This window comes from Schistosoma haematobium, chromosome 1, assembly GCF_000699445.3.
Source record: "Schistosoma haematobium chromosome 1, whole genome shotgun sequence".
Classification (NCBI taxonomy): Eukaryota; Metazoa; Platyhelminthes; class Trematoda; order Strigeidida; family Schistosomatidae; genus Schistosoma; species Schistosoma haematobium.
Window position 1 is genome coordinate 36,892,463 of NC_067196.1, and position 122,820 is coordinate 37,015,282.

General features: G+C 34.6%; 3 protein-coding genes across 4 annotated transcripts; 1 reads left to right on the forward strand and 2 right to left on the reverse strand.

The window, feature by feature from the left end:
- Positions 1-7,002: 7,002 nt before the first annotated feature.
- On the reverse strand, positions 7,003-41,554 carry MYBBP1A (Myb-binding protein 1A). The gene is made up of 19 exons (XM_051217450.1): positions 41,371-41,554; positions 41,144-41,338; positions 41,037-41,108; positions 40,899-41,006; positions 40,737-40,865; positions 40,623-40,703; positions 40,504-40,588; positions 38,715-39,058; positions 36,778-37,465; positions 34,473-34,937; positions 32,550-32,814; positions 31,742-31,799; positions 30,769-31,063; positions 30,585-30,637; positions 30,333-30,476; positions 27,817-28,173; positions 25,622-25,737; positions 23,154-24,861; positions 7,003-8,623 (listed from the first exon to the last, which is right to left on the reverse strand). The coding sequence occupies exons 1-18, from the start codon at positions 41,485-41,487 to the stop codon at positions 24,555-24,557; spliced, it is 3,879 nt and encodes a 1,292-aa protein (XP_051073919.1). The 5' UTR covers positions 41,488-41,554; the 3' UTR covers positions 7,003-8,623; positions 23,154-24,554.
- Positions 11,771-21,271, forward strand: PSMD5 (26S proteasome non-ATPase regulatory subunit 5). Its single transcript, XM_051217455.1, has 6 exons — positions 11,771-13,867; positions 13,908-14,052; positions 14,088-14,223; positions 14,264-14,367; positions 14,402-17,408; positions 20,846-21,271. Exons 1-5 carry the CDS (start codon positions 13,689-13,691, stop codon positions 14,696-14,698), a joined length of 861 nt encoding a protein of 286 aa, XP_051073920.1. The 5' UTR covers positions 11,771-13,688; the 3' UTR covers positions 14,699-17,408; positions 20,846-21,271.
- A 14,923-nt stretch (positions 41,555-56,477) lies between the features above and the next one.
- On the reverse strand, positions 56,478-101,529 carry MS3_00010117 (uncharacterized protein; the record flags this gene model as incomplete). Of its 2 annotated transcripts, XM_051218459.1 has the most annotated exons (6): positions 56,478-57,500; positions 58,498-58,515; positions 59,233-59,393; positions 62,196-62,424; positions 73,090-74,104; positions 101,373-101,499. In XM_051218459.1, the coding sequence occupies 6 exons, from the start codon at positions 101,497-101,499 to the stop codon at positions 57,212-57,214; spliced, it is 1,839 nt and encodes a 612-aa protein (XP_051073921.1). In that variant the 3' UTR covers positions 56,478-57,211. The 2 variants fall into 2 exon arrangements, with proteins under 2 accessions (XP_051073921.1, XP_051073922.1); XM_051218458.1 differs by lacking the exon at positions 58,498-58,515 and having other exon boundaries at positions 101,373-101,529.
- Positions 101,530-122,820: the final 21,291 nt, after the last annotated feature.

Below are 122,820 nucleotides of genomic sequence, written 5' to 3' on the forward strand. Positions count from 1 at the left end.
ACGTCCAGTAAGACGCAAGCAAATACGCGCTCGCACTAGAGCATGATCTGAATCTAAGCATGTGCTCCAGAATGAGCGACAGTCTTCTATCGAGCCCCTCCAGCGGTGGCTGATAGCGATGTGATCTATTTGGGTTCAACGTTGGGACGAATTAGGGGGTTGCCATGTTAAAAGATGTTTTTCCTTATGCTTAAAGTTAGTATTTGCAAGGAACAGGCGGTTATCTGAGCATAGCTGCAACAGACGGTCGCCATTATCTGTTCTTTGAGCCACGACACCATAAGATCCACCTAGGTGTCTTTCCCTATCGCTTCGTTTACCTACTTGAGCATTAAAGTCACCGGCCACTATTACTACATCAGAGCGCCTAGCTTTTCGGAGAAGGTCCGAAAGCTTTCTGTAAAACTCATCTTTTACATCATCTGAGCTGCAGTCAGTGGGAGAATAGGCAGAGACGACGAAGAGGCAACGACGAGTGTCCCTATCTTTCCGGATTCTTACTGTTCCGTTCAGTCGGACAGCGCACAAACGACTGTCTACTGGGATCCACTCTAAGAGAGCTAGTTCTGCCCTAGGACTCAATGCTATACCTACGCCGGCGAGGCCACGGGAAGCAGAATCAGGGCTTCCAGATACACGAAGCGTAAATCGAGTCGGTTCTTTATTTTGGCATGGTGAGGTCAAATGAATGACGCTACTTGGATCCTGTATGCGCGTTTCGGAGACGCAGCACACATCGATGGCGCGAGATTCTAAAGTTTTAGCTAAGGAAGCCTGCTGTCCTATTTGGCAAAGTGTTCGTACGTTAAAAGCTCCTACGTATAGTTTAGAGCGTGGTTTCAGGAGACCAGGAATGGCGTTCCACGTACTCGAATCGTTTGCCCTAGCGGTGCGAGGTGATAAAGAGACGTGAGGAGGGTTAGTCGGGGAGATAAGAGAGGTATTAGGAGGTGTAGGAGGGATTTGAATGTGACCACCTTGGTCTCTTGTGCTGTTACGGGTATGAGGGCTGATGTCACTTCCCGGCTGCCCACACCGTGGAAGGGTATTTCTTGAGGAACCTGAAAAGGAAATTGGATTAGTGTTGGTCTTGACGACCTGGGAGCGTGACCGCAGAGCCCAAGGGACAACTGCTTGAGGCCGGTCGCGCACGGCCTTTTTGTGGAAGGTTTTTGACGTGTTAGTTCCGTTCTTTAAAGGGCCCCCTGAATGCCCTGGTACGGCCGAGAGTGGGGAGAGTCCGCTCTCCCTCTCGAAATGCTCTCACATGGCCACGCGTATACAGCCTCTGCCAGGGAAGTCCTACTCATTGCCTTCTCGTGGCGGGGGTGTTGTTTACGAAAATGAGAGGACGAAAAGCGAATGTCCGGCGCTTTAACCGGATTCCAAAACAATGGTGCACATGGGCTGGCTCCAGTATCCTGCGGGAACAAATGGCGTATGAACCAATCGTTGGTCACCGGCTTCCATGGGACTGCATCTCCTTACGATGCTCCACTGCCTTGTGGGTTAGACCTTTAGGTCAAAGGCTCGGGGAGTGGCCCCCTAAGAAAACCACCTGCTTCGGTTTGGGCACCCGGGCAGTATCACAGCCCACACACAAATTGATGAACAGCATCACTTTGAAGGGACTTTAGCAGACTTCGTAAGCACGACACTTGTTCCTCACCAAATTTGAATGAATTCAATGTCAAAATATTAAATAGACAATTGGCAAAACAAGGTAAATTAGGAATAAAACGGAAATAGTACTGAAGAGCATCCACTAGTAAACGTAAATGTGTAAGAGTATTCAGAGTTAGTTTATTTGTCAGTGGAGCCAATCGCTTCACATCTGGTTTAAAACCAATACCGTCCACAGGCATCCAGGACATTCGAAAATAGATACACGAAACGAACACCCATTTGGATTCACCGTTATATTCTTTTCAATTAAACGATGCAATAAAGCAATAAGTCTCTGATCATGAGCTACTTTATCAGGACCATGAGTAATAAGGTCATCTTGATGAACTTCAACACCTTTAAGGTCACTGACTTCATAATTCATCACTTCCTGAAATATGGATGGCGAACAGTTTAGACCATATAGAAGGAAGTTGTATTTGAATACACCAAAGGCAATGTTAAATGTTGTCCAAATAGATGAAGGATGATCTAAAGGAATTCGAAGATAAGCACCTTTTAAGTCAACTTTTGAGAACACTTTAGAAACATGAGGCCGATTTAAAATATCTTCAGCTTCTACCGTCGTGCACGTTTGTTTCAACAAACGGTGGTTCAGTGTTAACCTGTAGTCACCAAATATTCTAGGGTTATTGTCATCATACTCCAATAGCATCACAGTAGGAGCATCTTATACCAACTCACGTGCAACTGAGTTTGTTCTCATTTAACTCGGTTAAGCCCTTTTGTTAACTTTTTTAGCAGACAAAGTCATCCGTACTGTAACAACTTATTGTACATTTATTGTTGTTGTGCTTGTATGAAATATGTATGCTTGAACTTTGCTTACCGCCTACGCATCTATCCATCCTGCTAGCTTTATTATTAGCTGCTTAACTGATTCGATGATCTATTCATTTCCCTATATTTATAGACGTACATTTACACTCTACACTCTCAGTTCGCTGACTCATTCATTTGCCTCTCTGTTTTGTGGTCTGATTTATCTGCTAATAAAACTGTAGTTGCTGCTTCTCTTTGCCTTCTGACTTCAAACACCGTTGAGGATTATACGGTAAAGGTTACGAGGGTGATTGGTCAACGAAGCACAGCCACTGCAACCTCATACTAAAAACCGAATCGGTTCAATTACACGTTTAGCACACAAATTGTCCTATGTCTTATTTACTGTTTCTCAAGGACCATAAGGGATTATTCGTCTTTTAAGAAAAGTTGGATCACCCTGTACTTCAAGTTTTATGAGCCGAATTTTCTTACCTCCACTGCACTTATCACATTCAGCTATCAAATCTTTAGGCAAAGCACCAGACTTTTCTTTAGAAACTAATAAAGAAAACTCCATTTTAAGCCTTTTCAAATTTATTATACCCAGCATTCACAGACATTTTCACTAACTAAAAACACACAAGGCATCTATGAAGAGCAATCGTCTCTTATTAGCAACCCAAAGCATCTCATTAACAGATTTTGTGCAGTAATGCCCAATAATGAGACTTCAGTGGGTCGTACTACAACATTAAAATCTAAAGATTTAAATTTTCTAAAATGAAATAATGGACTCTAGACATCTTGTGTCAAAAATAAAGTCATGGATTAAACCAAGAGAGCTATATAATCACTTTCAAATATGGACATTACCTTTCAAAATCGTGGACAAAGATACACGGTCATTAGAAAAACCAAACCTAAAAAATTTGAACTACAGGGATTGTCATCACTAGTGGAAAACGAACAGTAACTCTACAAATCCCCTTAATGTACCCCATTTTACAACGGTTAAAGCATTTCAGATTAGGATTCAGACTTGTTAAGTAAGGATAGAAAGTCTACGGACTATGATATTTCACTTCTAGTATGCTTCTGTGAGTGTCTAGTCTTCTGTTGAATGAGTCAAATGAAGGTGCGAATGCCACTACCTCTAGTAACATGTCCCAAAAATCGAGGACAACTTGTATGCCACGTGTATTTTGTTTGTTCTTGGCATTTCTACTTGCCTGCTATGTTCTCTATTTATCCCAATCTGGTAGGAAGAAAAAGAGAGGATATATTAGGTCCAAAATCGCTTCTTAGTACCCTACACATCAAAGCCAGGTCACCTCTTAATCTGTGAAAAGCCAGAGTAAAGAGGTCTAGCTTTCCAAGCCGCTCTTTGTATAGTAAACCCAGTAGGTCTGGGGTTCCACTGGTATATTTCCAATGTACCTTTTCCAGGACATCCAAGTAGTCTGCATCTACCAACATGGCTCAGACTAGAGGTTAGTGTATTCAAGCACTGATGCCACGTTTTGGTTTGGCCGCCCCTTATTCTCTTCCAACCATCCCTAACACCCGTTAGCATTGTACGACGTGGTAATCGGTGTTCGGGCATACGTAACACGTGGCCCAACCATCTCAGTCGATGAAGATTCACAACCTCATCAACTGATTTACCATCCTTCCCTAATAACCTGCGTCTAACCTCACTATTAGTTACCCGGTGATCCCAACAGACGCCAGCAATATTTCTAAGGCGTCTGTGGTCAAATACTAGTAGCTTACGGGTGTCTTCTACTCTTAAAGGTAACACACCTTAACGAAGTGACATATTGAACATAGTAGTCAATGGAGCAGTAATATATTGTGCAATTTATTACGAGATTTCAGAATGTAGTTCATCCGGTTCTGTTGACATTTCCGTCTCTAAAGTGCCAATAGCCTTAAGTACATCGACTCTGTCGAAGTCCACAGTAAGCAGACGGTTTGTTGATTCTGTGTTTAAGTCTAGCTGTTCGTCTAAAAGACGTGTAGAAATACGGTTTACCTCGTTATTAGTACTTCTCTAATAATAGGCCTAATCCTAAAATTGTAAATTTTTAACGACATAACTGTTTAATCTATAAGATCTTACGTGGAAGTCACATCATCGCCTCGTAGTGTGGCGGTTAGCACTCTGGACTCTGAATCCAGAGACCCCAGTTCGTGTCTCGGCGAGGCCTCCAGCCCCTGAATGCCCTGGTATGGCCGAGAGTGGGGAGAGTCCGCTCTCCCTCTCGAAATGCTCTCACATGGCCACGCGTATACAGCCTCTGCCAGGGAAGTCCTACTCATTGCCTTCTCGTGGCGGGGGTGTTGTTTACGAAAATGAGAGGACGAAAAGCGAATGTCCGGCGCTTTAACCGGATTCCAAAACAATGGTGCACGTGGGCTGGCTCCAGTATCCTGCGGGAACAAATGGCGTATGAACCAATCGTTGGTCACCGGCTTCCATGGGACTGCATCTCCTTACGATGCTCCACTGCCTTGTGGGTTAGACCTTTAGGTCAAAGGCTCGGGGAGTGGCCCCCTAAGAAAACCACCTGCTTCGGTTTGGGCACCCGGGCAGTATCACAGCCCACACACAAATTGATGAACTCTTTATGCCTATGGAAATTACCTTTCTCGCTTTGAAAAACAAACAATTGATTCAGATTATTATCATTACAATTATTGTCATTATTAATACTATTATTATTATTACTACTATTATTGTAATTATTGTTATTATTATTATTATTATTATTATTATTATTATTATTATTATTATTATTATTATTTTCCACATTATTCACCCTCTTTTATACTTATACAGCGGCTCGTCTTTGATGGAAATTCGACTGTATCTAAACGTTCTCGAGTCACTGTCCTGTTGAAAATTGTATGTTACCACCGAATACGAGGACTGAAGCGGTTTTTCTGAAACCACGTGCACCATTCAAACTGGCTGCCTTCAACGTTCGCACATTTATGCAGGTCGGACAACAGATAGGGCTGGCTATGTCTTTGGAAAGTCTTAATATTGATGTTTGTTGTCTATCCGAGACCCGTATTCAAGACTCTGGCGAAGTACTACAAATTCGATTTCCATATGTCGCTTCGAAAAGCTTGTTTTACGTGCGCTTATCCGGGGACCCTGTGGCATCTTCGTCTGGTCTTGCTGGCGTTGGTGTCGCACTAAGCGCTAGAGCTGAGGCAGCACTAGTCGAGTGGATCCCCATTAACAGTCGGTTATGTGCTGTTAGATTAGAAAGTTCCATCAAAGTGAGAAGAAATCGGCGTGAGAAACGATGTCTTTTCGTCATCTCCGCCTATGCCCCGACAGATTGCAGCCCGGATGCAATCAAGGATGAGTTTTACCACCAGTTATCAGTTCTTCTCCAGAAAGTGCGTTCGACAGATATTGTAGTACTAGCCGGAGACTTGAATGCTCAGGTCGGGCGTCTAGGCACAGAAGAGAGTCGTTTAGGTGGCCGATGGGGACTCGTTGGTCGCAGGTCAGATAACGGGGACCGTCTACTGCAACTGTGCACAGACCACAACCTGTTTCTGGCTAGCACTAACTTTCGGCACAGTCATCGCCGATGTGCCACCTGGCGTCCTCCCTCTGCATCTCAAGCCTGGACTCAGATTGATCACATCGCGATGAGCTACCGCTGGCGTGGTTGTGTACAAGACTGCCGCTCCTTTTGGAGTACCTATCTGGACTCTGACCATGCCTTGGTCTGCGCCGATCTTGCCTTACTTTTCAGTGGCCAACGAAGTGACCACCACCAAAAGATTGATGTTAGCAAGCTGGTTGCAACTTCTGTTGCAAGTAAGTATCGAACCGAGCTAGCCTCTAGGCTTTTACAAGACTGGCAGGATTCTAATCCTGTACTCACCCTGGATGGTGAGCAGATAGACGTAGTTGAGAAGTTCGTGTATCTGGGTAGCTGCATAAGTGCTGGTGGGGGTGTGAGTGATGAGATCAATGCACGAATAGTGAAAGCCAGAGCGGCTTATGCCAATCTGGGCCACCTTTGGCGCCTTCGTGATGTTAGTCTGGCTGTAAAAGGTCGGATCTACAACGCGTCGGTGAGAGCAGTTTTGCTCTATGCTTGTGAAACCTGGTCTCTCCGAATTGAGGATGTTAGACGACTCTGTGTTCGATCATCGCTGTCTCCGAAGGATTGCTGACATTCAGTGGCAACACCATGTTAGTAATGCAGAGGTTCGGCATCGTGTGCTCGGGCACAGAGATGATAATTCGATTGGTGTCACCATCTTGAAACACCGACTTCGGTGGCCTGGACATGTTCTCCGAATGTCGTCCCAGAGAATTCCACGTCGTGCATTATTTTCCGACTCTGGAACTGGTTGGAAGAAACGGAGAGGTGGTCAGTGCATGACATGGTGTCGTGGTATGAAAGAAAGCTGCAAAGGACTGGCTTCTGTTGGTCCTTCACGACTCCCTGGTTGGGGTCTGAGAGATGGTGCTACACAGTGGCTAGAGACGTTATCAGATATGGCTCAGAATAGAAGCCAGTGTCGATCATGCTGTAACCTTCTTTTACTTTCTTCATAAAAAAGTGGTTGTGTCTCCTTTACCTGAAAGATTTCTTCTGATTGTACCTTTTCGTTCCGTCGTTACTACCACACTACCTTACTCCAATCTCTTCGTCATTGTTCTCTTTTTCCTTTGCGCTCCTTAGTTTTTTTTCTACTTCTCTTCGAATTCTCATTGTTTTGTGTGGCGCATATATATTGGCGCTCTCTTACCGCCGGAGACGGAAATCCGTGAGGTAAGGTGAGGTGTGACATTTTTAGGGTCGACCTTTTCTAACCCCACCCCTCCTTGTGGGAAGGCAGCATCGCTGCAGATGCTGGTTGTCTGAGGGAAACACTTTACTGCTGTCACACCCCTCTACAGTCAGCATTACGACTTCGCCCTCAGACCTTGAGTTGCTGCTTTTAGTCTTACCGTTCACCAATCGACCTGCCTGGCATGGTAGAACCTATCTCCTGTCAACTAATTAAATTAACACAACGTTGAAGTCGAATATTGTTATTATTATTATTTGAACACATAAACACCGGTACAAGAGGGAACCAAATATACATGCGCCACACAAAGAAAGTGAGATTGTAAAGAAATAAAGGAAAGCATAATAAAGAAACACCAATGGATAGAAATAAGTGTATGAGAGTGAAATAATAATAATGGTAGGAGAAACAGTTCAGTTAGAAAAATGTAACCAGAAAAATTCATTCAGTTAAAGAAGTTACGTTCATATTTATATAAAAAGTAATATAAATTTACAACAGGGTCTCCACTGGTTTCTATTCTAAGCCATTCATGGAAACGTCTAAAGCCACTGTGCTGCACCTTAACTACGGAGGAATTCGTACGGGATCAACAGAAACCAGTCTTGTGCAGCTTTCTTTCATACCACGACACCATGTCATGCACTGACCACCTCCGCTTTTTCCAACCAGTCCCAGCGTCGGCAAATAATGCACGACGTGGAATTCTCTGGGATGACATTCGTAGAACATGTCCAAGTCATCGAAGTCAGTGTTTCAAAATGGTGACCAATTGAATTTTCACCGCTGTGCCCCGAACATGAGTTGTCGAACCCCTGCGTTATCAACGTGGTGTTGCCACTAGATGTCAACAATCCTTCGGAGACAACGATGATGAATCAGAGAGAGTCGTTTAACATCCTCAACTCGAAGAGACCAGGTTTCACAAGCATAGAGCAAAACTGCTCTCACCGACACATTATGGATCTGACCTTCAACAGGCAACCTGACATCAGGAAGGAGCCAGAGATTGCCCAGGTTGGCATAAATCTATCTGCTTACTAGCAGTGGTAAGTGCATGTACAGGGTCTTGCTAGTCGTGTAAAAGTACTCTGCACTTAGAAGGTAGAAAGAACATGCCATACTTACGGACTCTGATTGCCAACTAAATAAGTACGTATTTCATGACTTGGATATCGTCGTACCGTAAGACGATGTCATCTGCATATTCAAGGTCGACAGGTTTTTCTCTAGACGACAGATCCACACCACCGTTATTTACATCCATCATAGGTGTATTCATCACGTCATCGATGACCAAGTTGAAGAGGAATGATGAGATTGGGCAACCATGCCTAACCTCACTACTTGAATGAAACAGTGGGGAGAGTTGGTATTATGCCCATACTCTAAGGTGTTTCTTTATAGAGCACATCTTTCTTCAATACACAATCCAAGGGATTTTATTTATTATTTATTTGAACACATAAATATTTTTACAAGAGGACACCAAATATATATGCGACACACAAAAGAATGAGAATCCGAGGAGATAAAAAGAAGGTAAGTAGCGTAAAAAAAAGAACAATAACGAACAGATTAGTGTAAGGTTGTGTAATAATAATAATAATAATAATAATAATAATAATAATAATAATAATAATAGTAATGATGGGGGAAACCTAAACATACGACCGGAAGAAATCTTTCAGTTAAGGAAGAAAAAACCGTTTTTTATGAAGTAAAAGGAGGTTACAGCAGGATCGCCACTGGCTTCTATTCTGGGCCATATCTGATAGCGTCTCTAGCCACTGTGTTGTACCATCTCTCGGATCCCAGCCAGGAAGTCGTGAAGGACCAACAGAAGCCAACTAACCCAGACATTCATAGAACATGTCCAAGCCACTGAAGTCGATATTTCAAGATGGCGACACTAATTGCATTATCGTATCTGCGCCCGAACACACGATGCCGAACCTCTGCATTACTAACATGGTGTTGCCACTGAATGTCAGCAATCCTTCGGAGACAGCGATGATCGAACACAGAGTCGTCTAACATCCTCAATTCGGAGAGACCAGGTTTCACAAGCATAGAGCAAAACTGCTCTCACCGACGCGTTGTAGATCCGACCTTTTACAGCCAGACTAACATCACGAAGGCGCCAAAGGTGGCCCAGATTGGCATAAAACTTGCGTCATTTATGGCGTAGGCGAAATATCCGTCTATAAACCAAAGGATGTGTTTACTGCGCAGCAGTTCGTCCCGTCCTACTTTATGGCAGTGAAACATGGCCGGCAAGAGTAGAGGATATTCATAGGTTACTAGTATTTGATCATAGGTGTCTTCGAAATATTGCTCGTATATCCTGGGACTATCGAGTAAGTAACGCAGTTGTTAGGAAACGGATACTAGGTAAGGATGGCAAATCAATTGATGATGTAGTGAAACTTCATCAGTTGAGATGGCTGGGACACGTGTTACGTATGCCCAACCACCGACTGCCTCGATGTGCGATGTTCAGTGGTATCGGAGTAGGTTGGAAGAAAGCTAGGGGCGGCCAGACCAAAACATGGCAAAAGTCCATGAAGTCACTGACAAGTGGACTGAGTCATGTTGGTAGGTGTAGACTACCTTGTTGGGGACCGTGAGATGATAGCAACCGATGGTTAGAGACCCTGAATGACATGGCTCAAAATCATTTGCAATGGCGCAGGTGCATCCACTCCTTGTGTTCTCCCAAATTCTAATCCCCTGATTCCTCCTTGTCTCTTTTTTCTCTTCTTAAATTTATTTCACTGGATTATACTCTTTAAATAACATCTCCAAACCCTAGTCTTCCCGATTACTGCTTATACTCTTATTACCTCTACCACTATGGGATTTGAATCGACAACTGCATCTCTGTACTAATGTGGTATGGCAACTTGAACTGATGTGCGTACCTACGAAGTTCTATGTTTCTACTAACTGATTGAGATTGGCATAAGCCGCTCTGGCTTTCACTATACGTGCATTGATCTCATCACTCACATCCCACCAGCACTTATGCAGCTACCCAGATACACGAACTTCTCGACTATGTCTATCTGCTCACCATCCAGGGTGAGTACAGGATTAGAATCCTGCCAGTCTTGTAAAAGTACTTTGCACTTCGAAGGTGCAAAGCACATACCATACCTACGGACACTGATTGCCAACTGATTAAGTGCGGATTGCATGCCTTGAGCATTATCGCACAGTAAGACAATATCGTCCGCATACTCAAGGTCGAGAAGTCTTTCTCCAGGCAACAGATCCACACCATCATTACTTACATCCATCAGAGCTGTTTCCAGAATGTCATCGATGGCAAAGTTGAAGAGGAATGGTGAGATTGGGCAACCCTGCCTAACCCCACTGCTCGAATGGAACAATGGAGAGAGGTGGTTGTATGCCCTCACTCTGTCTGAGGTGTTTTTATATAGGGCTTTTAGGATGTTAATAAACTTCTCAGGCACACCCTTCTTCAATAGACAATCCCAGAGAACAGTCCTGTCCAACGAATCGAAGGCAGCCCTGATGTCAAGAAACACTACAATTGTTGGCCTTTGAAAAGTATGGCGGTGTTCTAACATTTGGCGGAGGTCGAAGATATGATCAATACATCCTCGACCGGGACGAAACCCAGCCTGCTCCTCGCGAATCAATCTTTCTCGGGTTTTGAAAAACCTACGAAGCAGGATGGAAGTCAATATTTTGACACGATCGGAGGTAGACTTGTCCCCCGATAGTTGTTACAGGAACGACGTGAACCCTTTTTAAAGATAGGGACAACTATCGACTCATTCCATGAAGTTGGTACACTCTCTAGTTCCCCAACCTTTGTAAACAACGTCGTCAATTCCTTAGTCAAAAGTCACCACCATCTTTAAAAAGAGCCGGAGGTAGGTCATCTGGGCCAGGTGATTTGTAACGTTTCAAGAGTTGGAGTTCCTTGCGGACTTCCTCCTCATTTGGTGGATCAGTCGTCACCGGCCAGGGAGGGCAGGCCAGTCTGACCGATGTTGCCGGAGCAGCAGGCCAGTTGAACTGCCCTTCGAAAAATTCTGCCCATCGTCCAAGACGTCGATGGATGTTAGTGATTGGCATCCCATCATCCTCGCAAATTGTTTCACTCACACCAGACTTCTTGCTGCCAGTGGCTCGGATGAGCTGGAAGAGCTTCCTGTTGTTAGCAGATGCGACTGCTGCTTCCACCTCATTAGTACCGACTGTTAATGGGTATCCAATCGATTAGTGCTGCCTCAGCTCCAGCGCTTAGCACGACACCAACGCCAGCAAGACCAGACGAAGATGCTACAGGGTCCCCGGATAAGCGCACGTAAAACAAGCTTTTCGAAGCGACAGATGAAGAGCGAATTTGTAGTACTTCACCAGAGTCTTGAATACGGGTCTCGGATAGAGGGCAGACGTCGATATTAAGACTTTCTGAAGACATAGGCAGCTCTATCTGTTGTCCGACCTGCATAAATGTGCGAACGTTGAAGGCAGCCAGTTTGAATGTTGCACGTGGTTTCAGTATTCGTATTCGTTGGTAGCATTCAACTTCCGACTGGTCAGTGACTTGAGATTGTTTAGTTAGGACAGGGTTTCCACCATGGGCGAGCTGCTGTATCGGTTAAAAATAAAATTTGCAAAACGAAAATAAAGGGGAATACATAAATGCCTTAGTATAAAAGAAATAAATACGAACGTTATCATATGATCGTGAATAGGATTTGTCAGAGCGAGCGTTGAAGCAATAGGAAATTTTCCAATCGTAGTTATCATTGATTTGTGTGACGACTGTGATACTGCCCGGGCCCCAAAACTGAAGCAGTGGGTATTTCAGGGAACCACTTCCCGAGCCTTTGACCTAAAGGTTTAATCCACAAGGCAGTGGAGCAACGTTAGGCGATGCAGTCCCATGGTGGCCAGTGACCAACAATAGTCTCATACGCCGTTTGTTTCCTTATGATCCCGGAGCCCATGTGCACCATTGGTTTGGAATTAGGGTTTTCCAACTCCGCTAGGTGGATCCTGCGTGTCCACTAATCTGGTGAAAATGCCGGACATTCGCTTTTCGTTCTCTTGATTTTGTAAACAACAACCTCGCCTCGAGAAGGCAATGAGTAGGACGTCCCTGACAGTTGCTGTATGCACGTGGCTATGTGAGTACATTTCGAGAAGGAGAGTAGACTCTCTTCACCCTCGGTCGTATCAGGGCATTTGGAGGTAAGTGCCATGTACCACAGTTGATTCAACTGAGTACACAAATATGTATGTGTTCACTAACTAACTAGCGTACTCACATCCTGCAGATTCAGCTTTTTTAGAGCTTAACGTACTAACATCTAAAGATATTTTCTGGTTTAGTGTTTGATCAACCCATTCACACTTTTTGTATATCTTTTCCTATTTTCGTATGACCCGACGCTGTTTGTAGTTCGATATCGCGATTATGTTTTTATTTATTTGTGTTTTCGCTTACATTCTTTTGGGTATTCCAGTTGAGAATTCTCAATTCCTCTCCTTTATCCTCTGTTCGGATAATTTAATAAGTGTGTAGATTACAGTAATTTTCTACCTTACTTGTTATACTCCTTCAGTACGTAGCGAATTTGAGCATATTATTAAAGCAGCTATTACAGAAGTGCTCAAACTTTTTGACAATCTCCGTCAAGAATGACTGTATATACTATTTTCTATCTTTTTTGTGAGGAAACTGCATGTATATGGTTCAAACAACATTACATATGATTACTAATCGCCATTTAATATTGTGCAACTTCAGTGCCGTCGTTGTTACCAAAAAAGGTTTGCTATATGGGAAAGAATCATGATACATTTGATATTCATCTTCTTCATATCCCAAATATGTCACAATTTATATCAAATTCTATGCAATAATCAACTGTCTGACGTTTCTTTAATATAATCCTATGTCATACCTTACTGACTTTTAATGTGTCAAACGATTTTTTGATCACTTGAATTGTACCCGTTCAGCTCAAGTAATGTTACTCTAATCCACATGAAGTGTTCTTGATCAGTCATAAATTTTTGTGATTCATGCTTGTCTGATTAATAATGACTTGTGACCTGATTCAGTAGTATACTGGTACGAATTACTACAATTTCCTTCAGCAAATTAAGGGAAAATAAACAAAGAAGTGACTATCAATAAAAGTAAGTTGAAAATAAGGAAATAAAAATATAAAAACCAAGTCACAATAAAGTATGAAGTATGTATAATAGTTTTATTCATGTACATCTTGATGTTGATTGGCAGTTTGTAGCGTAGGGTGTATTTTTCGAATCCTTTACTTTTTATTACGTTTGACATAAAGAAAAGTCATTGTATACTGTGCTCTCTCATTTCAGAGAAGACAGTTGCTTCCATAATGGCAATTCCTGATGAAGTATTTGATCTTGTTTCAAAAGTTTCGAATGGAAATGGAAATATGGAGGATTATGAACGCATTTGTTTGATTCTATCTAATCTGACAACTACAGAACTGAGTTCTGTTTTTCAAAAATGTGATATTTTAAAAGCATTGATGTCGATTGATTTACATGACAAGTTTGTTTAATCTTCTACGCAATAATCGTTTTGCTTTTAGACAGTCTGCTCAAATTGCGATTAAATTAGCTTCCATTGTATTCTCCCTCATACCTTTATTTGACTTTGTTCAATCTCACCAAGAAGAGCTGCTTTTAATACTTGAATCGACGAAACTCGATTTGATTGAGTTTATTTTGAAAAGGGTAATCACATCCTTACATTTCAGTTATGCATGAAGCTAAGAGCTGGTGTAGTTGAACCTAGTTGTTCAGTAGACAATCTACCGGAATGCATTTTAAAGTCAATAACTAGATTAGTTCTTCATGAAAAACTTTCTTTATCTATGGAAGCCCAAAATTTCCTGATAACTTTGGGTAACAACAAAAAATGAAACATTCTAATCGTATACTTTAGCTACAAAATGTCCTCTTGGTTTAAAAAGCGTTTTAGGGCCCAATGTAGTCGGTACATTAAATCCACTGTGTTCTAAATCTGAGCATTTAATAAGAGTTTCTGAAGTAAGTTGTCAAAAACTTTATTTTGTGAATTAAGTTTGCTGTACATCTAGTTTCCAAACAACCTGGAGTGTTCAAAGACGTTGAAAATTCTGGTTTGTTTCAACCTATTTTGGATGGTTTAAATTCAAGAGATCCTCTAGTCCGCTTGAACTGGTTAGAATTAGGGAAATTGTTGACTGTTTCAGAGACGGGTTATCACTTTCTGAATAGGCAAGGTGTGTTCTCTAGATTATTGGACGATTTGTATTCTTCTGCTTCGGATCCATTAGGTGATTTACTACTTCCAGGTGAGTTTGAATATATGGTTTTTTCGGAAAATCCAAGGACTTAGAGAGTATATCTAATTTCTACATAATCAACGCAACTATTAAAATAATTAATTGCTTCATCAGTATTAAAATCAACGCATTTGCGATACAGAATCCTATTCATTTACCTCTAGATTTTGCAAGAACGCAAATAGTTCTCTTATCGTGACCACACTGCCCAAAATTTATTAGTGCGATTATAACCTATCTAATCCGCCTACATAAGTTGTGGAAAGACGAATAGTGTAAGAAAAAGATAGTAAGAGATCCTACAGACAAGCATACACATGTGAGACGTTAAACGTAGAGAAAATATGTATCAGTGTGAGTTATCACACCTTAAATCAGTTCAATATAAATAAACAAACAAAAAAAATGAAAATCTTACTGCTAACAAACAGTAAAATGAAGAACAACAAGAACAAACGTTAGAAGAGACGAATAAAATTATGGTCAAAACTTGTCTAATAATATTATGTTCAGGATATATAGAATAATAACTGTAGCTGGCTGATTTACGGTCGTTTGACTAAAAGCCACCAACCTTAGGTTTTGATTACTTCACTTGGAATCTAAACCTCTCGATGAGACCTATATCAACAGTTGATGACATCATGTTTTGATGCAATGGCTTGTTATAGGAACCACTAACGCATTTTCAACCTACTTCTGTCCTACTGTTAGTAACACCTTTTGGCGTTTTGTTTCGCTGCATCCATAAGAGAAAGGTTCATGTCTTCACCAACTGATTTATGAAGACATACATAAAATAGAGATTGTATATATATACTAAGACCATTGGTCGATTTAGAGATATCTTTAGAATTGTAACTTTAAGTGGTGTTCGATAGGATAATTCACTATCAGAATTTTTATTTAACTTCTTCATAAGCAATCCTTCGGGGATAACACTTTCTTCGTCTAACTTTCCACGGATTCATCCTTAATCGGCTTAGAATACGTAAATAGGATATTCGTATTTGGTAAGGTTACTGATAAACTGTAGCCTTCTGATTGTCCTGAGACATAATCCGAACATGTTCGGAGCGCGTTTCTCTTCCTCTTAGTTCAAAATATTGCTTCAGGACTGGTTTATGTCATCTCCTAGATTGATCATAGGGTATAAAATTGTCATTTATTATTATTTTGGAAGTCTTATCACTTCTAGTGGGTTGGTGTCTGACAAAATGTATGCATAAATTCAGAGACTAGCTTGGTTTTCAACATGTTCCGCTTGTGGCTCAGGCGGAATATTTGTATCCCAACAAAAAGGCGAGTATGCTGTGCAGTAATTTGATCTGCCTTTTTGTGGCTGTAAGATGCAGTCTTAACAAAACATCATCCAGGCAACACGAACCATATTTAAACTTCTACATAATATAATCCTTGTTTTATATCAGACGTAAATGTTTTATACGAATCCCTATCACCGTCTTTTATGCAACCTGTACTATGTATTATCGTTTTTGGTCTCATGTAATTTGTGATTATTCGCTTTTTTTTTGAAAGTAATAGTCTATCAATTTCATTTTTCTTAAAAGGATATATTGGATTTTTGGTAGTCTTGCTAAGCGAGACCCTGACCATTGGTTAGGGTCAAAAAGCGATGGAAGGTTTAAGAATGTATTATCAGATGCGGTCGATAATAATGCTATCAGTATTTCTATGGTGGCATTTGAATCTATTAGCTGTATAGCGACTACACCAACAGGTCGGATTACCTTAGATAAGTTATTTGGTGAGTATGATTAAAGTTATTTTGTCTCACTTCATTCCTCGACGTTAACTGTTAGTTTTACTGTACAGTACTATTTGTTTTCGTGTCAGTTATGATAGTAGTCTTTCGTTACTGTAAGTAAATTTTTTAATAAATACCCCCTTTGTATCACATATTTAAATTACAAACATTTTTAATAATTCGAATCAAATCCATCCGAAATATTTTCACTTTAATACCGAGAGAGATAAATACAGGGTTAATGTCACATTGAGAATACCATTACCCACTGGGGTTCCTTTCCAACTTGAATACTAATTTCTATTATTATACAATCGTAAGTATCATTCATGATGACTGATTTCGTGTCAATCGTCTAAGTATTTAAACTTTAGAAATCAATGGACCATATGGTAAATTCTTCTCAGGTTATTCTAGTCAAAACGTTTGAGCTAGAAACGTCATTTCTAAAAAACAATTACTCACTACCATCGTTTTTGTCTGAGAAAAAATTAAAACATTTTTACACCATATCGTAGATAAGTTAAGTGATAATTTGATCATTAGTACGTGAACTAGGGGTGTGACAATAAATTATCTATTTGTAGACACAGTGCATTTACTATGCTCATCTGTTTATTGATCAAACCTTTAAGATTCGTCCAATTTTGATTTTAGCTAAAGGTGGCTCATTTGATAGTGTTTTGAACAAGCTTTTTGTATTTATTTCCAATTCACCAACTGAGATATGCACTAGAGCTGTCGAATGCTATAGTTTTCTTCTACGTCGACCTGATGGGATAGATTCAGAAGGCTTATTTGCCGATGCCGTACTTTCTCTTAACTGGGCAATAATTTCTTGTCAAAAAAGCATTGATACAACAAATTCCAATTCAGTTGAAGATAAAGAATTATTAATTGCTCCACTACTGAAACGCCTTTATTCTCTTGCAACTCAACCATTTTTTGAGGTGCGTGTAGCAGTATTCAAAGCTATCGATGCGATTGTAACGCAGGTAGGTTTTGCAATTTATTGTTTACTTCATTTTTCTGCGTATTCATTTCTATGTATTGATTTAATTAATTGTGATCATGTACGTGTTTTTGCATTCAGTCATGAACCACCAAAGTAGAATAAATGAAGTTGGAATCTGTTACTTACTGCCTCAGCCAGTATGTTACTATTCCACACCAGTCACTTGCATCTTTGAGTGAACTTTTATCCCTGAAGTTTAGAGTTTACGGAGAGTATAAAAGCCTAAATTCAGGGTATTGTCATTTTTTATCACCGACCATCTAATTCAGTCTATAACAAATACAAATAATAAAAACAAGATAGTAAATGCTCTTATTGTACCTACATATCGGTACTCCTATATTTCGTATATCAATCGACTGGAGAACTGTTATTACTATCACTCCCAACAGTGTATAGTTTCCAGAAGCCAAAACGAAGTGATCGGAACAGGTTATTCTAAACTCAGTTCAAATTAAGCGACAAAGCACAAAGTAAAAAACGTGATTTAGTGAAAATAGTTTAACAAGCAAATATGTATGCGTATGCAGATGAGTCATCAAGCGTTTAAGAGTGTTAGAGAAATACATAGGCTGCCACATTCAATCAATCATATATGGCAATTTATGCAAACATGATGATATTTATGAATATATAGTCGAACTATTTCGAACTAGAATAATTCTGCCAAATAGGTCAGTTCAAGGGCTTAGTTAATATGAATATATACATTAGCTTTTTTGAGGGTAAGACTATTATAAAGATCTACCCCTGAGAACATAAATACAAATCAGGGTGTCCACATCCGAAAAACAAAAATACAGTAAACAGAACAGAATACGAATAGTATATAGAAATGATAAACACAATAGCATTAATTTCAACAGTTGAGATCATGAGTCGATTGAAGCTAGACCACCATGAAAAATCTGGAAGCACTGGACGGCCGTTTCGTCCTATTGTGGGACTCCTCAATTGACTCATGATCTCAACTGTTGAAATTACTACAATCTCCACAAAATCCCCTATGATACAATAGTATTAATCATTAAAAATCAGTCTACATACTTAAAATCACAATATTTGAAATGTTCTTATGGATAAGGATTAATAAAACGGTAATAAATATGAAGGAATTATAAAATTTATTCAAATGGTAGAATATTTGTACGGCAAATAATATGAAAATTGTAGAAGAAAAGATTGACACTCAAAGTTGCGTAATCACAACAACAAAGAATGGGTTGACTATAAGATAAAAATGTTTGAATCTCAGATAAAACTTAAAGTATGAAAAGAAAGAAAGACAAAACTAAACAAAAACAAACAGAATTTAGCGAAGAAAATTTTCTTTTTGACAAAATCATGTACTTAAGCTATACATTCGTATTTATAGTTATGTGGTAAATATATGCCTATAAAAGTATTTCATTGGGAAGGAAATTTTCTTCGTTGAATCCTCTTTAATTTAATTCATTGACACTATGTGTTATTTGAATTAATTTTTAACTAGGAGAAAAGATCACCGGAACAAAACAAAGATGACAACAGTATCTTTTTGAATAAGTTTGGTTTATGTCATTTGATATAAATATCCTACCATTTGAATGAATTTTATAATTCCTTCATATTTATTACCGTTTTATTAATCCTTATCCATAAGAACATTTCCAATATTGTGATTTTAAGTATGTAGACTAATTTTTAATGAATAATACTATTGTGTTTAGATTATAGGCAACTGTTGGGAAACCATGAAATAAAAAGAATTCAGGTAATTATGTTACGTTCGTTGTTCTTGCTCTATTTAAATTTATCGTGTTTAAATAAAATAACGAAACTGACTGAAGAATTGGGTGAATCCATTGTATTTCGTTGTTTTCTCTTTAACTAAATACAAGTTATCAAGTTTGATTACTTTAAACTATTAACATAATTTTAGGTTTGAAAATGAATTGTCCAACAGTAAGTAACAAGATGCATAGGATATGAATGTTAATATGGTTAGGAATAAAGTTTTAACAGGATTTTTCTAATGCTAAATGTGACAGTTCTAGAATATTCTAAAATAATTTTCATAATGTAATAACGTATCTAAAAGGTTTAGAAAGAAATAAACTAAGCTGAGAAAAGCCTGAACTCACTAGTTTATCATTATAATAAATTGGATAAGATTAAAAAGAGAGGTCGAAATTCTTTGGCTACTTAGTTTATTCAGTTACTCTATTTGAGCACATAGGCTAGATTTAAGCCTTTTAGTTGCTATGGCTCCCTCAAATTTTGATTATATAGAATTAGAGAACCTAATGATTATTTCGAATGCTCTCATTGCATCCACTTCATATCCCGTTTTCATTAGATGTAGTACTATAGAACTACGAAGCAAATATTTTCCTTTGAGCTAAAGGTTCTTTGGAGCATATTCAATTCAACGTGTAGATGCCTGTCTTTCTTCCTGTTTTTTACAAGTACATGTGAATTGATATAACCAGTTAAAGGTGATACGTGCTAGCTATCTATCTACCTAAGTTTGTGTTGTTGGACATCGCATTCTATGCAACAGAAACAATTTAGCAGCAGAAAATATGTCCTTCAAAGCTATCTTAAGTCTTTGATTTTAGTCATGATCACGTGACTCACGCTTAACATGCAGGTATAGTCAAGCCAAATTGCATGAATATGGTGTACCACCTGTTTCTATAATTAATTCTTTGTCATAAATTGACCCGATGGTTAGCTAGCAAACTTGAACCAACTTATAAGAAGTTGGCTGTATACAGTTTAAGGGATACGTTTGAGTTTGCAATAATTGAAAAAATAAATATATCAAATAAACTTATGGTTTCATACAAAATATCTTCACTGTTTGCCATTATCGCTTTGGAAGAAACAATTGATATTATCAGCCAACACTCACAACACATATCCATACCGCGGATACAATTTAGACATCTACTATATGCACAGAAAATGTTCAGTTCCAATTTAATGGTAAGTTATACTGTCAAGCAGACGGTTTGGCTATGGGAATCCCTTCAGGACCAGTCGTAGCTCATATATTCATTTTAAATGTATAAGGTCCAAAGTTAATGTCCTCTATCAGCGAGATTGTACTTTATGTAAAGTGCGTTGATGATACTTTCGTGTTGTTCAACGGCATAAATCATGTAAGCCAAATACTTGAAACTTACAACTAAGTCCATTCCAGTGTCTGATTTACATTGGAACATAAGAGAATATATGTTCCACACCGTAGGTCTAAGTATCTCTCGCAGAAATGATGGGACATGTCAAAGATACATATATCGGGAAAAAAAACGTGGAGTGGGCAATACTTTCATAGCATTCGCTCTTTAAGTTATAAATACGGATACAAACTTAAATTACTCATCTTGTAATGCTTTGCATACCTATCACCTTTTTCTTTGTGTAAAACAGCCCTGGGGAGTTCGACAAATAACACGACAACCCGGATTTTTCGAATATTTGCTTAATCGTCAAACGGAACTCGGATTTCCAGATAAAATACAACTTGTGCAAGCCAAATTAGACATTATGAACAATATGCTGAAGACATACAAAGTATGGAGTTGTAGTGAATGTAAATCATTCCAAAATTTGATTGATAGACAACAGTTGAAACTAATACAGCTTTATATAAAGGAAGGATTATGGGGTGTTGTAAAATCTGAGGCTGCGGTGGCTCTTGAACCTGGCTAACTAATTGATAATGTAAAGAATGTAAACGATATATGCAAACATATTTTTCTTTTTTGTTGGTTGGTTTTCTTAAATGTTGTGATTCTTAACTTCTAGTGATATGATTCACATATCAATTCTTTAAAATAAGAAATTTTTACAACAACCGACCAGTTAGTCGTTGACTATTGTATTAATTCAATGGAGATCTTAAGACAAACTGATATAAAAACCAGATTATCAATTGAACCTGTCCATAAATTCTGCACAGAATAAAATCAGCACAATTATATATCGTTGACAAGTACCAAGGATTCGTAGTATGATGGAGTATTTTAATCTTTTGGAAATCAGAGTACAAACAGTAGAATTCAAGAGAATATTATGTATCGTACGAAACATCCAGATGTTTTAAGTCCATTGAATCGACCAGTAGTCTAGTCCCACATTAAACGGCAATAGCAGTTACTCAGCGTTCTGAAGGGTAGTTGATGATAAAATGTGATTAAGAACTGTCTCCGAAATGAACGTATAGTCTCACTGAAGTCAGAACAATAGTCTTAGTCACTAATCTTGCTTTTGAAATCACTAGCCTGAAGTGGATTTATTATTATAAATATAATCTGGTAGTTAAACCAACGGGATAACGCAATAATTCATTGATTATTAATGTTAAAATTCGTTGCAAGAATGTTACTTTTAACAGAAAAAGTGATAACATATTTCTTGGTATTTATTAGTACATGTTCGACAGTCACTGATATCTGAAATTAGAATGAAGAATTTACTTCTATAGTCGTCCCTGAGTAAATTACTCCGAGGCATACGTTAGCCCTCAAGTTGATTCCATTAATAACGATGACAGTGAATGAAATATATGCGTCCTATCTAACTTCGTATATCTCCTGTCAACTAATTAAATTAACACAACGTTGAAGTCGAATATTGTTATTATTATTATTTGAACACATAAACACCGGTACAAGAGGGAACCAAATATACATGCGCCACACAAAGAAAGTGAGATTGTAAAGAAATAAAGGAAAGCATAATAAAGAAACACCAATGGATAGAAATAAGTGTATGAGAGTGAAATAATAATAATGGTAGGAGAAACAGTTCAGTTAGAAAAAATGTAACCAGAAAAATTCATTCAGTTAAAGAAGTTACGTTCATATTTATATAAAAAGTAATATAAATTTACAACAGGGTCTCCACTGGTTTCTATTCTAAGCCATTCATGGAAACGTCTAAAGCCACTGTGCTGCACCTTAACTACGGAGGAATTCGTACGGGATCAACAGAAACCAGTCTTGTGCAGCTTTCTTTCATACCACGACACCATGTCATGCACTGACCACCTCCGCTTTTTCCAACCAGTCCCAGCGTCGGCAAATAATGCACGACGTGGAATTCTCTGGGATGACATTCGTAGAACATGTCCAAGTCATCGAAGTCAGTGTTTCAAAATGGTGACCAATTGAATTTTCACCGCTGTGCCCCGAACATGAGTTGTCGAACCCCTGCGTTATCAACGTGGTGTTGCCACTAGATGTCAACAATCCTTCGGAGACAACGATGATGAATCAGAGAGAGTCGTTTAACATCCTCAACTCGAAGAGACCAGGTTTCACAAGCATAGAGCAAAACTGCTCTCACCGACACATTATGGATCTGACCTTCAACAGGCAACCTGACATCAGGAAGGAGCCAGAGATTGCCCAGGTTGGCATAAGTCTATCTGCTTACTAGCAGTGGTAAGTGCATGTACAGGGTCTTGCTAGTCGTGTAAAAGTACTCTGCACTTAGAAGGTAGAAAGAACATGCCATACTTACGGACTCTGATTGCCAACTAAATAAGTACGTATTTCATGACTTGGATATCGTCGTACCGTAAGACGATGTCATCTGCATATTCAAGGTCGACAGGTTTTTCTCTAGACGACAGATCCGCACCACCGTTATTTACATCCATCATAGGTGTGTTCATCATGTCATCAATGACCAAGTTGAAGAGGAATGATGAGATTGGGCAACCATGCCTAACCTCACTACTTGAATGAAACAGCGGGGAGAGTTGGTATTATGCCCATACTCTAAGGTGTTTCTTTATAGAGCACATCTTTCTTCAATACACAATCCCAGGGAACAGTCCTGATGTCAAAAAACACTACGATTGTTGACCTGTGATAGGTATGGCGTTGTTCTAACATTTTACAAATAGTGGAAATATAACCAATATATCCTCAACTGGAACAAAATCTAGCTTGCATCTCGCGAGTCGGTGTTTCCCAAGTTTTGAACAATATATGAAATATGACGGAAGTCAATAATTTGGACGCAATCGGAAGTAATCTTATTCCTCAATAAACTTTGCGCAAGTCAAATAATCCCCTTTTAAATATAGAGACGACTATCGACGCATTCCAGGGTTTGGAAAGACGGCTTTCTAAACTTTTGCATACAGCTCAGTCAGACTCATGGCCAGGTCGCTACTATCCTTAAAAAGGGATGGAGATGAGTCATCTGTGCCTGGTGAATAAAGTATTAAGTGGAACACGAACTGTAGTGAGGACGCGTATATTTCAAACATTCATTTGAGCAGGCTAAGCATGTAAATATGGTAGTTGAATAGACGCACATAGTAAGAGCCTATTTAAAATGTTTAAATACGAATCAAATAGACAACGCACAAATTACAGATAAGGGGAACAGACATGCACACATACACTTATGATAATGTCTGTTAACAGTAAATAATTTACAAGAACGAACAAGTTATGTATAGTAGTTCACGGAATACGTAGTCAGCGTATTAGTCTGTTCAAACATTAGGAAAAATTCACATAGGCGTTAATAAGGTTTCTAGACAAGTCACTAAATAATCGTCTCATCGATTAAATAGAAAACTCGCAGGCAATACATCCCTAGGTTCCTTATAAGCGTATTATTTTCATTGACATTTTCTCTCCCGCTTGTGTCATGACAGGATAGCAAGGATTATTACCCCAAATTTAGCATAGACAACTAACATAAACGTCAGTCAGATACATGTATAATAGTAACGTAGTTGTCCTACCCATAGTTTTCTGAAGTTCATCACATTTACAAATTTATTCCCACTTAATAGGTTCGAATTTTTAAGCACAAAATTCCTAAGTACACACCTGACAATCTTGATGGAGATTGACTTCGTTTAGTGACATCCATTAGTGGTATGTATATCGTCGGAATCTAGACTCTACATGAATGGTTGACCTATATTTCACTATTAGAAATGGTAATCGACCGGCCGATACCGTTACATAATGGTAATTCTACGGAATCTTTGCAAATTCACCTGTCTATTGTTGTATCTGTTTATGATGATCATACTGCTTCAAATGAAAAATGTGGAAGCATACACTGAAAAATATATATTTACAATTTTTTCTCAATCTCATAATATTTAATCCTCAGTAACTTTTCTCTTTTTATTGCCATTTTTGATATCTGGTTGATGTTTTCGTTTCAGAACACGCACTTTTTGGCTGTCCTTTGGTGAAGGCACTGTTTTAATCGTTGACTTAGATTTATTAGCGTTATTCTTAAGAGATTTCTTTTTTGCGTTGACTTCATTTCGTTTTGGTTCAGTTGCTTTATTCGCCGGCTTCCTTTTCATTAAGGCTTTTTCTTTACGCTTTTGTTGACGTTGTTTCTTGCGTTCCATTTTAAGACGTAATTTTTCTTGTCGACTTTCAGATTCATTAAATATGCTTTAACAAAGAATCAGAAAAGAATGATGGATATCATATACTTCGGGATTCAGAATAAGGCAAAAAAAAGAACTGCGAAAAATGAAACAGCATTGATGTCCTCTGCTTGGTTACGACAGAATACGATATACAACTAACGGCACTCACTTGAACGTGTAGAACACCACCGTCGCAAATCAGAAGATGGATGAAGTAGGGGAAGTGATTATTGGGTAAGAATCCAAAATGTACAAACAAAAATGAGTATTTATAGCTATTAGTATGGACTGTGACATTATAATTCAGCCAATCTAGAAGTAGTTGTGTTGTCCAATTATAGCATGCCACGTTGGTGTTCTACGAGACTCTATCAGGTTCCAATTGAATGGAATCTCTTCGGCTTCTTTAGAGTTTCTGGAGGCTTCGTCGTGCTTCTTGAAGCCGTCCCGACAGTTGGTACAGTCAATTTTTGGGATACAAATAAGATAAATAGACGCCGATACAATCAAAGTGGGACTTGCTAGCTAAACGGCAGTATTAACAGTGACCTTTGTAAATCAGGAGTCTTAGGCAGGTGTTTTTCTAAAATAAGTTACAACCTACAAATTACATAAAATTGATGGAGATTACTGGTTACATTGAGAAAATGGATGAAGTTTTAATGAAGACAATCTCTAGCCTAGTAGTTGTCAGTCAATATTTAGAATTTATTTAATTATAAAATCGCAAGTGACCAATTTATATCAAATCATAATAGTATGTGCGAAATTATTCAACTCACCCAGATTTACGATTGTTCTCTTTCAACAAGTTTAAAAAGCGTCGTGCTGCAGATCTGATAGGTTTTTGTGTTGATGGAAATTTCTCTAGAAGTTTAACAATATGATCTTGAAGAAACTAGATAACAAAAACCAAACAAATGGATTTTTTTCAATATACAACTTTCCTGTTTTCACTTTATCAAATGTATAATCATGACTAATAACTAAAGGAGTCGCTCAAGAGAATTATATCGTTTAATTTTTTATCCTTAAACCACCGTGCTCAGAGAACGCAATTTCAACAAAATCTATAGCAGTTATAGGCGGATGAGATCGAACTATATCAAAACAACTTTTGAGAAAAGAAACAAAGTCAAATATCGAGAGATAAGGAAAATACGATATTCCTTATTAAAGCAGAATACAGTAAGAAAATAATCAAACAGACTTACGGAATGCATACTGCGCAAGCTACACGTCATAAAATGCTGATACATAAATTATGCTCTTATGAATATCTATTTCTATCAGCGTTAAATACTTAATTCAGCTGTATAGTTAAAAAAGCTTAGATAGACGAGTCTAACTGGTTATCGAGGATGGAAACAAACGTAGGTCAAGCCGTATAAAAGTTTTCCCAGTTCTCTTGATGTCATATTGCATTGGTGTTGTTGCTTGTCAAATTTCTCGTACCTTATTTGCATTTAAATTTGGCTATATTAAGAACCATTACAGCAAATACAAACTTTGGCAGTGTAACTATGAATATTATAATTAACGATAAGAATTAAGTTAAGTATCCAAAAATTCAGCGGACACTTTTGTGGTCTCACTAAAACTAAAATACCCACTCGGAAAAACATTGATAGAGAGAAGAAATATTTTTTTCCAGCCAGTTTTTCATTAAGGCTATACACTGACGGTTATGTGTTTTACAATGAAAATAAAATTGGTGACGGTCAAGTAGTTGTGGATAAGACAATAAGGAAATTCAAGAGTTTATGAAAATAATCATGAATGAATGAAGAAGTAATTAAAAGATAAGATGGATGAAGTAAGTAATATTCAAATGCATTGATTAGTAAAATAATTGGAAATATGCAGTTATGGAGTTGACATATTACATAATGTCTAGCGAGAGAACTGACCGGGTTCTGATAAGAAAATACTAGGGACAGTTGCATAAGAGTTGAGATAGCAATGTTGCGGCTGTGCAAGAGAATGAAGCAAAAGGAAACTTGAAATGGACATTAGCGAATTGTTTGTAACCAAGTCTAGTACTCGTTGTGTTGATGGCCGAGGTAAAGAGATGTACAAATTGCTTCTAGGTATAAAAAATCCAGTTTGTATGCTCAAACCATACAGGAAATTCAGTGGAATATAATGGAATACTCGGAAGGTTATATTTGCTTTTATTAAGATTGTGAACCGATCAATGTTAGACCACCCTTGAAAACCTGGAAGCACTGGATGGCCGAGTCCTGCGTGCTGAGTAGTGGATGCGCGTTGTTGAGGAGTCCCGTGCTAGGATGAAACGGCCGTTCAGTGCCTTCAGGTTCTCAATTGTGGTCTAACGTTGATCGGTTCGTGATCTCAATAAAAACTCAACAATCTCCATAATCATATATTGATGGTTATATTTATGTCTATTTGACATCCTCTATCAACCAGGCAGAGATCTGGATCAACTTTAATTGCACTTCGTTCAACCAAGTAAAATGATGCTTGGAGATTCGAGGACGAAATTGTTCAATGTCCAACCACCACTATACTTTTGTTGCTAGTGTCATTTTGAAGTTACAATCATCATCAAAGAAAATGAACTAGGAATAGACCTTGAAAACAGTAGGTGTTTAATTAAATAGTAATAACTGTGTAACTCAACTACCAAGTACGCTTTTTGCACTAGATTTCGAGTCATACTTTCGGTGTGAGGGATAGTAATACTATCAAGTTAGAGGTATAGAGTAAGAAGGAATTTACATTTAGTACAAACGAAAAACGGGAACATATACCGTCACTGTATGTATATTAATGGATATGAGAATAGGTAGCACAGCACTAGGTATCTAGTTATAAGAGCAGGTGCATGGATAGAATGTACGTAAAAAACCCTTAATGACAATAATAATAATAATAATAATAATAATAATAATAATAATAATAATAATAATAATAGTAATAATAATAATAATAATAAACTATATCAGCCTACCGTAGACGAAGCATTCTCATCGAGTTTTACAGTACACATAAGTAGTTCGAACAAGGCTAACGATAATTTGAGACGATTGTACCAGACGTTGTTGTTCACTGAACATTGGCTAGCTTTCTCTGCTGTTTGCAACACTTCAGCTAGTTTGACACTGAGTTTCCTTGACATTTTCTTAGCTTTTAACTCATTTTTATTTGACTTGAACATATGAGTAACTATTTGGAACAAATTAACGAGATTACAACTTTCGAAACCATTAATTTTAACTTCGCGAATATCATCTAAACTATCGATTATTTTTTCGCATGCTTTCACAGTAGTTTCGACAAGCAATTTTGAGGCCTTGTGTGCAAATGTCTAATAAATTTCGAAATAAAATTGTATATTAAATGAATAAGAATAATCCAGTGAAATCGTACAGTACATAAAAGTATGAATAAACATTCTTAAAATAAGCAAACTTATGTTGATGAAGATCAGAGCAACTTGATCTGGCTGTACAAAAAATATTGAAGTTTATTATTTCTATTGATGGTAATTCTAAGGCTCTTTATTGATGCAACTGATCTAAGGAATGTACGGGTTTCGAAAAAATACAAGTTGAAATGAAGTATATATGCTAACCAAGTGGCTTTATTCACTTAAAGGCAGCATGAAATATGCAGTTGACTTACAACTCAGTGTAATAACTAGTTTCAGATCAACTCCGTCTTCTCATTGCTCTATCGAAATTTACAAAAGGGACTAATCGTTTTAATTTCTTTGCGTTGTATTTTGGGTTATTTGCGTGACTCCAAACAAACCTGTTCGACTAAGCAATTAAGAATAGGATATGAATGTTAAACTCTATTTAAATTATTTACAAATCCGGAAAGAAAGTCGCGCAAATAATGGATTTGACTATTTTAGCGCAATTCGATGTTCATCTAATATGCTGATTTAAGGCCGGTAAGCTAGCGATCGGCTCGCTCAATGAGCTGATGTCTTAACAACCAAATCTGGTGTACTTCCATACGTCGAGTTCATCTCATAAACAAAATGTTTCAAAGTTACTCCCAATATACTTTATCAGTGTGTTGAAATTACTACTAAACAATAACATTCGACCTTTCAAAAAATACTTGACAAGTTTAGGTCTAAAAACGCCCTGGTATGGCCGAGAGCGGGGTGGGTTCGCCCTCCCTCTCGAAATACTCTCACACGGCCGCGCGTATACAGCCTCTGCCAGGGAAGTCCTACTCACTGCCTTCTCGTGGCGGGGGTGTTGTTTACGAAAATGAGAGGACGAAAAGCGAATGTCCGGCGCTTTAACCGGATTCCAAACCAATGGTGCACATGGGCTGGCTCCAGTATCCTGCGGGAACAAATGGCGTATGAACCAATTGTTGGTCACCGGCTACCATGGGACTGCATCTCCTTACGATGCTCCACTGCCTTGTGGGTTAGACCTTTAGGTCAAAGGCTCGGGGAGTGGCCCCCTAAGAAAACCACCTGCTTCGGTCTGGGCACCCGGGCAGTAACGCAGCCCACACGCAATTAATGAACTGAAATTGTGTGGCGCATATATGTTTGGCGCACTCCTGTACCAATATATATGTGTTCAAATATAAATAAAATAGGTCTAAAAAAATCACATAATCCCAAGTGAATCGCAATCGGTAAGTGCTCTCAGAGAGATTACACAGACATCGTCATGAGTCCAGATTTTTCTGATATTCTGTAGAACCATTCAGTCAAACAACGTATCGGCAACGATAAAACTGGTATTTAGTGAAGTAGGTGTTCTGCCTTGAAGCATAAGGTTGCTTTCACACAAAAGAGCTAAGTATCGAATATCCAAACCCGCGGAATGAATTCTAATGATTTATCAAGTGCATATCGAAATGTGCATATATATATATATATATATATATATATATATATATATATATATATATATATATATATATATTACTCTAGATGCCAGAGCGGTTTTCCAGCAGATTGAATTTAAGGTTCATATATTAAAAGGCATAACATTAAGGCGGAAATATGGATTCAGCATTCAAGAAAGAAGGCTCGTAATTCTGCAATATAAGGTTTAAGATCAATTTCCAACACTGTGACTCATGTTTAGACATTCACTTTCGGCTAAAATAAGTGAAAGGATTTCTTTTTGATTAACCTAATAAAATGTGTACCAGGTGCTCATCAAATAAATGTTTCTCATAGATTAATAATAAACGAGTTATATCGCTGGACTGTTATTTTTTTCTAGATATACTTCTTTACAAACTGCTTTGGTTTTCTCCTCTATATTATCTGTATAAAGTGCATAGAAGCATGAGTGTGGATGTTCATTCCTTGTTTATCTAAACAGACAGTAAGTCAATATAAGGTTTACCAATTCTAGTTCACTTGACTATTTTAATTTGTCTACAATCAAAGGATAACAAATACATTTATTGGCTTAGTTTCCATAATACGAAATGAAATTATCAACAAGAAATGAAAACTCTTCTTCAATATGAACTCACTTGGCAGTGACTTAGAAGATTAAGGAATAGTGTAGCTTGATGGTTAGTATTACTTAAAACTTCATGAAGTTGTTCTAATAAATAATCAGACAATGGTGATTCCAAATCGGGAAATTCTGCTTTCAACGGTTTCATACTTCGATACTGTACAGGAAAGATACAAAAACAAATTTTAAGAAATATTTGTCAATTACATAGTCAATCGTTGACGTGAAAATGAGCTATTTCCTAAAGACGATTGTAGAAACTTACAATAAATTCTATAATGTTGGATAACAATTCTGTAAACAGTTGAGTTCTATCCGCTGAAAAAAAGAAGAGAAAATAGAAGAATAAATAATTAGAAAATTGGCTCTTTACGTCTTTCATTTAATACACACCGAATTGGATGCAATTGAGCATCAAAAAACAATATGCACATTATTAAAATGCTTACTTGTTTTGGCCGCATCTATAAGAGATTGCATAATTTTTTTCAAATAAACATGTTGATCAAGGTTCTTGAGAGATTCTATAAACTCGGATTGAGTTTTTTGCGACCTGAAACGCCATTTTCTCACAACAAGTATTATACTTGACAGTGGAGGTATGTCACCATATTTAGCAATAAAACTAGTTTTTCTCTTTTGTTTCTGGTTGATTTTTCTATTTGAGCTTAAATCATTTCGTGATTTGGCTGTTTCATATTCAATGGATCCTTTGCCAATATCAAGCACAAGATCAAGAGCAGGCTGCAAAATAAAAACAGAAAAGTTCTCGTTTTTATCATAAGAAATTGTTGCACAATGAAGTTACATTTATAGTGACCAGAAAAAAACACGATTAAAGGACAAAACTTTTTCTTGGGGTAAGTAAAATATCATGCACGTAAAAGCTGGAGGTGGCCAAACCAAAACGTGGCGTCCGTTCATGAAGCCATTGACAGTTGGTCTGATCCATGTTAACAGATGCAAACTACCTGGTTAAGGTCTGCGTAGTAACCGCGACCAATGGTTCAAGACTTTGGGTGATATAGTTCAGATCCATCTACTATGTATCTTCCTCTCGTTCTTGAATTGCAGTGTCCCTTCATCCATGCCTCTCAACCCTGTTTTTCCAAACCATATTCTCAAGGTTTAGTTTTTCTTTTTATTACTTCTTACTACACTATTTCGATCTCTTTGGTTGTTTTCATCTCATCGTGCTAATCACGTACAGCGGATTGGGCCAACGCATAAGTACATTGACATTGTCTGTCTATCTATAAACACAGAGAAAAGAAATATTCACCTTCAACCTTATTAAAACGATTAGGGTTTGATCGCTGGTTTTTCCTGAAACATTACGTTTGAATAAGTCAACAAAACAATAAAGAATTTAGCAAAATAAAAAAGTTTAGAACAATGAACAATTTATCCATTAAGACCTACCAAGACAAGTTGAGGTTCAGAACTATACTGCAGAATACATTCAATCAAATCGAAACATCTAAAATACATAAAAGGATATAGTTATCAATAAGTCATTTTAAGTACACATAAAAAGTAAACAATTTACGAAAAAAATAAATATCTAGTAACAACTGAAGCGAATATCTAATCCGTTTGACACTGGTTTTCCAATGCAACCCATTAAACACGCTGATTTATATAATTAGATTTAAACACGATGTTTGGTGTGAGGACTGGTGATATTATCCGACTGTTAGTACTTGATATGATGGGATAAGTATTACACCTAGTTGGGCGTTAATTCTAGTGGAAAGTGAATGAACTATAGTTCCTGCAACTTACAATTGTTTGTTCACTTAATACATTGGACCGTGTATATTCTTGTGCTTAGCACTTCGTATATGTGTTTTGTTAAGAAATTATTTTACTGATCAGACATCTCGTTTTCTAATATCAGTTTAATTCGGTGCTTACGTCGATACTTCGGTCTCTTAAATATCAAACACCTGGTCAAATTGCATCACTGCATATCACTAAACGACTAGAACACTTCATCCATTAGTTTTATAATCACTTAACACCTTTCTCACTACAAATGATAAAAGACTGATTTACAACAGCATCAGAGCAGATGGAGTGGGAATCAAACATGTTATCTAATGGCTGGTAACTGGGCGACTTCAGTAAAAATTTCTCCACATAACACTGCCGAATTTAATGTAGAAAACGTAATTATCAAACAAATAGTTGGTGATTTGCAAGTAAAAAGAAATAATCATTTGATTACTTCATTTTCAATTCACCAACTGAACGAGCTTGATCAGCGACTATTCGTTGAGGTTTACGCATATGAATACGAAATGCAGCTGCCAAAGCTTCATCACGTTCAAACATCTCAGCATCTGTGAAGTCCCGGCAATCGTTATCATTATTTTCACTATCTAATGCAGCTGGACCAAGTGCATCACGTACACTATTTTTAATTTGATTAAGTTCATCTTCATCAATATCAATCTCTTCTTCAACTGCATCAGAGTCTGAATCATCTGAGGCTAAAATATTGACAACATTATTAACAATAAGAAATATAAACTACGCTAACCTGATCATCATTTATAAAAAGTACAACCTTATGACATAATAAGAAAATGACTTTTTTCAATTTCAAAAACTTAACCAAAAGTCTTAGTTGGTTCTTTTAGAACTCAGATACACAATTATTTTAATAGTTTACTTTTTATTATAATCATACTTATTTTAAATTATTCTTACTGCAACCAACATCTTATGTTCAGATGTAAGAAGTATAACGTAAACCTTAGTCATTTTAAATAGCGAATTTCCTCAAAAAATAATCATCTGGTTTTTATGTGTTCTCAACAGAATTATGGAGAAAAATAATCAACCGATATACATATCGTTCAACTATTATTGTTATAGTGAACGTGAATTCAGGTACGGCAAACCAATTTACTGTTTTATGCAAAATCAAACAGTAGCTTTGTAAAATATGAAAATCATACATTGAATACATTATTTACAACATATCTTCCTTCAGCTGTCCTCAAAATACTTCATCATTCGTCTGATCCTGTTATTATTTCAATTGCTCTTCGCTTTGCTTCCTCGTCTCTTTACTTCACTCTTCTGCTGACAAGTATTCTCCTTCCAATGCCTGCCACATAATGTCTGTCTGCATAAGTAGTGCACATCGCATTGTAAGCTTGTAAAGGTCAAATATCATCATCATAAAATATATGTAACCCTCTCATGATGTAGACTGTAAATAGTCACAAACAGATCAGTGGTGCATTGGATACCGGTACTATGATAAACATTCGTGTATATTTCACAGACCACCCTGACGTGTTACTGAAAGATAATTTCTCACTCTAAGTTCTTCCTGTAAGCTATCGGGGACGGATCTATTTTTAGTGATGCATTAGTTAACACATTTACACAGTATGACTACTGGGAGTGTTCAATTTGCATTTACATAATAATGCATTTAGTTGTTCGGTGTTGCTAATTTCAATATTTGTATTGGACATCAGCAAACACTAAAGAATAAAACCAATAACCATCTTGATACTAAGTATTTTCAGAAAGATTTACCATACAAGCTACGTAAAACTAGCTCATTTCCGATATAAGTTATTTATATGATTTTCTCTAAGAATCAAAACAGTACTAAAGTATGTTGCGCGGTCCATACCAACAAATTCAAAACAAGTCCTCCTATAACCACCAATAGTTTCTCATGGGAATTAAGACTCCCCATACAATCAAGTTATTTCTTTGATTGTGAAGCGGAAATTGCAAACGTCATTAGTACTAGTGAAATAATTAGTTTCAAATTGGAGACTGACCTTAGATAAATATTGAAGAACAGCACTTAGTCTTCAAAACAAGTAAGGCAATCTGATGCACAGTAAATCATATAAGTACGGTTGTTTATCCAAGATACTTTTAATGAAATCACAATAACTTACTAAGTTGCACCATATAACCCCATAGATAAAAAGTCAGGTAAATAAACCTAAAATAGTAATGACTACTAACCGAATCCCTGGATAACTCAAGCGCGTTTAAGTTCAAAACTGTCATGGATAACTTGGCTAAATAGACTTCCATGAAATGTTGGAAATAAAAGGTCATAAACAGAAATATCTTGGACCAAAATTAAAAAGATCAATCATATAAAACTAACTATCTTGTGAGTTTCTCTCTTGATTAGCAATTTTTTCTTCATCTTCAACTGAGACGGTTTCGTCCTCAAAATCATCAATTTGCATAGACAACTCCTTAGACTGTATTAATTTTGTCGAACTGAACAACGAAAAATGAACTAAATCTTCTTTTTCTGAGTCGTCATCTTCGTCTTCATCATGCTTTGCACGGTCAGCTTGTTTTGATGACCGTGTCTTAAGTATATCACCAATTAGTTTTAGGCAAGAAGGATATTCTTCACCTGAATTAATCGTACTTATAAATGCCTTTTCCAAAACCATTTTCTTAAATGTTAGACGGGTGACAGAGCGCAACATGTGGACAGGAAAGGAAAGGGCACTTAGAACCACATCAGTAAGCACTTCCGACCAGTGGGGACCTTCAAATATATTCTCTAGACGCCTTTTTCTGCATTCAACCAAATCGTTTAAGATTTCAAACGTGTCTACAAACAAAAAAGGAAACGAGGAAATGAAAACAAATCAAAGAATCATATCATACCTTAACTTTTATGTGTAACAGCTACGGAAAAGTGACGGCTAACAGAACCTCCCAAAAATCCTGTTTTTATAGACCATACTATGAAATAAATATATACTTTATTGAGTTTATTTGTTCACATAATACAACCCTTAAAGTGTAGTTTACCAATGCGATACAAGCATTTACAGTACAACGAAAGTATGCTCCTTTTACGATACGAGCCTGTCTTCAAGAAATACTCCTAGAATTGGTATTGTTTGTTTGAATCTTCCCATCGGTATTGAGAATTGAAATTGATCAGTCTCTTATTGGCATATGTGCATCCTGTGCGCATTGTCTTGATTCACAAGGCTATCAGGACTCAGTAGCTAAGATTCTACTGCTCACCACTATTCAAATGTTAAAGTCCTCACCTCTGCGATTATCATTTCAACCTAAATCGAATTCTCAGGACAGATAATTTACATCTTTACGTTTTTTCATAAATTCAGTATTGTTTCACTCAACAACATTCTAACTTTGTAATATATAATTCTTTTTACATTTAAAGTTTGAATCAACTCAACAGCGCTTAGATAATCTTACTCAGGTGGAAAATTTAATGAAACAAGGCGATTCTCCTATTGTAAAGGTATCTGTTAGTTTGTTATTTTTTATCTCCTGCAATTCCATTCATTTTTAATTTACTCACAAAACAGATTATTACCACGCATTGACCTTTCCATATATCATTCATTGTTTCTCAATTTTTGTGTCAATTATTCATGTGTTCAATACATTGGTCTTTTTGAACTGACGTCTCAACAATTTCTGTACAAACTCATCAGAAGAAATAATTGCATTCATATCATAGACATAAGCAATTGACTAATATTTACCATCACACAAATCTCACAGTGTCCATAAAGTATAATTTTCTGCTTCTTCTTTGAGTTGATGGGTCTCGTTTGGTTTGTTCAATTATTAGCAAACGGGTAAAAAAAATTTTGCTTGATTAGTTTTTAAACTTGGATCATCGTTGGCATTAGATTTATTGTCGATCCAGGAGTTCCATTAAAAACAGCTCCTCCATTATTTTAATTGCAAAATCAAGGATTTTCAGTTTATATCAACCAATATCATACCAATCGTATTAAGACTATTTAATTTTGAAAAGTACTTACTTAAAGCATGTTTGATCTAATATTTATAAATGGTAGAACTAAGAACTGATTATATATATTTTCTGTCTATAATGAATGGAGTATGAGAGTCTTTCTTACAACATTACTTATAAATCAATCTACAGTAGATATTTATAGCACTTGCAATATTGTTGAGGATGTGCAATCCCCAAATACAACTAAGAGAAATGAAATCAATATCGATTAAGATGAGCTCCCGTCAAATTAAGTTATTCATTGTGAACTATGGTTATGAACTTTCAGTTCATCTTTACCTTGATTTGTATTTAGTGACAAATACCCAGTTCAAAAATCCTAAACAACCTAACTGATGTATAGTCGATTAACATGCATTGATTGGTATACCAGTGTCATTAAAAAGTGTTCATTACTACACTGGCCTTATTCTTCTAGTTAGAGGGGTGGGGAGAAGAGTACAGAGGTGGTTCTATTCACTGTAATGTAGTCGGAGTTGCGATACCTCAGCATGGCGCATAAACGTGTCAGTTCTCACCAGACGTTTCATGATCTACTGCCTAATTCAGTTCCCACAACTGCAAGTTTCTCCTGAGTGGTTAATTGTTACATATTCACATACGTCAACATTAAAATACCGAATTCTGCGACAATGTATCTCACCTTCGATTGGCATGGAGAGAGAAAAAACAGAAACAGCTCCGCACATTATCAGTATGTACTGATCCAACTGATCCTCAGAATCTACTCTTTGGAGAAGCTTAAGGCATCGTTTCAACGAATCCAGACAAAGACTAATATCTGTGTTAGAAGAATGTGTGGACATAGCCCTAGTACATTGTGGGACGGCATTTTTAAGTAGGGATACACAATGTCTAATTATATCCATATTTGTAATGTTCTTGATAGTCTCCTGACCAGAGTGTTTGTTGATCGTAACTGCTTGCAATACCATACAATCTAATATCCCAAATAAAACACCCCAGCAAATCTTGGCAACATTTGTTGAGATCGGTGTCTTTAAAGCGGTGTTATCAACCTTCAATGAATAAGTCATACCAATAGTTAGTAGGAACTCCAGAATCTGACTGAGCAATTCAGTTCCTTCCGTGTATCTGAATTTTAGGATTGTGTTTACAACTATCTGCAAGTGCTTAATTACGAAACATTGAATAGCATCATAATTTAAGTCAACTGATTGGATTTGATTTGGATTCTTTAAGCCACGTATGTTGCGTACATTTTTGTTTGAATATTGAACCTCAGCATTGATAAAAGCATTTGTTAACTGCTTAACGTACAACTGAAGAGTATCTAACGATAGTGACGATGGTGCAGAATCAAAAATAATCTGCAAATTAAAAAATTACATCATTATATCAAGCAAAAATATACAATTTTGTAATCCAACAACCTTAACAATGAGTTTTCAGCGTCAGTGAAACAAATGATACATGGTATCTATAGTAAAATCATGTATACCATCTATTGTACTATTTTCTTATAGAACATACTTGAAGCAAAACAAGTCATATCGGAATTGGTACATCATTTAGTACACTAAATAAGTGCAGGTCGAAATCACGGACCATTAGACTTTTTCTAATTTAGTTAGGTTCAATATTAATATAGTATTTTACACTACTATTAAACTGTCTGTTGGCTAAAAAAACAAATCGTTGAGTAACTACCCGTTGAGAGAAGACTTTTGGGATAAGGTTAAAGGCATTATGATCTATGAACGATACACGAATTAACCAAATTGTTTACACACAATGAGATAAGACTGTGTTTTATTTACAGATGATAAGTTGCCTCCTAGATCTTGTAAACATTTATGAAAAGGAAAACTTTGAGAGCGCTTTTCATCAATGTAGCCTGCGAATACAAAAGGTCGAAGTTGCTAGTTCATTGCGTTAAATACACAGATCGACTTCCCCGCTCCATTCATAACTTTAATAATTCACGAAATCAACTCCTTTTAAAGTCTGTGTCACTATATCTCTCTATTTGTAGATAAAACCACCCAAAAATTAAACTGTATCCAAAGGGAAAAACTATATATAGACACCTTACATGATGCATAGTTCACTTACTAGTTACATTTCATGCAAACATTTCACGATATTAAGCAGCTCATCATTGGTCATTTCAATTTTATGGATCACTGTAACAACTAGAGTTTACATTGCTCTATGAGCTAGTACTTTTCTATTTCTGTAGCTTGAAAATCAGCTAGTTGGTCGGAGACCTTTACTTTGAGTTCAATAATCTTGATGTACATAATGAGTTGTAAAATGACCGAAAGTTTTTGAGGTAAAGTGCTTACAAGTTAATGTGGTAGCCACACCTTATTAACGGATCATAGTGATAGCAAGTTGTGCATGTACGAAATGCGACGATACATACATGTTGATTTCAAATAGAAGCCATTCGCTTAGTTATCTATTTGAAAGATTCATAACTTAAAAACATAGAGAAACTTTAAGTGCCTTCTTGAAGTTGTTTACAGCAACTAAAAAGCTCTATCTGATCAATAACCATAATGTATAATATAAATGTTACTGTAAAAATATGTAGATAATGCAAAACTTGCTAACCTGACATGGCTTAGGGGAGCTAGAGTCGCAAAAAAAGTCAAATAGTGGGTAATTTAAAGCAATCGATTTCAATAGCCGGTCTGGAGACATAGAAACCGCGGATTTCTGGAGATTTTCATCAACAGTTGTGGAACCAATAATCTTGTCCATCATCACTCTTAGTAAATGGGAGACTTGAGGGAAATAACTGTACTTGCAATCTGATAACTGCTTGCTGAAACCCTCAAAGACTTCACTAGATAAGACGAAATCAAACTTCTCCTCCTCATTACAAACGATGTGAGCGGCAATTTGCAGAAATCGGAAAGTATTTTTGGCTTTATTGGCTTTAGAACATAAGGTAGCTATAATAAAAAGGAACAATTAAGGGTTAGTTAATCAATACAATGACAACACAATATTAATCCCTAGAAGACCACTTTTGTCAGCTTTTAAAGTACTACAAATTAATCGAGCAAATCACAGCACTGTAAAGACGCTAGTCGAAACTTTCCAATCCAAACAAAGTGAGGCAGTTGTCCAAGTGCTGATTGGAACTAACAAATACTTCATAATAAATAACTAATGACGATGACTGCCATCACGACCGTTTAACCAAGATCTTATTTTTTAAAACATCTAAAAAACTGTTCGATATCGGAGACATTCATAGACGGTCTATCTCATGTAGCCCTTATAGTTTTGCAATAGATTATCAAGAATTTAGAAAATACTAATTCAAGTACAAGTTAGCACATAAACACAATTTCTTTTCCAAGGTGACAAACCTCCATAATATGAACGACAAATGACTGTGGTAACTATAACTGACGCCCTTTTGTTTGCCTTTGTCTTGTTGTTCATATATGTGAACAGGAGGAACAGACGACCGACGCACTTAGTAGCATAAGACTCTATTTTGACTACCATTAATTCTTTTTTAGTTTTCATCGTGGTAGCGATGAATGTTTTTCTTAGACTTAAGCCAACGTATGGCGTTTAAAAAGTAACAACTCTGACCTAGTGAAATGAGGCTTTCAATAGCATGTTGAAACTCCCAAGACCCGGAGTTAGTGTCAACCTGAATAGTGTATTTCAAAAACCAAGAATGTGATATACAAATAACATGCTCATGTCACATTTTAGAGATTCGAACACAAGTTTTAAATCGTGAGTTGAGTGATAATCGACCTATCTTGGTGACGATTTACAGTTGGATCCTTTGATGCTTGATAATGCAACGGGAAATTACTGCTGGTTTACGTATGCAAGCATAATTTAATAATAAGAAATACGCCCAACTATAGTCAAGTTAGAAGTCACGAAGTAATTATCTGAATAGTTTGTTAAGAAAATTACAAAAGACCTGAGTATATACTGATAGTTGAGATGGAGCACTGATATTCAAAAAGTAAAAGACCACAACACAGTTCAGAGACTCAAATGATACGGTGAATGTAAAACTGAAGTGAACCGTGGTTATTCTAGAGGTTTAAACGATAACTTGGACAATCCACTACATCAACCAAGTTAGATTTTATGGCAGTGGAACACAGAAATAGGGGTAATTGACCAATAGATTTAACAAAATCTAATCTGACTCACCGCAGACATAACAGCTCTATATTTAAGAAGAAACTAACTAACCAGTTTATACAGTTTTTATGAACACTATGTTAACAAGAAAACCTGTTCTATCAACAATATATCTTCATAATAATCTGTATTAAAAAATTGCTGAAGGATTTTTGGATATCACCTTAGTCAGCTTATCCACATACATAGAAAACCGTTACGTTAAAATGCTCACCTTTGACAGAATCCCAAACAGTACTCAGGATATCGCGCTTTAAAACTTCATCGATTAACCGCATCACAATGGCATCGTGAGAATGCTTGCTAAATAAAGTTAACACGAAAGGTTCTTACAAGAATTCCAAATAAGAGCTTCCTACGATACTGTTTCTCAGATAATTTGAATGCTGGAATATCTAGCTTTTGAAGACGTTTCTGAAAGTACAGTCATATTTATGGATTCAGTACCTGAAAGCGATGCTGAAATGACAGAATGACAAGCAGGAGTTCTCCAGTGATATCCGAGTTTGAAGACATGAGGTTTTGCCATGTTTCTTTCAAAAAACAACTCAATTTTGCGATTAAATGTTTAGGTGCCTAATAAATGTGCATTAACAACTCAAACATTACTTGAAGACTCATTTCCGATATTGCTAAATATGCGGCAGCTCTATGATGAATGGATTTTGTTAACAGGATAATAGGTTGAAGCAATACTTTAGCGAACTCTTCATCAATCTGTTCTTAGTGGCGACAAACACAACGTACCTCCTTTATTCTGCCAGATGCACAAAGCACTCTTGTGCATGATAAGTACGCCGATTTCACAGACGAACGTTCCTGGATTTTATATTAACGAAATATTTGCTATCTACATTTTGAGTGGACGGCTCTGAGGCAAAAACTTGAACACTCATGGATTCCGCTAGTTCTTTGGTTGAGGTTTCCGTTGGAAAATCTTTGAGGTAACGTATAAGACAGTGCTCATAGCTAGAACTCGTAGACTCATCAAACGACTTTAGGCCTTTAACGAGCCTTTGCCTTGTATAGGTGAAGTAAGTGGTTTTCACCTAGTCTATTTAATTTGTTTGGATTAACCTACTTCACCCGTTTTACTACTTAACAAATCTACCAGCTTGTTGGAGGCTTCTATTCTTTGGTTTTCATCTCTAGCTGATAATCCCCAGAACAGATCCAAAAAAGTACGGTCAGTTTGCATAACGTGATTCTCTGAGTCGTGACCTTCGAGAACAAATTTGTAGTCAACCCCAGAAGGTCACCAAGAGTTCAAACTTTCGAAATTTATTGAGCAAAACCATGTATTGTTTATACTTTCGATCTTAAGCATGGTTAAGGGAGTCGTTTTTCATGGAACTATGTTGTTCGTTCATCGACTCTTCTTCTTCGATGAGAGGAGTATCCTTTATAATAATTGTGTAAATGAGTATTCACGCAATATAAGCTTTTGCTTAATAGTGTTCTGGGTCTAGTAACAGTGGACCACTGATTCCTTCAATTGGGGGACCTGGGTATGTTTGACAAGCGGGACGTGAAGGTTAGCAAATAACAATAAAATAACGTCACAAGTCCTCGAGAATGTTTTAGGTTTTCTATTTTCCTCGCTCCTCACCAACGACACAAATCTCTCAAAGTACACGAAGTCTCTTGAAGGACTCCTGAGATTTTTCGTCTACTATCTCAGCTGATATCGAATCCCAGTACTTCACTACTCATGAATATTAGGTGTACTAAAATAAGAATCTTAGAATTTGGTAATTTCGTGATGAGATCATTTGAACAAAGTGATTTATTTCTACTATCATCCTGCTATAAGGAAACAGTTACAGGTCTTCATTATTCTACAATAAGCTTAGCTTAGACACAAGATTCCAATAACCCTGAGGAATTCGAGCTGTTGGAGGCTGATGAAGTTTGAGATTATCCTAAGTTGAATAACTTGGCGAAACCACCACCTTCCAAACTGACGATCATTAGTTTGGTTTCCAGTAATAGCCGTGGTATGGTAAGTAAAAGAACAAACTGGAGTGAAAAGAAGTAAATAATAAGAATGTGCGCGTAAAACAAGAACATAGGTATCTAGGAGGATGATCAAGGTAATGAAAACAACACGAACAGAGGTGATGTGTTTGTGTTGATTGATAATTCCTGTGTAAAAGAAATTTTTATTTTACTCCACTCTCATCTTCAGAATGCAATTCCTTAAGATTTTCCGACGGAGAACTCTTTAACTTGGACGGTGGTCCATATGAGATTGTCGAAGTAAAAAATGGAAAATCCTAGGGAATACTAGTCAACTTGCTAAGTTTAACTACCTCAAGTTATCATGCAACCATTCTCATGGAGTCAGTATTAAAGTGAACAGAAACTAATTGAATTAGAAAGCTTTTGAAAGTTTCATGAAACGATCTGAATTTTGAAATGTGACCAGAAACGATATTGAAAGTGATAAAACTGACATTTATCGGTGAAAATACTCATGAATCGCTTAAGATCTGGCTTTTTTTAAATGATCAGTTTGATTATCATATGAGACTCCCAAGGGTTTATTACTCATTTATGTTAACTGTGCCAGTTTCGGATACACTGAGGGATCAATGTTCTATAAGATAGTAGAACATAATAATTAGAATTTTCGAGCTTCCATACTTAAACTACAGAAATATGCCGCAAAACGTAACTTCAGAGTCCAGTTGCGAATTCCGCTCCATGATCAATCGATTATTGGGATGGAAATATACTCATCGTTGTCACACCAACTTGGTGTATCCTGGGTCAGAATAACGGCCATGTAATCAATGAGTTTGTCTCATAACGTAATGTGATTTTTATTAAAAAAGTAGATTGTATTGAGTCATGGCTGTACTTTTTACTCACTATATAGGACTGTATTACGCCGGATGTACATTACATGCTGGAATGGTATCCTAAGTCATAAAAAGCTCATTAAAAGCCGTGGTTGTTTTGAAATAGAGCGTAAACGATTAATGTCACTGAAGAAAGTTTTGTTGTTCTGTAAACTGTTATGATGCCTAAAAGACTGTCGCCATCGGCCTGTGTTAGATAAGTCTTGCTGGCTTATAGTTTGTTTTTGTGGTTTAAAGACTTAGTTATTTATAACCATCTACTTTAAGTTGCATGTCTGTTCAAATGAAACAATAATGACGACACCTGTTTAGTTTAGTATACATGACTGTCATATAATTCAGTTTTATCAAAATAGTTATAGTGCTTGAAGGAAAAAATGAAGCACATCATTTAAATGAGTAAAGTTACTCAATTTTTTCACTTCCATTAGTGTGCTCGAAATTGGAAAACGATCAGTATGAAATTATGTGTACTTTAAAGTGTAACAAGCTCCTTGGAGTTAGATTTGAGAACTTAGAACTTGCATATCACAGGCGGAATCGGTAGGATATGACAGTGGTGCATCATATTTATTATATTCTTCATCGCCCTGATGCATCACTAATTCATTTCATTAATAAATTACACGTAAGATAGTAGTGACCTTGGCCAACAGTTCTCTTACAAGCATAGGAAAAGCACCTCGGATGCTGCTGCAGTCATATATCATAAAATGGTTTTTATTTTGGCTGAAGGTGATAGGTATGATCGGTGTGTATTTGTAGACTATGCGTCTGACTTTGACTATATTTCAAGATCACTGCCATTGAACAATGTCCTCGGCGATAACATCGATGGCTGGATAAACAAGTGCCTGTGTTGTTACTTCCCTGGAAAAGAGCAGTATACAGTCCTGGAGGAGGCGTGTTCTACGTTATTTAAATGCAGCCAGCTGTGAACAAACATCAAAAATCTTTTAACAACTAGAAAATTTAGTCTACCATACACTAACTCTGCTTGCACATCTCGTAAAACGAGACGCAAATACATCAGAATACATAAATAGTAATCGAAGGATAAAAGGTGTATAATGCGGTATTAAGCACGTACTATGCTTTGCACAAATTGTAATAGATGGCCTTATCTTTGACCAATATTCATGAACATATTAGCAAATCACGGTCATGTTAATTCATCTTTACTCAAAGACATGTAACTTGTTCATCTGATTATTCTATGCATTTAACTTAATCCAATACTATTTGTTTATTCACAATGTAAGAGTATTGAACTCTTACATATCTTGCAAAAATTTTGTAGTCAGAATCGTAGTCATGTGAAACTAATCACAAAAGGCCACTCTAACATCATCTTTTGGAAGTTTTCTAAAAATACAGACTGGATGTTCACTTTAATCTAACAACCGCTTCCACCGCTTATAATTTACTTGTTTTACCGTTTAATAAGAAAAATTGACAGGGAATGCAGATCAGCATTGTCAATGTCAGAGTTATAAATGAAATCGTGGTGCAAACGTTTGCTTAATATTCTATTGCTAACGAAATTATCTGTTGATAAATTCGTAAGAAATCCATGAAACACAAGCCTCTTAGCATCTAGTTCATATGTAGTGGGCGACACTTAGAAGTAATACAGGACACACATTTTTCATTTCTTGAAGTACCTACAGACTCGAGCCTTAGCATACATTAACAAACGAGACGGATTGTTGCAAACTTACCTTCTTACAACCTATCTCATCTATCATGGCGCGTCACTATAGTCGGTTGATTTACACGTGAAATCCCCACCCTAACAGAATCTGTGTCTAATCTCATAGTTGTTTACTCGAATGCCCTATGATATGTGAGCAATATCTCTAATATACTGATGGATTGCTGGCAAAATATATACACCGGTCTACTCTCTCTGGACATACGGAAACAATCACAAAGCCAAAAGAGACAAATACTCTCCTTGAGAGATCCGAAACCTTGATTTCATGTAAGAGGTCTAAATGGTTCAAATGGTTTTGGATGGAATAGAAGAAGCTTTCGCTTAACGAGCCTCCGTTTCTAGAAGCAGTGGATCACCAATACCTGCAGGCTGGAACCACCGTTATTATCCGACATGTCTAAGGTAAGGTCAACCAGACGGCGTATGCATTATCTTGGCTAGAAATGAACAGATTACAGCAATATACAGCAAATTTCAAGGCGTCGAAAGACTATAGAATTATGGTCTACTTCGTTATTACTACTGCTCTTATAATGGACCTAATGCTAAAATGGTAGATTTGTCATGATTTAACTGCCTAATCCATGAGATCTTACGTGGAAGTCACACCATTATCTATACTGAATAATCGTACCGTAACAACCACCAATATATGATGGAGAACACACTTAGGCTAAAGATAGAAAAAATATATTTGATATGAATAAAAGACATAAGAAAATGCTGAAGAATGACCATGCCTGCAAGGTGGAGCAATGTCATCCGATGAACTGAATTCATTATTCCCGCCCTTTCCATCTTTGGGTTGTCTCCGCGTTAAATGTTGAACATCTGTTTTTCCAGTTGTCTCGTGTTCAGCTTTGAGGATTGTGTGGTTAGGGCTTAATACCACTACACTACTCTCCCATCAGAATCAACGTGACGTTGGTAAAATACCAAACTGAGTGCGACTGTCGCGCACTGGAGGTTACCAAGAATAATAAGAATCCTCCGGGTATCGATAAGCTGATAGATAAATCAGAAAGAAGGCGACAGCAACTGGCTGGGAAATGTACGTTTCTGTTTCGAAATGTTTGGTTTGATTCTTAACGCGCGCAAAATAAAATTTTAGTTGAAGATTATTTGAGCTAAACAAAGTTGGATTATGATAATTGAGAATGATTTCGTGTAGATATATTTTAAGTTGTCGTAAAATGCATAGTAATAGCTGATGGTTAATAACTTTTAGGCAGTAGAAGTATTTTGTGTTTATAAAAATAAAAAACAATGTTGTGTTGGTATTACCTTAGGTTCAAATTAAAAAGTCCGTCGACATTTATGGTGGCATGATGTTCCTATGAGTTTGTTTCCGATCGCATCTGCATTAGTAGACTAACTGAATGAACAAAAGTATAGCCGTAGAAAAGAGGGACTCCAACCAGTGTTCCAGTTAGCACGTTATGTTTGATACTGTTATTTAGTCACGGGAAGATTTTCTCAACCTCATTATTACTTAACCGTGACAGAACCTAGTGAAGATGCCACAGGTATTTGGAGTTTGAAAACGCTTTAACCAGTAACACCTTATAATATGAATCGTACCCACCAAGTGAAATCAAAAGACAGAAGCGAGGAGGTTCGAAGATATATTTGATAGGCTACCAATATATCGAGGATCGAATGATTTAATCTGGATAGCGATTACAGGGGTTGTTGAGCACGGCGTTCCCACACGTGATTTGGTGCGGATAAATGACCGAGTTCCTTCAGCTAGGTGAGTCCATTAAAACTAATGTGGTCAACATCCGATGTCGAAGACTTACAGAGCTATTTATTTTGGGGATTTATTTACTGCCACACTAGTATTACTACTAATACATACAAATGGTTATCAAAAATTGTTTTTAATGTGTGAAAAGTGAATTAATAGTGTCGATTCCGGATTCATATATCAACACTAAACAGACTATGGATGAGAAAAGCCTTAGTGGTAAAGATGATGTAATCAAGCGACATAGTAAAGTGAATGATTTCCTTGCAGTTACGTTAAGAAAAAGAAAAGTAAGTGAAAAATGATACCTCTGCGGCCGATACTATATCGCAAGTAAAACTTCGCAGCGTGTTAAGACGGACCTCGCTGATAGAGCAGTCATTTTTCATACGTTATGAGAATTTTCTGAACAGGAGCTAAATTCTTGATTTGAACACGACCCCAGCCACATTAAGTCATTAATAAGCAAGCTGCTCTCAGGAGCTGCTTCAGGATTTAGCGTCGGTAAGCTCTATAGAGTGAGACAAAAAGTGGATTCAGAAGGTATACTGAAAACATGCCACCAAAATGTTACATATGCTTCTGCTGAAGAAAGAGACGTAATACTGGGAAACTCATGCAAGCTGACCGGAATCGGAATATATGTCTGTGAGCATTCCAGCCTGCTTGGTCGTATTAAGAGACGGTCGGCAAAGGTAGAAATGAATGAGCGCCACCGAGACAGTGACAAAACCTTGTACTTAAGTCTATTCACATTGCAAATGTTCGGAGTAAAACAATTCCCAAACCACTCTGGGTGTTAAGGGGCAGTTACTCACAGAGTTGAAGGTGTGCTATACAAGTGCTCGCAGCCTACAAGATAAAATGGCGGAGCTCAAGCCAATGACGGACATAGAAGATCTTGATGTCATTGCTGTTTCAGAAACATGACAGTGAAATTCAGTCGGTTGGATTTTTACCCTGTAGGATTGATAGATTAAACGGTAGGGGAGATGGGGTAATCCTGCACACGAAAAGTACATTAACCATATGAGCTGTCGAGACAGTGGCACATAATTAGATAATATGTGAATTGGTGAGTCGTAGTCCGAAATTTAAACGGTGAGATATTGAATTAGGTGTAGTATACCGCAGTCCAGAATGTGTAGTAGATGATTTTAACCTAAGTTAACATAAGTCCTGGTGTAATAGACGTAAAAGCCTTATAGTAGGTGACTTTAATGCATCTTATATAAACTGAGTGATCTTAGAAGTAGAGTCATCAACAACACAAGTTGATTGTAAATTGTTAGAAACCACAATTTTCCTAGCCTTAATAATAATAAATCTACAGTTAAGATCTTTGAAGCCCGGATAATATATGAAATATGGTTAGCCCAATCTGTAATCAGGCATCCTAAAGGAATGTTCTCGTACCCGAATTACAGAACAAGGACGCAGCATTGAATTCCCAACCTAATTGTTGAAAAGAGTGTATTTTAAATGATAGAGGGTGATCAAGAAAAAGCGTAGGCAATGGCAAACTATTTCGGGACATTTTTCACTCAGGAGCCTCTGTAGTGGCATTGGACCCTAACCACACAATCCTCGAAGCTGAACACGAGATGACTGGGAAAACAGATACTTAATATTTAACGCGAAGCCATTAACCAAATGTTGTTACCATGCATTTTAATGTGATTTGTTAAAATATCGTTCTTCCTTGTTATAATCTCGCTATACTTGCTGTATAAGTAATGTTCATGTGGGTTTTCATTTTAAGCGTGTTAAGCATAAAAACATGTTTTAAAGTTATTACATGTATTTCCCGATCAGTTGTCGCCCCATTTTTGATTTATTTTTTAGCTTACCAATACCTAGGTGATTCATATTAATCTTAGTAACCACCGGCGCGCGATAATCTCATTCAATTTGGTATCGAACCAGAATCACGTTTATTCTGGTTGGAGAGTAGTATAGTGGCATTGGGCACTAACCACACAATCCTCAAAGCTGAACACGAGACAACTGGAAAAATAGATAGTTAACACTTAACGCGAAGAAAAACCCAACGATGGAGAGGGCGGGAACAATGTGTTGAATTAATTCGGGTTGATCGGATGGCATTGTTCGGCCTTGGAGACGTGGTCCCTGTTGAATGCTATCTTATATCTTTTATTCATGTTAAATATATTGTCCTATCTCTGGCTTAAGGTTGTTCTCCATCATGTATTGGTAATCGTTACGATGCGATGAGTTGGTGTAGACGATGTATTATTATTATTTATTTGTTTATTTGAACACATAAATATTGGAACAAGAGAGCGCCAATATATATGCCCCACACAAAACAACGAGAATTCGAAGAGAAAAAAGAAAAAAGGTAAGGAGCGCAAGAAAAAAGAGAACAATAACGAAGAGATTGGCGTAAGATAGTGTGGTAGTAATGAGGGAACGGAAAGGTACAATCGGAAGAAATCTTTCAGGTAAGGAAGACACAACCACTTTTTATGAAGAAAGTAAAAGAAGGTTACAGCAGGATCGCCACTGGCTTCTATTCTGGGCCATATCTGATAACGTCTCTAGCCACTGTGTAGCACCATCTCTCAGACCCCAACCAGGGAGTCGTGAAGGACCGACAGAAGTCAGTCCTTTGCATCTTTCTTTCATACCACGACACTATGTCATACACTGACCAGCTCTCCGCTTTTTCCAACCAGTCCCAGAGTCGGAAAATAATGCACGACGTGGAATTCTCTGGGACGACATTCGGAGAACATGTCCAGGCCACCGAAGTCGGTGTTTCAAGATGGTGACACCAATCGAATTATCATCTCTGTGCCCGAGCACACGATGCCGAACCTCTGCATTACTAACATGGTGTTGCCACTGAATGTCAGCAATCCTTCGGAGACAGCGATGATCGAACACAGAGTCGTCTAACATCCTCAACTCGGAGAGGCTAGGTTTCACAAACGTAGTGCAAAACTGCTCTCACCGACGCGTTGTAGATCCGACCTTTTACAGCCAGACTAACATCACGAAGGCGCCAAAGGTGGCCCAGATTGGCATAAGCCGCTCTGGCTTTCACTATACGTGCATTGATCTCATCACTCACACCCCCACCAGCACTTATGCAGCTACCCAGATACACGAACTTCTCAACTACGTCTATCTGCTCACCATCCAGGGTGAGTACAGGATTAGAATCCTGCCAGTCTTGTAAAAGTACTTTGCACTTCGAAGGTGCAAAGCACATACCATACCTACGGACACTGATTGCCAACTGATTAAGTGCGGATTGCATGCCTTGAGCATTATCGCACAGTAAGACAATATCGTCCGCATACTCAAGGTCAAGAAGTCTTTCTCCAGGCAACAGATCCACACCATCATTACTTACATCCATCAGAGCTGTTTCCAGAATGTCATCGATGGCAAAGTTGAAGAGGAATGGTGAGATTGGGCAACCCTGCCTAACCCCACTGCTCGAATGGAACAATGGAGAGAGGTGGTTGTATGCCCTCACTCTGTCTGAGGTGTTTTTATATAGGGCTTTTAGGATGTTAATAAACTTCTCAGGCACACCCTTCTTCAATAGACAATCCCAGAGAACAGTCCTGTCCAACGAATCGAAGGCAGCCCTGATGTCAAGAAACACTACAATTGTTGGCCTTTGAAAAGTATGGCGGTGTTCTAACATTTGGCGGAGGTTGAAGATATGATCAATACATCCTCGACCGGGACGAAACCCAGCCTGCTCTTCACGAGTCAATCTTTCTCGGGTTTCGAACAACCTTAGTCATAAAGTCACCACCATCTTTAAAAGGAACCGGAGGTAGGTCATCTGGGCCAGGTGATTTGTAACGCTTCAAGAGTTGGAGTTCCTTGCGGGCTTCCGCCTCATTTGGTGGATCAGTCGCCACCGGCCATGGAGGGCAGGACAGTCTGACCGATGTTGCCGGAGCAGCAGGCCAGTTGAACTACCCTTCGAAAAATTCTGCCCATCGTCCAAGACGTCGATGGATGTTAGTGATTGGCATCCCATCATCCTCGCAGATTGTTTCGCTCACACCAGACTTCTTGCTGCCAGTGGCTCGGATGAGTTGGAAGTTACCAGATGCCGCTGCTGTCAAACTCACGGTCACCCGGAGTAGACCGACGGGCTTCAATGAGTTGTAAGGAACCTGGAGAAACCCAGTGCTTAAAAGCGGGACGTTTCGCAAACCCACAACTGACTGTTCTCGCCATTTTCATGGCGTCATGCAATTGCAACCAATGCTCATCTATACTTCTCGGTGGAATGGTAGCTAGCCTAGAAACTAGCTCGGTTCCATACTTACTAGCAACAGGAGTTGCAACCGACTTGCTAACATCAATCCGTTTGTGGCGGTCATTTCGTTGGCCACTGAAAAGTAAGGTAAGATCGGCGCAGACCAAGGCATGGTCAGAGTCCAGATAGGTGCTCCAAAAGGAGCGGCAGTCTTGTACACAACCACGCCAGCGGTAGCTCATCGCGATGTGATCAATCTGAGTCCAGGCTTGAGATGCAGAGGGAGGACGCCAGGTGGCACATCGGCGATGACTGTGCCGAAAGTTAGTGCTAGCCAGAAACAGGTTGTGGTCTGTGCACAGTTGCAGTAGACGGTCCCCGTTATCTGACCTGCGACCAACGAGTCCCCATCGCCACCTAAACGACTCTCTTCTGTGCCTAGACGCCCGACCTGGGCATTCAAGTCTCCGGCTAGTACTACAATATCTGTCGAACGCACTTTCTGGAGAAGAACTGATAACTGGTGGTAAAACTCATCCTTGATTGCATCCGGGCTGCAATCTGTCGGGGCATAGGCGGAGATGACGAAAAGACATCGTTTCTCACGCCGATTTCTTCTCACTTTGATGGAACTTTCTAATCTAACAGCACATAACCGACTGTTAATGGGGATCCACTCGACTAGTGCTGCCTCAGCTCTAGCGCTTAGTGCGACACCAACGCCAGCAAGACCAGACGAAGATGCCACAGGGTCCCCGGATAAGCGCACGTAAAACAAGCTTTTCGAAGCGACAGATGGAGATCGAATTTGTAGTACTTCGCCAGAGTCTTGAATACGGGTCTCGGATAGACAACAAACATCAATATTAAGACTTTCCAAAGACATAGCCAGCCCTATCTGTTGTCCGACCTGCATAAATGTGCGAATGTTGAAGGCAGCCAGTTTGAATGTTGCATGTGGTTTCAGAAAAACCGCTTCAGTACTCATATTCAGTGGAAACATACAATTTTCAACCGGACAGTGACTCGAGAACGTTTAGATACAGTCGAATTTCCATCAAAGACGAGCCGCTGTATAAGTATAAAAGAGGGTGAATAATGTGGAAAATAATAATAATAATAATAATAATAACAATAATTACAATAATAGTAGTAATAATAATAATAGTATTAATAATGATAATAATAATAATAATGACAATAATAGTAATGATAATAATTTTAACTATTTGATTGTTTTTCGAAGCGAGAAAAGTAGTTTCCATAGATATAGAGAGTTCATCATTTGCGTGTGGGCTGTGATACTGCCCGGGTGCCCAGACCGAAGCAGGTGGTTATCTTAGGGGCCACTCCCGAGCCTTTGACCTAAAGGTCTGATCCACAAGGCAGTGGAGCATCGTAAGATGTAATCCCATGGTAGCCGGTGACCAACGATTGGTTCATACGCCATTTGTTCCCGCAGGATACTGGAGCCAGCCCACGTGCACCATTGTTTTGGAATCCGGTTAAAGCGCCGGACATTCGCTTTTCGTCCTCTCATTTTCGTAAACAACACCCCCGCCACGAGAAGGCAATGAGTAGGACTTCCCTGGCAGAGGCTGTATACGCGTGGCCATGTGAGAGCATTTCGAGAGGGAGAGCGGACTCTCCCCACTCTCGGCCATACCAGGGCATTCAGGGGCTGGAGGCCTCGCCGAGACACGAACTGGGGTCTCTGGATTCAGAGTCCAGAGTGCTAACCGCCACACTACGAGGCGATGATGTGACTTCCACGTAAGATCTTATAGATTAAACAGTTATGTCGTTAAAAATTTACAATTTTAGGATTAGGCCTATTATTAGAGAAGTACTAATAATGAGGTAAACCGTATTTCTACACGTCTTTTAGACGAACAGCTAGACTTAAACACAGAATCAACAAACCGTCTGCTTACTGTGGACTTCGACAGAGTCGATGTACTTAAGGCTATTGGCACTTTAGAGACGGAAATGTCAACAGAACCGGATGAACTACATTCTGAAATCTCGTAATAAATTGCACAATATATTACTGCTCCATTGACTACTATGTTCAATATGTCACTTCGTTAAGGTGTGTTACCTTTAAGAGTAGAAGACACCCGTAAGCTACTAGTATTTGACCACAGACGCCTTAGAAATATTGCTGGCGTCTGTTGGGATCACCGGGTAACTAATAGTGAGGTTAGACGCAGGTTATTAGGGAAGGATGGTAAATCAGTTGATGAGGTTGTGAATCTTCATCGACTGAGATGGTTGGGCCACGTGTTACGTATGCCCGAACACCGATTACCACGTCGTACAATGCTAACGGGTGTTAGGGATGGTTGGAAGAGAATAAGGGGCGGCCAAACCAAAACGTGGCATCAGTGCTTGAATACACTAACCTCTAGTCTGAGCCATGTTGGTAGATGCAGACTACTTGGATGTCCTGGAAAAGGTACATTGAAATATACCAGTGGAACCCCAGACCTACTGGGTTTACTATACAAAGAGCGGCTTGGAAAGCTAGACCTCTTTACTCTGGCTTTTCACAGATTAAGAGGTGACCTGGCTTTGATGTGTAGGGTACTAAGAAGCGATTTTGGACCTAATATATCCTCTCTTTTTCTTCCTACCAGATTGGGATAAATAGAGAACATAGCAGGCAAGTAGAAATGCCAAGAACAAACAAAATACACGTGGCATACAAGTTGTCCTCGATTTTTGGGACATGTTACTAGAGGTAGTGGCATTCGCACCTTCACTTGACTCATTCAACAGAAGACTAGACACTCACAGAAGCATACTAGAAGTGAAATATCATAGTCCGTAGACTTTCTATCCTTACTTAACAAGTCTGAATCCTAATCTGAAATGCTTTAACCGTTGTAAAATGGGGTACATTAAGGGGATTTGTAGAGTTACTGTTCGTTTTCCACTAGTGATGACAATCCCTGTAGTTCAAATTTTTTAGGTTTGGTTTTTCTAATGACCGTGTATCTTTGTCCACGATTTTGAAAGGTAATGTCCATATTTGAAAGTGATTATATAGCTCTCTTGGTTTAATCCATGACTTTATTTTTGACACAAGATGTCTAGAGTCCATTATTTCATTTTAGAAAATTTAAATCTTTAGATTTTAATGTTGTAGTACGACCCACTGAAGTCTCATTATTGGGCATTACTGCACAAAATCTGTTAATGAGATGCTTTGGGTTGCTAATAAGAGACGATTGCTCTTCATAGATGCCTTGTGTGTTTTTAGTTAGTGAAAATGTCTGTGAATGCTGGGTATAATAAATTTGAAAAGGCTTAAAATGGAGTTTTCTTTATTAGTTTCTAAAGAAAAGTCTGGTGCTTTGCCTAAAGATTTGATAGCTGAATGTGATAAGTGCAGTGGAGGTAAGAAAATTCGGCTCATAAAACTTGAAGTACAGGGTGATCCAACTTTTCTTAAAAGACGAATAATCCCTTATGGTCCTTGAGAAACAGTAAATAAGACATAGGACAATTTGTGTGCTAAACGTGTAATTGAACCGATTCGGTTTTTAGTATGAGGTTGCAGTGGCTGTGCTTCGTTGACCAATCACCCTCGTAACCTTTACCGTATAATCCTCAACGGTGTTTGAAATCAGAAGGCAAAGAGAAGCAGCAACTACAGTTTTATTAGCAGATAAATCAGACCACAAAACAGAGAGGCAAATGAATGAGTCAGCGAACTGAGAGTGTAGAGTGTAAATGTACGTCTATAAATATAGGGAAATGAATAGATCATCGAATCAGTTAAGCAGCTAATAATAAAGCTAGCAGGATGGATAGATGCGTAGGCGGTAGGCAAAGTTCAAGCATACATATTTCATACAAGCACAACAACAATAAATGTACAATAAGTTGTTACAGTACGGATGACTTTGTCTGCTAAAAAGTTAACAAAAGGGCTTAACCGAGTTAAATGAGAACAAACTCAGTTGCACGTGAGTTGGTATAAGATGCTCCTACTGTGATGCTATTGGAGTATGATGACAATAACCCTAGAATATTTGGTGACTACAGGTTAACACTGAACCACCGTTTGTTGAAACAAACGTGCACGACGGTAGAAGCTGAAGATATTTTAAATCGGCCTCATGTTTCTAAAGTGTTCTCAAAAGTTGACTTAAAAGGTGCTTATCTTCGAATTCCTTTAGATCATCCTTCATCTATTTGGACAACATTTAACATTGCCTTTGGTGTATTCAAATACAACTTCCTTCTATATGGTCTAAACTGTTCGCCATCCATATTTCAGGAAGTGATGAATTATGAAGTCAGTGACCTTAAAGGTGTTGAAGTTCATCAAGATGACCTTATTACTCATGGTCCTGATAAAGTAGCTCATGATCAGAGACTTATTGCTTTATTGCATCGTTTAATTGAAAAGAATATAACGGTGAATCCAAATGGGTGTTCGTTTCGTGTATCTATTTTCGAATGTCCTGGATGCCTGTGGACGGTATTGGTTTTAAACCAGATGTGAAGCGATTGGCTCCACTGACAAATAAACTAACTCTGAATACTCTTACACATTTACGTTTACTAGTGGATGCTCTTCAGTACTATTTCCGTTTTATTCCTAATTTACCTTGTTTTGCCAATTGTCTATTTAATATTTTGACATTGAATTCATTCAAATTTGGTGAGGAACAAGTGTCGTGCTTACGAAGTCTGCTAAAGTTCCTTCAAAGTGATGCTGTTCTTCAAAGTTACCCCTCTAGTGTACATTCTATGCTTATTACTGATGCATCACCTGTGGGTATCGGCGCAGTTTTAGAGCAGGAAGGTAGACCAGTTATCTGTGTTTCACACCAAATTACTGTTAATGAACAAGATTATTCACAAACTCAGCGAGAAGAATTATCTGTGTTTTCGGCTGTCAAACGAGTTCAGAAATATTTATTTGGTGACAAATTCACTGTTGTTTCAGATCACGAAGATTTAAAGTTCATTTATAATCCTGAAAAATCCTTAGCACGTTCCTCATCTGCTATGGTTCAACGATGGAGTATTGCTTTGAGTGCCTATGACTATACGATTCAGCACAGAAGTGTCAAATTCAACATAGCGACTACATGTCTCGAAAATCTTTCCACGATAAACCTGTTAATACTGACGACTGTTTGTTAGTACAACCTTTTAACAGTGAGAAATTCAGATCTCTCTAGAGAAACTCGTCGGTACTGTTGATGTATACTCGGTGTCATACGAAAAGGTTGGAATGCTAGTCCAAAACGTATATTTCCTGACTATTTTTCAAAGCGGGACGAGTTATCCACTACTCCTGATGGTATTTTGTATTTTAATGGTCGTGTTGTTATTCCTCCTTCATTATGTAAATCTGCCCTTGAAAATCACTATGATGGACATTTAGGTATTTAGAAAATGAAATCCTCGGCTAGGCTCACATGCTGGTGACCGGAGATAAATGTAGATGTACGTCGTTCAGAACTCATGTCTGTCGACATAAGTAGCATGTAACACCAACCAGAAGAGGAATGCATAGCAGAAAAAGGCTATGAAGGTCAATTTAAAGAAAACAGAAACGGATATAGTAAGGAATTATGACTTGGAAGAACCATACAGAATGTGAAGGTCAAATGATGGAATTTTGCAAATAAATTATTCATTGTATGGTTCGCATATTTTTACTAAGATATTCTTTAATTTTGTATTAAATAATAAATTATTCATCTCCACCTGAGTTCTCGTTTACAACAATTGGATAAATGAGCTTATATTCATTCACTTGATAGTTAGCGTTATAATATCACCAATGATAAATGTATGAGAAATTCAATATCAATATATGGCTTCAAGAAATTGATCATTATTTATGAAGAAAAAATATACATAAAATTTATTATTTTAATTCTCATTGTTACGAATATTATCTGACAAAATAAACGTTAAGGTATGATAAAGCACATTATCTGATATTAAAAAATTGGAAAACAAACTGCAAAAATAAACCAATAAAAAGTGGTTTATATAAAAAAAGAAAAAAAAATGACGTAAAATGTTTATCATCAAAGATTTTTTCTTTAGAAAAAATAGTATGGTGAAATAGTTCAAATAAAAATAATGCTCATAGTTACCATGTTGATAATCTTCTTCTGAATGTGTAAAAAAATAAGTGAACATTTATTTTAGCGAATAAAAAGAAGAGTTAAACAAAACAAGATTTACAATCTACTCATTCATAATATAAGTTGATACATTATTACTATTATTATGATTATTTTCTAGTTGTAAAAAGAGAAGTATTATGTTAAATGTAGACAGATTTTCTTGATATTATTAGTTTTATAATAAATGAGTGTATAATTCTTCATCTGCCGTTTTAACACAAGCGCGTAATTCACAACCAGTACGATGTCGAATAAGACATGATTCATTTAAAAATGTTTTCTGACATAATTGACATCTTAATAATTCTAAACCATGATGACGTTGTTGATGTCGTTTTAAAGAAGTTGAATAAAGAAATTTTGCTGAGCATAAGTTACATGAATAAGGTTTTTCTTTTGTATGTATTCTTAAGTGTCGACTGTAGTTACTTGGTTGGATAAATTCTTTACCGCATGTTTGACAGCTATATTAAAAAAAAGATAATTATGATTAAGAAATGATTATCAAAATATAATGTTATCGAAAAAAAATAAGCCAAAAATACCGTACAACATTAAAGTCATAAATTGGCTGAAATTGATGCTTATCGGAGTAGCTATATGGAAAGACGTCGTGTGGAGCATAAATAATCACACATAATCATACACTACGTCCCATAATATTACTAGGATGATGATACCAAATGACTCATATTTGTATTTCAGGAGCTAAACATTATCCTAACAAGACAGAAATAATAATTACCCATAAAGATGATTTTGTTTTCAACTTTAGTAATCTATAAATAAAAAATCGTGAACTAAACTGTGGAGCTCAAGTTTCAAATTATTTTGTTTAACAGGATAACATTTCCACAACCTACGAACCGACACCACTTAGACAACTGTTGAGAACTACGTGACATTAGATGGCCGTTTCATCTCTATCCAAGATGTCTCAAGAGCGCTACTCAAGATCCTACATGGCATAGATCTTAAGAGCTTCGGGTTTCAGTGGGAATACTAACTTGAATTTAGTGGGGCGGATTACAATTTCATTACATAATAGTTGATGTGATGGACTAGTGAGGGTTTTAGTAGGAAGCTGTAAACTATGAAATAGTCTTACACAAACGGAGGTATTGAATGAGGACCGTACTATATTGAAATTGACTCAAGATGAGAATGTGAAAAATTGCATTTTGAACCAGTGGTTTAAATATGTTGAATTTTCTGCAAAAGTACAGTTGTCAAACTATTCATTAAAATATATAGGCAACATTTAACGTGAATTATACTGTAGATTGTTCAATTTACTAGACAAAGTACCATTATATAATGATTTAGACTGAATGGTTACTATCACAAATAATAATGCCTTCAACTATTCGAATAATATTTACCAATCATGTCAGTGGTAGTCATTTGTCTAGGGGTCCAAATAATAAATCCCATGTTGCTAAGTATAAGAAAGTGACTTACGTATATTTATATCTTGAGCTGTTGTTTAAAAATAGATTATCTCGTCATTAAATAAAAGAGAAAGAAATTAACATCATTTGAATAGAAAGGTCTATGATAATTTTTGAAATAGAAACTGCACAATAACTAAAATGTCCTAGCTTCGAGTAAACTGATTTTTCATCTGAATTATATGAATGTACTGGGCTAATGATAAACTATAAAATAGAGTATAACAAAGTTTTGATTATTAGGATAAATCGCAGCTTGTTCAATATGACTCGATTGGCATTACGGATTAGACAAATTCGCCATTAGTTAATACTTCGATAATCTTCAATAGGAGACCGATATAGTTTGAGGTACTTTAATAGGAGCACCTTAAACTGCAACGGCACGTAAAGCGGGTTCGAATCATATCCAGACCATTAGCTCCTTGAGAATAAACGTATAATCACCAGACAAGTGTCAGCAAATAAGAAACCTACCATCGGTTTCCACTTAAATGTCATATTTGGATAAATCTAGAGAAATATCTGAAAAGTTGAAAATCAGGTCACATGATCTATCTCTTGAAACGTAACTTGTGGAATAAATTTGATACAACTGAGAACGCCTTTTGAGTTATGTCATACTAGTTCAAGTTATTAACTTCCTTTTCCCCTAATTATGAAATAATGCCAACAGTATCAATTTTTTCAGTCAACAATTGACATATTTATAATATTTAAATAATTTTGAGACTGGAAAGTTTACCGGAATTGCATTTCCTTTGTATGTACCCTCCTGTGCATGCGAAAATTGCTTGCATTACTAAATTTCTTTGCACACAATTCACATTGATATGGTGTTTCACCTGTATGAATTCGTATATGAGCATAAAATCCACTAACATGGCGAAATGCTTTTCCACACACCTAATGGAATAAGAACACATTAGTTGGTTAAATCTGTTGTTTTAGACAGATACTGAAAGAAAATCTTGTTTGAAATAAAGTGAAACCAAGACCAATATTCTAATATATTTTAGTGTACTAGTAGTTAACATTCAAACCAGTATTTTTGTTTACTTGTATCATGTTGGCAGATTAGAATAAAAAATTTACAAAAATGTATGGTTTATCTCAATCTTTTGATGAAATTATTTAGATGAATGCAATACAAAATTCTCGGGTTGTTCATGTCATAATCATTCCATATTATGCATTTGTGGTTTTTAGAAAAGTTCATTTTGAGGGAGTTTCAAATAAGAGCAGACTGACAAATCTTTTCTCATACAAAAGTGACCGTCAACTGAACTGAATGAAAGTGTCAGAATATCCTAAGTTTATCAGGTTTGATCTGTTTCGTAATGTTATAAGCGTATTGGAATTAAATGAACATTCAGGTAAATGCTTGTATATTAGCACCTTTTTACCATAGTGAATAAAAGTTGTAATCCTGGTACAATCCTCTTCTTTGCCTGATTAGTGAAATTCAACTAACTTTGAATCCACGTTGATTGGCAGATAAAATGAATTCTAACTACTTGAACATATTTTGTTTCACGCTAATCTCAATAATATATTAAGACCTGCGGTGTCCGCGTCTGACACTGATAAATAAACCTCATATATGCAAGTTCTCAACTGGTTGCTGAGCGAGAGAACCAGGACTAAAGAAGATAATTTATTGACTTAAACCAAATTGCATGTATAAACACTCATTCATTTACATAATTCTCTACTGTTTGGAAAATGAAGCTATTTCTTGGCAGATATCATTCATTTGTCGTTTAAGAGATCGACTGGTACAAGTGGTCTTTTTATTTGATGACTTTTCACTGGCCCACTGTAGCAAAGTGATGTTTTTCCCTACATTTTAAGCGTAGATTCCAATACATATACGTAAACATTAAGTCATTATTTACTAGAATTGTTGTTATATATGTGGATTTAAGCACACTTTGAAAGTATTTGGTAGCATCCAGCAAACTGAAATTCAAAATGCATTTAACCTTATTATATAACATTGATTTTTATAAATTAAAATAAAACGAAAGAATTATGAAAGTATACCGATCATATTTAAAAACGCTTTTATCCACCGGTTCACGCCATTATTTCAAGTTAACTATATGCCAATTCATTGAAATCTATTTACTCCAACTACTGGTTACATCTAGTGAATTTCATGTAATATTTAGTTTAATCCAATCGCGTTTTTATGAACATTTCTTTGATCCCTTCTTTAAATAAATAATATCCCTATCACAATTGACCCATTTTAGTAAAACATACAATAAACAAAAATCTCACAACTAGGTTGATTTTTTCTCATAAGTTAATAATACTAAGTGAAATTATATAAGGCTTTAATGGAATTTCATTAAAAAGGATAGTACTTAAATAAAGAACTTATGTGTTGATAAATTGGTGTTAATTATAAAGAAATTCTATATTGATGGCTCAGGGTTCCTGAAAAGAATAGTTAAGCTGAACTACCTAGTTGTAAAACAATTTTTAAAACTGAATAATCATCTTCCCGTTATGTATTCAAAAGACTATTAATGATGTGAGTGGTTCTCTATGGAATGATAATGCAGAAAACACTCGGACTTTATACGATTTTCAGTCTAATGCCCTAAATCTTAGACTTAGGATATTGATTAAGCTTGAGGTTTAAGTGATTTGTCGAAATTTTCTCAGCTGAATTACATTATTTTGCAGTGATCTTTTCGTTAACTTTTCTGATTAATTCCAACTTTCTGCTGAACCAGTTTTATTGCGAAAATGACAGAAGACTTCATTTGATGTGTTTATTAATGAGTAGTATTCTTACGTGTTAGTGAAACGTTTATTATTAATTTCAGTAGATTTTGGTGTATAACAATATCTACAGATAGCTTTATAGTAGCTTGGTAATAACTTTTTATACATGAAGATGATATCTCTGAAATTTTGAGAGAGTATTATCGTTCAAGTCCTAATCTTCGTTTCACTTATGTACTTGGTCACAAATTTGTCAATTATCCAATTCTATAAATACATTAGTTGACAATGTCGACTTCTTCCTGTTTTAAAATATAAAATTCCTCGAGATATTGATCATTATTACTGGCAGCTACTTAACCATAAATTAGACTTTCATTTCTGCAAAGTCATTAATAGGCAGGAAACTACCAATCATACGTAAATTATTGATATTCAAAACAACACTACAGTTGAAATTTTTGATTACATTTTTGTATCTTCGTTAATGAGGTGACAATTTTCTATTTTATAGTTTGTATTCATCACAAATTGATTTCAATTAAGGTGTGATGTGGGTTACTTATGTCCATACAAGTAGTATATAACGGTAATCAGGCATAGAATGTATTTCAGAGGATGATCGATAAGGAAAGAACGGAAACGGAACACAGTTGGTAAGAAAATGCATGAACAATGAAATCTGAGACAATGGATTGATATTTTGCAAATTGATTATTTACTATATGGTTCTCAGATTTTATTGAGATGCTCTGTAATTTCGTGTCGAATACATTCGATTATCCCCACTCGTGTTCTTGTTCACTACGAAAGTATTATTAGTGACTATGGAACAGTACAGATGTTTTTTCCTAGTACGGTACTTCTAATCAGCTTGCACACGAGAGGAAAAAGGAGATCAAACTCAAGGTCTTCAGGGCTCACAATGAACGCTATGAATAATAATAATAATAATAGCAATTTACTTACTTCACATTCAAATGGTTTTTCATCATTATGTATTCTCATATGATTTTTTAAATCGGATGGATTTGAAAAACCATGTTTGCATTCTAAACAAACAAATCGTTTTTCATCATGAATTCGTACATGAGAACGTAGATAAGTTTCTGTAGCAAAATCTGCTGAGCATATACCACAAATATATTCACGTGGACCATGAACACGTTTTTTATGATCAGATAAAGCTGCTTGATGTCTAAATAATCATGATTAATAAAAAGTGAACAGAAATTTCATTTAATGTTCATAGGAAAGTTATTGATACAGTCAAAAACTTGACACATCTTAAATCTCTGCTCACGTTGAAATATGAAAAATTATTATTACTCAAGACTTATAGACTGTAAAAAAATTAATAGACAATATGAAACTATGCAACTACTTCGAACATTGTTAGAATATGATGAAATAAAACAATAATATCTATAGAAGAAAATGACATATAACACTTCATGTACCCATTTAAAGTTTGAAAATATATTCAGAAATAGTGAGAAAAAAACTGTTAATGTGCATCTAATTGGAATAACGACAGTTAATGAAATCTGAGATATTTCATTTAGTCTTATGACTCAATAGCTAGATGAGATTATAAACCAGTAAATACAGTTTCATTATTATTTCATAAGAAATGATCTATTTTATAACGTAAATACAGAAAGAATAATGCATTACGTACTACTATGCTCAACAACAATATTCTTGTAAATAAGCTATTAAAACACTAAAAGGCAATGAATTTGCATTCGGTTTAATGACAAGATTCTATAACATAGATTGAGTGTTCATTAATTCATAGAGATTTTCACTATTCAGTATGTGTGCGGTATCAAGGATTTTTGGATATTTTCCCCTTGACTTAATCAATAAAAGGTGCATGCGAGAGCATTACTTTCACTGACGACTTCATTTTAGGCTGTGACTTTCAATCTATTCAGCTTTTTCAACTTGCAAATTGAGATGCACTACAATGAGGTGTTCATAGAAGACACGCAGATAGCTTTAGATGATGGAAATGAAAACTTCATTGAAAATCATGCTCTTATATACAACACTCACCCACTAAATGAATGACAGAAATGCTCAAAAATTCTAAATTCTGCAGTTTTATTAAACATTAAAAGATAGTTAACCTCACAAGATACTTCAAAAAGCCTATTACAACGTTTTGTTAATTCCCAGTACACTAAACAAGTTTACACTGTTATCCCTGTCTATTGTTATGTCTGGAGAAACCCCTGACTGGCTTGCGTTTCTTAATGAAACCCGGAACCCGACAACTTGTAGTGAAATCACAAGGACTGACGATATGGATTTGTTGGGTATCCAAAATAAATCAAAATGATAACTTAATTTGCCATTATTAAGTGATTTATTAATAGTCAGTTTATAAATGTTCATTAAATTCTTTTAATAATCAGCGCAAAAGTTAGACACTAATGGTTTTCAGTGTTATTTTTATACTTATAATTTGTTTAAAATTATTTGGTTGACTGAGATAAAGATCCAGTATATTAAAACTTTGAAAACAAAATACATGACTAGGAATAAACGTTGAAACGCACTATTAGGGTATGTTCCAGATCTTACAATATTTGAAAAAGTTATTTTATTCCATTATTCAAGATAGTTACCTAATTCGAAATGCAATTCGAAAAATGATTACATATAAGATGGTAGATTATATGATTCTTGTTCTATAGCAGTTCAAATTATCTTGGATTAATAAATGAGTAGTTACACGTTACGTGCAACAAACTACTAATATTTTAAAACTAGCTGTAAGAGTAAACTAAAGCCAGTTGGCTAACCATTGATATCCAGAAAACAATAGATAAGTATGTAATCTCAGTTGATGATTCCCTAAAAGTTTCCACCTGTAACTTCACATACGATAAACCGTGACCTTCAGGGTTCACATTATGCATGATAGAGAAAGGACAGTGAGTTTTCATTGAATGATTTGAATTTCAAACATCAGAAGGGTTTTAACCTAACGTTACTGTCCTATTCCTGTCTTGGTTAACTACGTAGGTCATGACTTTCCAAAAACGACACTAAGCCACCTGAAGGCTATCCAATAACTAATACACGTTTTTTATCTATCAATTCACTAAGTTATTTGGAGGACTTAAAGTTTATAGGTCAAATATGTTTTTGGGTTGTCTGGAGAGCGCAGATCTAAACAAAATACCTCTCTAGTGTTACTGTGGTGTTTGGATGAACTACTGATTCCTATGTACATATTGGATGCTTGATTTCGAATTTCAAATACAGTACATTCGTTCGTGCTTATCTAGTACTTCTTGATCCAATTGCGTTATTTCTGGGGTTCTTAGTTCGTACTATAATTCAAATACTCCTGATTATCACCGTTCCCTAGTTTTTAATAGTTTCTCAACTACTGCTAAGTGTGATAAAATGACATATAAGTCGTACAAATGCTCTACAAGACCAATGTATAATAAGTGAACATTGGTAGTTAAACTTTAAAACTTATAATGTTAGATTTAAATCTGATAAAGTCTGATTTAATTTTTGATCCTGGAAATTAAGTAAAATTTTTGCTAAAATAATTCGCTAAATATGAAAGATACACACATTATTCATAGATAATTGTATATTATTTGTATGGGATAAAGATCATCATCCAAGTTATACAATAATAGTAATTAATTTTAAACAAGAACAGACTAAAATTATCACTTCAAACTAGGCATAAAAAGCGTGCGCTTTCCAAACACATATTCAAACATGACCTAACATGGCCATCTAAAGGTGAATGTAAGTCAGACAACAGTATTTTTGTTAAAAATCTGATATATTCTGAACATAGATCTCTACCAGAGTCCTCATTTAAATTTATCAGCAAAAATGAACAGATTCTAGAGGAAGCTGCATAAGAAATTTGTACATAACGGAGGATTTAGGAATTTATCAACTGATGTGTACAAAGGCGTTTTGTCTAATTGTTTATTCTACATGGTGTTAGTAATCACTTCTTATTTCATAAATTAATTTTTACACATGCTAATCTCTTCGTTGTCTTCCTTATATTCCTCAATGCTGAAAATTAATATTCACAACTCTCTTTCATATTTTATTATCATTTTTATTACTTTCAGACTATTTTCTAACTTTATTCGACACTTGAAATTCTGATCACATTTTGGTATCTTCGTTAATGAGGTAACAATTTTCTATTTTATAGTGTGTATTCGTCACAGAATGATTTCAGTTAAGGTACCAATAATGATTATGGAACACCGTACAGCTGTTTTACCTAGTATGGCACTTCTCATCAGTTTTTACCCACGAGGTCAACGGAGATCAAATTCACGATCTTCATATTCCATGGTAAAAACTATAATAAATAAAAACTACAAACTATGACTAATTTACACAAAACTCGTTCGACTAAGCTATAATAGTCAACTCACTAATGAATTACTTCAAGATGTTTATGAAGTTCTAATGAGAGGTCATGGTTGGCTGGATTTAGACAGTATTGCTACTAATGACACTTGCTTATCGTCACGCTTCTTCTCAAACTTACCAAGGTTGAAATTTCACCACTAGGAGGTAACCCAAGGTTTCTAACGGTTGAGAGTTCGTCATGAGGTTTGGAGGTTTTAGGTTCAATATTTGGTGAATTCAAGAGTGCACAATGTCTAGCAGTCCCATACAAGGACGAAATAGCTCTCTAGTGCCCCCTGGTTTTCAAAAGTATGTTAACTGAGATCACTCTGCGAGAAATACAACCTACAAGTTAAAACCAAATTTTGTAAAACCCTGACAACTAAATTTTCTATTTCATAATAGATTAAAATGTGCAAAGTATGTATGAATGTGATCATAGTAAAGAAAGAAATTTTCTTTCGCCTATCTTCATTTAATGACTTAATTAATTTCCTTTGTCATTTAACGTGAATAAAAGCTATAATGACTAAAATTATTTTGTGAATGTTGTAATGATCGTTTACAAAAACTGACAACATTCGACTTAATTCATTTATTCAATATTTGGTGTCACATACTGAAAAACGTCTCTTGTCAATTTCGATTCTGTTTCTCTCTCATTTTTATGCCTGAAAATTTATCTTCCTTGAAAGGAAAATAGATAAAAACAGATTGAGTGTTTGTTTTCAATTAAATGCTATACATGAAAATTAATTACACTGAAAAAAAATCATCAAAAGTTGTAAAGAGTATGAGAAGGTATACTAAAACGGTTTGAAAACTCAGTTATCAAACTACTTAATGGACGTGAAGGTTATGAATAGCATATGATTGAACCAAATCCATGATATTTTTAATAGACATTCTAAACATTAGCTTCATATATCATGTTTATCAGGTTTTCTGTTATAACAAATTGTTAATTAAATTAACAAAATGTTTAAAATCTGTTCATTTTTTTTTGTTTAGTTTTAATGCTAATTATGTAAAATAAAAATTGAACAGAAGAATGTTCAAATTGATCATCTCTATTTACTTAAATAAAGTTATTTAATCGAAAGGGTTTTTGTGAATATCATAGTAATTTCAGTAGGTGGGATCATGAGTCAATTGAAGCTAGACCATCATAGAAAGTCTGAATGCACTGGATGGCCGTTTCGTTTTTATTGTGGGGCTCCTCAACAGTGCGCATTAACGATTCCGCATATATTCACTAGTGACTGGCTTCAAGAGGTATTTCCTGGAGTTCTAGTGAGAAGCAGTGACCAGTGGAGTTCAGTCAGGTCTGTTGTGAGATAGTAACTCATTGGCGACAATGGTGAATGTATCGCTCAATTTCGTGGATTAGTTGAAGTTATAAATTAACACCATTGGATGGGGGCTAAATGGTCTAGAGGCTAAGCGTTCCCGCGCGAGACCGATAGGTACTGGGTTCGAATCCGCGGGGCGGGATCGTGGATGCGCACTGCTGAGTAGTCCCACAATGTGACGAAACGGCCCTCCAGTGCTTCCAGGTTTTACATGGTGGTCTAGCTTCAATTGACTCATGATCTCAACTTTTGAAATTATTCAATCGACTAATTAAATTCACTCATAAACTCTAATTACAGTGAATGGTTAAAAGTACATTACTGGTTACTAATTATTAATTGGTTTTTTGATTACACAAATACGAAATGTACCTACGTTTAATTATGAGTCATATTCGTTTTACTATCCGTTAGTTAATCGATAGCTGAATTCTGATTTTGGAATTCCACTGGATTAAGTTTTATTACAATCTTTTTTACGATATGAATTCTTTACTAAGAAAAGTACAAAGAACACAGTTATACTAAATTCAATGTACATGTTAATTTAAAGTTCTTTGGATATTGGTTTTATTTTGTAACATTTTTAAATTCTTCAGTGATGAATATCTGTAATCATGCATGAACTATTTATATTTCTTACATAATAAATCTTAAATCGACTTAATATCTATTTATCAACCTCAAAAATAAATATTAATAAAATTAGACTTATGTAGATTGTTCATTTTGTATTTTTACATCATGGAGTAATTTTAGCTAAATAAAGAGTAGAAACTAGAATACTTTAAGGAATTATTTCATCCCGGTAAAGGACTCCTGATCAGTGTGCTCTTCTAATATATATATCAACAAGAGTAGGACCCAGTATTGTGGGATCTTTGCTGTAAGAGGGTTATTATTTAAATTATATGGTTGTTAGCCAATAGTTTAAAGTTTGTAAACTTAATCATTTTGTGACACCACATGATTATTAACCATTGCTATCAATGATAACTATTTGGCATCTAATATATTTGTACTTCAATATTCAGAATAAAATAGGTGTTAATTGATTAGTAATTTTAGAAAAAAATAATCTAGCTTCATACTGAAATATCAGTTCATTATCTCTATTTCTTTCATTTATTATTCGGTTGTACTCTAAACAAGAAAGAAAAAACAAATATGAACAGCTAACACGACGACGACAACAACATTATAGTTTCTTTTTATTGAGATCATGAACCGATTGATGTTAGACCACCATTGAAAACCTGGAAGCACTGGAAGACCGTTTCGTCACATTGTGGGACTCCTCAGCAGTGCGCATCCACGATCCCACATCGCAATATTCGAACACAGGGCCTTCAGTCTCGCGTGCGAACGTTTAACCTCTAGACTACTAAGCCGGCATCCAATAGTGTTAATGTCTAACCTCGAACAATCCACGGGATCGTGGATGCGCACTCCTGAGGAGTCCCACAATAGGACGAAACGGCCGTCCAGTGCCTCCAGGTTTTCAATGGTGGTCTAACATCAATCGGTTCATGATTTCAATCAAAGAAAAACTTAACAATATCCACAACCCCTAAACTGAGAACATTATAGTTATTATATAGACAAAACTTAATTCATATATATTAGATAAGTATTACATTTTACTTAGTTTAGTTCCCTTATGTTGTATTTAATTCTAATGCATGGCTTTATTTAATAAAAATGAACATATACAATAATTAGAATCTACATTTATTGTATCATTTTGAATAATTTTCATTGTTTTATTACGTCATAGGTATTGTATCAATGGATATAATGAAACATACAGCAGATCAATAATTTAATTATTTACTATTATCAATTACATTTGAATACTTCATTGTAGATTAATTTATTTCATATTAATAAATAAATAAGGATTCATAGTCTAAACATTAAAATATAGACAATAACATGTATACCATACAATTGCAACTATATATATATATATATATATATTGTTCATTCGTTATCATAATTACTGCTACTCTTTTAGTAACTGGATTCAATTGGAATTTGTTTTGTTAGTATGTCAATGCGTGTTATCTTATATTTCTTTTTCTAGTAGCTTTTTCCGGTGTCGTTGTTAGGTCTTTCATGTATTTATGCTTGTCAGCTCTAACGATCTTCTCCACTTGCTTGCTTGATTCTGTGTAATCAGGTCGTGTCTTGACATGCTCTGTTCTTGTTCGATTGTTGTTAATTGATGACTCATTGTTCTTCCTTTCTTGAATCTCATCCACGGTGTCGATAGAGATCCATTCCTTATGATGATGCTTCTTACGGCCTAGCATTTCTTGACGCGTTGAAGTTGATGCTTCTTTGATCCCTTTCCAGTTGTCCTCCATATCAGTTTCTTCTTCTTCTTCTTCTCCTAGTACATCTTGTAAGACATGGAACCTGTTATTTAGAGTTATCTTGAATTGGTTGGGTTTGTCAGTATGTCTATGAAAATTTGTATTGAACCTTTTTAGTGCTGTTTTTCTAATTGTCCAGTGTTTCTTTATCTTCTGTTTTATCTTGAACTCAACAGGTTGGTGGTGATCTGAAGCTATGTCAGCTTTTCTCCTGGTTCTCACGTCTTTCATTGAACTTGTGAATTTTTTAATGATGCAAATATGATCCTATTTGGTTTTCCGTGGTGTGATCCGGTGAGACCGAATTTGGTTTATGTATGCATTTTTGTGGGAACCTAGTGTCACCTATAACCATTTTTTTGAGGGCACATAAATTTAAAAATCTCGTTTCTCCCAGTCCCTGTCGTCTCATAATATCTTCATACTCAGTGTTTTCCATTCCAACTTTGGTGCTCAGGTCTCCCATGGAGATAGCCAGATTGTTTTCTGGGTATTACTCCAAGTTTGAGTGAAGCCTCAAATAAAACTCATCTTTATCGTCTCCACTGCTATGATTGGTGGGTGAATATCACAGGATAACATTCACTGTGATCGCCTACTTACACAATTAATTTTTATCAAACACTTCAGTTACTTAACTTACAGATAGTGTTAGTTGAACAATAACAATTTGTCTATTTCTTTGCATTATCATGATCACTATCATGCTTGAATCTTTTTAATTGCCTTCTCTTCACCTCGCTCAGCCTCGATTCGACAACAAATTCGGCTGTGTATTCTCTTGCTAACACACACATTAGCATCTCTGCTCCGATTCACTCGATGCGCATATAACTTTGTGATCTTTGCTATCCAATAATAAACTGTACCAGCACCTCTTGTTGCCTTATGGATTTACACACCGTTTGGAGTTATAAACTAAGCCAAACCACTACAAACCGTATAATTTATAGTGACAGCTAAATACCAAGTTGTTTGATGCGTTATCGTCGATTTTATTAGAATATCATGAGTAAATCTGAATTTTGTAACTCCATTAGTTTGTGATCAACTGCTCACTCTCAACGACAACCCAATATTCATCGACACATAAGTGACCGATATATATGATAGACGATTGGTATAAGCAGAATTTTCATTACTGAGACAATCTGTTAATCAAATATATATACCAACAGACTGGAAAGAAGGACTTCTGATCAAAATATAAAAGACAGGCGATCTCAGCAACTGTGATAACTACAGGGGCATCACTCTTTTCTCATTACTAGGAAAACTTCTCAACAGGGTATTGTTAAACAAAATGAAAAACTCCATAGACGCCAAACTTCGAGATCAACAGGCAGGATTCCGTAAGGATAGATCGTGTACAGACCGAATCGTAACCCTACCAATCATTGTGGAACAATCAATTGAATGAAATTCATCACTCTACATCAACTTCATGGACTACGAAAAAGCATTTGATAGCGTGGACGAAACAACACTATGGAAGCTTCTTCGATACTACGGCGTGCCTCAGAAGATAGTCAATATCATGCAGAATTCCTATGATAGATTAAACTGCAAAATCGTGTATGGAGGACAGTTGACAAACTCGTTCGAAGTAAAGACTGATGTCAGGCAAGGTTGCTTACTCTCACCCTTTCTCTTTCTCCTGGCGACCTACTCTACTGGATTATGAAGACGTGAACATCTTGGGGAAGCACGGGATACAGTGGACAGATAGGATGCAGCTGGACGATCTAGACTTCGCAGATGATCTGACTCTTCTATCGCACGTGCAACAACAAATGCAGGAGAAGACGACCAGTGTAGCAGCAGTCTCAACAGCAATAGGTCTCAACATACACAGAGAAAAAAGCAAGATTCTCCGATACAACACAGCATGCATCAATCCAATCACAATTGACGGAGAAGACATGGGAGATGTAAAAACCTTTTCATATCTGGGCAGTATCATTGATGAACACGGTGGGTTTGATGCAGATTTGAAGGCGCGGATCGGCAAAGTAAGAGCAGCATATCTACAACTGAAGAACATCTGGAACTCAAAGCAACTATCAACCAACACCAAGGTCAGGATTTTCAATACAAATGTCAAGACAGTTCTACTGTATGGGGCGGAAACCTGGAGAACCACGAAAACCATCATCCAGAAGATACATGTGTTTATTAACAGTTGTCTACGCAAACTACTTCGGATCCGTTGGCCAGACACTATTAGCAACAACCAACTATGGGAAAGAACAAACCAGATCCCAGCGGAGAAAGAAATTAGCAAGAAGTGCTGGAAGTGGATAGGACACACATTTAGGAAAACACCCAACTGCGTCACAAGAAAAGCCCTCACATGGAATCCTGAAGTCAGAGTGGGATGGAGAATGCTGGTCGGCGGCCTATACTCCATTAGGAGTAACAGGCGTAAGTAACATATATATACATATATATATATGTATATATATATATCAGTCAGTCAGCTACAATGTAGGACAAGGTACACTTATGCATCGGTCCACGGTGCCACACCCCATTAACACAAAATGATGAACACAGAATTCATGGAGGTAGTTAATTCAATGGCAGCAATATGTAAACAAAGATTGCATATAAGTTTATGGTTCAGGTAGTTAGGATTAGTTTGTAGAAAGGTATAACTTTAATCTCACAGTTTAAGGGAAGACAAAGGGTATATACTCCTACGCCATTGTAATCGATTCTGAGCCATGTCATGTAGAGTCTCTAATCACTGTTTATGATAGTTGCACGCACCGCAACTAAGTAGTCTGTATCTACCAGCATGACAAAGACCAGAAGTTAGTGACTTCAAGCACTGATGCCAAGTTTTGGTTTGGCCGCTCCTAACTTTCTTTCAACCATCTCCAACACTAATCAGCATTGTGCGTCGTGGTAAACGGTGTTCAAACATACGTAACACGTGACCCAACCATCTCAGTCGATGAAGATTCACAACTTCGTCAACTGGTTTACTATCATTCCCTAATACCCTGCATCTAACCTCACTATTACTTACCCGGTGATCCCAGCAGATGCGAACAGTATTTCTAAGACATCTGTGATCAAAACTGGTAGCTTGCGAGTATTCTTTACCATTAATGGCCAAGTTTCTCAGCCGTACAGTAGGGTAGAACGAAATGCCGCACAGTATACTAGTCCCTTAATTGATAAGCGGACATCTCGCCTTCTCCACAGGTTACGTAAGTTGGTAACATCCAAACGGGCTTTTTGAATCCGTGCTGAGATTTCGTCAGACACCAATCCATTAGGGATGATCAGACTTCCTAGATAAGTGAAGTTGTCAACGCGTTCGACTACTTCACTCCCTATCCTTAGTTCAGGTGTTGACGTAACCACTTGCGTTTAGATGGGAGGAAACTCATCAAAAACATCCTGGCATTGTTTCTCAGTGCTACCAAAACACTCTGCATTTTATCGGCGTTTTCAACAAACAGGTCTATATCATCTGCGTATTCTACGTCAATAAGTAAACCTCCTGGAAGGAGATCAGTTCTTGAAAATCCAGTTGATGAGAATGTTATTTCCAATGCCGCATATATGTATATATATAATATTTATTTCATCATAGTTAACTTCACACAAATAAAAAAATAATATTTTATTTTCATTACAAACCTTTCAAATCAACAAATAAACTTTACAACAATACAAATGTGTATAGGTAAATAAATTTACCTGAAAACTTTCACACACTGGTCACATTTCATAGCTTTGGTTGCATGTAAAGCTAAATTATGGCGTCTTAGTCCAGTGTTTGAATGAAATCTTTGTCGGCATATAGAACAACAATATAATGTCTGTTTAGTTTTGATTAATTCTGTTGAAGGTTTTGTCTGTTTCAATTCAACTGAGCTGTTTATTCCTTCATCTTGTGCTGCACAAAAGTTTGGTTTCGTGGTTTGTTGTTGTTCTTGGTGATGATGATAATAATCAGGCAGATTCAGTTGTTGTTGTGGTACATGAAATGAAATTTCATTTTCACTCTTTAAATTGAAATTTTCTTCTTGGTTTCGAAAAGAATTATCAATGAAGTGAGCAGTTGTGTAATTTGTAAAAGACGTAGTACTGCTCACAGATACTAAAGTGTTTGTATTGGAAGTAATAGTTGTGGGTATATTGTTAGAAATTAAGGTTTCAGCAATATTTGTATGAGCATCAATATTATAACTAGAAGTGATCAATTTATCATTTTGAATTGTATAAAAATTAGTGGGACAATGTAGATCAACTCCAGTAGAATTGAAAAGGTTAGCAGCCGATGCAAATCGAGCAATTTGTGATACAGTTGAATAATTGGTTAGTGATAATGGAATGTCATTATTGGTACTTATAGTAGTGGCAATAGTATCGGTATTATTGTTCGTATTATCATGTAATATAGAAGATGACGATGTTGACTGGGAACATGATAATGACAATGATGGATTTATTTTGAAGTTAGACAGAGATAAAATCTGTGCTAACTTATTACTGTTATTATCATTATCACTGTCATCGTTACAATGATGATGATTTTGATGTTGATGATTTAAATTAATAGCAATATTTTCTTGTAACTTTGCAGTTAATTTTATCAACTCGTTATTGAAATTTATTCTATCCAAATTTAAATTTGACCATAATTTTAATGCAGCATCTTCAAGTATTCGTGAGCTAATTTTACTTGGATTATTAAGACTAGATGTACTTTCTAGCAGGAAATAGTATAAACAAAAATAGAACAAAGTCTTATTATAAATTAAGATGTACTGGTTAGAATACAGAAACAAAACAGTAACCGTAATATTGATGCCTAAATTTAAATGAAATTCACTAGAATAAAGCTTAAGTGATTTATGGTAGTTAGTCAGTCTATTCACGTATATCATCAGATAGAATACGGTTCACTTCGAATTCTGAGCAGTGTTTGATACGTCATGGATTATTACATCGGAATAAATAATAGGTCTATTTGTATGCACTCTAAATAATAATAGCACAAACGTTACTTCATTATCTTAGATTAATACATTTAAGTTGACTAACAAAATATAACTTTGTAAGTATTATACTGAAGTGAAAATACTAACTTATACACTGTTTGGTGATACCGTGAAACGAAGTAGTCACAGTCATTCATAAATCACGTAGTACTTGGCACAAATAAACATCTGCTAAAATTGCCGAATGATATCCTCATAGTTAGATGAAATTAATAATGTTCGAAGCAACAGGATTTAGCGAACATAGTAATGTCAAGAATAGCAAAAATGAATATAAGATGTACACAAACGAGAGTTTTATGTTTACGACTGTGTTGTATACACCAAAGCTTAAGAGTGGATGAGACATAAGAAATATTTTGATTGTCCATGTGTTCAACAACTTTTCTTCCCATGATTAACCTGTGCATTGATGAACAGCAATATTGAAACAACGATTAGGATTTAAAGGAAGAGGACCGCGTCCCCGAACATTCTTAATTTGTTATTCACGGAATCTGTAGGGCCCTTATTCTTGTCAGTTTTATTTCTAGGGTCATATCTATAGTGAGGTTGTATTAAACGGACAGCCTTGACAGGTGCACCTCTATTTATTCAATTAATATGAATCCTCCATAATTTCTTACCAGACAACTTAGATCTAAGTGCCTCAGTTACAGTCTGGTTAACAATGGAAAAATTATAATTTGAAGAGAAATCACAGTTTTGTTGGCATTTTTTACAGTACTTCAGTAGAGTCTACATTCAAAAGAGTGTTGACCGTTGACGTGCCGAAGACTAACAGTTACTAATTTCTAATTTGTAAAAACATTAGACATAACAAAAAATCGCATTAATGTTCAGTCTATACGTGACTCATATTGTTAGTTTCAATACACAAATAATTAAAAAATAATGTTTATATCCAAAGCCCTTTGTGAACTAACATCATAAATCCAACACACATATCTAATAGAATATTTTCATACGAATTATATTAATTAATAAACAATTTGGATTCTTAATACAGGAATAACTCCGAAAGTTTTAAGTAGTATTATTAGTCCAGAGTCCATATAAAAATTTCCAGGACACTTAAGATGTCTGTGCTTGTTTGCTGAGAAAAATATAATTAATTCAAAAAAAGTCTATTTCTAGTACAAAGTTTTTTACATAATTTTTCTCTAGGGTAATAAAACTTTTTAGGTTTAATAATATATCATATATATATAAACGAATAAATATACAGGTCTACTAGAGCTGATTACCTGTGTAAATAGTTATAATGATGACGAAAAGAAACTCCATAAAGTGGAGTTTCAACAACAGTTTATCATTAAATTTTTCGATGACAATCAACGTAAATGACTAATAATAATAGTAATAATAATAATAAGAATACAGGTAATAATAAATTTACTAATCAGTGGGTATCAATGAAATCAATTAAAGAAATTCATAAAATTATATGATTGACAAAATATATTGCTAAATAAATGGAATAAATAAGTAACACTTTAGAAAACTTATTGATTTTTATACAAATTGAAAGTTGAGAATCCGACAGAAGAGAATACAACCTTTTTTTGTGGGTACTCATAAACAGATATTTCTACATACTATTACTACCAATGACGTCTGACCACAATTATAAAAATCTTGGTTTATATATTTAAACATGTTATTTTAAAGGATAATGGTCTGGCTTTTAGATCAAAAATGTAGTTTTATCAATTCATAAAATATATGAATAGTAATACTTTTTAAATTATGTGACATAATTCAAGTCAAACTTAATCGGCCTAACTAATCGGAATATATAATATACATGCTTACCTATTTCTTATTCTAACAGAAAATGCCTATTGTTATGGAAATAGAATAAAAGAAGAATGAAGTGATTAGACAAAGACATGAATGGTACCAGTATATAAAAGAAATTAGTATGAAATAACGGCAGAAGTGAAGATGACGAAAGAAACAGTTGTTCTTTTGAGAATTTCTGTATCATAAAGACTATCAAATCTGTAGGTGATTATGAACATACTATGTCAAAGTCTTTATGAATTTTAAAACAACACCTAGAACTGATTACAAATTTTAATCTAAAGACGAAAATAATTCTTCTCACTGCCATAACAAAATATATCAGATTAAGTTATCAAAATAAGAAAGAAAATAATTCCTTATTGATAAGACGAGATAAAAAGTTCAAATAAAGTTTAGAGTCATTATGATTTCCTTTTAACATTACTTCCGTTTTTTTACAAATCTCAATATGGTGTTTATTCAGTGTAGTATTTGTTTTGTTTACCAGTGTGATCTTTTATTCACTGAAACATTAACTTATTTGAGTGTGATGTGTTTGTTCAAGATACAATATTCCTTGTATTAAATTAACATGAACTATGCTCAGTATGATTTGCAGCATGTGACTTGTAACAACTTTGAGTATTTTTCATATATGTGGTTTTGTTCTAATTACTAATCGAAATGAGTGTGCAATCAATATATGAGTATATTTTGGGGTTAATAAATCTTCAATTGTACAAGTCTTGGTGTTCTTAGTTCGCATCGTGGAAATTGCAGTGGTTCAACACATTAATTGCAGAGATATATGAACTTCAGCTTTAATAATGACTTTTTCAAATAATATATCTTATCTAATCTTTTTGAAGGTATAACTCAAACAATCTAATTTCATCTAGTGAGAATAGTACCAGTGTTATCAGTATTTAATGTTAATTATGTACTAAACGCCCATAAATTATGAATCTATGAAGTCTAAGGTTGATTACAGATCCCAAAAAAATTATTACCTTAGTGAAAATAATTTTAAAACATGGTTATGTTGAATTGTTTATCAAACAAGTATGAGAATTATGTCCCAACCAACAACTGTTAATCAATTTTTTATCAATCATTTTTCTAATTTTGTTAAACGAATCAATGAAGCTGAATAGAAATGTAATAGTTGTCGTTTCAATCAAAAATTTATCGATGATACTAGTTCCAGTTTATTTGTGTTTATAGTAAATATTGGTAAATCAATAGAAATATTTTCCTCAGGAAATACGTGCATGATAATACTTTAACTCTAAAATGTTTTGGTTGTGTATGAGTATAATGGTAATGATTGAGTAGTTTTTAATAGTAGGCAGTAACATCAGACGTTCTATTTGTGTTTGAAACTGTTCGTTCCATTCAGTGTTATTGTTTTACATGATTATTGGTTGCTTCTTCTTGCAAACAATTACTCGGTGCTTGACAATGAATTATCAATTATTATGCATTAGATTGTGCAATTAACGTTGGCTTTTAAGGGATTTCGTCAATATGCCTGGCAAAGATCGATTCATATATATATATAACACAAGTGACTTAGTGTTGTCAACTAACACATGTTAGTACTTCATCAAGATACCGAAGAAATGAGATCTGAACAAGTGTGAGAACTACAGAGCCATCACACCACTGTCAGTACCAGGAAAAGATTTCAACAGAGCGCTGCTGAACCGGATGAAAGTCGGTCGTGCACAAATCAAATCACGACACTACAGATCACTGTTGAACAATCAATTGAATGGAATTCGTCACTAGACACCAACTTCCTTGACTTTGAGAAAGCAGTTGATAATGTGGATAGGAGGACTTTATGAAAACCTCTTCGACACTATGGTTTACCTGAGAAGATCGTCAAAATCATCCGGAATTCACACAACGGACTAAGCTGCAAAGCTGTGCATGGAAGACAGCTGACAGTTGCATTCCAAGTGAGGAACGGAGTCAGACACGATAGCTTAATCTCCCGCTTTCTAATTCTTCTGATGGTTGACTGGATTATGAAGACCTCCATATCTGACGGGAAGCAGGGTATATAATGGATAGATTGAATATGACTAGATAATGTAGATTTCACAGATAACCTAGCTCTTCTATCCCATACAGACCAATAAATGCAAATGAATACAACTGGTGTAACAGCAGCCTGTGCATCAATTGGCCTCAACATACATAAGGGAAAAAACAACATTCTCAAATACAACACGGAGAACACGCACCTAATCACACTTGATGAATAAACTCTGGAATAGTTTGAAACATCCACATATCTGCACGGCGTCATCGATAAACAAGTGACATCTGACGTAGATGTAAAGGCGAGGATTGACAAAGCAACGACAGCATTTCTACAAGAACATATGGAACTCAAAACAACTTTCGACCAATATCGATGTCAGAATCTTCAATACGAACGTCAAGAAACTTCTACTCTACGGAGTTGAGACTTGGAAAACTACCACAACGATCATGAAAAAAGTACAGATATTTATAAACAGTTGTCTATACAAAATGCTGGATACAAATAATATTAATGGATACACCACAATTTGTTCGATATACTTCAATCACTACTAAGAATCACACAATAAGACATATGGTATTATGAGATGATCAGTCAGTATAAGCCCCTGACTGATAATAATTTTAAGATTTCAGTAAAAATAGTCTAGACCTCAAAAAATAATCGAGAAGACGGTGTTTGTGAAAATTATATTTGAAATAAACTCAACGATTAGAAAGTTAAATAATTCCAGCGTTTTGTCCAGCAAACTTCTTTGGACCCTGAAGAAGTCCTGAGTTTATTTCAAATATAATTTTCACAAACAAATAAAAGAACAACTAGCAGCACAATAGATTTTTTGATTTTATTGTTTAAACTAACTTCCAGTCTATTATATATATATATATATGTCATATGTAACAGATAATCGGTTTATACTTCTTTTAACGTCACTTATCGATATATAGCTAAATGAAAAAAGTATCTCATTTTCAACGCAGAATACTTTTAACTCTGTAAAATAAGAGTTATGACTTGCATTAAAAAACTCTTTTGTTGTTATTGTCGTTGTTATTCACTTATTCTACGCCTAACAAGCAGAAAAAAATGCAATGGAGAGGTGTACTTTTGTTATAAACAAACAATTAATCAAGCTAGCAAACAAAAATGAAATGACATTGACAACGAAAACAAAACCAACATAACATACAATGACAACACTGACAAGAACTTAGCAAAAAATAAGAAAAAAACAAGAAACATTTATCTTCTAGTCCTTTGTTTTACTGAAGAGAAAATAAAGTGTCAACATATCAATGAAATAATTATCGTTTATCTGATGAGATAGTCATCAGTATTAATACCACTATTATTACTATTACTATTTCGATTAGATCAAACATGATAATATTCAATTTTGTTGATGATAACTAAGATGTGAGAATACAAACATATAACTTCCGGGACAATGAGCTAGTGAAAAGACCACAAACTAGTTATAAATTTACGCTTTGAATTCGATATCAGAATGGAACGAGATAGAAAACAAAGAGAGAAAAAATCTAACTAAAAACGAAGAACAGAAAACGGTGTTAAATAATTAAAGAAAGCAAGTTGATTCTTTAGCTTCTTGGTATTTTGAAGTTGAAATATTTGATAAATAAAAGGCATTTTGAGACCATAAGTGAACAGTATGTATGGAACGTAAGAATATTCATCAGTTGAATAATAGTCAATAAGATTATCTATTTTCTTGACTGATTACTGATTAGTGACTGTCATGTTTTTCTAGTATTTTCGAGTGCTGATCAGATTCTATCGATCAAGTTCCGGTGTAGTTATTAGTTAAAATGACTCTACGTCAATTACACTATATTTTAATGTTAATTGGTTGCAGGTATTTGGTTGAATCAGAAAAATATAACATTGGTCACTAATCAGCAATTGATGTAAATATATCAGTTTTCATAGGAAGACAGTAATTACCTAAACTATTAAGCAATAACATTTCCGACAGCAAAACTGGATAATCTTGTTTAGAATTCACCAGGAAGCAGATGTTTTCAAGAAGATAGTAGGTATCTTGAGAGAGTAAGCATCCGAGGCGGCCTGCTTTAATATTTGTTCCACTTGTTCCTACCGTCTATATATTTCAACAAGTTATTTTCTTTAGTTTGTCTTAACGCACTATTGATCTATCGGTCGCATAACCTATTCAGGTACGTATATGAAAAGTTTACGACCTATAGCTTTATAAGGTACAGAAAAGTATAACAAAAAAAGATATCGTGGCGGATGGCAATATGCATTGAAAAGAATGAACATTATTCAGCTGTCAATTTCCCAACTGCTAAATTCTTACTGCCGATCATTAATTGGCAAGGTGGTCTATCTTTAACTTCTACTAAGTTCAAACATGTAACGTATTGTGGTGTAATCACATTGCAGGAATCTTGGTCAAATGGTCTAAAGACGATTGGTAAGTATCACCATAAGGTTTCAATATTTGTCGTTAGGACTGATCAAGCAATAAGAAAAGGTGTGGTGGCAGTATGGCTACATTTGTAAATATGAACTGATGTCGATCTACTATTGCATTTTCTGAATTTCAAACAAATTTATTGATTGTTTAATTTTATGATGCCGTCAAAAACACTTGAACAAATACAATACAATGTTTATGTTACCAAGATCTACGTGACTCCGGACAATATCATCGTGAAATATTTAGGAGTTGATTAGAAATCAGTAATCAGCTTAAGTTACACAAATATGAACCGTTGGAGTGATTATATTCCAAAGTAGAAAAATAGAATCAAACCAAAATAATCCTAGGTATTTTGACAGTGAAAACTAAACTAGAATGAAGATAATATAAGATTTATTGAACAACATAGTATCAAATAATATAACTTCTTATGTAATTGTCTTCTATATCAATGTTTGCAAATGTCATAAAATAACCATTTAATAAACACACCCTTCAAATGTACTAACCAGATCACTAGAAAATAACTACTCAAGTTTCATATTGATCCTTCCTAACATCTTTGCAACATAAAATCAAGTGTACATCGCTTTCAGAAGTAAAATAAATCAGTAAATATATATTTCTACAATAATATGTTTCTTTTTGATGTTCATTCATTCTGTTTTCAGAACAGAAATGAATAACAATATGATTTTTTCAAAAAGTTAATTCATAGAAACACAAACCTCTCTTTATGTTTTCTGAAAGGATTTTGGTTAATGAGAATAAAAGTATCTGTCCACGTGAAACAAATTGTTAGTTGTTTTGGTAGTAACTGAACTTTGTTTTGATACTTATCTAAGTGTTAAATATTGCATAACATCTCTGGAAACAATAATAAGATTCAACAAAAAAGTTCACCTTACAGTTTTGTGGTAATATATCTAGACAGTATTGACCAGTTACAAGTAGAGATGGATGGTGGCTAACAGTAGAATCTAAGACACGCGTTTCGTCCCATTCGGGGCTCGTCAGGTGGATGTATCTGAATCCCAGAGTTTGTGAATACTATGGGACTTGAGACCAGTACTGTTCACTTGAAATGCCATCGTACTATCCACTTAGCCACTGGATTCAGATACTTATTTTGTTGACCAACTGTTGTAATCTGATAAATTCTTTTAAGTCTTCTTATTTATTATTATCTCTTGTTCGCTACATTTTACCCACCAATTTACATACCAACCATAATTCCAAGATCTCGTTTTTCAAAAATTGTCAATAGAATAAAACAAAAACTGTTCTTTTTGCTGATAATATAAACACGTACCTTTTTCAATCCTATAGTTAATCAATTAAAATAACCCCTGTTTATTTACTGAAAGTAAATTTATTTAGGAACCAATAGAATTAAATGATAAAAATGGTCAAAAATCTTGATCAATGGATTTTAATCCAACCAGTTAAAAGATCAGAAGTATCTAGGTTTTAATCCTATATGTATTTGTTAAAAGAAAAGTTTTCTTTTTTTAATGTCTCCTAGGGTTTTATTTGTTTACAGTCTGATGTCGATCTCCGATGTAAAAAAAACAACTTCAAATTACATCATTTTGAAAAATCCCTTTCCTTACTCATATTTTAAGGAGTATTTAATTCTAATAATTGGTATCTATGATTAAAAACCTCATAAATTTACTTTAACTATCGCAAATATGCTAAAAAGTAGTTATGTAATATGAATTCATGTGGTTCAATGCATTTTACTGAAAAACATGAACCTAGATTTTATGGTGTCTAACATGATATATCTAAAATCTTAACAGAACTGATATTCTCAGTGAGACTTCAATTCAAGTCACTCAATGTCATACTGAGATCTTTATGTAAAACGTTTAACGCAGCAAGATATATTTACTCAAATTTTAGAAATATTTCAGAAATAAGATGTCTACCATTGAATATTTTACGAAAATCGTTGATGCTATTTTCAGTTAATAGTTTTCAACCTAGCAGAATATTCCTTTTAAAAAAAAGTACATTTGACTTAAAACTATTCAAGTATTATTTGACTAAAATTATTATCAAATGAAAACCGAATTTTACAATACATAAATTAACTGTAACTTTGTACGTTGTGGTTGGGTTAGTGATCTATTTATTCATGTATCTCTTTACATTGATCTGAAATCGGGAACCAGATAGGAATTGAGAATAAATCGAGTAGTGTTCCAGTTGACTTGTCTTCTCTCACTCGCGTGCATGTCAGCTAATCAGGTGATAGAATAGTTTTCTTCTCTCTTCGATACTTCGAACTCACGCGTGCTAGCCTCATGGTTAAGCCGGTCAGCCTATCGCGTCAAGGTCTTAATCTAGATTAGATACGTTATCCTCAGCACCAAAAGTGGTTAGACAGATCAAGGACGTAACGTAATATTTTTAAAAAAATTAGTACTTTAGAGTTATTTTGAGCAGAAAAACAAACTTAGACTTCAAATGTCATTTTAAAATTATCGAAAGTTTGCCAATGAAACTCTAATTAACTTCTAAAGTCGGTTGCGTTTCCATAAATTTTAAAATATTCTATATTTATATTCAGTTTGTCATGATAGAATATTGTCAATCAGTATATCATTAACTGTAAATATAATTAAACTACTAATTTGAAAGTTGAATTAATTGAGTAATATTTGGTCTTTTCTAGTAAATATTGTCATTTCATTTTGTTTGTGTGTGAGCTGTGATACTGCCCGGGTGCCCAGATCAAAACAGGTGGTTTTCTTAGAGGGCCACGCCGCGAGCCTTTGACCTAAAGGTCTAACCCACAAGGCAGTGGAGCATCGTGAAAAGATGCAGTCCCATGGTAGCCGGTGACCAACGATTGGTTCATACGCCACTTGTTTCCTCAGGATACTGGAGCCCATGTGCACCATTGGTTTGGAATCAGGGTCTTCCAACTCCCCTAGGTGGACTGTCCATGTCCACCAACCCGGTTAGAGAACCAGGCATTCGCTTTTCGTAAGCAACACCCCTGTCACGAGAAGGTAGTGGGTAGGACTTCCCTGACAGAGGATGTAAACGCGTGGCTGTGTGAGAGCGTTTCGAGGGGAAGAGCGGACCCTCCCCACTCCCGGCCGTATCAGGGCATTTCTGTGTTCAAACAAACAAACAAACATTTGATCCTTTAAAGTAACCTTTCATTGTCAGTCAACATCATTAGAAAAAACACTGGAAATCTGGGAAAACTGTACATGTGTTTATTACTTATTTGAGATTCTTCAGCAATACAAAGCTGCAACTATACACTTTCGGATCCAAATCTCGTAGGCTCTGAGACTAACATAATGTGTAAATGATCATTGTGTCAGAATTCACTGGTCTATATTTCGAGTTCTAATCATTTCATAATACAACATGCCTGTTAGATAATGTTATTTATGATACGACATGATCGACATGACTAATTTCAAAGCTAATCACTTATGATCACAGTTACACTGTGGTCAAAAAACTTACAGGACGCGATACAACTGAACTAGAATTTTGTCTTAGCTTGGCACTCATTAGTTATATGTACCCATTATTTGTTTAGGTGGATATATGTTTGACATCATTAGCTGTTTAAATAACGTCAACTGTTAGTAAAAATGTATTTCAAATTGGAAACACATGACAAAAATATTTTCAGGATCAAATTTCCTACCTGTTCAGATCTTTTTGATTGCTAGGTTTCAATAATTTATTTTTTCGTTTTCCAAAAAAATATTTTTGTTAAAAAGAATATCCCTTAGACGAAAACATTACATACGTGTGGTTTGTGGATTCCCTTCATTCTAAAAACCTTATTGTCTGGACAATCAGGTCGATGGAAACATATCATAGTTTATTCAAGGAAGGATATCGGATGCGATAATTGCAAATATAGGCTTCGTTATGGTTTCAGAAGCTTACAATAATACTAAAAACATCAGTTTTTAACATTATATAACTGGATAATTAACTGATATCAGTCTTAAAATAAACACCATTTTTGTGTATTGTCCAACATTAGTCGACCTTTTTTATTTTTTCCTATTTGTCTAATTGTCTGCATCAACCAGTGATAGTTTTCACAAAGCATCATATTGACAAAAATATCTAGAAAATTGCTTTTCGCTCATCAGATTAGTTGAATATATGACCATATATATGACCATTTGACAAAAGTTAGTTAATACGCATTTAATTCAAAAGTAACTTGTATAAATTTTGTAGTTCTATTAATTCCAGCGATGAATTGTTTCTTATTTATAGATATTATGAACAATGTGATAAATATTGTTGATTTAACAAGAAACCATTACAATACACCCTATAAAAATAAAATTTCCTTTCAATGTAAACTTTGTCAGTGTCAATATTAATCCATATATCTATCATATATGTATATTCTTATAGTTATATTTATATGTTTCAATGAAATAAATTATCACTTTACATTTGCCCATTTTCAGCAGATTGTTTTCTCAGAATTGTATACTTATCTATGGCATTGTTTATGTACTGCATTTAAATGAAATGTGCAGATACAGTTAATTTAACATTATATATATATATAGCAGTTTCAAGCAATCCCTAGACAGTAATACATTGTCATATGAATTCAAGTTAATTGAAATAAAGTCAAATATGTTCTTGTCATTCAGTTCATTCGGTAAAAATTCCAAAATTTTCATGTATTTTTCTAATATCACTTAAAGATATTACAATCTCAATAATTGATTTGATTATTTGATTTAAAAGTATGTTGGTAATGTAAACCCTAGAAAAAGATGTTTAACTGAAAATAGCATGTGTCGAAAATACACTGTCTAAGAAACAATTACTTGACTAATCGACTGTTAACCATTCTTACTCTCAAGGATAAACGTATTAATATGTATAGATTTAGATGTGCTCTAAAGTAGATGGGCTCTTTACAAAGGTTGTTAACTCGTGAAACTACTATTAATCCTAGTTAGTTCTTCAATGAAAATCAAATCTTAATGAGTATTATATTCAACATTTTAGAAATATTCAGATCTATGTAAATAATACTGCCATCCTCAACATATATATTAATAACTAATTAATTGTTCTGTTGATAACGGTCAACATTAAGTGTTTAAACAGAGTTATAACAAAAAAATACTCAAATATAAATATATTAAAAATTGAAAAAAAATATTCAATTGCTTGTAAATTTAAATTATATTAACATTTTAAATTATGTAAATGAGTATTTGAAATTATTCACTATAATTTACGTTATTATACTTTGTTGCTTAGTTGAAAGATCATAATAGAAATAATAGGAATGTGATTATCTTATGAACAGTTGGGTAAAAATGAGAATGAATATACCCTTGTCCCATAATGTAACAGTGTTTTTATTGTATCAATATTTTCGATGTTAGTAGTCAGTAGTGATGTTCTAATACACTGATTTACGCCTAGGTAACTATTAACATGCTGTATTTGCTAGATAACATAATTGACCGATTTGGACCACTCATATTTAACTTTAATTGTAAAGTTTACACCGGTTTGGATTATTATTAATGTATGTAAACTAAGTATATAGGCTAATATAAAATGTAGGAAGCACTTAGTAATTATGGTGATCACAGTAATTGTGTATGTAATAAATTACCACCTAAAGCTAGAATTATTACATGACTGCCATAGCAATGAGACTCGAAAATCCAAAATTATAAAAATCTTTTGTGACGATGGATTATGAAAGCAAAGACGTTTGTACACAATTTAAGTTAATTAAAGTCATTTAGAGTCCCATGGTCCTGGAACGAACATCAGTACTGATATACACGTATATCTAGTTGACGAGTCTCAAATATGAGAAGCATGTACTAGTTTCCACTGTCAGTTACCATTCAAATCTGCTTCAAAAATGTATGTGACTGATGACTATATCAAAATGATCCACTTAGAATGCTCATGTGTAAAGACTCATTTTAATACCAACAACAGGAATATTGTAACCCTAAAAACTGAATCGCAATTAAAAACCCCAAAAAATGTAATTTAACCAACGCTGAGTTTTTGTCTAAAATTGTGAATAAGTGACGCTTTGTGAATTTAAAGTAAGCTTATGCCTAGTTTTCTTGCAAAAGCATGACTTAGTCTTATAAATCTTATCCGATGGAAAATTTGAGTCGAATTTTACTGAATGTACCCCTCATTTTGCAATTTAAAACCAAAGTTGCGTACATAAAAATAACCAATTATATTTTTACTTCGGTCATAGACATAAATGTTTGTTCCTATAGATTGAACAGAAGTCTGATTATTAATAAAATCCCCGTTCATTAGGGATACATAATTATCAAACAAGTTATACATTTCCGTCAACTTTTAGATCAATTACGATAAAAGATATATTCTGTCACATTAGGTATATATTTACAATATTCAGCCTATTAATTTCATTTACACCCATGTCATACTTTACGAATATTTCTTCAATATAAACCCTCTCATGTAATCAATTTAAACCCATTATGTAATTATTATCTTCTAAATACTATAGGTTGTAAGCAGCTGACGAGAACCGACGAAATAAAATGAATTCATGTTATTCTGCTAGAATCTTTGTTCTTGCTCTTTTCAATACGATAAGAGAGCCTAAAGATACCTGTAAGAAATCTTTTATATTCAGTGTATAGTATTATGGCAAGTGCATATACAGAACCAATCGGGAATAGATTGTTTTATAATAAGTGTATATATATCTCAAAATTTAAACCAATCTTATTTTGCTAGTCCGAGTATATTATACTCGTTAGAGAACTATAGAACACTAGTTTCAGTTTTGTGTTGGATATCGAATGGTCACCGACAAAGAAGTGTTAGCTGAAAATAAAACTATTCTCCAAGTTTTGTCAATTGTCTATGGTTTGCTGTTTAAATAAGTTTTTAATGTAACTTAATTTCAAGGTTAACACAACATTTGGAAAATGATCCGGCTCAACAACATATATACATGTATTCCAAATGAAATCTTACTAATTAGTATGCTGTTCATTTACACTTGGTAACTTGAATGAGATCTGTTATATAATATATTCAAAATTCTATTTATGTAATAACTATTTGAATAATAATGAACGAAAATTTTATTTTAAAGTGAGAAATGAAAATTATACATGATTTAAAACTATCAATGATAATAGATCTATTATTAAAGTAATTTCAACATTTGTTCTGATAAACTTGAATACACATTGAACATCATAATATTTTATTGTATAAATTAACATGATAAATTATTTTAATTGATGTTTATCAATAGCTTACTACCTAATCAAACTTTTATTTACTATGAAACAAATTTCAAACTAAGAATATATTTAAATTCACTTGGTATTGTTTGGCTTGTATCTTCCCATTGAGGTTTAAGACTGCAATTGATCAGTCTGTTATTAGCATATGTGCATACTGTGAGTACGCCTCGATATTACCTTAATTCACAAGCATTTGGTAAGCAAGTACAAGCACAAGCAAGTGGCTATCAGGACTCAGTAGCTGAGTGAATAACGCGATGGCGTTTGAAGCAAATGGTACTGGGTTCGAGTCCCAGAGTGAACATTAACTCTGAGATACAGGTATATCCAGCTGACGAGCCACAAATAGGACGAAACGCGCATCCTGGATTCCACTGCTAGCCACTATCCATCATTGCTTATAGGAATATATTTGTTTTCTTTTTTTGAAAAAAATGGAAAACACTGCACTTATTATTGATATTCAACTATAACAATCTACAGTACGATTTGACAGGACAATGCTGAGAAATCGACGATCGTTTATCGATTCAAATTAACATTACTGAGTATTGAAATCAAAGGAAAATATTATTTTTAAGTTAATCGGTCAATATCTGAAATTATGAAGTAAATATTTATCAATTAAAAGTTTGGGTAACACAAATTAGTACAGTTACATTTTGTTAACTATAAAATTCATATTGATTTTATAACAGTAGTTTCAGTCATTTGAGCTGATTACTCCAAGCGTAATCCTTCAAGATTTCTTTTAATTTGTAACACAACAATCTTATCAGAGACTAATTCATATTAAAGCGATCAAAACATCATCTTATTAAGCAGAGATTTTTAAGCGATCCTAAACAATGAAAATAATGTACAATTATTTATTGAAAGCTGTGAAAAACTATTCTAAACTCTTGAAATAAAATATGGAAATCATGAGGAATTTGTTATTTCCGCTTCTTCAGAATTGACGTCTTGTTTTTTTTAATTTATAAAAAAATTTTAAGCAATCAGCTTAAACAGTGTTCGTTAAAATATCAGATTGTATTAAACAGTATTGAATAACTTTTGTTTAGACAAGTTTCTTGTCTTCTTAACAAAAAGGTTCTTAGTTGTCGAAGGTTAAATAAGTTGAAATGAAACCGTTTCTGTGTGAATACTTTCTTATTGAATTATCATAAAACATGACGATTGTATTTGTTTATCACAAAACTCAATCCACATGTAAATGTAGTGAATCTACAGAACTTTCCTCTCTTTTATTTGTAAAGCGTCTTATAAAAATTACAAAATAACTTTCGAACCATATTTCGGATTGTGACCAGTGGTGAAATTTATGAACCATTTTCCTAATAATTCTACAGAGAATCAAACCAATCAATAAGCCTAGCCAAATAATTACCAATAGAATAGGATATCAATGGGAATTATTACTGCTTCTTACCATAGAAAGTTTAACCAATGAAACATTTTGAAAGATCAAATCAGAAAGTTGAAAGAACACACAGAGGCTAATTAATCCAATCATATACATCAATAACTCAACAAGAAAAATCGTTCAGTGTGAAATGTCTTTTTTATAGAAAATTCAATATTCTTCTAGGGAAACCATTTTATGTTTTTGAACATTGTATTCAATTTTCTGTAAATATCTCTAGTCTACAATGTTCTAAATCAATGAACAAAAGTGAATCTTTATTGATTGTTCAGATAAAATGTACACAACAAATATTAGTTCAAACATTTAAAAGATAATTAGAAACAAATATTACATTTCTTATGACTTCATCCTATACCATATTCTCTTATTATAAGTTTTCGGGTTGCTCAATTCGTTTTTGAGTACAAAAAACAAATGCATCAAAAGGTTCTCTTGTTAAGTCATTACCTGGATTAATAATATAATAATGGAATTATATTCACATTTACATCACCTTTTATTTAGTCATTAGTAAATTTATTTCTGCCCAGGACAGGGTTCGATGGAGAATGCTGGTGAGCGGCCTATGCTCCTTCACGAGGAGTTACAGGCGTAAGTAAGTAAGTTGATTTATTTCGTTTGAAAGTCTAACAATAAAACACGACAATGAACAAGTGGATATTACAATCACATTCAGATTAATACATGGTTATTTACTGTTGTCATATATATATACATGAAACTAAAACGATTATTGGTTTTAAATGGATGAAAGTATTAAGGTGAAAGTATAAAACAAAAAAACTATTAAATTATTTTTCATTAAAATGTCTAATAATTTAAATCAATTTATTATATCGAATATTGAATAAATAAACCAATATATTAAGGAAAAATTGTAGTCAATCAATAGAAATTGAATTATGTAATTTACATAATAAATCGATAAATACAGAGTAATGCTATAATCTGATCAATAAAATCAATGTCGTATTTTTTTGCCTACATATATTTATCAGACTTATCAATGGCTTCATAAAATCAGTACTATAAGATACTTTATTAAAGATCACATGGTTTTAAACACACCTGTTTGACATTGAGTCAATTAATTCAATTCAATATTCAATATATATTATATACATTAGAAAATGTTCGATCAATAAAAATGTATTAAAGGATAAATTGAAAGACATTTACTTAGATACTGAACAAATATGATATTAAGTTATCCTCCTTAAATAACATAAAATATGTTTCTTTTTTTAAATTTTTTTTAAAAGAAAAATATATTTCCTGTTTTATTTGCGAAACATGCCAAAATCTACACATTATTATTTCTAGGAGAAAAAAACGGGTGTTTAAATGATTTGGCCAAAAATAAATAAAAATTTATTTGACTTTTATTTACACCTACCCTTGATTATTCATTTTAACTGACAAATAGCCCATAGTTATACTATTTTAGTTGGATAATACAAAAATAAATTACAGCTATAATTTTCTAATAGTTATTTACACATAAACACACACTACGTCAACTGGTTGGTAATTTTTTTTGTTTGTTTAGGGATTGATAAGTCGTGCGAATTGAATGCTATATTCATCTCCTAAGCTATTCTGTAACCCCCAAGCTAGAACTATACAGCGATCTGAACACGATAGAGAAGACTCAAATTATGCGAGAAGTAGTTTACTCCAAGGTTCATTTTAATACAGAAAACACAGGGTTTTTATAATATTTTAAATGTCCTTGGGTCGCTAGAAAATTCTGGAATGCTACTAAACATAGTAGCAGGGTAGCAGCCAATCAATCAGAGCCTCTGCATGTGACGTTTCGCTTCCTTGGTATTTTTGGCTAAAACTTCAAGTGAACGCTGATTGGATGAAATACGTCTTAGTGTTTCCTGATGCTTGCTTGCCTTTTGCAAGCAATTTTCTGGATCACCCCAACAGGGATAGTTTGTATGGTTAAACTATCACTTAAAGTATCTCAGTTAGATTCAGTGTTTTAACAATCATTCTGATTGTCATAACAATTTTATTGGTTCGTTGCTAATTAGTAGAATTACTGCTTCATCACAATGAATTGTTACTTCAGTTTAAATGAGTGAATTAGTCAGAACGATGGACAAGGATCAAAACTTCAGTTATTGATCTTGATATTCTTGTAAGTTAAATAATATGCATAATGTAAATTTATTTAAAAAGTCTTACAGAAAATATTTATTATCAGAGGAAAATTTATTCTAGAAAGTCATTATTGTTAACCATTAACCCATCAACAATCAAATATAACACATGATAAGTTTCAGACATTTTAATAATGATTCCAAACATAGAAAAAACTCAATAGACAAAATCTAATCAATACATGAATTAAGACATGTGATCAGTACATAATAAATATGGAAAAACACGAAATATTAGACAACTATGAGAAGATATTGAAAATTATTTAATATGTATATATTATAATAAGCAAATCTTATCTGATATCACTACTCATAATAAATGAAGTCAGATAGATATGTTACTATGGTTATACAGTTAAGTAAATATTTTAAATAATGACTAAACATGAATAAATTTGTTTGTTTTAGAATTTCCACTAGAGCTATTCGGATAGGAAAATATTTCTAGTATAGTTTTTAATGTCAATCAACGCCAGTTAAAGAATTATTGAAAAATACGTGATGTTACACATCTGTCTACGTTGCTTATTCTTATACATGGAAGAACGAATACACACATTTCGAATAGTGATTAGAATAAAACCACATACAGAGTTTCGTCATCAAGTGTGACTAGGTGCGTGTTCTCCGTGTTGTATTTGAGAATGTTGTTTTTTCCCTTATGTATGTTGGGGCCCATTGATGCACAGGCTGCTGTTACACCAGTTGTATTCATTTGCATTTATTGGTCTGTATGGGATAGAAGAGCTAGGTTATCTGTGAAATCTACATTATCTAGTCATATTCAATCTATCCATTATATACCCTGCTTCCCGTCAGATATGGAGGTCTTCATAATCCAGTCAACCATCAGAAGAATTAGAAAGCGGGAGATTAAGCTATCGTGTCTGACTCCGTTCCTCACTTGGAATGCAACTGTCAGCTGTCTTCCATGCACAGCTTTGCAGCTTAGTCCGTTGTGTGAATTCCGGATGATTTTGACGATCTTCTCAGGTAAACCATAGTGTCGAAGAGGTTTTCATAAAGTCCTCCTATCCACATTATCAACTGCTTTCTCAAAGTCAAGGAAGTTGGTGTCTAGTGACGAATTCCATTCAATCGATTGTTCAACAGTGATCTGTAGTGTCGTGATTTGATTTGTGCACGACCGACTTTCATCCGGTTCAGCAGCGCTCTGTTGAAATCTTTTCCTGGTACTGACAGTGGTGTGATGGCTCTGTAGTTCTCACACTTGTTCAGATCTCATTTCTTCGGTATCTTGATGAAGTACTAACATGTGTTAGTTGACAACACTAAGTCACTTGTGTTATATATATATATGAATCGATCTTTGCCAGGCATATTGACGAAATCCCTTAAAAGCCAACGTTAATTGCACAATCTAATGCATAATAATTGATAATTCATTGTCAAGCACCGAGTAATTGTTTGCAAGAAGAAGCAACCAATAATCATGTAAAACAATAACACTGAATGGAACGAACAGTTTCAAACACAAATAGAACGTCTGATGTTACTGCCTACTATTAAAAACTACTCAATCATTACCATTATATTTATGCACAACCAAAACACTTTAGAGTTAAAGTATTATCATGCACGTATTTCCTGAGGAAAATATTTCTATTGACTTATCAATATTTACTATAAACACAAATAAACTGGAACTAGTATCATCGATAAATTTTTTGATTGAAACGACAACTATTACATTTCTATTCAGCTTCATTGATTCGTTTAACAAAATTAGAAAAATGATTGATAAAAAATTGATTAACAGTTGTTGGTTGGGACATAATTCTCATACTTGTTTGATAAACAATTCAACATAACCATGTTTTAAAATTATTTTCACTAAGGTAATAATTTTTTTGGGATCTGTAATCAACCTTAGACTTCATAGATTCATAATTTATGGGCGTTTAGTACATAATTAACATTAAATACTGATAACACTGGTACTATTCTCACTAGATGAAATTAGATTGTTTGAGTTATACCTTCAAAAAGATTAGATAAGATATATTATTTGAAAAAGTCATTATTAAAGCTGAAGTTCATATATCTCTGCAATTAATGTGTTGAACCACTGCAATTTCCACGATGCGAACTAAGAACACCAAGACTTGTACAATTGAAGATTTATTAACCCCAAAATATACTCATATATTGATTGCACACTCATTTCGATTAGTAATTAGAACAAAACCACATATATGAAAAATACTCAAGGTAATTTTGCTTTTTTTTTATCCCGTCATATCAACAACGCATACAGTTGTGATTGTACATTGATGAACATTTTAAACGCGAAAAAGAAACGAGTATACAGTTTATCTTATTTTTTAGCGTCTCTTCCAGATAAGATCAATTTATGGATAAAACCTCACCTTAAATTTTTCATGGTTAATATTCTTGTAAACACAAAATATATTAAAAAACGAACGTATCGAGGATAATCCCATTAATTAATCCGTGGTTACACATAAGCTTTCAGGAGAAATAGATATTATGGAAATATACCCTAAATATGTTAGACAACCATTTTAGAGTTGCCAAGACGATTAAGGAATTACTCAGTTTTTCCCATAATGCTAAGCTCTTAACTAGTAACGGCAACCTTGATAGTCTATTTTTATTCATTTTTTTTCATAACCTCTATCCTGTTCTGGTTGATTCTCACTAATTTTAGTCCGCTAATTTTTTGTGCTTCAAAATTCTTTTTTCGCAACATACATTGTGTCGTACTATTTTAATTCGTTGCGAATCAATTTCAAGTTTTCTGCACACTTTATTTCTTATTTTATCAGCTAATTTGGTAAATTATTTTGTGCCAGATGTCGTTAATAAGTCCTGAATAGAACTTTTTGTCTTGGAGTAACTCAGTCGTTCCTTAATTTGCAATTATTGTAGGCCGACCAAAATCCCTAATACATAATCATGTTCACAAGATATAGCAACAGTATAGGTAACATTTAACTCCGCCTGGAGTCCCTCCGGGGGCTACTGCCGGTCCCAAGCCCGGATAAAGGAGGAGGGTCGGGCATGGGGTTAGCGTCCACATACCGTAGAAAACTAACTCGCTAAAAAAACACTAACCAGAAAAAGTTATTCAAACCTTTTAAACTCTGCCCTGGGAATCAGAAGGTCTTCATTTAGAAGAGTTATGACGTCTCATGATGAAAGCCGAGTTCCTTCGGAATTCACGAGGCCGATGCCCCTTCTGACAACCAGAGCAACCATTTATTTAGGTACATGGAATGTTCGTACAATGTGGGACACCGGGAGAGACTTCCAAATTGCTTCAGAAATGAAGAGATACAACCTGGAGGTGCTTGGGTTCAGTGAAACACATTGGACACAAGTTGGACAACAACGGCTAACTTCAGGAGAACTTCTGTTATACTCCGGCCATGAAGAAGAAAATGCCCCACATACACAAAGAGTCGCATTGATGCTGTCCAAATGAGCACAAAATGCACTTATAGGATGGGAATCTCATGGACCAAGGATCATCAAAGCCTCCTTCAAAACAAAGAAAGAGGGTATTTCAATGAACGTCATCCAATGCTATGCGCCTACCAACGACTACAATGAAGACGCTAAAGATCAATTCTACAATAAGCTGCAGTCAATCGTCGAGAAGTGCCCAACAAAGGACCTGCCTATTCTGATGGGAGATTTCAACGCCAAGGTTGGAATGGACAACACTGGGTATGAAGACATCATGGGACGACACGGACTGGGATAAAGAAACGAAAATGGTGAGAGATTTGCAAATCTATGTGCCTTCAATAAGCTGGTCATAGGCGGCACCATATTCCCACATAAACGCATTCACAAAACCACATGGACTTCACCGGATCACACCACGCAAAACCAAATCGACCATACTTGCATCAACAAAACGTTCAGGAGGAATATAGAGGACGTGAGAACCAAGAGAGGAGCTGATATAGCATCAGATCATCACTTGCTGGTCGCCAAGATGAAAGTGAAACTCAAGAAGCACTGGACAATGGGGCGGACAATATCACAAAAGTTCAATACGGCCTTTCTTCAGAATACTAACAAACTCAACAAATTCAAGATAGACCTCAGCAACAAGTTCCAGGCCTTTCATGATCTACTCAATGGAGAAGGAACTACTATGGAGAGCAACTGAAAGGGGATCAAAGAGGCAATCACTTCAACATGTCATGTGGTCCTGGGTCACAAGAAGCACCATCACAAGGAATGGATCACTGTTGATACACTGGATAAGATTCAAGGAAAAAGGAACAAGAAGGCAGCAATCAATACCAGTCGAACAAGAGCAGAGAAAGCCAAGGCACAAGCTGAATACAAAGAAGTAAACAAACAAGTGAAGAGGAGCATCAGAACTGACAAACGTAAATATGTGGAAGATTTAGCAACGGCGGCGGAAAAGGCTGCAAGAGAAGGAAACATGAGAACTGTATGACACGATAAAGAAACTCTCTGGAAATCACCGTAAACCGGAGCAACCATTGAAAAGCAAGGTCGGCAAAGGAGTCACCAATATTGAAGAACAACGAAATAGGTGGGTAGAACACTTCAAAGAACTCTTGAATCGACCAGCTCCACTGAACCCACCCAACATCGAAGCAGCACCCACGGACCTCCTAATCGATGTTGGCCCACCAACAATTGAAGAGATAAGCATGGTCATCAGTCAAATCAAGAGTGGAAAAGCAGCAGGACCAGACAACATTCCAGGAGAGGCACTAAAAGCAGATGTAGAGGTAACTGCAAGTATACTCCACATTCTCTTCAATAAGATTTGGGATGAGGAACAAGTACCAACAGACTGAAAACAAGGACTTCTGATCAAAATATAAAAGACAGGCGATCTCAGCAACTGTGATAACTACAGGGGCATCACTCTTTTCTCATTACTAGGAAAACTTCTCAACAGGGTATTGTTAAACAAAATGAAAAACTCCATAGACGCCAAACTTCGAGATCAACAGGCAGGATTCCGTAAGGATAGATCGTGTACAGACCGAATCGTAACCCTACCAATCATTGTGGAACAATCAATTGAATGAAATTCATCACTCTACATCAACTTCATGGACTACGAAAAAGCATTTGATAGCGTGGACGAAACAACACTATGGAAGCTTCTTCGATACTACGGCGTGCCTCAGAAGATAGTCAATATCATGCAGAATTCCTATGATAGATTAAACTGCAAAATCGTGTATGGAGGACAGTTGACAAACTCGTTCGAAGTAAAGACTGATGTCAGGCAAGGTTGCTTACTCTCACCCTTTCTCTTTCTCCTGGCGACCTACTCTACTGGATTATGAAGACGTGAACATCTTGGGGAAGCACGGGATACAGTGGACAGATAGGATGCAGCTGGACGATCTAGACTTCGCAGATGATCTGACTCTTCTATCGCACGTGCAACAACAAATGCAGGAGAAGACGACCAGTGTAGCAGCAGTCTCAACAGCAATAGGTCTCAACATACACAGAGAAAAAGCAAGATTCTCCGATACAACACAGCATGCATCAATCCAATCACAATTGACGGAGAAGACATGGGAGATGTAAAAACCTTTTCATATCTGGGCAGTATCATTGATGAACACGGTGGGTTTGATGCAGATTTGAAGGCGCGGATCGGCAAAGTAAGAGCAGCATATCTACAACTGAAGAACATCTGGAACTCAAAGCAACTATCAACCAACACCAAGGTCAGGATTTTCAATACAAATGTCAAGACAGTTCTACTGTATGGGGCGGAAACCTGGAGAACCACGAAAACCATCATCCAGAAGATACATGTGTTTATTAACAGTTGTCTACGCAAACTACTTCGGATCCGTTGGCCAGACACTATTAGCAACAACCAACTATGGGAAAGAACAAACCAGATCCCAGCGGAGAAAGAAATTAGCAAGAAGTGCTGGAAGTGGATAGGACACACATTTAGGAAAGCACCCAACTGCGTCACAAGAAAAGCCCTCACACGGAATACTGAAGGCCAAAGAACACATTACGCCGGGAATTGGAGATAGACATGAGAAAATGAACAAGAATTGGATCGAATTAGAAAAGAAGGCCCAGGACAGAGTGGGTTGGAGAGTGCTGGTCTGCGGCCTATGCTCCATTGGGAGTAACAGGCGTAAGTATGTAGGTAAGATAATATGTTACATTTCTAAGTTTAGGTGATTCATGATCTGCGATCCTCATATCATATGTAATACAGTTGAACTTAACTGACCATGTTTTCCCACTTTAACTCCAAGAATATCTACTGAAGCTTTTTGTTTGTTTTCTGGATGGTTCGTCGGTTTGCACTAGTGAATAATCTTATAACGTTATGAAACGTCCGACTAGTATTTCTTCATTTTTAATGACTTTCTAGCTGATTCCAGTTCGCAAAGTAAACTACAATCTGAAAGGTTGTAACAAACCTAATGTTATTTTTAGGAAGCCTCTCGAAAAAATATATAACTAACCAATATAACTATCTTATGTTTGGTGTTAAAACGCTTAACTTAAACGGAGAAAATTAGAATACACTAGGGCCATTTCTGTAAATTTTATCTGTTTGGTATGATAGTGGGAACCTTGTTGATATATTAGCCGCCAGGTACTTGATAACATGATGTTCAAGCGTGTCGACAGAGTCATAAGTACGTATCAGTTTTAGTTACTTAAAGAATTTATTTTTTCAGTTTGAGTGACGTTGTAAACCGGACGGTTCTGTAACCTATGTTAATACTTGCTGAAATCGTACAAGTGTCTATTAGTGGATTTGGGAAGGCTGAAATAAACTCCAAGTTAGATAGATCAGGAGTCTTTTTAAGTTTAGGTCTACAGGTTTAGACATCTGGTAGCACAGTATTGTAAGATAATTTTTTAAGGAAATTAATTAGATTTTGGAGGCTGATGTGCAAATACACTAGACTTTTTGGCAGCACTGGTCATGCCAATTTACAAAAGAATGAAATCCTGTTGTGTTAACCATAGAGAGAAAGTGTAGACTAGAATAGTGCCCAGGATCTTATGTTTTGGACGCAAATACTGTCTCAGAGTAGTAACCCTGAAAAAATTAGGAAAATTTAGGGCCTATGTATGGATTTTCAAATTCAATACTCACCCTACTACAGGCTAAAGGAAACCAGAATCTTTGGCCTAAATTTAGTGTCTCTGACTGAAATATACACTAAAAAATTAGCGGTATTGAAGACTATGTTCGAGCACTATTCGTCTGGCCATAGATTTCCTGAAATCGTTCTCTAAAATAGGCCACGTTAACTATTGACTGTTAGCGTCCCTCAGTTTCTCGATATTTATGTTCTGTGTTTTCAAAGGAAGGATTCTAAGCATGGTTTGTTTCATGTCTGATCTAGTTCCTATAACCTTGACTTAGAAAACTTTAATGATATGCCTCTACTTTGTAAAACGGCTGACAATATCCAGATCCTGAAATACTTGAATAATGGTACAATTATGTTCCGAGTGTGCGATCGGGTACTTGGATCTATCCTTTATCTTACTTAAAATATCGAGGATAATGACATCAAATATCACCATGGTAATTGTACATTGGTTAAATCTAGATTCTTTCTTCAGCTCAGAAACAGAAACACTAAAATTTAAATGACGTGTGTCAGAAAACGGTCAACGCTTAAATTAGTCCGTCAAAATAAAAATGGAGAAAATTAATTGACTGGGTTTTTGTCTGAAGTATGCAACAAATAATCTAATCTCTTTGTTCGAAATACGTGAATGACACAGTAAATTTGTTCATTATCCCTCAAAAACTCTCAACAAATAGTTACTAGGCAAATCTGTCTTGTGTTTATTTTTTGATTCATATTCACCGCTTTACCTTATTCTTCTTGTATTAGTTGATAATATTATTTAGATTACTTCTGTTGCATAATATTCTGTCTCTAAGATCACTTTCAAAGGAAACTTATTATACTGCTGAACTTCAGAAGAACGATTAAAGTTATCATAACAAATATGAAAATAAGGAGTTTCCAACAAAACATTTCATTTGTTGTTAGTTAATAGCGGTAGACAGAACTTTTTTTATATCCTGTATTGGTTCGTACCTGAAGTGGGTGATAAAGTAAACCTATAGTTATTATTAATACACACAATCAACGAGATTATAGAAAGCTTACTAAACTTTCCGTAACGTGAGCCCAATTAATGTTGGTGATATTATTTTAGAACGTTCAAAAGGCAATTAAAAATAACTCAATGAAACAATCCATGTTGTTCTAAAGCTAAAAGATATGTGTACTGAAAAACGGCTATAAAAGATCTAAACTTCAAACACGTACTGCTTAAAGTAACTTAATCAGTATCTAACATGTACTAGTTACTACTTGAAATAGTTTGTAAAATAACTAATTTTCTCCTGTTGATAATATATTGTTTGCTTCTGAATTCACTAACCGATTACTTTCTCAATTTTGGTGATTGTTATTTTTTTAGATATATTACTCTACAAGTGAGACAGGTACGAATGGTTAGCCCTGGTGATACAGTTCAAATTGACTTCAATACCACAAATTACAGCCATTATTTTCCCTGTCGAAAAGTGGGTCTTTTGATTTACGTATGTAATGTTCGTCCTAATATGAAAGGCCATTATAAAATTGCATAAAATAAAAAACGAATAAATGCATGAAATGAAGCATGTCAACTTATTACTTAGATGCAGTCAAAGTGGCAATCGTATTTCATGTATATTGAAGTACAGTTCTGTGTTAATATGCATAAGACTTTTGACACCAAGAGACGACTTTAAGATTCAGGCTAGTTGAAAAACTAATTAGATAGGCTCGGGTTGCTGACATGGATTACAAATAATAGAAAATATTTACAAAGTCATCATAAGACTGATAACTAATTAAAAAGGGTTGGGTTGAAAGATGTAAATAATTAAGTAGAAAAAAATGCAGCATGTATGATATTTTCATTAGAACATAGTCGATATGATTTGCTAGTTTTTTCACATTGAATAAACTAACACGGAAATTCTATATAACTTGATCATTTATAAAATTTAGAATTACTATATGTGAACCAGTATAATGTAAACGTCCAAACTACAGAAGTCTTCATGTTAAACTCAATCAGTTTACATCCAACGTGACTTAGAGTAAAGGATTTCTATGAACAAACGTTTAACTGTGCGAAATTTAGATCCAACTCAGAGAATTGGGTGATTAGAAAGTTTATTTATAGAATAAAAGAACAATAAGCATACAGCACCGGTAGAGTTGTATTCCAATTAATCCAGTCGCATGCTTTTAGTACTTGGCAGATTATTGTCAGACGAGTACGGTAAATCATACATCGAAATATCCTTCCTTAACAGGCCGGCATAAATAGTAGACTTCTAATTTAGCATATACCTAAGATGAATACATAGCAATCTAAATTAGTTAAATCACATGATTTTAACAGTATCTCCGTAGTAATTCCTGCAGTCTTATGTATGGTAAAAAAAATACACTCCTCAGTATATAGTAATCGCTATTACTTGTAAGGCTTATAAACCAAACTTCACATGTGACGTACAACTCAACAGAACACTATAATTTGGTATAAATATATAACCATTGAATAACAGAAACTCCATTTAATTGATTATATTCTTGTATCAATCTGCGCTTTGAGCAAAAGGATGTTTTAGTCATAACATATGATAGATGAATGTTTAATTTACCTTGATAAAGATCAATTCAAATCGTACCTACCTATACATCCACAAGAAATTGATGAGGATGATGATGCTTTAATACCAGAATTGCCTTCAACATTAATGTTGGATAGTTCATCAGTTTCATATTCACCACAAAACATTCTTACTAGATAATTAAACATGAAACTATTTAAACCATTCCATAATACTGGCTTAAATGACTAGGATCACTGGTTTTCTTTAATTGAATATATTCGTCTAACTTGTAGATAAGTAACAAACAATATACACATGCAAACACATCTTTATTTCTTTGCATTAATTGTTTATTCAATATATGGAGTTGCACATTGAATCGCGTGCACACCCACATATGAACACACAAAATAATTTAAACCAATGAAAATATCATTATTGATGCAATTAAATTAAATGCTGAGTCACCAATTTAATTATATTTAAAACTCTTTGCTCTCGTTTGATGATATTCACTTTTAACAATTGTGTACATGTGTACTCATATTTTATAGATACGTTAGTTTAACAAAAAAGCAAGGGGTATTTTGTATGTTAGTTAGTAGTAATAATAACAATTTTTATTATTTTTTTTTGTTGAAAAACATCGTGATGATCAACTTACGGACAGAATAATCAAATGGACATATTGATAACACATTTTGTCAAATATCTAGATCATTGGACAATATAGGCAAACAGGTCTTATTTGTGTAAAATAGTGTTTTTTTTCCATACATTTAAACAAGTTCAAACTGATTTGTAAACAGAGTAATGATATTTAAATGGGGGAAAAAAGTGATACGTCTTTTTTTTCGTAGAAAATTCACTTATTCCTAATGCGTTTTATAATCTCAGTTATCCAGTTAATTAAAGCTTAAATATTATATTAAAAATTAATTGACTAGATTGAAATATCGTTTAAAGATCCCCGTCATATTAAAAGACTAATAATTGAACGAAGAATATTCTTTTCGATAAATTCTCTTTAGGTTCTACAATTATATATCCAAATTAATAATCTGAAAAATGTCCAGGTTAATGGCAAAGTACATTGTTTAAAGCATGTGAATTTAGGATTGTGATAAACAAAATACAATAAAATTGTTAATGTCAATGTGACTCATATAGAATGTTAACTTGAATCTGCGTATATGTTAAGTGAGATTTAAGATCCATGATCAAAATAAATATGGATCAAATAGGGTGAGAGAGAAATAATAGTGCAATTACAATTCGATCAAATAAGTAAGACGTATAACGGAGGGATAAATGCGAAGTGAATGAATCATGTATAGAGGAGACTAATGATATTTAACCAATAATACGAATAATAATGATAATAATAATAATAATACAGAGATTTATGAGTAGATTGAAGCTAGACCACCATGGTTGAGCGCCTGGCACGAAACTGATAGGTCCTGGGTTCGAATCCCACGAGGCGGGGTCGTGCATACGCACTGCTGAGGAGTCCCACAATAGAACGAAACGGCCGTCCAGTGCTTCCAGGTTTTCCATGGTGGTCTAGCTTCAATTGACTCATCTCAACTGTTGAAATTACTACAATCTCCACAAAACCCCTTCTGATACTAAAGATTTATGAATAAAGATAACAGAGACAATTAACTGCGAAAGGTCATAGTCAAATTAGGTCATTCAATAGTTAAGATTACGATTGATTAGTTGGCCTTGATGTTGGCCATGGGAGGAGGAGTGGCTGAATATATTTCTTCTGTACGCATAGCTCCGGTTTCTTCATCCGGATGGTTAGTGCTTCAGCCGTTTGAAGGACTTTTAGTTTGACCAGTTTTGGCGAAAAAATACTGACTTTATAAATAATTGAAAAAGATTGGTTTATACTGGCACTATGACCAGTTTGCATAAAATAGGCCAATACTGAGTTGTTCACTTTGTTCATCAAACCTTTGTTTAGCCACGCTGGAAGGTATTCACGAGCACGAAAATGTAAATTCCTAAAACTTAGACCAATATAACTCGCTCCACAGGAGCAGTCGAACTGACAAATACAAAATGAGGTAGTCATTCTAGGTAATTCATCTTTTAGCCTCGGTGTAACTTTTGGGCGCGTAGAAAATACTAATCGCAGTTCTCCGGCGTAATCTCTGAGTTAGTATTTCACTGGCCACATCCCCTCTGAAATATCATTGTACTTCATCATAACAGAATAAAGAAGGAACGAATCGAGCGAAGAAATTTCTTGTCAATTATTTTTTCATTATGGCTCTACACTAGTATATATAAATATGATTTACAATAATGAAATAATACTCATCGAGTGGATACGTTTCGTAATAGTTATATAATGACATCGATTATAAATTAACATAGAGTAATTGAAAGAAAGAGGATTAATAATAAAGTAATTATTCGAAAATCAAGCAGTTGCTACGTTACATAACATATAAAAGAGAGAAGGAACAAACAAAATATTTTGATGAATGATCAGCAGTATAGTAGTTATGTAAGAATCAAGAGACGAATGTTGCGAATAAGTAAAATACAAAAAATGGAAAGGATACGAAAATAGTTTATGAAAGTCCTGCTACAAACTCTTCTTTACCGATGACCAAGGTAACGAGAGTAGTTGTACAATTTTCTTTTGGACGTAAACGTTAGGTTTTTGAACATGGATTGCAATAGCTTCAGCAATGTGAAAAAGACGCACTCGTAAACCATGTGGCAAATTTGATAGAATATGGTGGATAACCTTAAAAGCTTTATTCAGTTCAACTTGATGACCTGTGTCCACCAAGTGAATGAGAATAAAACTATTAATCACTCTTTTCTTTCCTTTGCACAACCACTATGGATGGTGTTCTGTTATACGATGACGAACTTGCCGAATTGTACGCTCTATATAACTGGCTCCACAGGAGCAGTTGAATCAATAAATACACATGGATGTAGCGAATTCAAGCAATTTGTCTATATTAGATGTCTTTATAGATGTAACTAAATGGGTCTTTTTAACAATTTTTCTAACAACTCTATATAGTATTACACAAATCGTGTTTCAGAAATACTTAAATATTTATTTTATTGCTTTTTTGGTTGATGGTAATTATAAAGAAAATAATATTAGTTTACATTACAAACCATTGATTTTAGAAATGATTATAGTCTGATTAGCCCATAACAGTCATTCACTGATTAGATGGCATATATATTTTCAATTTATCAAAAAAATCTTTTAATTATGCAAAGTATACCATACATTGACAAATTAAAATTCACAAGTAACAAAGAATTTTTTCCCGAAAATAATGTGAAGTTTAAATGTGAAAAACGATTGTACTATGATATTAAGACTACGAACCGATATAAGTTAGACAACCATTTAAACTTGGAAGCATTGAACAGTCGTTTCGTCGTAGTACTAAACTCTTCGATCGTGTGCAGACATCCTTCCGCTGTTGGGACTCGGAATTCTACGACAACTGAGCGTGGATCTAATAGTGCAGAAGCCTAATAATCTCCTAAACCCTATTCAGGTTATCAATGATTATTTTACTTAGATTCATGATCTCAATAAAACTCAATAAACTTCACAACCCCATACAGGTGGTCTCATTATGGTTGATTGAAATTACTATTCTTGAATTAGGATAAATAATTAAAAGCATTAAGTAAGAATAGTTTTATTATTGAGGTAAGAAAATATTTGAAAATTAGCTTGTTTATTGAGATGAAGAACAGAAAACAATTCCACGAGCTTTTCAAATGATTCTTCCATGAAACATGATTGATAATAATTTTCACGTCTTTGTGTATAATTCATAAAATTAAAATGGAATTTTGTATCATAGTTTCTATAAACTATTTTAAACAAAGGTTCCGTAATGTTTTAACAGTTCTGCTTCATATCATCATAGAGTCTATCAAAGACAATGAATAAAGTGCGAAGAAAACCTGGCACAAATGTTACATTCTAGCTAATTTCTTATACATTGATTTTATGATTAAACTTTAAAGACCTTTCAGTATATTAGGTAATTATTCTTCACTTTTTAAATCTATTTTGTATTTTACACTGGTTCACATAATGCTTACTAGTAAGTTGTTTTCATAACAATTAGTTCTCAATAAGTCATTTTGAAGAAAAAGAAAAGTATTTGTCAAATACAATGACATTTATTGGATATTGATGCAATTTCTCTCTTCCTATTAAATAGATTGATTTACAGGTCATTGAATTTATTGGCCTGTAAAAATAATTATCGCCTACATGACAATAAGGTTGGACTTTATCAGAAAGATTTAGTAGATAATTATCAATTATTAGATGTATGAAAGAAATAGGACTAATGGATAACAGAATCAATTAACTGATTAAATAATTAACTTGGCACAAAATACCAAATACCGAAAAACATAGCACAAAACCCTTAATAGAAAATGAATTGAAGATAATATAACTCCAATCTAATTAATCAATAACATACTACTTGAGACATGTATACTTATCAGTGGATGCTTTAAATATTACCTTCAACGATATTCATTTATCATTTTTATTAAATTCATGTCTAATTTCTGTTATTTACGCACAGTAAATTTTGATATGAAACCTAAAGAATTAATCTTAATTCATGAGTGTATTTAATGTTTAAATGTTAATTATACATGTATTGAATGATTTAACATTAAATTCTAATATATACATTCCATTTCATTTATGACAAGTTAGTTAATAATTTATGTGTATTTCAGTCCTACCAGTTTCATTGTAACTTCAACACGATATACATCACTAGAATGTCCATTAAAAACGTGTCAAATTATATTTGCTTATTACCACATACAATTCAGTGTAGTTTTTGAAACATTATTCATATTTCTGTATAGATAACAAATTTTCTCGCAAATTCATTTGGAGCTTTTTCAATAAAATAGTATAATAAATTAATCAATTTCTCCTTGAATCATCAATCACTATGAGAACAAATGCAATATTCACAGAAAATATCTTTCGAAAATAAGTTACAATACATGATCTGTACTTTTTTGATTATTGTGTAAGGTTGTTACGACAAAATTCAGTCAACATTTAACAATGTTTACTGGCATACAATTATTACTTTATGTATAAGTGTTAAATAATTGGACGTATTTTCTTTTATATGAAGAAGTTGTAATTAATTGTTAGCAATCCCTACACCTATAACAATTATCGGTAAGATAAATTTGTCAGTTTCAAGAATTTGAAACACTCGAGAAGTTGTATGTTCATGACGCTTAATTAATCAATCACTAACCATTGTCACTGAAATGCTCTCCTTGTAGGCTAAACTTGTGTGATTAGAATTTTTTCGAAGCATTTTATCATTTTACAGAAAATGAATTTTTATCCCGATAAGTAGAAAGTGTCAACAGAAATTATAATTGAAAAGAATAGAATATCACTCAAATAATCGAATCAAGTACATTAGCAACATTTACTAACATTATTTATCAATATAGTTTCACCTCATTAATAATTTATTCATCAATATGAATTGTAATGGAAATATTGACGTTATTCATTACTAAACAATCAGTCAAGACAATATTTGATTTATTAACGATAATATTATAATCAGAAAAGGGTTTTGTGGAGATTTTAGTAATTTCAATAGTTGAAATCATGAGTTAATTGAAGCTAGACCACCATGGAAAATAAATTTTAACTGGCATTGATAACTCTTATAAGTGACCATATAGAAAAGAAGGATATTTATTGGTTGCCTTAATATTTATTGGAATTAATTCAATCGGACAAATATATGTGATCATGATATTCGATTAAAGGAAATATTCTTAAGCTACAAATCAATTGTAATCAAGAAAAAAAAGTCTAAATTTTAATTGTATTTTAATAACTTGGCGAAAATATGTGAAATGTATCAAAGCCAATGATTATGCTCAAATAATCTGTATACATCTATTTATATGTAGAAGGGTGAGATAACAGGTAGTAAAATTGCAAAGAGAAAAAGAATATTCATATTATTTTTTAGTAAGAAATAATACTGAAGTTTTACAAAATCCTTTCATACGGTTCTATCTTAAACAGTGATCAATTATTTTCAGGTTTGACAAAGGTATAATTTATCAATGATGATTATCGTTCGGTCTTTTACTTCGGTGTATATTACATCAAGTTATTATATAGATGCATATATATTAGCTAACTTATTTCAACAGTATTCCTTCATATGTTACGCAATAAATATATAGTGATTAAGTTGAATAGATTGAAAAATTGTTGTCTGCTTTTGTTTGTTTGCATTCTTTTTTTCAAACAGAATTAATGATTTCACTCAGTGATGCAATAATGTCTTTCTATTGGTAACTTTTGACTAATATTTATGAAATAATTCGTAAAAATTTGTTTTTTTTCTAAAACTGAGATAGAACTCTTATAGATGAAACTTCAACACAATGTTGTTTCGCATAGTTGAATGGAATGTTTAATGTGAATCAATGATCAAGTTGACAACTTCGGTGGTCGTCATTATATTCAGCTGAATTAGGCAAACAAACAAATAAAAAAACAATGGGTTATTTTGACGTTGAATAAGAAGCTGAATTATACTAGTGATAAACGTTTTAATATGAAAAAATAAAACTAGTTAGATTTTGTAGTATCTAATAATGATATCCAGTTAATTAAGAGATGAAAAACGTCTACGTGCTTATCTTGTAAAAGCCAACTTGTTTAATCAATTGATGGTTATTAATAAGACATCTCATTGACGAATTATATATATATATATATATATATATATTACTATTGAAATTCATAAGTGTGAAATCAATGTGTATAATCAGTTGACAATACATTTTAAGGGTTTACCGAAATGGAAATTAGTTAATAATAGTAATAACTGGTTTTATTATTCTTTATACAGTAAATTGTTTACACTAATCAATCACTTAGTAGTAATCAACATCATACCCTTAGACTTAGTGAAATATCAATCTGGCTGCTTATCCAAATCGTTAGAAATCGATGTTGAAATTTCAATTGGTTGAGAGGAGAATAATTGACAAGTGACTGAAATGTAAACTTTATTCTGTCCGATACTTCCAAACTCTTTTCTACTATCTAATATCAAATAGGGTTTCATTAGTAATAAATGAACAACTTTTTCTTGAATGATAATATTTGTGCACAGAATTTTACTTAAGAGTTAAAACTTGGTTACTATACTTTCTATAGAGAAACACTCAACATCAATAAAATTATTTTATAATAATTATCCTTTAATTGAAATTTTAAATAATGAAGAAGTATAGAGGATCGCGTTCCTTACGATTACAAATAATAATATTCATTTTACTCATAGGGTTCAGTAAACGTGAATATTAATTATGGTGTTTACGGTGACAGAACATAATCATGAAATTCATCAATACATCTTATCCGTTTTAAATGTCCTCTAGTTCTTAAGAAACTAAACAGAATGAAATGAAGTAATTATCAAATATGCAAAAATATCTGAAATTTAACATTAAGTGAAAGTTTGCTAATGTGTTACACAGTAAGAGTTCTTGTTGACTAAACCATATATAATAATCAGGAACAAAACAAACGTATAAGAAAAAAGAAGGTACAAAGAAGTATACAATTCGGATGATGTTAGTGTACCCATTGAAAAAAACAATAACCACCAATAATATCATAATGTCTCTGCAACTATTATGAAAGAGTCATGTAACTCCGCTTACTCTCTTCCTTCCTGTTACCTTTGGTGGTTGAATAGATTATGAAGACCTCCAAATGTGGCGGGAAGGCACGAAATACAATGGACAGCTCGCTTGCAGATAGAATATTTGAATTTCACATATGACTTAGCTATTCTATACCATACACACCAACAAATGCAACTGAAGACAATTAGTGTAGCAGCAGTCTCTGCATCAGTTGGCTGGATACGACCAACTATAGTCTAATGTGGGAGAGAAAAAACCAACTTCCATCTGAATAGGTAATTAAGAAAAGACGTTGGAGGTGGATAGGACATACATTGAGGAAGCCATTAAGGTGCATCACGAGGCAAGCGCTAACTTGGAATCCTGAATGGAAATGGAAAGATAGAAGACCAAGCTAAACATTGCGTCGGGGATCGAAAGCAGACATAAAAAGCATTGATAGCAACTGGAAAGAACTGAAATAGATTACTCAGGACAGTGTTAGATGGAGGGTACTGGTGAGCGTCTATTCTCTTCCACGAGGTGTATCAGGCGTGAGTAAGTCAAAAGTAATAACATAGTCGGTGAAGTTAATTCTCTTCATTCGGAATGTATTTTGTTTAGTTAAATAAACATATTTTTAATATCCTTTGTCAGACTAACAGATATACATGAAATGTACTGACAAACCATGATGATAAAACTATATCTTTCAAATTGTATGTTAATAATCCATCACTCAATCAATTGCAATGTATAATTCATAAAAATTTGATTATACATAAAATATTACAAAATTAGAACCATTTTTTCAATCAGATATTCACTAACAGTATTCAGGTTTCAAAAGTTGGTAGACGTCTCCAGTAAAGGAAAATGGAGGGTGCTTCATGTAATGATATTATTGATAAATAGCTAAAGAACTATATCTGATCCTAATGTCATAATCTGATAAAAAGTTTGAGTAAAAAACAATGAACATGGTCGAAAATGCATAGGTTTTACTTAGTTAAATAAAGAATTGTGTTTACTGGTCATGTATCAAGAAATTTCAACCAAAATTTTCCTTTTAATTTCAATTCAAAGTGTGTAAACTACATGAAATGACTCGTATTTTTTGAAAAGAACTTTAAAATGTAAAACGTTAAGTCAAAACATATACGAATATTCGTCAAGATTAGAACGAACAGTTTGACAGTAATTGAGCACCGAGTATAGAGAAGTCATTATATGTGAAAATTATATTTGAAATATTCTCAGCGATTGAAATTTAACTAATTCCAACGTTTCGTCCAGCTAACTTGTCTGAACTTCTTCAGAGTAATAATCAAAATCAAAATCGTCAAAATGTTTTTCTTTTTTTTTCTGTTTCAACTAAAGTGTTGCTTTTTGTGTAATTTTCACTTTATTCAAATAAGTTTATTAAATCTTTAAACAAAGAATAAAAGGTTAAGTTTGAATTTCACTTTGTCTAAAAAAAATATTGAAGTTAATCCTCTATCAATATTTTAATCGTAATATGCTTCAACGATCATATTATAAATTCTTTGAAATCAGTTAATTATTTACATTTTATTAGCTATACACATATATAAATGAACATATTAACTTATATTGCATATAATTACATTAACACAAATGCTATATTTCACTTTCTATACTTTAATTAATGATTTGCTCAATAGAATATATGAAATATCATCTTGAAATTAGTTACCACTGAACAAAATGTTACAAATGAAACCCCTAGTGAAATCTAAAAAAAGTACATATCCATTACAATAGATCAGTGTGATGTTAATCTGTGAAATTAATAGAATTATTTAAATATAAAATGTAAATAGTGTCATTCTTATTGAATAAGTGAATTTGATGAACTTTACGTTATGTAATACTGAAAAAAATCTCCGGTTATAATTGATTCCAATAACAGATTGTATTTTATAAATGAAAGAAAATAAAAGCATAATTACAAATATATTTTAATTAAAAAGACAAATATTTATTATAAATATCTACAAATTCATGAAAATAAACTAGAAAGTAAGCAGCAACAACAACAACAAAAAAAAGATGATGAACACAGATTTTTTCCCCTTCAAAATGTAAAGATGTTTTTCATTAATTATTAAAATTCATCAGAGATGGTGGAAAAGATTTGTAGCTCAGGTGGATGATTTTGATGGAGTTTTGTTCTCCACGACCAAAACATCTAGCTTAGAGAACAAAACTCCATCAAAATTCACCAGAATTGATTTTTTTCAAATTGTACAAAAATGTGTTTTTAAATTTTTTTTAATTCAAAGGTTTTTTTCTAGAGTAATTGGTTTATTTGAATGATCTATCCAGGTAAGTATCATCGAGTGAATATATATATATATATATATATATATATATAAATGTTTAGTATTAAATGTGAATCATTTATTTTACGTCAGTCATAAGAAACTTCTATTTGTAAATTAGAACCTTTTTCGTTATTTTAAAAGTTTGCTTTAATTGATTAAATTATTGTTATTATGCTTTTGAATAACCAGTTTATACAAATAGACAAATAATTTATATACTGATAAGAAAATTTAAGCTGTCTATCAATAATTTAATCTGATCACGTCAAGACGTACAAATGTATCTCTCTATATATATAATCATACAAATCACACCCAGTTATTAACGTCATTCCCATATTTCTGAAATCCGAAACATGACATAATTGTGTAATATAAGCGACTTCATTATTACCGAAAAAAATTAATAACATTGAAGAAGATTTATAGATAAGATGTTTTGAATTGCAGTGATATCTTACTAAGAACAGATTAATTGTAGTGTAAAATAATTTGAGATTCTTATGAATAACTGAAGAGTTTTAGTATATACAATTTTCAAAAAAAGTAGTATAATCTATTTTCCTGATTGCTAGAGTTGAAGCTATCACGAGTTCACTTAATCTGCGAACGAGAACAAAGACTCAGTGACCAAATATCAGTAAGCTAGCTATTTGATGCTTCTCAGCCACGTTAACTGAAGGGAGAAGTTCAAGCTTGGAATGGGGAAGTATATTCTGCAAACAGCCAGAAACGAACAATAACAACAAACACAATTCAAAACGTATATATACAGTACAAAACCATCCTTAGGAAGAGTTACCAAATAGCATACTAAAGGACGCAACGGACCAATAGCATTTAAGATACTTCCCAGTGGGAAATACGACATGAAGATGACAAGAGCGCCTTTGGCGCGAAAATAAGGAAATTCAAATTTTATAAATAAAGTTACAAAATTAGGACCTTTCCCAAGTGAGTTCTGGGGATCTAACGTCCCCAACACTGATAATATTTGTTTCTTAATTTCAAGTTTCCATTTATCATTGATTACTTTTTGCAGGATCTATGAATTAACACAAACTGATCACTTTAAAAACATTCCTTTTTAGTTTTTTATATATAACTTCAAAAAGTAAAGACATTCCACATCACAGTGATGATCATTATTTACAAATGACTCTTAATTTGAGAATAATTTCTGGCATTCTAATGTAATTACATATCAATTGAATTAAACAGTGTTGATAGCTAAATAGTCAGAAACGTTACCTGTGAACTATCCGGGCTATGACTGACCTCTTGTAGGACCGTGATGCATCAACAATTTATTGACTGTCTGTCAAGCTATGTTACATGGGGTCGAATCTGTCAGAGAGCATCAGTTCCATCACGGTTACAGGTATACCTTGATGATAGTTGTTAAATAGCACGAATCCTGGGTCTGGAGTTTTCTGTAGACTACCTCCGATTTCCAACAGAAATATGTATATATACTTTAGTTGAAGTCCCATACTTCAATGAATCAGATGCTTTGCGCTCCATAATTATTGATGGTTACCTGACTACTGTTGATTTAAAAGTTGTACTATTTTCAGATTACGTTATCATCATATATCTATCATCATAATAAAATTAGCAATGGATGAAAGACTTGAATACACAATTAGTGTCTTCATTGTCAAGTGGTCGAAAACACAGATATATTAATGTAATCAAGTGTATCATTCTTAATACAGGTAAAATGTTTTGATATACCCGCAATTAAAGCTCACCATTTTGAAAAAAAACGGAACATTTTGTTTTTTATCAACCACATTTTGTCTCCTAACTTAATTATCTTCATCATTTCATACAGGCGAACAATAACAATAGAACCTTCATAAAATTCTTTCCAACGTTAAGATAATTATCAATTCTGATCGATAAATCACTAATTATTTGTATATCAATTAGAAAGTGAGACAGAAATACATTATCACACTTTGAATCACTTATCGATAAATAAAATAGTTGGTAATGAAAAAAATTTATTCCTACAGCATTGAATTTCTATCTTCCACCTTATGTTAAAACAAATAAACACTTGAATAAACAATCATTACAATTTCTCTCTTTCCTTCTATTCTTTACAGTCATCTTTTGTGACCAAGTATTTATTACTTCTAATATAAAAGTTATTTTAATGAAAGAGACGAAAACTAGTCAGATAATAAACAGTTACTTGACATTGAAAAAATAATATTTTGATGTGATCGTAGGTCCTGGGTTCGAATCCAGCGTATATTGTTGTGCAGGTGCACTGCTGAGGAGTCCCAAACTAGGACGAAACGGCTGTCCAGTGCTTCTAGGTTTTTTTGGTGGTCTAACATCGATCGGTTCATGATCTCAATCAACAACTCAAAATGTTGTTAGATAATTAGTGTCAATTAAATTATTTCATAATTATACACTTCAAAATTTATTAAAGATTATACATAAGTAAATCTTCCCGTCAATTCACTATCTCATGATTAGTAATATATATATATATATATATATATATATATATATATATATATATAGCCTTCATCAGCTTTGTTTGTTTTCTTAAACTGGAAATACAGATTTATTAGAATGCAGCGGTAGATGTTATACATCACAAATGACTAATATTAGCAGGAAATTCTCATTGAGTCGTTGCAAATCGAACTTAATGTTTACAAGTAACTAGAATTTTAAGTTTCAGTCGACACTATTCTGTATCAATAAACTAACCAATATATCAAATTTCAAAGTACATAATTATTAGTTTGATCTTTATTTCAAGTAATTTACCTTGTTAATAGCCTGTAATATAACTGAAGTCGATTTGAAAATTTACGATAAATCCCTGTTTATTTGTGAAAAAAGACTGTAACGTGTTTATTCCGTTCAAATATTCTGCTAAGAACCAATTATATAAAAATATCTCAAGATGATAAGAATGTTTATGATTAGCGTTTTACGTAATTCAATGTATCTTATAGTTATAAAATAATGTTTCAAAGAAATAGAAGCTATTATATGCTGCCTAAGTTATTCTACACTAAAAGAACGTTGATATTATTTTATGCATCTCATTAGTCCCTAAGTATACTCTTCATCGTAAACAAGAATCAGTAACCGGAAATTTTATCAAAATGTACATATTTATAAATTTGTGATGGTTTTTTAAAGATTAATAAGCGGTTTTTTCCATTTTAAAAGAAACAAATTTTTCTGTAAAACTACTTTCACTTGTTCTACAGAAGATCAATGTATGTTTGAATTCCTCATGGGGTCAAAAATAGTTTTCCGAACAATTTCCAATTTGTTTTCAAAATATTGATGTTATTACTTGGTGATAAGTTAACAAGATGACGTTATGAAGCAGTGATTTGAAAATTGTGTTAAAGAAATTCATGACACCTACAAGAAGTTAGTACGACACATCAAGTGACCATCATTCAGTTAATAAGTATTAACATGAATTGATTATCGGGTTCATTTTGATAGAACGATTATGAATGATCTCTTGTCATCATTAAAATAAACTTTGGATGCAGTCTGGTTATGAAAGAACGAGCTGTTCGTGTAATTTACACTATGTAATTTTTCCTACATGGTAGGCGATACGGTAAGTCAGTCAGAAGTAGCCTAATGAGAAGACCAATCAACAGCAATCAGAAGCGATCTAAAAGATAAGTTCATTTCATTGGCTAAGAAATAGATTAATTTCTTTAGGGGTAGAATGGTATGTATATATAAATGAGTATTTGTGCGTTTTATTCGATAGCCTAATAAAATTTATCGCTCACTCTTGTGTTCTTGATCGAGCAGTCATTTGGGGAGTTAACGCATGACAGACCGCGTATCAGTATCAGTTTTTGGAGAACGCCGGTCACAACAATAAGAAATTCGAATTTGTTTTAGTAATAACAATGTAGGCACTCAATAAAAGACATCATATTCTTAGCATAAATGCTAGTTATTATTGTAACGTTTATATCTTCGATAGGTTTGGGTCTACTTCAGAAGTATCTTGTTTCTTTGTTGGGAAGTGTGCAGAGCAGCGAGTCTGTCAAAAAATCTAGAGTAGAAAAGAACTAGAGAGAAATTCAGTTGATGACTTAGTAAACATACAAAATTTAATTACGTATCATAATCAATTTAATCAATAACAATCAACAATGACACATTCTTGAAATTAAAACAATCGGACTACAAATTGTTCGAGTTAATTTTCGAATGATACGTTACACCGTCATTGTTTATATTTCGCACCAAAAATAATACAAAAAGCAAACAACGTGACTCTGATTGGCTTGGAAATATAGTGCTAGATTTAGTTGCAGGATAATAATCATACATAGATAATTAATGAATTACGTTAATTATAATATTACTCACCCTATAATTTCGTTTCAATTATAATGAATATATAATCATTTACAACAATATAATCGGTTGATATCATTTTAAATAAAAACTACAAAATTCCATCAATTTAGTATATATATATAAGTGTAATTCATGACTGTTTGATGTCTGGAGGTTATTTTATAAGTGTATCCATTGTGTTCATGTCATTTACCGCTGAATAAGGTATGATAATAATGATTGTGAGTATGCGAACAACACATGATATAAAAATAATATTCTATTAAATTCTGAGGAAACATACTGTGGTTATTTATTTTATTATTATTATTAATAATACATTTATTGTTCAGTTGAAAATCACTTCAAACAATAACTTCCTGTAATCAATGTAATTGTATATTCAGTATTATTTTAATAAAATTAAAAATAAAAATAACCTTGCTCATTTATTAATTGGGTGTTTTAAAATATCTCTGTTATAATTTGTCGTTTGAATGCTTATTGTCTTGGCTCTTTTAATGCTACTTTTAGTATCTGGTCGTCTCTGATTGTTATGTCGCAAACGATTATCACTTATACTCGGAACGAGGGACCTCTGCAATTCCCACGACACGAAAGTAAGTACACAAAGACTGACATAAGTGATGATTTATTAACCCTAAAACACGACGACGACAACAATGATTCTAGTAGAAAATACACTCATTTATATATTAATTGTACACCCATTTTCGATTAATAATTAGGATGAAATCACATATATGAAAAATACTTAGAGTTATAAACAATCACTTACTGAACATAGTTCATGTCAATCGAATACAAGAATACCGCATATTATATAGTATAAAACATCATACGAGATAAAGAAAACCAAATACTACATTGAGTAATCATTACATTGAATCGAAACGGAGGTAATCTTGAACTAAACTCATAATGAGTAAATCAATCAAAAATGGACTTTTCTTTCCATCATATCAGTTTCTACTTATTAATCTATGGAAGAAAATATAAACAAATGATTTTGAAAATTCTAAAATTTTCAAACTTCTATTATTGAATTATTATTAATCTTAATGAATTCATCTAATAAAATTATTTTTCCACCAAAAAAATCTAATTGAGATCATGAACCGATTGATGTTAGACCACCAATTTTGGAAACCTGGAAGCACTGGACGGCCGTCTAATCCTATTGCGGGACCCCTCAGCAGTGCGCATCCACGATCCCGCTCGCGGGATTCGAACCCAGGGCCTTCGGTCTCGCGCGCGAACGCTTAACAAACTGGACCACTGCGCCGGCATCCAATGGTGACAGTGTCTAACGTCAACCAATCCACGATAATCAACATGTGCTCACTAGTGACTAGCTTCGTGAGGGAATTCTCGGAGTTCTAGTGAGAAGCCGTGATCAGTGGAGCTAATCCATGTCGGGTAGAGACAGGTATCTATCTCAGTACAATGGAAGTTGGTCGCGCAATTTCGTGGATTGGCTGATGTTAGACACTGTCACCATTGGATGCCGGCGCAGTGGTCCAGTTTGTTAAGCGTTCGCGCGCGAGACCGAAGGCCCTGGGTTCGAATCCCGCGAGCGGGATCGTGGATGCGCACTGCTGAGGGGTCCCGCAATAGGATTAGACGGCCATCCAGTGCTTCCAGGTTTCTAAAATTGGTGGTCTAACATCAATCGGTTCATGATCTCAATCAAAAACGAAATAATCTCCACAACCTCCATACTGATAAAGAAATTTAACTACTTCCTATGTAGACTTATTTAGGTGTTTTTGAGTTCTTTGAACTAGATAGCGTCAATTTTTGTTCTGGACAACCAGTAATTCATCCATAATTACGTTGTTTATTCATTCTGTACGCATTGAGTCTATCTTTTGGCCTTTTATGTGATCTTTTGTCTTTATGTGTAATTTTATTCCTGTTAACTATCTTGTTCGGTTAATCTTTGATCATGTAGTTAACTGATCGTTTTTACATAAACTGATAGATCTAAACAATATCAGCGTATCTATTGAATGTAGATTAATTTTTTGTGCATCTAGGAATTCCGTGGTGTTCATCAAGTTTACTCGGCTAGGTAATCCAACAATCTTTTTAGTCGTCGTCTACCATTCACACTATAAATGAGTAAAAATATATTTGCCCACAGAACCTTTAAAACGAACCTGGTTAATTCGATGTTCGCGGTAACCAGTGCTTCTCATGATACTTAAACCCTCGCCACCAGTAAATGCAGTTGCAAATGTTACAAGGGTATTGTTCTGGCTGGTATTATCAAACGTAGTAATGATTTATCCCTGAGCATTAACGCTTGTCATTAATCGTTTCTGTATCTTTCAAAGATGACTGAATTTCACTCTACCGACGAGTACCAACTATCATAAAATCAATATCTAAAGCTTTTCACCGATTACCTCCTACCACCTAATGTCAGAACATAGTGGATGCAGTGTGGAATCACTTGGGTTAATGGAAAGATGATAATCGACTTGAATAAAAGAATTTGTTAAGTTTGGATTATAGCTTGGTGATAAACTAGTTTATCCCATGAAGTAGCAAATCTATTTTGTTTTCCTCATATATTCAATTCATAATGCTATAGATTTACGAAAGTGCACCACTACACATACATTTCTTTATACATAAAGTAAAGTAGTCGTCTACTCGAGTTAAATCGAAAAAATACCTTTTAAACAACCGTTGTTTCCAATTACATATATCCAAGGCTAAATTACTTTTCCCATGTTTCAGTCTTTTTTCTTAACTGTATTTATTACCAAAATACAACCTGCTTCAGAATACTAAAGATAAGGATTTCAATGAGAATGCTTTGTGAGTTAGGTAGTTTGTTGATAAACCCATTAATGGAAATCATTATTGCCAAAACAAAGTAAATCACTATTATTTAATCTTGATCAGCTTTCATCAATGCTCATCAAATTATAAACATTGAGTTGTTCACATATTAAAGGTGTCACATTATCAATATCTAAGAAATACTACTGATTAGTTACCATTTAACATTTAAAAAAATATTAGACTATTTTGAAAGGAAATTCTTATTTACAAAATTTGGATGAATTTAATTCCAATGATACAATAAAAAAATAAAAAAAGGTGACTTTTTAGAATTTTGCATTGACCATTTATTTACTCGTCTATAATCTTCGTTTGCATATTAGTTTTCTTTTTTTCAAAACCTTCATTCTAGCATTGATTATATAATCAACTTTTGTCGATTTCTAGTATAAACATTCTTTTACAAGTGGATAATGTTTAATCACATCCATACATTCCATTCATTGTGGTGTGTTTAAGATCTTTTTTTAAAAATTTATCTTTTGTGTATGAATTATAGACATTTCTTTAAATAGCCCAATTAGTTTATGTGAATATGTGTGCTTTTTAGCATGTGCATCTACATATAGGTATGTATATTTCAACATTATTTGAATATTCAAATACGATACTGAAGTGTAACAATCTAGAAGAATTCATTTTATTCAATACTTACAATGTGATGACTTATCAGAATTAAGTTGTTACCTGATCGATTCCATGTAATGATCTCTAGTCTTAGTTACTATGATTCATATAAAGTTAGATTTCAACTATGTGATTACATGAAATAAGTGAGCAATTAAAAAAAAACTGGAAAATCGAAACACTTTAGTTTACTAGTTGAACAACTAAAAATATAGAATGTAATTTTTAAGTCCATTATTGAACATGTCAGTATCCTTTATACTTCTAGTATCTTTCCTGAATTTCTTTACAAACTGGTATCTGGTTTATTCTGTACGAGTGTAGATCATTAATAATGAACTGTAGTATATCAGTATGGAGTATTTTGAATGAATAGCTATCTAAAAAATACGTATATCTTTTAGGATATGGTGACGGTAAATCTCCAAATTTTAGATTCGTACAATCGAACATTTTTTTAACATTTCATGGGAAAATAGCAGTAATTGTCGGATTAATTAGATTAATTTTATTCCTTCTACTCTCTTTAGTATACGAAATGATTTGAATAATTAAGCGAAAATCTTCACAATGTAATTATGTTTGTTAATCATAAAAATTTATTTGGTTTACTATTGAAAATTAATTCTAGATACTTTACAATTTATAGGTGAATGAATTAGGCGGGAAAGTAGACTACAAGATATTTTATACACATAAAAGTTTGGGTTGATACGACGAATGACGGTTGTCATCATTTCGTCCATCTGTTACTCTCAAGACATTATCAGGATTTACGGGACGATCAGTGTCTGACATTTCTTCTTATGCGACTGTAAGGTAGTTTAGAGCGTTACAATATCAAATTTTTCGACATGTCCAAAGATGAATTTAGATAATACTGAGCCCCATTTCTTTCTAATCCGCTGCAACAACAGTTGTTTTCGTTTGCATTTGTTATCGTGTATGTAACAGGAGGATTAAGTCAGCTGCAAGATGCAAATCGTCTAACTGGGTTCAAAAACTTTACTGTGTTTTTTGATTCACTTAATATGTTGAGATCTTCACAATCCAGTCAGAAACCAGAAGAAACAGGAGAGGTAAAAGTAAGCAGTCCTCTCCTGAAGTAATCTTCATTTGGAATACATTTATGAGCTGACATTCATCCAAGATTTTCCGATTAACCCACTCTTACAAGTCTCATGTCATGGTATTGATTTTTTCGATTACTCCAGTGTCGAAGAAGATTTCATAAGGTCCCCCTATCCATGTTCTCGAATATTTTTATAAAATCAGAGTAGTTGGTGAATAATGATGAGTTCCATTCGATTGGCCATTCATCAATGATCCTCAGTGGCGCGAGTCGATCGCTATATGAGTGATCCTTAAGAAAGTAAACTAGTTGATCTTTAAGTTTTATTCCAGCTAGATCATTCATTAGACTCAGTTAAACGAAAAACTTTGACTGATACTCTCCTTTGTAATTTTCCCATTTACTGAAATATCCTTGTTGTATCCTGATAAGAATAATGAATGGTAATTATTGGGATCCATTTATGGACCAATATTATGAGTATATTTTTATCGTATAATTGTTATGTAACTAAACTGTTCATATTCATGTCCCTCTTATTGTGAGCTTTATTTTGACCCGTGAACTATTATTATACGATTTACCGTTCATGAATTACTCCCTCTCTGTTAATCACTACCTCCCTCATTCACAGCCACATCTGGCTAATTCTTGTACAAATGTTGTTTCATATTTTATTGGTACGTTGTGGTCAGTTTGTTTGGTATTTAAACTCAGTATGCTTGAGATATAATGATTCACATTGCAGAGACTGAGATTTGCGTTCTGGACTCAACTGGCTGGGCTAGACAGGGAAGCAGGACCAATCAGAACTCTAGGCCGTTCTTACGTGTTTACGTGTCTTTGGTCCGATCGATAATTCGCTGCTCCCTAATCTGCAGTCACCGTTATAACAATCCTTCCTTCGGTTTCGTGATGACGTACCTTTTTTCCCAGTTTGTTGGTACCTGTTCTTCCTTTCACATCTTTCTGAGGAAAATGTTTGATACCTTTTCAGTTACATCTATATTATATCCCAACGAAGAATAAGTGAATAGCAACTGCTAGGAACTATTCATGGACTATCATTACATATATTCTCACTGGATAATTATTAAGTAACTAGATTATATATATACTCATATTCTTTTTATTACAAGCTTTCATTTGACCTATTGGTTACTGTTATACGATTTACCATACATAATTTTTTCCCAATTTATTAGTTTCAAGATACATTACTCACAGCCACTTTTTGCTTGATGTTGTTTAATTGTTATTTTCCATTATATGGTGTGATTCGGTCTGGTCTGCTTATATATGAATCACCTATGTCAGGAATATACAATTCATATAACTGTTGTTTATGCTCTGGACAGAACGGGCTGGGTTAGGCGGGGATTTACTTCGAAGAGGACCAATAAGGACTCAGAGTTGACTTCAGGCTGATAGCTCTGTTTTGACACATTATTTGTTTGGCAGAGGGACAAAGTCATAGAAGTCAGTAATGTGATTGGCGGTTTTATCAAGTGATAATTGACGGGCCATAGGACACAACAATCTGTATATGAATTTAGTAGGTACTTTTCCAATGCTGATTTTTTTGATGTCCCTTTTAATATTTCCCATCGTTAGTGGTGCATTATCTTTGGGGTAATCTGTGTTCTGATTCGATATCCGGTGAATTCAGAAATATTAGTTTATTCAAGGTTTCTCCAAAATACTCTACCCATCTGTTCCGTTACTTTTGATCCCCAGAGATAAGTTTAATTTTTTTTACCGATCTATTTAATTCCTCTAATACGTACTGGGTTGTACAATTAAGTTCCTTTTTATTTCTTATGTGCTCACTCCTTACAGAACTCTCTATTTTAATTCCAGTTTTCCTTCATATAAAGCTTTCCATTCTGTCTCTTTAAACCATATTTCCAAAGTTCGTTTTTTCCCACTATCATCACTATTACATTGTTTAGAGTCCTTAGCAAAACATTTTGTTAATTTTACCAGGATATGCTAATATATTATGGCAACATGGGTCAGCTAATGTCTATGACAGGCTATAAGTTGATGATGACTGACTGATTGAACAGTTCATTAAACAAAGTTGTGGAAAGCTACCCACAGACGGTTCAACTAAATAATATTTATTTATTTCTCTTCATGACTAGCTCCATGTGACAAGTTTTTAAAAGTTTTACCAAGCGTTAAACGAATAGAGCAATAGAAATTCACCGACAACTTTAAAAGACTCGTTAAATCACAAATGTTCTGGATTGAAAAACTCTTATGAATATTAACTAACCACATTGGTAAATGGGAATTTCGCTCTTCTGAAAATATTTGGACATTTTGCGATTATTTGAGTGATGGCGAGTGCGTGCCTATTGCTACTTTGGTTCAACAAAAGTTTAAAGCAACTAGTCCCTTTTATAAATTTCGATGGAACAAAAAACTTTCAATTATCCTTGGCTTCCAACGGTTCTGTTGTCAAAAACAGTTCACGGTGAAAACCACCTTCATAGTAGCGC

Bases quoted from the DNA above. Each gene is read 5' to 3' on its own strand.
- PSMD5 (XM_051217455.1), top strand. From the start codon at position 13,689: ATGGCAATTCCTGATGAAGTATTTGATCTTGTTTCAAAAGTTTCGAAT. The intron at 13,868-13,907 runs GTTTGTTTAATC...TTTTGCTTTTAG, and splicing joins TCGATTGATTTACATGACAA to ACAGTCTGCTCAAATTGCGA. The intron at 14,053-14,087 runs GTAATCACATCC...TTATGCATGAAG, and splicing joins TTGAGTTTATTTTGAAAAGG to CTAAGAGCTGGTGTAGTTGA.
- MYBBP1A (XM_051217450.1), bottom strand. From the start codon at position 41,487: ATGCAAACTGACCGTACTTTTTTGGATCTGTTCTGGGGATTATCAGCT. The intron at 40,589-40,622 runs GTAAGAACCTTT...TTATTTAGCAAG, and splicing joins AGCTCTTATTTGGAATTCTT to CATTCTCACGATGCCATTGT. The intron at 30,477-30,584 runs GTAAGTTTCTAC...TTTCCTGTACAG, and splicing joins CCAACATTATAGAATTTATT to TATCGAAGTATGAAACCGTT.